Genomic DNA, 144,179 nt, shown 5'->3' on the forward strand with positions numbered 1-144,179 from the left:
CTGGAAGTGTTCAAGATCAAGCTGGATGGATCTCTGAGCAGACTGGTCTAGTGAAAAGTGTCCTGACAATGTCAGGGGGGTTGGAATGAGATGATTTTAAGGTCCCCTCCAAACCAAACCATTCTGTGATTCTATGAAAAGTCTCAGCCTTCACTTCTGCAGTAAAAAGTGAACATTATCTAACTCACAAAGAGATAGCATGCCTAGCACAAAGGAGCCTCCATCTTGGCTCAGGTGCAATACAGTTGCATAAAAAGTCTGAGGTAGCATTTTTCCTATTTTCAGTATTCGGGCTATTTAGCAACCAGGACAGCAAATAGTATTTTGCTACTTATGAAAATGTGATATAAGCATACCTGCTTCTTGTTCCTGGAACAATTACAACATCCTTCTCTTTGTTTTTCCTTTGTAAAAAGGAAGCGAATTTATTTCTAACTCTGGGCAAGGAATTAGAGCTTTCTTGAGTGATGGAATTCCCTGGAGAATCAAGGCTTTGTATTGCTGACACACTCCTTTGTGCTTGACCATCATCACTCTCCTTCTTGATTCTTTTTGTTTTTGAAAACGAGTATTGCTTCAACAGATCTCCATCTGAGATTTCTTCTGAATCTAAAGACAATTTAAGCATCACTGTAGAAGCACATTCTACAATTAACCAGTTATGAGATAACTAAACATTACATATTTACTCTCACAGGCTTAAAAATATTAGTAAGGTCTGGTAAGAACATTATTGACAATACAGTTTAGATGTCTTTAACACCACTGTTTTCTAGTGCATAGCCTTAAAAATAACTCAGTGAAAAGGTAGACGGAATGAAGGCAGAACAAGTAGAATGAAACTGCATTTGATTGAAAATTGCTAAACTACCTACAGACATTGATAAGTGAGGGATTAGGAAGATATCATGCGTAACAAAGGAAAAAAATAAAGCCCTAGTAGCATAATCAGAAAGCAAAGGAAGCAGAGGAAAACACTTAACATATTAGATAAAGCACAACAGGAACAAAAAAGTGCCTCTTCTATTACAAGCTCATTGTTTATTTGAGCACGCATAACTCAGGTGGTATAGAAGACAAGATATCACAGATGTACTAGAGAAAATGAAAAAGTTGGCATAAAGAACACCTATACAGGGGACGGAGGCTACACAGTCTGAGTACAGAAAACATTCTTTATGTTCTCTCTGACCTAATATCAATGCTAGGAAAAACAGGCTGTTTTAACTTCTTCACATGCCATTTTAAGATAGAAATTAAAACCAAAACTATATCAAAATACAAATTGTATTGAACATAGCTTGAAATTTATAGTAAACCATTTGTAGCAGAGTTTTATAGCAAACCAAAGAAAGTTAAAATCAAGTCCTGTTGAAAGTTTGCTGTCACCCTTAATCATTATCTAGGCTTGTTAGTCTTGTAGTTTGTTGAAAACAGAATACAGACAATAACAGTTATGAGTTAAGCCTCTGAAGTCTCATACCATAAAGTACAAGATAAAATCCTTTCTTTTCCCACAGCCTTCTACTGTTATTCATATACTTATTTAATAAAAACATACCACTCCTTGGCCTTTTTGCCAAGAGCTCTTTGCCTGCAAGCTTTAGTCCTTTAACACTAATTATCTTCTCCATCCCTTTGGTTGTTGGTTTCTCTGGGAAATGCATTTTAGGAGGAGCAGTATCTTCAGTGGGGCCAAACTTGTACTCTCTGCTCCAAATGCTATTTACACGATTATCACGTCGGTCATTCCACCCACAACTTCTCTGCTGCACAGGCTACAAAAAAACAAAAACCAAGACATAGGTTTATAATCTTGCCTTCTATATATGATTTCTTGACTTAGCATACAAGGAAGGACACTTTGACATTTGGACATCTAGTGATATACTCTACATAAACCATTTTTTGTTCTCACAATTCTCATGCTTTTCGTGCTTCTTTTTGTGCTGCCATGATGTCTCCATTTCAATATGGCACAAGTGACTACTTGCTCATCTCAGACCAAATTTAAAGTTTAAATTTTTTTTTTATTCAAGAAAACAATTTTGGATTATTCTTGGAAGAAATCCAAAACACTGAGAATTCTCTCTTTAAATCATTCACTTCTGTAAATAGATTTAAGGACTTACCAAAAGTGTCTGGAAGTAAAACAAATATTGAAGTAAAATGCCATGAAAAATAAAACTTTACCTTTAGAAAGAGTGAGAATTATGTGTGTGGGAGCACACAGTTTCTGTAATGCCAGAATAGCTTTCACTGAAAATTCATTTGTGGATAACACTGAATCAGATTTTCCCGTTAACGTTCAGACCCACATCGAATTCTTAACAAAGAACAAAGATGTTACCTGTGCCGTGTCGGGGCTGTAGTTATCAATTTGCTCCATTGTACCAATATCAATGTTGCCAATGGCAATTTGAAAAGCAGTATCATCACCAACATGTCTGTTCCCATCACAGTAAAGGAAAATATCTGAACACTACATTGTATTTCAACAACCGTACCATGAAAGTTAGAACAGCCGCTCTCCCAGTTTTGGTCTAAAGAGCATTTGGGCCAAAGCGATTACTACTACTGCTCCTGGCTCAATATGATGTACAGCAATTGTAATAGATCTGCACTCCTTGGCAAGTCATCAAAGTCAAAATTAAATCCTTCAATTATCAGCAGGAGAGGCAGCAACTTTCTCCTTCCTAATTTCTGGAAATGCCAGAGATGAGGTGGCTTGAACATACAAAGCTAGTAACTACATCAACAGTCCCCTTTCCTTCATTTTCCTAATCTTCCATGTTGAAATTTACGTTGCACAGATGTGGCAAAATGCTACCTCTCTTGTATAGGAAGAGGGATCTGGTAAAACAGGAAATGTTAAATTAGAGAATGAGTTGAACACAAATTGGAAGAATTAAACTGGGAGAGATTGTAACATACAACACAGGCAGAAATTCAAGACAGCCATACAGCAATGAGTTTATGTTTAACCTGTATTTAACAATTTGTTTTCTAAAGAGAAAAAAAAATATCAATAACTTTTGCCTAAAACAATGTATCAATGATAGGTCACTTAGCTACCCCCTGCACTTTTAAAAAATTGATTAAAATCAGAGCAAAGGAGAAAAGAAGAAACCCCCCCAAAAGTTTAAGACTGCAGAAAAGCCAGGCTTTAGTCAACAGCAGGGAGGCAACAAAAAAATCTAAGTACACCACAGATACAATAAAAATTAAAAGATACCACATCAGCTCACCCTTATTTGCCCATTCTGCTGTTTCAACACAAAGGATACCGTCCTGCATAAGTTAGTGTTTCTGGATCAATATCATCTCCATATGCATTCAGAGGAACTAATTTTCTGTTGACAGGATCAAAAACTAACTGATACAGGAATGTATTATTAGCTCGTGTAAAACCCTGTATGTATTCTTCTGGTACTGTTATATTCATCTTCAAGTACTGCCCCATTTTCTTAATAACCTGTCAAAAAAGAAATTACTCAACTGTTTCATTTCAACAGTTCACACAAAAGGCTAAATACATTTCAATTATTAATTATATTTGCTTGTAATTAAATGCAGAATGAGTGTCCTACTACAACAAGCCGATTCATCTTAGAAAGGAAAGAAAATGGAACTTCGTACATTATTTTCCCACTCAGATTGTTTCCAATCACGTAAATAACACAACTTTTTATAATTCCTTGTTCAGTAAATAAATAAATACAAAATGTGATTAGAAAAACAAATAATCTCCTAAAGGTGTATTTGTTTAAACTAATGCACATCAAATTTTTATCATTCATATTATCAGGACATAGAAGCAATATGTGGGTGTTTTTATAAGGAAACAAAAGCAGAACTTAACCAGAATAAACCCTGGCATATTACTCAGAGATAAATTAAAGCAAATAATGATTTACATGGGAAAAGTTCAAAGTTCCCTTTTTACCTCCACAAAAGCCAAACCAGTTGCTTTGATGTCTGCTCTATATGATAAAAAACATTTTAAAATGAAAAATCATAGTTCTTTGTCTATGAAAGAAAAAAAAATACACTAAAACACACAAGCAATTTGAGAAAGAAGACAACACACTAAGTTAATTAAACTGCATACTAAAATGCTTTTCTGGATTAGATTTACCTGCCTCCAGGACAGCCCCATGAGGTATTCTTATTAGCTCTTAACCTCTCTAATCCCTTACTACTCACAGAGAAATTACTCCCGCCCCTCTTAGCCTTTTTATTTCCTAATATGAGATTTTTTAAAATTTCATACATTGGACAAGAAAAAAACACCCTATAGTGATTTGTTTTGCATCATATCACACTTTTCTTCCATACTGTTTTTAATATAGAAATGTCCATATCCATACATACATCATTAACTAAGATTCCCAATCCCTACTCCTCCCCCCCCACAGATAAATATGTACTTATACAAAAGTAACAGTTCATTTAGCAGTTCCAGTAACTAATCTGCAGAAACAAAAGAAAGTGGTAATGAGGGGGGGGAAAAATCCAAAGTCTTAGAAAAAATTAAGTTTCCCTTCAAACAGAATATACAACTGAAGGATTAGAACAACTCTTTATCTAAGTTTACTTTGGTGTATTTCTTATAAATATATAAAAGCTTCAACATTTAAGTTTAGTTCAGCATCTTTTTTATAAGCACAGGTAAAAATTACTTTTTAGTATTCTCCTCAAAAATGCAGGAAGTCAAGAACCCTTCATATTTTCAACTGAGTGTTAAATTTCATATATACTGATATAGGCTCCCAAAAAACCAAAACACAAAGCAAAACTGAGTTTACCTTTATAATATCTGGATTGTTGGCTAATCTTATTAACTTGCATGCTTTAGCTAACCCAATTCCATGAATTGATGGGAGGTAGTCACAACCAGAAAGAATACACATATAGCGGAATTTCTCTTCTGTAAATACATTTCCAAGCTGCTTACAGTTTCCTAGTCGAGCTTGATCTATCTCTAGTCCATTTCCAAACTTATCAATTTTCAGAAACACCTAAAAATTAAGAGGAAGCGAAAATAGTAATTTTCATCCATATAAGCTGGTTCATTGCACTTGGTGGAAACAACAGAGGCAAAGCGCTCTTCTCATCTCTTCTGTTTCCCACATTTACTGCAGAAGAGTTAATCCATACATCAAACATATTTGGCAACTTCAAACTCTGTTTTTCAGGTATCAGCAAGAGGTAAAGGCCATTAGTATTCTCTTCTATACCTTTTTACATCCAAAAGCTAAGAGATCAGAGTCTTCTGTAATTATAGCTTGAACCATGCCTGTCTTATTAAGATAAGCCAGCTGAGCATCCGCTTCATAAGGAGCAACAATACAATCAACTCCCTGGGCTCGTGCAGCCTGTATGTAAACAAGAAGCATACACATACTTTGCATTAATTTTCAGTAATCCCCTAAGAGATCTGAAAACAAAAACAACTTTCAAGCAGTTTAGATCCATATATATTGGTTTACAAAAACAACCTTTCCTGGGTTGGCCTGTAACACTATGGTCATTGCATCTGACCACAGGTGGCAGCTTCAAACTCATGCAAGTTATATTCTGAACAAAGGAGAACCACACTGAAACAAATTTAATACTGTTTTGATAAAATCCTATGACTCCATTGAATGTACAGCAAAAAACTACTAGAACAGTTTTTAAGCAGCCAAATTTTTTTCTGTAGTCTATGCTCAGAAACTAGACAAGGGAAAATGTATATTAAAAAAATTGATTATTTTTTGTGCAGCAAAAGTAAAACAGAGATGTTAACAAATTCAGCTCATAGCAGTAAGAAGACATGTATTTTGTTCAACACATCATTATTATTTATACAAATGAACATAATTAACTTCAAGTTTGTTAGTTGTGCCTAACACAACCCAGTAACAAGCAGGATGGAATACTTCTCTTGTCTATATAGAAGAGGTAGTGATGTAGCTGCAAAAATGCAGAGTAGGATATGCTACCTATTGCATAGTTTTTTTTTTTTTTTTTTAACTGGCATTATCAACAACGTTGCCAACTTACTTTAATAACTTCATGAGCCATAGCATGGGTAATATTTACACTGCGCCCAAAACATTCCCTAGCTTCTGACAGTCTCCCTTCCTGCAACAATTGTTTCCCCTTCAGGAGACTGGCTTGACGCTTCCTAAAAGAAAGACAAAAATAACCACCAATCTCAGATTATTTTTCACTTAAAAGGACAAACAGCAGAAAGGACTAGGAAAGACAGGTAGGAAAGGGGGAAAAAATTCCAACACCTTCCAAATCTGGGCTACTGCATAATTTTTTAAAACTAGAAAATTAGATAACTAAGTCATTGTATTGACAAGGATAACTAGATTTGAATGCTGAAATTTATAATATTTTCTCAGAAAACAGTGACAAATCAGGAACTGAAATCAGCAGTGTAAAAGAAGAAATGTACCCACTCTCAGCTTGCAGTAAAATAGATTTAATGGGAGTTGGGAGTGTCTGACACCAGATACTTATTGATTTAGAGGACAGAGAACCTAATTTACTTAATTTCATATATCGGAAACTGTACACTTCACGCTGAAGAAAGCACGTGTCTCATGAGAATTCATAAATAACAACCGCGACTGAAAAATTCTCACAGCTTCAGTAAAAAGTCCCATTTAGAGGGACCTGAATCCAAATCTGAAACAGGTTTATCTTGCTAGTTGTAGAGAAAGATGAGGAAAGGGGTGCTATTTTAAAACAAAATTAGACTGCGAAAAGGTATTTTTGTCCAGAGATCACAAGTGCGGGTGAACTAAAAGCCTCTAACACATTACAGGAACTAATGCTCAAAGGTTTACTTCCTTCCTCTATAAAATGGCTTTCATTGATGAAGTGCATTTCTATTTTTGGAATAAAACCTCTAAGAAGTTTGTATGATTGTAGCCATAAATTAAAAGAAATCACATTATATTGCAGGGGGGTTTACCAGAGCTTACTACCTAGCTGAAGTTTGAGGGTTTTTGATTTTTACTGTAGTGATAAAACTGATTTGCTTGCAAATCAATACAGTTCAGTACTTACTCTCGTCGTGCCTTTTCCACTTCCTTCTTAGAGGGTAGGGTACATCCATCAAATACCAAAATTGGTTTAATTCCAAATGAGAGGAGCATATGAACAAGTTTCATACAGAAAGCTACATAACTATCAACAAAAACAAAAGTAACATAAGAAAGATAAACTTCTATTGTTAATCACAAGTCTAATACATATTTTCCACTTGCAGGAAAGGAGAACTGTAAGTTTAGGACTAACTATTGTTCAAAAATCGTAACAGGCTGTATATTTCCCCAGTATCACAAAAAAGTAAGAACACTTGAATGCTGTTTGGTTGGGTTTGTTACCAAGAGAAACAGTCCACCTCCCAGTTCAGAACTGGACTGACTGCTCCTCTCTCCTAGACAAGATGAAGAATTCGAGTATAATTGAGTTTGACTTTGCTACATTAGGATTCCACATTGACAAAAACTTGAACAGTTAAAACATGGATCATCTTTTTACTTTCAGCAACTCAATTCATAATGGCCGGGGAAACAGAAAGCAGAAAAGCAGTCAGTACATGACCTCTCACCAGAAAGGCAGACTAAATGCACTTTTGTAGAGCTGGCAGAAGTGATGCGGTTATTAAATCTCTCTTGCAGAACTATCCACTCTTCTCTCCAGATAGTGGATATATCCTACGGACAAGACATGCAAACATATCTTCCCATACTAAAAATACAGGCACAGCACTGAAAATATTCCAAAAGACAGAAAAGTTCCCCACTAACTGTGAAGATGGTATATGGACCAGGAAACAATCCTCCACTGGCTTCGAAGCCCATCCCTTGAAAAAATATTCATAGGGAATTCCAGATGTAATTTATTCCCTCAGACCGCTCATCTTCTTACCTGTTATTTCTACAGATCTGTATGAGATAATTTTATCAGCAGCACAGAACTAAAATCTAATAACTGCTGTAAACACTTAACCAAGCACATTGCAATGATGCTCAATTTAAAAAAAAAAAAATCAGGATTTTTTTATTTTAAGGACACTGTTTGAAACAGCAAGAGCAACCTCATCAATAGAGGATGAGAGGGGAAGGAGAGTGGGGTTTAGAAGCATTTAGAATGCAAGGATATGAGCACTGAAGAAACCAGATTTAGAGCTACCAAAAATAACTATGATTTTTGAAGTACAGGAGCAAATAGCACTGTAGCTATATAATACCTTCATCCGGATGAATTTTAAAGTGTGAAAGGACTCTACACTATAGTTAAGGTGCCAGTCTAGGATCATATGTGCATGGAAACGAGATTTGCCCATAAAGTATTCATGTATTTAAATTCAACCATTCCAAAGTTTCCTATGACTATGAATATTTCTCCTGACAGTCAATTTTTTCCTCAACTGAAGTGTATCCTATTCTCAGGACTCTGAGGAACCTCCACTATCTTCAAGGCAGGGTTGGATTGAAACTCCACAGTTCTCCAAATCAACAAAAGCAGGAGTAAATATTTGAATCCATTTGCACCAACTCTCTCTTGCCTCCAATCAAACATCTGATGCATCCAAGGTCCCCTGGGTGGTGCCAAGCAATAGGACAAGAGGCAGCAACCAAAACACAGGAATTCCACTAGAATATAAACAGAACTTCCTTACTGTGCAGGTAACCGAGCACTGAAACAGGTTGCCCAGAGAGGTTTTAGAGTTTCTTTCTTCTCTGGAGATATTTGAAAGCCATCTGGACACAATCTTGAGTAATGTGCATGAGATGACATCCAGTGGTCCCTTCCAAACTTAACTATATTCAATCTAAAACAAGAGTCCAACCCACTTTTTCAGAGATGGGCAAGAAATTATGCAAACCTGATCTAAGGTGTGGAGTTGAATTTGACATATGACCACAATTTTTGCGCTTTTCCTTCCCTAGAAATATAACTGTGTAAATGTGTTTTAGAAAAGCTACTTTAACTAAAAACGTAGTATGTTAAGCAAGATATCTTACACTTTATTCAGAGCACAACACATCTCTCATAATTTCTTGGTATCATTATGACCTTTGTCACAGCAGTATTTACAAACTCTCTGCATACAAAAAAGATGCCTAAAAATAATATTAAACTTGAAATTAAAGAATTGCATGTACAGAATTTCATCAGAGAAATTAGATTATAGTTGAGAGCGACACATGCTAGGGAAAAAACCTGACACAGTCAATGGTATTTTAACCAAAAAATATTTTTGACAGTTTTTCTCCCAATGTATACTTTAATATTATTTTATTTTGCACAGCTGGAAAGCTGTTCACTTATCGCCAAAAATTTCCAATTCCAAAGAGTTCAACTGAGAATTCAAAACCAATAGTAAGAAGATAAACTACTAGTTCAAGAAACACCAAGTTAACAAAACTTTAATCTGCAGAAAGGCCGAGACTTAAGTGTAAGAAAGACTTACATATCTGTGGGCTCTCCTCGGGCCAGCTTTTCAGCACAAGCATAGGCGCCTTTGTGCAGCCAGCAGTAGGTGTCCACAGCTACCGTCAGCCCTTTGTATTTCTTCACGTGGGAAGGCTCGGCAGCCTCCTTGATAAACTGGAGCAGGCCCTGGATCCCCATGATGCCGCAGAGCGGGGAAAAAAAGGAAAGGCGAAAGAACGAAGCCGAGTGCTTTGTGCTATGTATCTTCGCTCGAGGGCCGCCAGGTCAGCTCACAGACGGGGCACCGGGCCGTGCCAGGGCCACGAGATGCTCCTGCGGGTGCCCCCACGCACCCGAGCTCGGGCCACCTCCCCACGCGGCGCCAGCGGCTGTACCTCGTTGCGGTCCGGCGCTGCCCGGGGAGTGGGGCGAGAGAGGGACCGAAAGACGCGGGGACACGGCCCGCGCCTCCTCTCGCCTCCGCTGGCCGGGGCAGACGCGGCTCCTCCGGCCCGGCCCGGCCCGGCCCAGTCCGGCTCAGCTCGGCCGTGGCGCGCGGCGGCCGCCCGGCGCTTTCAAGCAGCGCGCGCTGAGCGCCGTGGCCCCGCCCCGCGCGCGGGGACTACGATCCCCATGGTGCCCCGCGCGGGCGGGGCCGGGGCTGGAGCGCGGCCGGCCTGAGCCGCCGTGGGACAGCCCATTCCTGACAGCATTCGTGACAGCGGGCGTGCGGCTGACACAGCTCGTGGCTAACAACGACGAACGTGACATTATTAATAAACATGAAATACGCTGAAATCAAAAGGCCGCACAGAATTGTATCAGGACAAAGGACTGCAGCTAACCCAGCGGGAGGGGAGGGGAAGGGCTGACGCGAGTCACTGACGGCGAAGGATCAAGAGAGGGACAGATGTTACTGTTGCAGCACTGAAACCCTGGGGTTAATTCATGAACGGATGGTCAAACTTACTATTATGTGATAAAGGTTCTTTTTCTTGACAGTTAACATATGGGTGTGTATGCTTGCATAAATAAAAACAAAAATTGCAGTAAGTAAACGTAGGCCTATATCTACCAGATAAGAGCTTCTTTTTCTTTGTGCCATTTTGAAGTCGATACAGTTCCTTGATATTTTGACTCGGTTATATGGATGACTCAGTCAACAGTGTAGAAAAGCAGACAGCAAAGCTTCAAATCAATGCGTTCTGAAAAGAGCGCATCTGAATTACAACTTCTCAGCTAAGAAACACATAGAAATAACTTGGCCACAGTGACAGCATAAGATGTTTTAATGTTGAAAATACTGACTGAATTCTACTTTGCCAATTCTTTTTCCACTCCGTGATTCTGACTATATATGACACACTCAACAAGTTTTAAATGCAATCGCAGTTAGAATTGTATTTGGATTAGGTTCACTTCTCTTACGAATATGTTCTTCTATCACTTCTGACATTTCTTTTTCTATCAAACTGCTGTGCTCATGGGAAGAACAGTAATCAGAGTAGACAATGTAATGTACCAATATCATTCAAAATCTCATGTGCAATTCACTTAAATATACTTTTGACTACTTTCTGTAAATTATGTTAAAAACAGTCCTAACGTGAACCTCAGATTCAGAAGCATTGGAGCCAATAAACTTGCATTGAAGAAAGCCAGAGTTACACAACTCTTGCTTAGCTCAGATTTTCCTTTTCAATTCCTTCACCTGAAAGGATGGATACTTTGGAATTGAAGAGTTAGCACAACATGCCTTAACAATAAGTTTATTATGAATATCTTCAGCCATGTATGAACCAGTATGACCCATCCTCATGACATCTCATAACTTCTATAAAATAACAGAATACAATGATACAATGAGTCAAAGGCTTTGTTGGTTTCAGTAGAGCTATATTGACTTAAAACTGGCTAAAGATACTGATCTTTTAAGTTCAACGGTGTCTCTTGGAAGAAAGTAGTCAGATGGCAACATTTTGGTGCATTATTCCTTTGAAGAATACCATAGTATTGCAGTTTTATTTCCCATAGGTACCAGATGAAACAGGGAAGCAGCACCACATTATGATTAGTTACAAAGCTTGTAGTAATACATAGAATTATTTTCTTTCACAAGTAGTTCCTCTATCTGGAGAGCTGGTAAGACTAGAAATTACTATGCCAAATCTCTGCTGTGTGTATTTTCTTTCCTTAGGCAGCTTTGTAATAGTGACTTGCAGAATACATTTTAAAGAGATCTCAAAGTAAAAAGTAGAGCAGAAACATTTTGTTTTCTTTTCAATTGTTTTCTATCATAAAATAAAAAAAAGAAGAGCCATTCTGAGTATAGCCCTGTTGACCCCTAGTAGAAACATGAGATAGGTGCCCAAGATAAGTACACTGAAGTACCTCTAGAACTGCTTCTTTCTCAACACAGCTCTTCTAAAGAGAGGAAATGGGATCACTGTCTGATGTAAACATCTAACCTTTACACAGACAAGTAAAGCAAAATTAATTTTGTCCCCACTGTGCACTACAATGGACAAGGACATCTTACAGATTTTTGCTCAACTTTCTTCTGTACAGTGTCTGGTACAGCTGGAAGTGTCTTCATGAGGTAGATTAAAATACTCAGAATGAAAATGGGCACTTTGCTGAAACTCACAACCAGACCATCAGCTATGGTGATATTAGTAGACTGGGTGGCTGGTTTATACTAATTTTTCCAAAATTTCAGTGAATTTCTTATAACTGCTACTATATTGTAGTATATATAGTATATTTACTATTGCTGCTACTATTCACTGCTTAAGAATTTAATCACTTTTATTTCAAAAAGTTGGTTTGGCAGTTAGTTTGACTAATCAATTTCTTAGAAAAGAAATTTGATTTCTCTCTGATAGGTGGCAGTATTACATTCACTGCACCCTTTATCTGCCTTTTATTGAAATTTCTATTTATGGACTATACATTTTCACAGCTTTTTTTAGCTTAGCTAAGAAGCCAGGCTTTAACACCACAAGCAAATTCACGAACACAGTCATACACACTTGAGAGCAGTTTAGAGGATGACATCCTTAAACTATATTTAGTAGCAGAGGAAATATTTTTAAAAGCTCATTTATCACGAAAATAGTGTTAGTAAAGTTATTAAAAACCTAGATTATCTAGTTAACATTGTTTAGATATGCTGATTATATTAGTTTATTAGCTATTCTGAGCTTAAGTGTGGCTGTGCTACTTGTGGCAAGTTTTTTTTTTATCTCTGGAAACATAATGTCAGTATAGAGAACAAAAGCCTGCTAAGCCCTGGTATCCCAGTGCATACTTTTTTTCCCTTCTTGTTATCTGTCGTTGTAAAATCATACATCCATGCTGCTGAAGCCTCTGTTCCTCGTAGCTGCATGGCTCAGCCTGGCCCCTGGAGGCTTCCTGGGACACAGCCTCAGCTGCAGACGAGCGCAAGGGGCAGTTCAGTTTCACTTTCGAAGGTGCAAAGGCAGGAAAATCTCCCACTTTCTTCGTAGGTAAGTCTTCAAACTAGTCCTGCAGTGATTACTACCACTTTAAATTATTCAGTATATATTTTTTTTTTGACCTCACAATAACACAGGTGCCTCCAGAATCCCCAGGTCTGTCCAGAACCTGAGTTGTGCCAAGGTGACTTCCTTCATTTTGGGAATTATACAGAGTTCTCTCTCCATATGTCATTAAGACATAATCTAGTAGCATGAACAGCTTGATTCAATCATTAACAAGAAACTGCAAAAAGACAAGCAAACTGCTGCTGACGACCACAAACAGTTTGGCATGCTCTGGGAAAGGAACAGCTGTGTCATTGTACTTAATTAGAGCCTGAGAAGAAGAAACTGGAGTCCTTCTGAGGCAGGGGAGCAGCCTCTGGGAGTTGCTACTGTTGATTTATTTAACTTGGTGCTGGACCCCCTGCAGCTCAGGTAAGATATTGTTAGACTTACACACTCTGCATTTGTAGTCTGTTTTTCTGAAAAGAAGGATTTTGAATAATATTTGAGAGCATTCCTTTCCTCGGTGTTTCTGGTAATGCACAGTGAACTAGCATGTCTGTGTTTCAGGGAAGTCTTGGGAAGCATGGACCATACAAAGCCTTGGATAAAATATTGTTTTAAGTCAGCAGCTCAACTAAAAGGAGCTTTTAAATCAAAGCTTAAAATGAAACCAAAAAAATCTTTTGTCATGAACAGGAAAACTGTAGATGGGATTTTCGGAGATCTGATTCCAGCTCACAGACGTTTATGGGACTTTTAGCCCAGAAAGAAGAGCGGAAGATAAATGTTTATTTTTCAGGTACAGGCTCCTCGGAGTGCAGTGCAGTAGGCAGCAGAGGTTATCTCTAAAAATCCAGCAGCATGCCCTTATAGCAGGAAAAGAATATTTTGCTGCATTATTTTGGTGAAGTTGCCCTCTCCCTTTCTTAGAGTAGGCAGCTGATGGGGGGGGACTTCCACAGTGCTCCCTGCCCTCTCAGTATTACTGGCTGCTCTCGTGGTCTCAGGCCAGAAGCTGGGGATAAACTCTTTCTGATCTTCTTACTTACTCTCTCCTTTGTCTCTTATCCTCTGCATTTCTGCATGTGCTGTAATGATAGGGGCAGGACCAGACAACAGGGTGTCCTGATTCTTCTGCAAATGCATGTGTCTATATACTCCTCATCTGGCCTTTACTGAGGAGGTTCTTTTACTCCTGGAAGTGAAAAGTATCCTTTTTTATTCTGCTTTTCACTGACTTTACTGGTTCATTTTACAGCCACCCAACACAGTTACACTCAAGGTGCTGATCTTTCTAGAGATATCTTCAAACCAGAAAGACCTGTCAGCATCTTGTTGAATTCCAGGTTTCCAAAAAATGGCATATTAGTGAGTGCCTAAAAATATCTTAGGTCACTTGAAGAGAATGGAGGCTTGCAAACAAAACAGAACAGAGTTACTACTTAATGCACTTACTAGTACCTATCTATAAAGGTCTTACAGTAACTCAGTCTGGAGCATAGTTAGAGACAGAGCTTGATAGCACTCAATTTTTATCAGTCTCATTATTTTACACAAGCCTGGTCACAGAAGTCCTGGTGTGGACTGACATAGCCTCTAGTTTATGTAATCACATTGATAATGCAAAGATATTTCACACAGGTCAATGACATACAGATGTTTTATCAACTTTTGTTAGATTTATTTTACATTTCAGGGATGAAAAAAGAGAGGCTTTGAGGCAAAAAAATGATTTCAGATATTTTGCTGGGATGATTCCCTGGAATCAGATAGTGATCAAATACTGTTTGTACTTTCTAGGGAAATGGGGGAGGCCCAGTAACTTACCATTTCCCTTGCATTCATTACATCTAGCCATACTAAGTGTCCTGTTAATTTCTGTTTCTCTTTGTGCTACATGGAATACAACTAAAATAGATTAATCATTAACTAATTATGCCAACAGCAGCTGAACAGTCTCTCATGTGTTCCCAGCTGTAAGTAATCTGTAGTCTGTCTTTTGCTTTTTTTGTAGGTACTGATATATTCCATATTGCTGAGTCTTCCAGCAGCAGGTGAAAAATATGTCTTTGTTCCTCTTTTCCATTTTATCTTTGCTTCTGAAAGTCACTAGCACCAAAGATGTTGTATTTGGTCATAATAATTTCACAGAATATCAAGTGGGCAACATGAACCTCCTTCTCTCTGTCCCACACGGTGGGTCAATGGAACCTAAAGACATCCCTGATCGAGAGGCTGCTTGTTGGGATGAGAAGACATCCTCTTGTATTTTCTCTCATGACTGTCCTCCTGGAAGTATTCAAAATTCTAAGAAATGCAAAGTGTCTACCAACCAAGACAGGTATACCATAGAGGTGGCTCAGGCTCTTGCCGAAGAAATCAACAACATTACTGATGGCTTCTTCCCACATATCGTCATAAACCACCTACAGAGGTTCAAGATGGATGCTAACAGGGAAAAGGAAGAAGCCTCCTTTGGAATTCCCCAAGCAGAACAGGCCTCGGAGGACTATATGGGATTTTTGACCACTGCAAAATCACAGATGTCAAGGGGCCTAATTCTGGATATCCATGGACAAGCACATCCTGAAAGGTGGATAGAACTAGGTTACACACTTTCAAAAACTTCCCTTAACTCAGGTGCCTTTTCTGCATTGAATTCCTCAATTAGCCATCTGGCCAGTCAGCTGGTCAATGTGTCTTCTGAGACTTTGGTTGCAGGCAACAGAAGTTTGGGTAAATATATTGAAGAACAAAATAAGAGCTACATTTGTGTGCCTTCGCCATCCAATCCTAGCCCAAATAACGGAAGCTATTATAGTGGTGGATACATAACAAAGACTTTTGGCTCCCGTAGTTCTGGCACCATTGATGCCATCCAGCTTGAACTGCCTCAGTGGGTGAGGGCAGCTAAAGAGCGTCGCAGATTTTGTAAAGCACTGGCAAGGGCTGTAATGAACTTCTGGCAAACTAACTACTGCAGCCAGTACAAGCATGAACTTCTGCCATGCTCAAAGAGCCTGTCTTGTTAAGATACCTTTCCTTAATAGAGTAATGATCTGGAACAACAGAACAACTCATTCACCTGGAACATTTAAGACTGCAGTATAATTGCAGATGCTGGTAGAAAGAAACCATCCTGCTAAGAAATACATCAGCATCCACAGTTAATACCAAAAAGTCCCTTAACACACAGCTTTGTACTAGATCCAGCACTGAAAAGACTGCTGTAAGATGAGTGGGTGCAAATATCACTTGCCTGTGCTTAATTTCTCATCCTCTGTTTTGAAGCGCATGATACACAACTAATCTTCTAATAAATTCTGTGCAATGCCTTAGTGGATTATCTGTTCATAGAAATTAAATGTCTCTGCTTTTCTTTTGACACTTATGAAAGACAGTTGGATAATATAATTGTGTAAAATGTTTGGGGCCAGGATCAGTTTCCATTTGGTGCTCATAAAGCCCTAGGATTTGGAAGTAAACAGTAACGCTGAGCAATGACAGGCAGTCTGATCTACTTCTGTTTTTTTCCTGAATTAGGAAAAAAAGATCCATTAGCACTTACAGCACTGTAATTTTGTCACACTTTAAACAGCATAACAGTAAGGTAGTGACTGGGTGGAAGGCTGATAAAGATAGCACACACATATCATGCATTTTTGACAGTTTTCCTTACAGCATGATTACCTCCTGAGAGCTTGTCCATCGATTCCATTCACCACAGGATTAAACACTTGATTGTTACTGGGAATAGTACTACATTATGGATAGTTTCTGCACAGTGGATGATACAGTGGCATGAATAGCCATGACTACAAGTCAACTCTTGGAAAACACAGACAACTAATAAAGAAAACTGAAGGGAGAAGGAAGCAAGACTGAAAAGGGTACAATTTGAAAATTAAGAACCTATGAAATCCTAGCAGTGCTAAAAGTTTGGTAAAAAGAAAATATTGAGTAAATAGTTCTGAGGAAGTAAGTAGTCAGTTAATAAACTGAAGACAAGTGGGATATCTGCATCTTGCAACCACAGTGAAATAATTCAGGCCTGGCTATTAGTAGGGACAATACCAAAGAGAAAGTATTACATGTGATAAAACATAACACATAAAAGCATCAAAATAAATGGGTAAGGATCTCTCTGAACCTGAACTGTGCATTTTTAGTAATGTTTGAAGACTCGGCAATTTTCAGGTAACTGAAAGAGGGTTTATGTAGCTTTCAAAGGGATATAGGACTCAGAATTGCAGGAATATTACCTTTCATATGCTAACTGCTAAATCATGGGTAAGATGAAGTGAACATAAATAGTAAATGGCAGATCACACTTTACCTAGTACTACTTGGTTTGTCAGACAAGTCTGATTTTAGTTTTAATCACAAGGTTGATTAATGTGGTGGGCTGACCCTGGCAGGCACCAAGTGCCTGCCCAGTTTCTTGCTTGCTTCCTTACTTCTCCTGGTGTGATGGGGAAGAGATTAGGAAGAGCAAAAGTGAGAAAATTCTTGGGCCACAATGAAGACAGTATAATAGGTGAAGCAAAGCTGCATGTGCAAGCAGAGCAAAATAAGGAATTCAAGCACTGCTTACCACCAGCAGGCAGGTATTTGTTTAGCCACTTCCTGGGAAACAGGGCCTCAGCACACATAATGAATGGGTACTTGGGAAGACAAACACTACAACCATGAATATCTTGGGTCCCTCCCCCATTCCATGAGGCTGTTATATGGTATGGAAAATTTCTGGTGAATTCAGGTCAGCTGTTCCGGCTGTGTCCCTTCCCAGCCTACTCACTAGGTGTGGGAAAAAAGCACCTTGTTGTGCTGGCATTGCTCAGCAACAGCCAAAACACTGGTGTGTTATCAACACTGTTTTATTCACAAATCCAGGACACAGCACCATACAGGCTGCTATCAAGAAAATTACATTAATGCCTGCCAGGTCTGGTACAGCTGACCATAACAATTTTAAATATACTCCCACAATATATTTTGCAGTTACCCCTAAATTCATCATAATCCTATAAGAAGTTGAAGGCAGGTAAACCATTGCAAGTCATTGTATATTCAGTTCATGAGAAGAATGTCTTTTCAAGAAGGCTAGCAGAGCAAACACCAATTCAATACGAGTGCTACAGAAAACCTGCTATTTTCCGCAAAATAGCAGGTAATATCCCATGTTATATGCATTATCCTAACTACTCACTAAGGTGAGACACTTGGCACTATGTGTACGTTTAGCCAAAGGATGAAGACGTATTCTGTGCTCTGTGTCATGTTGTGACATTGTCCTGGAATGCTGGAATGTGAGAAAAGATTTGCGTAATCATGATGGATAATTAACTGAATATGAGCTCAGCAGGCACTCTTCTGGCTTAGGGGATGAACACACTCTTTGAAAGCATAAGCAAGGAACTAACATATTAGTTATTAGTTAACAGGGCATATTAACTGTTGAGTATATGATTAATCTGGCAGGAAAAAAAGCAGTGCAATATTCAATATACAAAAGTTTGAACAGGACAAATTGAAGCAGAGAGGAAACTGGTGGTTTTGACATAGAGAGTAACTGTCAGCAAATGTACATTAAGTCAAATGGGCTTTTCCATATCTAGTTATAATCATACACTGCCTTTATTAGAATTTATTCTCTGCATGATGGATTGGAATAGAAGTAAAGATTTGTTTTCTATATGTTCTACTTAATAATGAAATGGATTTAAATATCGTTTTAAAAAAACAGAGAAAAAATAATAAAAGAAATCTGCTAATCCACTTTAATGAAGATGGAAACCACATTTACTGGTCTTGACTCAAGTCTTCAATGGAATCTGTATCCATTTCCCATCCCTTGGGACTGGACTTCTCAACTTTCATCCTTTGAAGACCTTTAAAAAATTTCAAGAACTAATTAACATACTGATGTGAGTAGACCAGACTGATAGCATTTTGTAACAGCACAGACAAAAAATCTGATTTTGTGCACATAGCTTACGAAAAATTTCATTTTGGTGCAAATCCATTGCAGTCTCATTGGCTTCAGAGTAGTTGCTCCTCACTTCCCAAGGCACAAGACCCCCTGTATTTTATTTTCTTTTTCAGGAAGAAAACAAAACACAGATTTTCAAAGTACATTAATGGCCAGAAAAATAGCATATGTGCCAACTATTTGAACACTGTGCTCCTGAGTTTTTTTCTGAGACAATGTAATGCTGCATGTACAAGCATTAGGTCATATATATTGAAATGCAGAGTTGGAATGTTGAGTGTCCTATTGAACCCACCTAACCAGCCATCTAGGATTTTGGAGTCTTATCCAAGTTAGTTCTCTAGGTACCCTCTATAGAAAGAGATCAGCACCTTTGCTAGGGGTGATTCTTTTCATCCTATGATATGTGGGATAGACAAGCCTGTGGAATATTCTGATCTTTCTCCATAGAATAAAAACCTGGGAATATTTTCTAGACAGCTTGCAGTAGATCAGCTCATTAATACCCATAAAATAGTACTACTTAACAGTACTCAAAGCTTTGGGCAGATGGGATTCAATAGGTTTGGGACTGGTTAAAAGAACTGAGTCTGAGCAAAAAATTAATGACATGAGGTTGAACAGGAGAAGTAAATGTCTGCAATACTCACTTTTTGGCATCCTCACTTCAACTGGATTCTCAAGCTTCCACCAAAGTTGGAGTTGGATAGGTAGTGCAAATCATGTTAGAAAATTAAATTGAGAAGCAGACAATTAACAGTGGAATGTCAGAGTAATAATGTACAAGTGCTAATGGCTTCTGATGTATGAATGCCACCACAAAAAGTAGAAAACACTTGTGCTTACCTCATATATAGGAAGAAATGCAAATACTGAACCAGCCTCTTTGCATACAAATTCAAAAGTTTCCAAAGGTTGGATCTGACCAAGGGAAGCCAAAGTCAGTGCATTACTAGCTGAAGACAAAAGGTGATGAAGACATTCTTACTACAACTGCAAGAGAGGTTTTTTATTCCCACGACTTTTAAGGGTTAAGCCAGGTAAAGATGGAGGAGCTCTACTGATATGCAGTTAGAGTTGTAGAAAGTGTATGTAACGAAATCTAACTCTCCTGGTTTCTGATTTCATGGGAACCCTGAAAGAACTAATGGATGTAACCAGGGATTCACTGTCATTCTAGTATTTTCACACATCCTTCAAGCAAACTTAAGATATTTAGGTTTTCTGTTAAAGCAGAGGAAAATGCTAGAGGTTTCTTTACACTTTTAAACCAGTGAATCTGTTTGTGCTACCTTCTAAACTGAAATTTGAAAATGTGAAAAATGAGAATGAAAACCACAGACATTTCTTAGATCCCTCTGTTTATGCATTTTTGTTCCAGCTTATCTACTGAATGAGAAAGATACGTAGGGTTGTTTATAGATAATTTTAAAGTGAGAAATAAAACTGTATTTCCTATACTTTGCACAGAACATAAATTTGTCACATATATTAGCTACCTTTTCAGAAGCCAAAGCTTTGAAAAACTTGAAGCCCCGATGTCCAGCCTTTTCTGAAACTGAAGGTGATCTGGTCAGTGACTTCCACCTGTGCATACGAGACAGAAGAATTCTGAAATTCCTATCAAAATGACAGTTATGAATGCAATATTCTTATCTGGCTCTAAAATGAAACTATTTTGATCTATAAATGATTTCATATATCTTCAAAATATATTTTTCTTAGGACCTTCATAGGTCTTAATAAAAAGGTCATGGAGTGCTTCACTAACACTTTGTCAATCCAGGTACTGGCTGTCACCTGTAGAAGTCAGGAAATCTTAACATAAACACCATTTACAACAGTCATGTGCTAACTCACTGTCTGATAATGGCTTTTCAGCACTTTTTTAAGTTGTCACTAGAACACCTAAATGTGACTTTCGTAACAAAGGTGTCCTCTGCTCATATGTCTGGTTTCCAAATTTAGTCATGAGAAGAAATTATCCAGAGTGTCTGTTAGTGCAGATTAACCGTTGCCTTTATAATCAGAAAAATAAGCCAGGTCACACAAGCTAAGGAACAGAGAGAAACTGAGACTATTCCTCTATATGGGTCTATCTGCTGGCATTTTTCAATAGATCTCCTGAGATGCTTGTTTAAACTGCAAGCACCTGTGCTGCTTAGATGGGTTTGTGCCTTTTCAGGTATGTGCACATTTCGGCAGTATTTTCCCACAGCTTTCTCCTGGAGAAGCTGGCTACTCACTGTGGTGCTGTATTTATCCATTGCTGCTCTTATTAAACGCATGCCTTCCACATTGTTCCCCCCCTGCTCCTGCCCCTAGCCCTGGCCACTCCCTCCAGTTCTCCCTATTGGTTCCAGTACCCCAACTCCGCCCATGTACCACCCCCGCGCCCTGAGAAAGCCCCCTGCTGCCTGACCACGAGGTCTTTCTGCCTCTGGGAATCGGCTTCTCACCATGCAATAAAAGCTCCTCTGAGGTCCATATGGAGGGATCCTTCTTGCCTCCTTTACTGTCACTGTGTTGCAGGGCCGACAGCTAGCCGGAACAGGAGTGTCCGGAAGGACTACGGGAGAGCGGAACTGCCGCTCTGTCCTAAGCAGCCCCGCTGCTCTTTCCGGGAAGGCTGCGGCTTGCTAAACCAAACAAGGCAATGCAACAACTCATGGCTTGGCTGGGTGCTGGGTAAAAAATGACTGGATGGCCAGGCCCAGAGAGTGGTGATGAATGGAGTTAAATCCAGCTGGCAACTAGCCACAAATGGTGTTCTCAAGGGCTTTGTGTTGGGGCCAGTTCTGTTTAATATCTTTACTGATGATCTGCATGAGGAGATTGAGTGCACCCTCAGAAAATTTGCATATCACAGCAAGTTGGATGGGAATGTTGACCTGCTGGACAGTGGGAAATCTCTGCAGAGGGATCTGGACAGGCTGGACCAATGGGTTGAGACCAATGATATGAGGTCCAGCAAGACGAAGTGCCAGGTCCTGCCCTTGGGTCACAACAACCCCCTGATAATGCTACAGGCTGGGGACAGCATAGCTGGAAAGCTCTCTTGTGGAAAAGGACCTGGTGGTGCTGGTTGACAGTGGCTGAACATGAGCCAGCCTGTGCCCAGGTGGCCAAGAAGGCCAATAGTACATAGTCACTAACTCCGTTGGTTAGAGCATGGTGCTCACAATGCTAAAGTTGTGGGCTTGATCCCCATACAGGTCATTCACTTGAGAATTGGACTCAATGATCCTTGTGGGTCTCTTCCAACTCAGAATATTCTGTGATATTCAATCTGTGATATACAAATAGTGTGGCCAGCAGAACTAGGAGTGATTGTCCCCCTACACTTGGCACTGGTAAGGCCACACCTCAAGTGCTGTGTCCAGTTCTTTGATCTGCTGAAACGTTGGTCATGCATGGGAACAGGCTGCCCAGGGAGGTGGTGGAGTCACTGTTCCTAAAGTATTCAAAAGGCATTTGGATGTAGCACTTGGGGCATATGGCTTAGCAGTGAATATGGTGGTCCTTGGTTAATGGTTGGACTCGATGATCTTAGAAATATTTTCCAACCTTAAGGATTCTGTGATTCCATGAATATATATCTGTTAATAACACTTACAATATGAGTTGTTAATTGAGATCCTAAAATGTTATCTTAGTGCTGAATACTGTATGAGTTATCCAATAACCAAATTCTACTAGCATCACAAAGATAAGTGACTTGTCCCAAGACAATTGTCTGCATCCTGAGTACAAAGCCTAGCATCCATAAGTAACACAGCCTTTTGGATGATGGTTGGCTAGCTCTCCTTTACACTCTTTGGTACAGTTAATCCAGAGGAACCAAGTCACTCTTAAGGTGACAGCACACAGAGTATGTAGAATGGTAAGACTGAAACTTTCTATTGCATAGCGTGTGGCTGCTTTTTTTCCCCAGTTCTCTACACAATTAAGCATTTCTAATTTTCTTGCTCTTTGTTTAGTTAATGTGTTTAAATGTATAATAGCCATTCTCCTTTACGGAAATATTTGAAGAATCCTCAAAAAGTAGTAACAGTTTGAAATAGGCATGTAATTTACGGAAAGTTTCTTTCATGTTAGCTGAATTAATGATATTTGGTTCCAGAGGTTTCAAACTAGCTGCTGACTATTCCAAAGAACTACAGGGGTTAGTCCTTCAAACACAGCCAAGCACTTCTCTGTATTGATGAGTTACTCTTCTGACTGCAGTGACACTACTCATATTAGTAAGAACTCCACGGAATAATAATTACTAGCAGGATACCAAATTAAATGGGGTAACAGTAAAGCACCTTAGAGATTTTCCATTGTCCCAAAGTGCTTTGGTTGAAAGGCAGCCTAAGAATGGACAAGGTATATGAAAACTTACCACTAAAGAATGCATGACTTTTTAAGCCCTGAAGTAATTTTTTTTACAGATTTGGATCCCTTTGTTACTTAAGACACTGTGTGCATCTCCTCTGAAGATGCCTTGTTCAATATTTATGTTCACTTGTTCAATCCACTAATTAATGAACCAGAGAGTTCCAGGACTAGAATTATGACTTAAACTAAAGGGCCAAGGCCCTCTGACTTGACTTGTAACTAACCAACCCATACCCCTTAAGAACTCTACCTGGAAGAGTTCAACACTGCTATTGAACACACATTTATGCCAGCTTCAGAATGCCATGATCTGCAAATCCGTTACCCATGTATGTGAATGTATCCATAAAGTACCAGCAAATTTAAGATGACCATTTCTTAAACTGAAAGATTAAATTTGGTTTATTCTTCTAGAAGGATTTATGTTTTGGTTGAAACGATTCACATTAAGCTTTTTCAATAAATTTTTGGAGATCCCAGAAACATAGCAACTTTTGGAATTTGAAAGATAACAGGCTGCTAACCTGAACAGCATATATAATATACCACCTCTAATGAGGCTCAAATCTGAGACAAGTATCTAGTCATCACTATTACTGAGTTCAAACCTTGAACATCACCTAATCTTGACTGTTGCCAAGTCATAAAAATGAAAAGATTTATCCATTCTGGGTCAAAAAAATCTTTAAAAAAGATTTTTCTGAATAACACGTAGTACTGATTTTTTTCTGATCTTCAGATGAAAGGTGTTTTTAAAGCATATTTTCAAACTTGTTCCCCCAGTCATACATGTATGTAAATGTATGAGATCTTACTTGTCTCTGTCCAGCATGAGAGGATATTTAACCTTCTTCTTTTCCATATGTTTGCTCTCTGCTTTAATTATGGCAGGAAAGTTATTAACATCAGAAGGCAAAATCAACCGACTGGTATCTGATAATTCAAACTTCCTGGCTTGTCCAAAGTAACCAAAATAGTATCCAGTCATGGCATGCCAAAGCCTACAGACATAGTAGAAGCAGTGCCAAAAGACAGAAAAGAAAAATGGATATTTTTAGAAGTGGAACAGCAGTGAGACAATATCTGTATATTATCAAATTCTGCAGCACTGTTCAGTGTGCTAGTCAAAAAAAACATCAATGAGATTGTTTTTATAATTTAAATAATTTGAGAATAAAAAAAAGATTCAGAAGGTTGTTGTAGAAAACAGAAAACACACAGTTCGTGTTTGTATTTATGAAACTGAGGAGTAAATGTACCAAAGTCCTGAACTGTTCCTGCAGTAAAGTGCTGCCACCAGAGCAGGATCTACATGAAATTTCTTCATTGATACTTCCAGAAAACCAAAAGAAACCCCTTCAAATGTACTTGTTAGCCAAGAAGGAATTATAGTTGTCTATGAAGTATCTCCAAGCTTCCATGGTCTAATTGCATACACATTGATTAGGTGCCATGCTTAGGATCCATGTCAATTTAACAAGCATTGAAAGCTAAAATAGGATTAGAACAGGAGGTAATTTTTAAAATGGTGTAGCCATGCATTCCAAAGTAAAGCAATGGCTGAAAGAAAAGGACAGTCTGCAAAGGATCTGACTTCCTGAGAAGTGTTATATTAAAACCAGTTCTTTTGGGTGCAGAACAGAAATTGCACCCAGTGTTTTATTTTATTTAAGTTCTAGCCTATATACAAGTGCAGCAAGAAAAGGAACTTTCAAGACAGCTCAACGGATTTGCCATAGCAGTTAGTCATTTTATACCTGACTGAACCATCAGTGGATGCTGTCACTACCACATTTTTCTCCTCTTCAATAAGTAAGTCAACCACTTCAGTAGCATGTGCCCTCCAGCAGAGCTCCTCCCTTATTTCCTGAGGGAAAAAAGGCAACATAACCACATTTGAGGCAGTTCTGTATCCCACCATGGTTGCTAGCTTAGTGGATTTATCTGCATGTCTTTCTGAAAATTCGAAGAGGTGAAAAAATAATCCCTCCATGAAACAGCCTGCAAATGGCATATGGTAGAAACACCACTCAGGGGACATGGATATGTTAATTCTTAACATAACTTCTTTGAACACAATGAAATAATGCTGACACCATTTTACTTATGTTTTTCCATTTTTTTTCACAGCATCAAGTTATTATTTCAAGCACAAAACATGATCTTTATATGCAGAAAACATTTTTATCCCTGTAGAGCTCTGAATTAATTTTTTTTTCTGTTTTTCTGGGTATACTGTTCAAGTTAAGAAGATCTGAGAGATATTTCCTTACATTTTTTTTATTTTGTGAATCTTCTAAGAATGAGGCTATGTTCCAGCGAATAATATGTCCCTCTGTTTAAGAAAGGAGAAAGCAAAACATCAGTAAGTTTCACTAGTGCTACACCTTCACTTGTTGCTGCCATTTACTCTCAGTAGACACTGGGCAGAATGAAGCAGAGAACACAGGTCAGTTAGTTTACAGTGAATATAACTATCTTATTGTCAAGCACAGAGTAGAAATAATGGACTGTTCATTAATACGCAAAGAAACACATATGCTAGTTGTGAGCAGTGTGTCATTAACTGGATAGCTTTGAAATGGAAGTAAGGTCAAGTTTTTCTTTAAATTATATGAATGAAAAATAAGAGTCATCTTGTCAAGACAATGTCTATTGCACAGCCGAGGTATGAGAGCTTCCTGGGGATTACACTGGTTTTCAATCCTGGTAAAATGGACAAATTTTAATTAATTGCATACATAATGAACGCTTAATGTTTTACAACCTTTTAGTGCGCTCATGTGGAAATAGAATCAAAGAACCACTTTCCTTATGACCCACAACTGCTCTGTTTCCTGCCTAGGCTCCCTCTTTCCTCATGAAGTTGCCTCTTATTTCTCATTTCTACTGCAAGACAGAGGAATATTTCGTGTAATTCCAATTTTCATACAAGTCACATCTGATTTCTAGGACTGTACATTTGCAAGCAAGGGAGGAGGCGGGAAGAGAAGCTGACCTTTTACTAGCAAGGAAAAATCTGTAGTGGGAAAAGGTAATTGGTCACAGCACTGCAGATAAGAGTGTGGAAAGCACAAAAAGCAAATACACAGTGACACAAACATGAAAAGGCAGAGTATCAAATAAATAGGCAGTAGGGTGGGTACTTTTCCACAATTAATTAAAATCCTGTTCAGTGCATTCTGCCTTTTTGAACTCACTTATTCATTTGAATCAGAGAGGAGTGGAAACTCCTCCTCATTTTCAGTATAAAAGTCAAACTATTGCTGAATTTTTAAACAAATGGGGAAAAAAGTCCCTTGCTCCATCCAATTTCTGACAACATAAGAGTAGGAAGCTGGCGGAAAACAGTTATGATATGTATTTTAAAAGAAAAGTGACACATAATGCCAGACACAGAGATGGAAAATTGCCAGGGTGATTCTAAAGGTTTGAAGAAGAATCAGACAGCAGAAAAACTTCTGAACATTCTGCCAAAGGAAAGCCAGATTTCATGTAAAATTAGAAGTCTAGCAATGAGCTGCTAGCAAAAACAAGTACTTTTCCTATATAGCAGTGTACTGCTGGCACTATTACTGTGCACTCCATATCAGTGTTCGAATCACAACTCTTGGTACAGCCCAAGCTACAATTTTTTATGTAGTATTATTACCACGGAACTGAAATTTTTGCTTGTTCTTAGCAGGAATCTTTGCCCTTGGGATTATTATAATAATTTAGATGGAAAGTATATGCGGGGCATGTGAATGAAGAAAATTTTAATGTCTTTATGAAAAAAATTCTACTGATAACACTGTAACACTAAGCTTTAATATACCATCCTTTTATAAAACAGAACACCTTTTATAATTATTTAATTATAGCTTTGATGGAAAAAATCCGGCAGCACTTGGATCTTTGTTTCCACATTCCTGGCACATTTACAGCATGATATTTTCTTGTCCTACTGACTGTTCTGAACAGGATGACTAACATGTTTACTTACCTTTACTGCCTGCCAAGAGAATTTTAGTGAAGATGTCTGTACACAGCACTGTCAGAGGACCTGAGGGATGTTCCGAAAATGGCAAAAGTTCTTTCATTAAGTTTCCCTAAAACAAACAAACAAAACCCTCATATTTATCTTATATACCTACATTAAAAATATTAATTCATCAGAATTTGAGTGCCACTGATTTTATCTATTCAACATTACTGAGCTCATATCCATTCAGAAGGCTGCTAAGAAAGTAAATTCCTAAATCTACCAAATGATGAAGATAGCTGTGGTGCATTCTCCTGGACTGCTGTCTCTTGTACATCAAAAGAACAAGCTATTTAATTCTTCAGGCAAGTCAGATTAGTTGTACGTACCCCTACTTCACCACTTATCCCTCATTTGCCATGGAATAACATCAGTATGCCCCTCATTTGCTATTGAAATGTTTTTTGCTGCAAATGGGCCCATGATGTCTCCTTCACCAATCTGTTCTATTTTTCAAGTAGACTTTCTCCATTATTGCCTCTTCAGGATTGGGAAGACGTGAGGGAGAACATCTCTCTGATAAGGAGATTCTTACTTTGTCATCCATGTAATGATGACAACAATCATTCCAGTGATGACACCACTGGCATATGAACTTAGAGATTCCTATAGGAATCTAAGCACACTAATATATCAACTATGAAGAAAACAAAACCCAACAAAACTCACACCTACTATACTTGGATACATTTACCATCATTTTCAATTTTTGCATAAAGCATCTGCAAGGTTACCTCATATTTCTGAAAAATTCTTCCCATTACTTGCTCTAGCTGGGATTCCTCTTAAAGCCTTACATGGCTGACCTGTTATGATCACTGTCTGCCACAATGACCAATATTACCAATCAACCAATCATACCATGGTACTTTCCCTTCTTGCTGCATTTGCTTTGTGTATCTTATTTAGAGTAACATGTTTTCTGGAAAAGAGTCTTACAGATCTGAGGGGATATGACAAATAAGCCTTTGCCATTCAGTTGCATGACTGGCTTTTTACGCCCCTAACAGTTGTAGAATTATGTGTTAGGACACTATTCTCTCCTAGTTTGTACCCTACTAGTGCTAGCTGGCTTGTACAATTTTTCAGACATATTTATCCTCTTCTGAGAGTAGGACACTCTGCCTTGCCTATCATCCCTCCTTAGAAGGTAGATGTTGTGGGTGAAAAATCAAATTCTAGACTTTAACATAAATTCAGAGTCGGTTTGTTATAATTATTTCAAATTGTGTTTCTTTGTTTTCCACTTGCCATTAAGCCCTGCTACAGTTACTAAAGCAAAACTAATTTGTGTCCATGGAAGAAACTGATAACCAAAAGATGCAATAAATATCTGCTGCTGCAATTGCTAGTTAAAGAGCAAAATCCCAAAGATTAGTGGAATTATCTTCTCAGTGTTCCAGTCCCTTCCCAAAGAGCTGGCTACCTGAATACTCCATAGGCGGATACAGCTACTTGCATGAGCAGAAGCAAGAAGAGGTGATTGTCCTGCTTTAGCCTTCAACAACTGTACATTCATCTTCACATTCGGGGTGTTCTTACGGCTAGTTGTTTCTTCTGTTTTGGAACACAAATGATCATGTATTTTCTCAAAAGGTTTTAGTATTGCTTTTCAATGCACAGAAATTACACAACGCTAGAAAAAGAATTAAATTTGAAAATAAAGTCCATCAACAAGATGGCATTACTCTAAAAACATTAGAGGTATGGATAAAGACAACTGAAAAGAAATTGGAACAATCTTCATTATCTTATCTAAATCAGCAGAAACTATTGCTCTGTGATGTAGGGGAACCTTATTTAGAAGAGAGACATAGATTTTACAGAAACTGCAAGCACAAGTGAGAGTGGAGGAGGAGTGCAGGAAGAGTGCAGGACAGTCGTCATCAGGACAGCTACCAGGCAGATGTGCAGGCTCTGCATGAGGCTTCTAGAGATAAGAATGAATTCAGCAATGAAATTTAATAACTAAATGAAACTTAACAATTATGGAATCATAGATTTCTATATTTCTCCAGTTGAAAACTCTTGCTAAATGCAAGGTGGTGGTCACAGAGAATCTTTTTGAGTTTCTGCTGCGACTTTTCCAGAGCTGGGGGTGCTGGCAGGTCCCATGAAAGTCCATGAATAGATATTCAGTGGATGCAAGACCTAACATGAGTGTCTATTTCATTGACCAGCTACAAGGCTTAGGAGTATTCTGATTCTAGGGCATGCTTTCTTTCCCAAATAAGTTGATCTTAAATCCACATTGCAGATGATCAGATTTCTTATTATTGGGAAATTCCACTTTCCAGAATTTAAGCAGAGGATTTCTAAGGGATTCAGAAGAATCTAGAGGATTTACTTCTTGCAAACTCACCAACTCATTTGCACAGCTTTAACTCTTTAAGCACTAGGCTCTCTCTTGATTATGATTTTTTAAGGACATATACTATAATAAAGACTTTTCTTTCTAAAATTTCACCTAGTATCTGAAGCCTTTGTCTGTGAGGCCATTTACTGATGCTTGAGTCAAGTTGGCTCTTGCTATATTATTTCAAGAATTCATTGCTTGAATATTTATATAGAAGGAAAGTGTGTAGAGTTGACATTCTCAAACTCTGAAAGTGTTATCATGTCTACTTGGAGAAAAAAGCAGTTAAGGTCTTGCACATCCTGCACCCTGGCCTGGCTTTTAGGAAATAACCGCAAATCAGGAGAGAGCAGAAGATGATGAGATCTGTCATCCGCATACCAAGGGCATCCCAATTATTCTGAATACAGTTTGCCACACAAAACGACAAACTCAGTTTCTACAATAATCTGGGCAGAACTCATGGAGCAACATCAAAAAGAATGAAAAACATCTTTCCATACCTGTTTTTATTTCAGTATTAATTTCATCACTTTCCATATTTTCCTAAAAGCAAGGAATAAAATGTAAGAGAATTAGGAAATGGAATTTGGGTGTAACTACAGAACAGTTTACTAGTTGAAATTATTTTAAGAACTTATTTTTTTAGTTGGAGTATTCAAATATTCCTCCAATTTCCACTCAGTATAAACAAGAAACACTTTTTTTGAAGAGAATCAAAATAACAGATGAACAAATCACAAATGAAATTAATGGGAATTCAGGAGCATGTTAAATGTAAATTTGGCTGAATAGCCCTAATTTCTTAAGACAAGCAAAGTCAATCACTTACAATCATGTGACTGCAACCTAGATTTCTTTGAGTTTCATTCAGAACATGCATATAGTCTTTTACTGCCTTGAGCAAAAATTAATGACGTATATAAAAACATATATAAATAAATATATATATATTATATAATACATGTATAAACATTTACTCATGTCTGCATTTTCAGTAAGAGAATTTTCACAATCCCTCATTTGTGCCTTGCCACATAGGCTTCTAAGGATCCCCAAGGCCAACAGTAATCAGTATACTGATGTCAAAAATTGCCAAGTCAAATAAGGCAGGGAAAACTCTGCAGCCACAAGTGTTTGAGGTATCTCAGAAGAGGAGAGGTCACTTCAATATCATCCTGCACACTGAAATGTAAGGCTTGACGTATGGGACTTTCAGGGATCTTTTTAAAAGCTGCAAATCACTTTCTATTTGTTATTTAATGAGGACACAGCACAGTGTATTGGATACTTTAGTTTGCAGATGGCAGTTAAGCCAGCGTCTGCTTGGGAATCTATCCAAATCCCAGTTCTGCTGAAACAACATGCTGGTAAGAATCTGAGAGTTAGCAGGATTTTCCTCTTTTTGCCTACTTACTTTATGTTGTTCTGCAAGTATGGCATGTCCTTCTGGCATAGAAGAGCAAAAAGTGTCACAAAACCCGTAAAGCTATCCTTAGCAAAAATACACAGATTGATACACCGGCACACTGATGGTAAAAAACCCAAAACTTTCCTTTGAAACAATATATCCAAGTGAGTGTGGCTGCAATGTAGAAGTGGTTCTGCTTTTATTCAAGTACTTCATGATTTGTGTATTTTACCTTCCCTCTTGAATCCTTCTATACCCCCATTTGAATGCCCGAATTGCTAGTGATAAACATCTGACCAACACTTCGATAATCAGCTATTCCATGTGTCACAGAGCCAGCTGACTGACAATGTATTCTTATTTCACCACCTCAGACAGTTTAATGACGTTAAACAAAGATAATTTCTTCATAATTCTTGATATTTAGTTTTGTGGGTGGTATTATGGAGGGATTTTAGTAAGCTACAGTATTTTAAAACCAAAATGAAAAAGAAAACAGAAATTTGTTTTGAATGCTACCAAATCCATCAAACCACCATACCTACCTCAGGTAAGTCCAAAGAACTTCTCTTGTGCTCTGGAATGGCACTGGCATCACTCCTCCCAGTAGCAGTAGAGGACAGGGAACTTCTTTTCCTGTGTGAAAGAAATTATTGAAGATCACTGACATTCAAGAATATACCATTTGATATCTGGAAATCAACATCACCCAGCACTAAAAACCACAATAAAATAGTACTTGAATTGATTAGACTGATTAGACTAAGGGTTATTGGTTTTATACATATTTTTTTAGTAACTAGGCAATATTTGCATATCACACAGCCAAGCTCTCCTGGCAGGAATTTTGAGCAAATGAAATCCATAGTAAATGAAAAGTAACATTGGTATTCATCATCAAGGCATGAAAGGGAAAAATTACCTGCATGCCAATGGCTTGTTCCCTTTCATTTTACACAGTACTTTCTCTGCAAATAGTTTTCAATTAATTATAGAAACTTATTTTCAATTTGTTATGAAAACTCTCAATAATGAGGTTTTGTGGAAGAAAATAAGGAAAGAAAATGGATGTGATCTTCAATGACTTTGTTTCTGAGTCAAGAAAAGTTCTGACTGTAACTAATAAGTGGTTCTTGCCACATAACTCACACCAATGTCACATCTGCTCTGTTTTTGGCAAGAGTATTTGAATAACTGGAATAGTTAGAAAGTATGCAGCTGGGGTAGTCCACTTAAATTTGGCAGGTGGCCATAACTTTGAAATTTTCATTGTTTGATTTCACAGACATGCCATCATGCTTGAACATTTGTGTGTGTGTGTGTGTGTATGATCACAGTCAAATGTACCCAGGTGTCTTCCCAGTAAATACAAAACATTCTAAGACTGTAAAATTTTCCAAGTCATTGTAGGATCCTCCTGTTCAAGCATAGTAAAAAATTATCTTGGTTTATAAAAAAAATCTATTAATAAATTTTAATCACTCATTTTTTAAAATTTACCTATGATTTCTTAAACTAATCATTAAGTTATGATGTCAAAAAGAGAATTTATGTTCAATTAAGTAGCACTGATATCAAGTTGCGTAAGCTACTTGAAGATTTTAAAACAACCTAAGACCATAAACCAGCTTTATGGTTCACAAGAGCAAAAAAGCTGTCTAATTGCTAAAATCTTAAAGCTGCATAAGTATTTAAGCCATTCTGAGTCCTTTTGGCTACCACTGCCTTTGCATATCCACTGAAAGACAAGTGTTTCTGAAGTGATGTCCAGGTGCAATGCCATTCTTTCAAAATGAGCATATTTGGCTAAAATTCTCTTTTTCATCCAACACTACCAACCTATGGAAGCTTCCAGCTTGTTTTGAGAGGAATGTTGTGGCTAAACACTTTGATATGCTTGCCTCTTTGCTGAGAGTATCTAAAAGCAGGAGGATTTTATCAGGTTTAAAATAAATAAAAAGCCTGCTGCCACACAATTATCTTACAGAGATAAAAGAAGCTATGGTATACTGGAAAACTGATACCTGACAAAAGTATCTGTTGAATTCTTCAAGAGAATTGAGACCTATGAGGTCATTTAGAGGAAAAAAGGAGAGCTGAGTGGGAAAAAGAACGTATCATATGGTTTGACAAGCATTACGGAAGTTTAAGGATGGGAAAGTTAATTAAATGTATGGACTTGAATTGATTAAATACAAATAAAGTCTCAATTTAAATAAGCTATCTTGGAGAAACATTACATCATTTTACTACAACAAAATCCCAATTGACAGTGCCTGTCCCCAAGGAAGATAAAATGCACAGAATTACCTGGAAGAGAAAACACTGTGTACAAGGAATAATATGGCATTGACTCCAGAGCCCCGGCTGTCTTCATTAGTTTTACGCCTGAAAACAAAGATATTTGTACAGGACATGTCAGACAGGTTGTGTATTGTTCCAGAAAATGTTTCACATTTAACCTGTAATTAAAATAAATTAAACTTTTAATTTCCCAGAATGCATGTCACCCAAAGTTTTAGACAGTTTTTTCAGAATCAGTTAATCAGTTATGATGGATTAATGTCAGTGGAGATGACATACAAAATGTGCCTGTGCCAGGAAAAACAGGTACCTGATGGAATTATGAAAATTTTATTCAGCCAGGTATTTTCTTGAGGATTAGTATTTAAGAGGAAAGTGAGGTATCTTATGATGAAGTTAACTAGCTAAGTTATTGCTAGCAAAGTACTTTTTTCCTGGCACTCAGACAGTCATGGGAACCCTGGGTAAAGTACTCTACTTACAAAGCAATGGCTTTCCTGTCTTCCATGCATCCATATGAATTGGCTGCCTCATATATGGGGAAGCAAATACAAAGGAAGAGCCACTGTCTGAACTGCAGATAAGCTTTGATTATTTTCCATGGTAGAGAAAACTCATTTCACTTTCTCACAAACTTGCCAATTTTACACATGAAGGATGAAGTGAAACTCTTGGGTAGGATAGTTAAATATTGACTTTGTATGGGCTTAAAAGGTGTGTATTCCTTCACTAACACAGGAGCACTGCCATGCTGCTCCACTCAGTCTAACCAGACCTATTACCATTGTTCAGCTTACTGATGTAGCAGCTTATTGGGCATAAGAATATCTGGAACTACCCTATGCTCACTCTTTGTCACTTTCTCTGAAAGATCTTTACTCTCAAACCTCCAAAATCACATCAGTTTTCTCCTCATTGAATGTGACTTCTAGTCTTCTGAGTATGGACGGTGATAGAGATACTGATAATGTAGAACATCTGCCATTATCGTCTGAAGTAGAATTATTTCCAAATGTCAACCCAAACACAAAACTTCCAAAATAAGGATGTTTCTACAGCTCAGTAGCAGCCTCTAGTCAATGACTAGAGTGATTTATATAGGGAGAGTTTCCTTCAGTGGCAGTGCTGAGTTATGTTAAAACACTATTTTTAATTACATCATCCCTTCCCCAAATGACTCTCTTGATCACTTCTCCTACCTGCAATGTCAGGACTAGCTAGCAAAGTAATTTGAAGTGGGAGAAAGGAGGGCCCAGATAAATCACTACTTTAATTCCTGCTTGTAAATCACACTTTATATTTGGTCATATTGTAATTTCCAGTATGCCATTTGAAAAGGTTGGAGATGAAAAGGCACGAAAGCAATACTTACAGGCATTTCACAGAGGCAGATTCAAAATCCCACAAATTTATTTCACCATTTGTACTTCCTGTAGCTATCAATCTGCATCCTTCTACTTTTAAAACATCAAAACATTTAATTTCCACAGAAGATATAAAAGTCTACAAAGAAGATTAAAAGAAGAATTTGAGTAGGAGCATGAGTAGGACACTACAGACAGTGAAATGTTTTAACTGTTAATCTAACAAAATACCTAAACTGACAGTGTCTACAACAACTGCATATTGGATGCTATTTTAATACTATTGTATTTGAGCTAGATAGAAGCACCAGAGGGAATCAGGAAGTGATAGTATTGGGAGACTCCCTGCTGCAGAGGACAGGGGCCTCCAACCTGACCTGCTGTTTACAGCACAGTTGCAATTTTAGCATGTGAAAATAGGTGTAAGGGCTGAAGATTAATCAAAAGTAGGTATCTGTGGAGATACTCTAATCAAGTTCAAGGAAGAAGTCACTGAACAGAGATTTAATGACCTTTCCATGAACATCATCCACATCTGTTACAAAGCTAGTGAAATTTTACAAGACAGGACTTAATTCTTGTGGACTATTCAAGTTAAAATGAAATATAAATTGAAACATAAATTTGACATTTTATTTTACCAAAGCAATAAGAAGAGAAAACGGAATCACTCTGATACTCAGCTTGATCCTTATGTGATGCTATTACTAAAGGTCAGCCTAGCTATAGCAAGAAAGACATCTCATTTCTGGAAGTGTCTGTATGAGAACCTCAGCTTACTATATTGTACCGGAATGTGAAGTGTATGTTCAGAGCAACTCCTTAATTATGGTGATAATCATGCAATGGAATTTTAGGAAGATTTAGCCCTTAGAAACAGTCATTTCTTACACAATTTATTCTGTGTATTTATTTCAGTGTACCGAAAAGATTGGAATCACAGAATCATAGAACGTGTAAGGTTGGAAGGGACCACAGTGGGGAATAATTATTTGGTTCTTGTCCTGTTGCTAAAACATGAAATCCTTGAAGGCACAGTAAACACTTTACTTTCCAATCTTCTGTAAATGGTGTCATGAATGATATGAAACTTTGAAGTGTTTCTCACCTCTGTATCATTTTTCAAAGAACTGGTGTTACATAGAAGCCGAATCTCTGGAAAAAAATCTTGTGTTTTTAAGGAGCCGGGCTTCAGTGACAGATATACAACTGGATTCCTTCGTGGAAATGGCACTACCTCAGGAAGCACCCATGTGACATATAGATCTGTTTGAGCTGAGTCACCCTATTAAAATAACAGACTTAATGGAAGAGGAAGGAAAAGGATTTCTCTGTTCATGAAGAATTACAGCAAGTGTGTACCAAAAGCTTGTTTTCTGTGACAAATTACAAAAACTGCTACAAGTATTAACTAACATATGCCTAAACTGCAAATTGAAGCTTCATCCAGACATATTCCAGCTCACCTTAAATTACCTGCTGTTATATTAGAAGCTGTGCAGCTGTGGAGTTCAGAGCTATTGATTTTACTCAGTTTAACTACCTCCTTAAAGTAAGTTGTCTCTTTAGTTATAGCTGCTTATTTCATCAACATTGTTACTCTCCATTTAATATCTACCAAAACATCCAGCAAAAGTGATGGCTGTTCCAGTTGTGTGAGAAAAAGCTACAACTCAGCTATAGCCTTGAGTCACTGATTCCTCCCCATCCTGCCTAGAGGCAACTGGGAGTTACTTTGATGTTTTTCCAACTATAACAAATTCACTCTAGTATCTAGTTCCTGCTTTAACATTGATATTTCTGTCCATTTTGAAAAGTGTTACTGAAATCAGCTCCTTAGGTTTGCTACTGTTTTTATAGATGTCTTGAGCTGCAGAATGAAAAGATTTTAGTAAATCTTATGCTACTGAGTTTTTCAAACAAGAAATATCTTTAGGGAAGGACTAAAAATTGAGAGATATGTAGTAGACTCCTGCAAAGGATGAACTGTTTAAACTCCAGTTTACCTTGCTAACTACTGTATTTAGAGCCTTTAAAAACCCAATAATAAAAACAACCTGTATTTCTCATTATCACAGAAATACTTGTGGAAAAATGTTCTTCAAGCATGTGAAACAGTATTAATGTACTTAGATTCATAAAGACTTGGAGGAGATTCAACTCCTCACCAACCTGTTTGTCAAGGGATACATTTACATCATTTACAGTTAATGGATTGTTTAACAATTTCAGTAATAACACGGAGGAGCAAGTGGTGTGATATAGTGTTTCAAAAAAGTCTGAATAAGAAAAGCAAACCCTGTATAAAGCAGATTTTCACTAGCAGAAGGCTCAAAAGAAAAAATTATTTACTGAGATGAGAGCCTGTATATTTGGTTTTTTCCTAATATATCATCTGTCTAAAGCCACATTTTCTGCCTTGCACATAGTGGCTTTAAAGTTTCAGAAGAGTTTTGTTCCAAGTTAAACATTCCAATTTGAGGAACATGGTTTGCCTGAGAAATTAAGCCATAATTATTGTTATCTCTAAATGCATCCTTTTAGTTTTAGCTGAAGGGAACACAGAGTAGATGCTCAAAATTAAGCCAAGCGAGTCAATCTGATTTATTACTGCCTTGTTTCTTTGTATCAGTTCCTAAGAAGCCACTGTCTTAATCTATTAGTTTTAAAGAAAAAGAAATAATCTTTTCACCAAAATATTATCCTTAGAAGCTCTTTAAGTAGACTGAACTCCATCTGTAGTAACAACACCAATATTTTAAAGCTGTTACCATACTGAAACCTCAATCGCAAATGAAAAAGCAAACTCAAGGAAAAAATTATAAGAATGCTGAAAACCAGCAATATACTACTAAACATTTTAACACTAGGCAGAAAGCTAATTTGATTGCATCAAAAAAGTAGATTGTTCCTTGACAGTTTCTAAGTTTATCTACTAATTAATAAAAAATCCTATTTTACCTTAAAAATGAGGGGCTACCAAATGAAATTAGGGGAGAAAAAAGAAGCATATTTGAAAAACCTGAATGATTTTCATCTTCCCTCTCTGCTCCAAAACAACAATTGCATGTTGACCCTCATCAGCCTTCAGATACACTATCTTCAGCACACGACGCTTGTCTTTGCTGTGTTGTGCTAAAGGCAAGGCTTTAACTTCTTGCCCACTTTCAAACTCCCAAATTTTCACTGTTCCTACACAGGGATGACAAAAATGCAGAAAAGGGAATTAACTTTTAGCAATAACCTGTACTGCAAATTCAGAAGCTTAAATAGGCTCAAACAGGAAAAGGAGAAAGAAAGAGAAAATCCAATTTGAGGTCACTGGTCTTTCAAAATTTTTAACAGTATGTGTGTTTCTTAGTAAAGCAGCTGTAGGGACAAAAAACTTACCAGAAAACATCACTACCCTCTCAATTTTCCCATCTTTTTTCCCATGTCTATTTTTTTGTGCAGTCCGGGATAAAAGACCTCTGCTTATCTTACTTCTTACAGTTTCTGAGTAACATTAGCAGAGAGCAGTCAGAGTGTGGACTATCTGGCAGAAGACTTTGGGTTCTGAACGACAGCAATGAGAGGGGGGACCTGATTGCTGGATTTGTCCCAGAGAGCTGGTGGTGAGAAGCAGCGACGGAATTTTCTTCAGTAAAGCAATTAATTATATGTGACTTGTATTTTGTAAGACTTGAGAACATTCACCGTCTGTTGTGCTCTTAAGATCCATAAGGGGTGCAGTCTCTGCTCCCAAGTAGAAGCAAGAAATATTAGCCAGTATGCTGTGTGGAAAAAGCCATCATCTCCTCTTCAAGTGAGGCAGCTTTCATATATTTTACCTATTTTAAAAATTCAGGTGTGTACTTTTGAAAATTTTAATGTGAGAAGAATTATTCTTTCATGTTGACAGATTATAAAATTATAACAGCTTCCTGCACAATTCAATGTGCACTTGTGTACTGGAGAAATCTTGTCACATTACCTAAAACTCATACACCCTGAATAACAGACATGAAAAATACAGGTAACATATCTATATATCTATATCTATATCTATATCTATGTATCTTCTATTGTTCAATGACTGCAGACACTGTAAAATTGAGCTTAGAGACTAGAAAATTTTAAAACTACCATTCTTCCTCTGCAGCCATTTAGTTATAGATCTAAGTTCCTAAGTCTTATGAGGAAACAACTTTTCAGACCAAGAGCTTTGAAGACAGTCTTTCAAAGAGTAACAGGCTAAAAAAGAACCAGAGCCCAAGCAGCCAAAAATCACCCTTCTGTGAACCAACTATCAAATAGAACCTAGACAAGACACACACCCCCACTTCTACAGACTGACAGCTGTGCAATCAAAATTAATTCTGTCACTGAGACAGTCAAGGCAAAGAGTTCTGTCTGCTAATGTAATATGTAATTTTTTTTAAAAAAGGTAATAAAAAGTAGTAAAGGTACAAAAAAGTAGTGATTATTTAATTGCTTTACCATCACATGCCCCAGTAGCAAGATAAACCCCATTTATTTCAATAGCTGCACAGGTCACTTCAGTATTCAGCCCATGTGCATCTTCTATTTGATATACTTGAGATCCTGTTTCTAGGTCCCAGACCTGAAAAAATAATACGAGAGTTATTTTCAACACATCCTCTAAAACTAGTCACACGTGTTCTACTGTAATAGGAGAAATTACTGCTAATAGCAATTTTTTTTACTGAAACACCAGTGTATTTTCCCTGAAAATGTCCCTCTCTCTAGGGAAGCCATCCAGGCAAGGGGAAGCTCTATTTCTTACGTATGCTGTGATAAGACCCGTGTCAAGTCAGAGAGACTGACATTAAATATAAAGAGTTTTTACAGTGCAAAACCAAAGAAATCTAACTAGAAAGAATTGTTTCAGTTATAGTTTCTGTGCAGAATATAGAAATGAGGCTTTTCATACACATTTGGTCCAAAAATGTAGAAACAACTATCTCTGATCATTATTGAATCCTTTTAGAAATTTAAGCAACACCTTATAATGAAATACCAGTACAAAATTTGGTCACTGTAGTGGGATAGCTCAGATTCAACTGGATTTATGAAGTAGCCACTGATTTAACATCCACTGTCTGGAATCTGATTTCCTGCAGCACCAAGTGCCCCAAATTATCTTGTAATTGTAATGGTGTTATAGCCATTGTGCTCTAAGGAAGGCAGGGTTTACAGTGAGAAATAACATCTTTACAGGGAGTATAAACTGAAAAAACCATTACACAAACAAGCCTTTCTCCACAGGAATGCCACATATCACCAACTGACCCAATAAAAGATGCTACCTCTCCCTACAAATTTTGCCATCTAATGTACCAACAGTTGGTGAAAACTGCAGGTTCTCAGTACCTCTTATGATTGTTGTCTCACTGTTAAAAAGAAAAGCTGGATCTTGTGAAGCAAAATAGGGTTCATGGCTACCACTTCTCTGGATCTCAAAAATAGCCACAAAACCAACACTTTGAATAATAAATACTAATAACTTATCAAATCTCCTGATAACTTATTCCAAATAAAAAAGCTGAGAATTTTATTTTTCAGTATGAAGGGTGACAACTTACACTCACCTTCAGTATTGACTGAGTGCAAATGCTGAGAATCTGGTGAAAAGCCCTGTTGTAAAGCAGAACATTGAGGCTTTTCTCATGTGTCTGAGGCAACTCTTTTGAATCTTGTATCACACTAGCTAGGGGATAAATATCAATGACTTCTGAACCTGCACAAGGTGAGAGAAGTGAGAATATATACATTTTGTGCATAATTACTTTTCCTGGAAATTAAAAGATTTTATGTAAAGCATAGGGTTCATATGAGTTCTTCTGAAGAGAATAGGGAATATTGTCTGTTTTTTGAGAATACCTGTTCTCTGAAGCAGAAAACATTCACACACAGTCCCCAAAAAGCACCAGTCAAACAATGGCTAAGTGTTTATCTGTCTTACACAATCCCCTGCCCACCTTTGATGGGATTGACATCCTGACTGCAAATGAGTAGAACCATAAATCCTCCAGTCCCAGAGTTGGTTGGCATGAAATGGAATGAACCCAAATACATAAAACTCTAACTGGGAGATATATCACTCAAATAAATTCTGGTTTCTGCTTTATTAGAGATAAAGCAATTCTATCTGCAGGCAATGATCATGCCTTTCCAGTACCTTCCTTTATACAGCAGTGCAGGTCTGAATGGTGCTTTCCAAACACCTCTCAGTGCTCTCGAATCAGAGGGGTTGCAAAGACAGAGGCAGACGGGGACGATAAGACAAAAGAAAGGACAAGGTCTGTACAGTGCTCTCAAGCCAGAGAGCACATGCAGTCTCCCATTGTTAACTCCACTATCCCTGCCAGTCTGCCAGCAGAGGCGCAGCAGAGAGTACAGAGCAAAGGAGGATATTGCCTAATCCTTGGCATAAGTCCAGGTGCAGAGGCCAGCAGCTTGTAAACAGGCACAGAAGGAAAGCTATGGCAATATTCAAATGAAGCATGAAGGTGAGCTGTGATTTATGAATGTTAGTGAATTACTAAGTGAAAATCTCCTCTGTAAAGCCAGGTACACAGCAATGAGAATTAAATAGCTCACATATAGCCTTAGTCTCTTGCCCTCTTCAGGGGCAAGAGGCATTCACTTAGACTTTTAATGGAATCATTAACAGAGTCTAGGACCAGACTTTCACAAATATTTAGGCACTTATAGAACCATTTTTTATAAGGGCAAGGTTACCTCATTTTGTCAAGGATCGACCTGTACAAATTCCCTACATTGCTAAGCCTTGAAAATCTCACCAGCATAAATTTGAAATGAAGATAGTATCTGTATCCTTAAGTGATTAAAAAATTCAGTAGAAACCACCAAGTCACTGAAAACAAAATGTTTCACATTCATCTTCTCAGATCCGACAAGCTTTGCAAGCTTTGTGCCTTGCTCCTAATCCAAGGACAGAAAAGGCTGTCTCCAAAGACAATTCCTTTATTTGCCTGGTACATCTCAGGCCTCTATAGCCCCAGAACAAGTTCAAAGCTGTCTTTTTTTGTGACTACATCTCTGGGGCAGACAAACCCTGCTGATTTCAAGAGTCTCTGCCTTAGATACAAAAGGCTAACATCCTTAGTGACAACTGCAAAGCTCTGGTCCCTCAGAGGTTGCAGGCTCCCTGCTACAGAGTCAGGAAACAGAGCCCAGAAACCCCAGGTTAAGTTCCCACAATATTTTATTCCTAATCAGTTGGACAGTGTGTCTATTGACACCTCAGATTGTGGGGCTGCCTGAAGCTACTGAGTTAAATAAGGAGCTTGAATATACTTGTGAGGACTCCACAGAGATTGCATGCTGCTGGTTTCATCTCCCAACAGGAGGCGGTGCTGGAGGAGTAGTTAGGGGGAGTTCAATAGCTTAATAGCTTTCAAGAAATGACAAGTCTATATAACAATATCTGTAGCTTAATTTTGCTATGGGAGGCTCACCTTGCCTTCAGTGAAGCCTATCTCATTTCCTTTGGTTCCTGCTGTTAATTCCCATGCTGCATATTTTCATACCATTTTCAAGACAGAAATTAGCACCATATTGTAACCCACTTTAAAACAGTCTTAATATGCAAATACCCTTGTCTCCCGGTATTCTGGGTATTCTCATATAACTCATTCCTGTACTCAATTTCAGTTGCATGTAATCATAAAGGAAATTGGATTCTAGGAAAAGGGGCATGCTCTCACACACCAACTGCAATAACATACCCATGAGAAGCATGCCATGATCATTGTCAAATACCATGGGAAAGGCATTCATCTCTTCAGGACTCCCTTGATTTTCGTAGAAGACCTGCAGCGGTGAAAGGGTCTGTATATCCCATACTCTAAAAACCTAGAGGGAGAGAGAGAGGAGAAAATCTAGTATTGTATCCTGACTGGATTTCCAACTCCTTTTTGTTTCTATGACATTAATATTACAGCCCCCAATGAAAATCACATTTTTAAGAATGGTACATCCCAAAATAAGCAAGATAAATATCAAAGGTATCTTTATCCCTATTTTACTAAGGATAAAATGCACAGAAAGGCTGAATTTTGTGGGCCTGAGAAGTCCACAGCAGAACCAGATCTCATGAAAACTGGTTCTACCCCTTAAGATGTCTCCATTGTGTGACATACTTTTCTGCCACATACAGATAAATGCCACTTGTTTAAAAACTTGTATTTGAACTGGACTATGAAATGGTGTGCAACAGTACAAAGATAAATTTCAGGGGCTACTGGATAAAGAAATTCCTGAAACCTTTGACTGACAGCAGATGTTGGACCAAATCAGGATCAGAACACATTGCAGAAGTATTATTTTTATGCACATAAAGTTCTTGTGCTCTCCTTTAGGAAATGCTACTGATTACAGTCAGGGTACCATCTTGTAAGGAGCACTTGATGTATTTAGATGTATTGGTTCTTTCAGGTTCAATGGAAAGCACAGCATCTGTTTTAAACTCTAGAATAATTATATGTTAGCAGCACTTTTCATCTTGCCTGATCAAAAACTGTGTTGAACTTACTGCTATCCCATGCAAACTATTTTTAATACTTCAAGAAATCATGATTTAATTTCTCAGATTCCATGGCCTGTAGTGTGGTGTATTTCTCTGCAAGGTAATTTTACTATGTTCTCAAAAGTTATTTTGTCATCACATCTTATTCATCTGCCATAACTGGTGAGTCGCATACAGGCATTTGTGCAAGTTATTTGTATTCACTCAATTGTGCTATTACTATGGCTGCATTTTAATTGGGATTTTAACACAAAGACACATGTTGGCACAACATCAGTACTCTCATAAATACTCTGAGTGTTGTGGGACTTTACAAAAGTCACAACCTGATTTTAAAGGATGTTACAGTGGATCCATCAGAATTCTGAAAAGGAAGGGAAGAAAAGGAACAGATACATCAATCAGTGTTTAAACAAATCACCTTTGGCACCCACCAGAGAGAAATTCATACATGAGTGTTTCAGAATTTTAAGTAGAAGAAAATTTCTCCTTAATATTTTGTTTGTTTTCAGGAAAACTCAAAAAGAAAGGACTCTAAAGAACTTTTTACTGAGAATAATTTTTCTCTGAGACAGTACTGAGTCAAAAGAATCATGTCCATCACATTCCTCTGATTGACTTCTGATTACATTTCAGAGTTCACTCAAACATGCAATTTCTAAAGCCTAGAAAAAGCAAAACAGTCATTGAGAAGCCTTGAGAAAGGAAATCCATTTGAACAGGAAAAAAAATTATGAAGCTCTTCATCCAGCTGAACAGTAGACCAGCAAAAACAGAAAGAAGAATCGATGGTGAGAATTGAGAAAGGGCAATATCGCAGGTGGATCTCCAAGCTCAGTGCTGGTACAGTCACAATTAGAGCATGTAAAAACAGGTCTAAGAGCTGAAAATCAATTAAAAGTAGGTATCTATGGAGATACTACAGTCAGGTGAAAATAATAAGTCACTGAACAGAGATATAATAACCTTTCCATCCAGATCTGTTAAAGTATTAGTGAAATTACACAAAACAAAAATGAAGAAAGACAATTCTAATAGTTTAATGGACCATTCAAGTTAAATTGGTCAACAAGTGAGGCATGGGTCTGACGTAATATCAAAGCAATAAAAAGAGAAGATGTTTTTATAGCACAGGTGAATATAAGTAAGAGCTTCCTGCACTATTTCTTGCTGCTTGTTCAGTCGTTATGGCCAGTACCACATTAAGAAAATGCAGTCACCTAAAGTGACAGCAAAAACCTAGATACATCACAGCATTCATAAATCTCTCCCCTGCCTTGTGGCTGCCTTCTCTTCCCAGCCCGTGGGGAGGGATGGGGAGATTACATAAACTCCTGCTCCACATGAGTAATTCCCACACATGGCACCACCAGTGTGGCCGCAAGATAAAATGTCAGTGCTGCTCATCTGCATCAGCACACAGACTGTGCATGAATCCATACATGAAGAGAGGCAACAAAAGGCATGCTGATTTAGAAATTAGGAAGTGACTACGGGGAGTGGCCTTAGGAGTATTTTGTTAATACTAACTTTACTATCCTACTTATTTATTGAAGAATTTCCCACAGCAGCCTGAGAAATACCAGGAATCCCTGAAAACCTTTGAGAACATATTCTTTACAGCAAAGTGCTTTTAGACTGTGTCTTCTGAAATCACAAAATACAGACCATATACAAGCAAACAAAACATATTAGGGAGGAGAAGGAATGTGGAAAGAAGGTGCTTCATGCTCTATTGGAAACAACCCACTGTTTCAACCTTATAGGGAAAGCTGAGCTGTACTTCCAACAACATTATATTTACTATGGTAACCTACATTAATGAGAAACTTGGTTTGGTTTAGTTGTTAGCAGAATTTGCCTTGACCCACAGACAGACTTTTTAAAGAGTTAGCAGCGCAGGGATTCTTGCCTGTGTTCCCACATTGTGACCAGCATTCTTCACACAGTTGGTATCAGGGCACAGGGGCATGCAAGAAATGCACATTCCATCTCTTTCCTACCTTGGCGGCAACAGCCCCAGTAAACGACTCTGTTATCCTCTCCAGGATTGCAATCTGGATCAGTTCCTTCTGTGCTGGGGTGCTCTTCTTGTGTCATTCATTTTTCAACCCAATGGCAAAATCACATAGTTACAGATGGAATTTCTACAGACACTGATAAAAATTGGGAACCAAATCCCCCCAGAATTCAGTGGGAGTTCTTGCCACTGAGACCCCTTCTGAGCCCTCTAACATCCCTTGAAAAATTCAAATGTCTATATTTGCATTCATAAACACTTTCCTCTTGAACACCACCTTCAAGCCCTAAAACTCAGAACACAGAAAAAAGTCTGAACAATCTCTTCCGTTGGCTCTAAAGCCTATGTTTTATGATCACGTAAAACCAGCAACACACCTCTCTTCTTTTTTCCTTAATACATTTGAAGACAAACAGAAGGCAAAAGGTTCATCTTAAAAACTAAAATGTGAAGAGCAGAGGGAAATAGAGAAAAGATGGGAAATAGGGCCAGAAAAAATTGGTAAATAAATTTTTTACATGCTCTCAGTAAAAACAATAAAGTTTGGTCTTGGGAACATTTATCTCTTGCCAGGTTTTTATGAGGATGCTACTGTGGAAACATGCTTTGACTTTGGAAGAAGCAAATCCTGTTCTCCTTTCTATCTGTAATTAACTGAGATAGATAAAGACTAAAGAAGTTTAGGTTTTGCCCCTTCCCCCACCAAAACATAATCCCTTCAAATTACTGATAGTTAAGAATAAGTGACTTTAAAACACTGTTCTACAGGAAATATCTCAATAACTCTCAGAGGAAACAGTAACTCTCTTTTAGTTCTTCCAAACTCTCACATTCTGCTGACACTTTTTGAAAGTTAAAGAATATTTGTTTTTTGAAAAAGTCAACCTTCCTCAATTTTACAGAATGGTGATGCTGCAAGTCTTTAAAAGGACTTATGAAAAAACACTTATGCAGGAAAATCCAAAATCCAATCACTCTTCGGGCAGAAAGAAGTTGCGCTAGCCACAGTATTCACTGTAGGCATAGACAAGGAAGAGTAAGGAACAATTAAAGTAGATTTTTTTGTTGAAGTGTTTAGTTTATATGCTCCTGTTTGCTACTCTGTTCACCTGTTTGAGAGGGTCATTTAAGGCTCCATGGTCTAAGTGAAAAAATTCACAAATTCATACAGAACATCTGAGGCCTCAAAGACAAAAATCACTAGGCATGAATGTCAAACTGCAGTTCTGCTTGCTGTGTTATTTAATAGAGTAAGTTATCTGCAGAGAGTGCCTATATGTGTCTTGTGATCCCTGAAGGTGGTCCTGCAAAGCGCTACAACTCCCTGTCACAGTGGGAACACTTAGGAACAAATTGATGTAAATGGGATTGCTTGCGAAGTTAAGGGAAGGAGGATTTAGCTCTAATCATATTAATGCAATGTGGTGCAGCAGACAGTACTATAACTACTGCCTTATTGAGACAGCCACCTGACAAAGTTCAAAAGTATGAGCATTCCAAATCACTTCCTCAGATAGTATGATTAATCTGGCAGTCTATAAAATTACTTACTTTTCCCAAACATGAAGGGATTCTGGAAAGAAATGAAACTGTCATATGCAACAGTGAATCTAATTACATAGTAACGAGCCTGAAGGATATATACTGGGTGCTGCTATTTAGAGTGTGTAAATGCTTTGCATGTCTTGTCTCTATACTGTGTGCAGGATGTGCAGCCAACAGACAGACCTGGTCCTTGCTGCAAAGACAAAATAACACTCAACACTTCTGGAGAACCGCTTCAGTGGACATTTAGATGGTGTGGGGGACAGAAACAGGAAGCTAGGGGTGTAGGACAGAGGCGGCTGCCCATGGATACCTGAATCAGAAGTTAAAAACCAGGTAAGGTTCCTCCTGTCAATCTTCAACCAATCTTAGAATGATTTTCTCACCTTAGACAAAGTTTTCTAAGGAATTTTACTTTTTCATGAAGAACAACAGCTGTGTTGGAAGGGACCTTTGGAGATCACCTTGTCTAACACCATGGTTCAAGTGAAGCCACACAGAGCAGGGCCATGTCCAGATGGACTTGAAATATCTCCAAGGATGAAAATTCCACAACTTCTCTGGGCACCCTGCATCAGTATTTGGTCTCCCACACAGTAAAGAAGTGTTTCCTCATGCTCAGACAGAAGCTCCTGTGTTTCAGTTTTCATTGCCTTTGTTCTGGTCACTAGGAACCACCGAAAAGATCCTGGTACCATCTTCTTTACACCCTCCTTTCCAATATTTGCATACATGGATGAGATATCCCTTGAGACTTCTGTAGACTAACTTTGTAGTGACTTTTATTTTTGCAGACTACCTAAGGCACAGAGTAATTTGAATATTAGAAAACAGGACAGGAAATAACAGAAAATTGGGTATCTTACATGAAAAGTCTGAAGAATATTCAATGTTATTGAAGGATTATGCAATATAAGAGGAGAATAAAATTCTTAATATCTGGGAGAAACAAATAAACCAAAGAGAATAAAAGCACAGCAGTAAGAGAACTTTGGGTTTCAAAGCTGTATACAAAAGTGTATCTGATATAGATGTGGCCACATAATTTTTGTGAAGGATGACTGGAGCAGATTTCCCAAATGCCTCTTTTTCAAATTATCTAGATTAAATTTAATATTGTTGCTCTATGGTACATTCCAGTAACAGCCATGATTAGCATGGTTTGACATAAGTTAAGCAGTGTGTTTCCAGCTGAGTTGCTCTCAGTTTTCAGGAAGACAAATGACTGTACTCCAAATATATCCTTATAATAATGTCACGTGCTTTCAAAACAGGTTAGACAAACATCCACACTAACAGGCACTGATACAATCACCTGCTCAGTTACAGACAGAAAATGACACTTATGACTTCCCACAGGGATATTGCCCAGTCTATGTTAAACAGATCAGGAGACAGAAGACAGGAGACTGATAACATTAGGGGTTGAGTAAATTTACAAAAGTCAGAAAATGACAGAACTAATAACATATCTTACCTCCCTTTATCTTCTCTGAAATGCTAAAAATCTACCCTTAGTTTGTGTAAGAATAAAGCTAACATACGTACAACAGAATTACCTTAGGATGGGCAAATTTTAGGAAGGAAATGTTTATGTGGTTGCATCATGTTGGCTGCATTAGATTTAAAAGAAATTGTGAATGGAATGAAACTCTCCCATGCCCCAGAATGGAGATATGAGAAATTTTATTGCACTACTCTCCTGCCATGTGTAAATGTGAGCATTGCTCTTTAGCTAGCAAAAAATGAAATTACTTTTAAAATGAAAAAAAACGAAGAACAATGATTTCACTTGTTTAACACAAGGGTTTTGTGTTCACAAATGATACTGTACAGTGGTTTAAAGACTGGGAATATGCTTCTTATATTAGCCCTACTGATCATCAAACAAAACTGGTTTTATGAATTGAAGCCTGTAGGCTCAAATCTTCTTCTCCTGACTCACTTAGGTGGTCTAATTCAACCAAACCCACCACTGGAGATGTTCTAGTAAAATCAATGAAACGACTGGTGAAGTACATTTTGGCTTTCTGACTTCCACTGACAACTCAAATAGGCAAGATATGAAGTTGTAGCCTCCACTGTTCAAGTTCTGAATCCCCACTCTGCACTAAGTGAGAGAGAGTGGCTGTCATTGCTCCACAGCCTTTCAGCACAAGAGCTGGTCTGGTCTCTGCCATTAGCCTTAACCTCCTTGTTTCCACAGAGTGTAACATCATCTTTCAGGCCTGCTTCCTGCCACAAGCTCAATAGCCCCTGTGCCTATGAGTGGTTTTCTTTTCCCCTTGATGCTTCCTGAATGCATTCAATCAGTTCTGTAATATGACAAAATTAAGTAATAAGTGTTTCATGATGCAGGACGAAAAGAAGAATGGGCAAACTGTAGAGAGACAGGGGCAATGAAGGACTGAGTGACATGAACGAGAGGAAAAAAAAAACACAGCAGAGATTTCCTATGCAGTATTCTTCTATCTGTGCTGAAGCATCAAGACAGTTTTCCATTGTTTCTTTACCCCACAGACTGTTCTCATATTACCATACATTCTGTAAAAGTCATTCTTCTGTTTATTGGGCCCATCAGGAAAAAAGCAAACAAACAACTATAGCAATTTCTATTAACTTAGAGTACTGATATTTGTAGAAATATGCACTAGTGGTAATTTAATAACCAGGCAGATCAAATACCTTCATACAGGACAACCTTGACTTGCTTGGCTTGAAACTCGTCATAATTCATTGTCTATCTAGTGTATCCTGAAGCATCTGAGGATGCTGCTTAGCTGTAATTCCAAGTCCAAAGCTGGCTTTTTTAAAAGGACTTAATGTATTCTACCAGCCTTTCTTGTCAATAAAAAAGATGTTGCTTCAGTGCTTGAATAAGCCATATTATTTTACTTTGTAGAGAAAAGGTGTAAAATAATTCTAACTGTAGGAAATACATCACTTATTCCTCTTTTTATTTATTTTCTGTTCCCAAATGATAGGTATCAATGATATTACAATCATAAATCTAGAGATAGGCTTTGGCAGTCATCTTGCAAAAAATGTTTCCTGAAAACTGCTTTAGTGCCTTCTGCAGAATAATTCCAATCAAAGAGTTATACAGATTCGCATTTACAGTTATATACTTATGCTTTTACTTTTATGCCAATAACCTAATCTATGATATAACGTCCTGACACTTTAGCAACCATGTATTCTATGAAAACCTGAGCCTGTATTTTGGTACAATGACACAAGGGATGAGTTAATACCTTCAGACAAATTTAACAGTAATTCCTTTTTGGAAATATTTTCAAACAATGGAAGTCAAGACAGACACACTGTAATTGTAGTTGTGATGTATGCAGTTCCTGTTGGTCTGTGGTATATAGTTTAACATATGGTTGTGCTTGTGGGAAATCTCAGCACAAGATTCAGAGCATGTTCCTATGATTAGAAACACATGGGTCACATCACCATTTCAGATCTTCTTGTAAATTCACTTAACTGAATTGCTGAAGAAAAAGACACAGCTGTGGACTACAGCTGTAACTGCACCTATGCAAACTGTTATCTCTAAGGTCTTCACTATCTGGAAGATCAGGAATAAACTTATTTCCATGAATATTATACTCTGGAGCAAGTTCAGCAACACAGAATTATGACAATTCCTGCCTTGGCCCTCCCCTCTACCTCGATGTCACTACTATGGAAATACTAATTCATAGGACTAAAGGTCATACAGAAATTATATACAAATTAATGTCTCTGCCTAATCTGTAGATATTCTTATGTTATAAACCCAATTAAACTAAGTTTAATTTTTGTGATAGGAGAATTAGAAAAATTTTAATAGCTGCCTGACAACTATTTACTAATAATTAGTTCTATCAAGAAATCTTTATAATATTGGAGAAAACAAAATGCTTATGTGCTGTAATAGCTAAAGAAATCTTCATTTTCTTAAACAGAACCAGTGTTTGAATTCAAATTCCAAAACAGTTTCTTAATTGTAGTTGTAATTTTTTTTGTTATTACTGGCTCAGGACAACTTGTTTTCAGTTAGATTAAATACCACAGAGCTCTCTTCAATGCTTTCCAGAAATCTGTATTCGCCAAAAATGCCACCAAGTAAATAAACACTGTTCAGGTGTTTCTTCTGCTGACAAAAACAGAACTGATCTAGTGAAATGTACTAGTTTTGACTGGGGTAGAGTTAATTTTCTTCCCAGTGGCTGGTATGGGGCTGTGTTTTGGATTTGTGCTGAACAGAGGTTGGTAATACAGAGATTTTGTTGTTATTGCTGAGCTGGGCTTCCACAGAGCCAAGGCCTGCTGAGTAATCCGTATGTCTGGAATCTACCTCACAAAGTTAACACACTGATGCCTGCCTCCCTTCCCTTCTCCTGGGATCTACTCTGTTTTCCATGCTCTGCGACGTCCAGACTGTTAGAATTAATAATCTTCTAAGCTAGCTCTTCCACTATAATATAAATCCCCTGTGATTTCTAACTTCTTTCACTAGTGCTGTGAAACCATGGTTTCGGATTTGTTCATTTTTACATTTTTGTATAAACTACAATGTACATTTCTGTTCTGTAGTATGGAACTAAGGCTAACACCATCAAATACATCCCCCAGTACTCTGGTAATAGATGTGTAACATTTGTGGCATCTTTAAAACCATTCACTGCAGGTTTTGAGCCCTTAATTCTACCAATACTTCTTCAGACTGCAACGCTTTGCTGCAGCACAAGTCTGAAACCAAAAGCCAATGTGATCCCTTATTTTTGAACTCTGTAGAATAAATCAGTTACATACAGGCTGCAGAGACATTCTTGTGAGCACATAATTGGTACATTTGAGGATTCAGACTGATTTTAAACTTTATGGCTATTTTTCTTGAACTATATTGAGAAGTTCCTTGTCATTGTAAAGATGTTTAGGTTAAATTTAACTTTGGGAAGGTTCTGAAAAAGTATTAATTAAATTTTCCTAAGCTTTTCCCTAGTTCTCCTATTCTGTCAAGTATTTATTGTAAAATCTATATAAAGAGATTTTGCTTTGCTAGGATACAATGCTTCTATGAGATCATTGATATGTCTCTAACTTATTTTCAGTATAGATATATAGGCTGTCCATATTTTGCTTCAGTGGCCTCCTATATCACAGTCACTGAAAGATTGAAACAAAACAGAGAAAACTATTTTGATTTTTTTATGCTAGGCAGATGGAAAAGCAAGTTGGTCTTTGTTTTTTAGGTGGAAACAAATTAAATGTTTAAAGTAAAGTTAAAAGTTCCCTGAGAAGTTGCACACCTCTGTTTAATTCCTGTTTCTTGACTATCAAACACAAATGTGCTTTAAGTAGGTTGGAAGCAATCCTGTTACAGCTGACCTCCTTGTGCTATTTGGTATACTATGTATCATCTATAGATTGCATATTTGAGGTACAGAGTGATCAGCACTTTATTTGAAAGTCTGTGTTTAGACTTCTCTGTGAGGGATTCCTTCTTTTTTGATATAGTTTTCACTATGACCACAAGATTTATCTGACATTTGAAAGTCTAGGAATTTACGTCTATTTTTTTGAGGTTTTTCTTTTTTTTTTTTTGAGAAGTGTAATTTCAGCCTTGTAACTCATTGCACTATTTAAAACACGCATAGCTTTTAATTAAAACATACTTTCATATATTCATTTGCAGATACAAGTGGTCTTACTGACGTCATTGGCACAACTCAGCTATATTTAGTTAAGATCACATGTCCACATAGTTGGAGACTTTTAAAATAGATTTTGCTTTCTTATGAATCATCATATTTAATCACAGAAAAGCCCAGAAGGGCCCTCAAGAGATCTACATTTACTGCCCCAGGGGCTTCATTCTCAGTTGCTTTTCCATAAATATCTTAATGTTCATTCATTCCCCTTAAGTCATGTCTTACATCTTACTGCATTTTTCCTACATGTATAGCTTGCAGGCTATCTGTCAAAACCCTCCTTAATCCACAGTAATGCATGCCTGTAGCAAAGTTACAGTTACTACAGAACAGACAGGTATAGGTTTATAGGAGTGAGGAAGGGGGAAGGGTTATGGCTCCAGGATTATGTGAAGATGGGAAATTTTGATAATTTATTTTCAGCTAGTATTACTTTTAGAAATGTGCGGGATTTTTTAAGAATAAGATTAAAGAAGTGAAAATGTGGTATTTACTGTCACCACAATGAGCAGTAGTAAGCAATTAGAGCAGAGGAGTGGCATGGGCAGGAATATTTCCTACATAACCCAATAAAAATCTGGAAAACTTTGAGATAAATGGATATCTCGGTTGACTAATTACTTTATTGATTTATAGGAGCTATTTTTCATAGATCATACCTTCAATTTCAATGGCCATTCTGAACTCTAATACTTCTGCTCAAAGCCTGCAGCTTTAACCAGTTTGGGGTAACTGGTTGATTTAGTATCTATCCTCTCTACTCCATCATTGTAGATGCTAGAAGATATTGAGTAGTGCTAAATATTGAAAATATTGCACTGGACCACTCTTGAAAGAGTTCCATAGCCATTCACAACTACTCCCTCAGGGGCTTCTCTTTTATTTTTACACATATTTACAGAAGTTTTTATTCTCTCCTGAAAAGTGACAAATGATATAATGATATAAATCACCAACACCATGATTCCACCAATAACTTCTTGTAAACCCATCTATTTCCAGCAGAATCTTACAATATTTGGTAGAAGAAGTGTTTTTACTGATTTTATTAGTATTCCTGTTCATGGGCAATGCTTTGGATCAGTAAGCTTTGTAAAAGACGCAGCTTAGAAAGAGATCAATAGCTGAACAAGATACATAGAGACACCAGAAGAACTCCACCTATGGATTTAGGCAGGCAGGCAGAGAGAAAGGTAAAAGAGCTGCAGGAAATTTTTGCAGGTGATCACTACTGAATGAAGCATTTGAGTACAGGTTCTGTTTTAATTCTGACAGTTGCTAAAATAATACAGAAATTATCAGAATGTTAATATCTACTATTGTACATATTCTTTTATCACACTTGGGAAGATAGTATGTCAAATAGTTCCATTCTTGCTTCTCAACATAAAATAATTTGGAAATGTTAAACTAAACCCCTGCCTTTTAATTAAACAAACTGATAACCAATTACTATCAGAAGTGCTTACTCAAAAATAGATTCCTACTTGAATTTCTAACATTGATTTCACAGAATCACAGAATCATTTAGGTTGGAAAGACCTCCAAGATCACCGAGTCCAACCTCTGACCAAGCACCACCTTGTCAACCAGATCACGGCACTAAGTGCCACATCCAGTTGTTTCTTAACACTTCCAGCGATGGTGACTCCACCACCTCCCCGGGCAGCCCATTCCAATGTTTAACAACCCTTTCTGTGGAGAAATTCTTCCTGATATTAAACCTAAACCTCCTCTGGCACAGTCTAAGGCCATTTCCTCTTGTCCTATTTCTAGTTGCCTGGGAGAAGAGGATGATCCCCACCTGGCTGCAACTCCCTTTCAGGCTGTTGTAGTGAGTGATAATGGCTCCTCCCCGTCTCCTTTTTCTAGGCTGAACAACCCCAGCTCCCAAGGCCGCTGCTTGTAGGACTTGTGCTCCAGGCCCTTCATCAGCCTCATGTCCTTCCCTGGACATGCTCCAACACCTCAATGTCCTTCCTAAAGTGAGAGGCCCAACAATGAACACAGGATTGATTTGAGGAGTGGCCTCACCAGTGCTGGGTACAGGGGGACAGTCACTGCCCTGGTCCTGCTGGCCACACTATTGCTGATACAGGCCAGGATGCCACTGGCCTTCTTGGCCATATGGGCACATTCCCAGCTCAAGTTCAGCTGCTGTTGACCAGTAACCCCAGGTCCTTTCCTGCTGGGCAGCTTTCAGCCACTCTCCTCCAAGCCTGTAATGCTGCCTGGGGTTGTTGTGGCCAAAGTGCAGGACCTGACACTTGGTCTTATTGAACCTCACACTGTTGGCCTCAGCCCATCGATACAGCCTCTCCAGATGCCTCTGCAGAGCCCTCCTACCCTCCAGCAGATCGACACTCCCCCAGCTTGGTGTCTTCTGTGAATTTACTGAGGGTGCACTTAGTCCCCTCATCTGGAGCATCAGTAGGGATATTGAGCAGGTCTGGGGGTCACCTCTAGAGATTGGCTGCCAGCTGGATGTGGCACCATTCACTACAACTCCCTGGGCCTGGTCATCCAACCAGTTCTTAACCCAGTGAAGGTGCACCTGTGCAAGCTGTATGTGGGCTGACAGATTTTCCAGGTGTGTTCTATGGGGGATGGCCTCGAAGGCTTCGTTGAAGTCCAGGTAGACAACATCCACAGCTTCCCCTCACCCACCAGGCAGGTCACCTGGTCATAAAAGGACACCAGGTTAGTCAGGCAGGACCTGCCTTTCCTAAACCTGTGCTGGCTGGGCCTGATCCCTTGGCTGTCCTGTATGTGCTGTGTGATTGCACTCCAGATGATCTGTTCTATAACTTTGCGGGGCGCTGAGGTCAGGCTGACAGGCCTGTACTTCTCTGGATCCTTCTTGCAGCCCTGTTTCCTTGAAGTTCAGAAAAGTGTTTTTACCTTTGCACAGGAAAGGCTGATGACATGTTGATCTTTTTCATTGGTCACAATTTCCACAACACTGTGTCTGTGTCCTAATAGCTTCCCTGTAGGACTGAAATTAACAGCAGGATTCCACAAACGAAGGACTCTGTCATTACCTGAAAGAAAAAAAAAATGAAATATATATAGTTAGAAAGATTGAATAGTCACTTGTATTGCAAATAAGCTTTGTAATTGAGAGCTTAGTGTTCATAAGTCTGTCCTTTCATTCAGGTAGACTACTCCCATATAAGGATGTGAATTTTTCATTCTAAGGGATGGATTCCAGCTTATGTTTCATTGCTAATCCCCAAACACATATTAAAAATGCATAACTGATTAGCTTTTCAAAGCCTTTTTATTTTACTAGAGGAATGGTGGTGACACTGAATGGGACTACATGGACTAGTCCCAGAGGAGCAGAGCACTTTAATAAAAATACAACTGGGCTTCATATTTTTTTGTTTCCTTCAAAGACGTAATTTAGAAAAATGTAAAAAAATTTTTGTGTCCATTTAGCCAGGACACAAAGGGATAACCTCCTCTATGGAAGAACATGCAGAAAGGAGTGGGCATGAAAGCTGACGGCAGATAGGAAATAGTAACTGCTGATGATTGAGTTTGTAGTAAAGAATTAGGTGTTTCATTCTTATCTGTATGTTCAAACTTCAAATTTGCCTACAATTTAAGGAATAATCTTTGATTGCGTTATAGCTGAATCTTCGGTACTATTTTGCTAACAGCTTCCATAAATATTTCAAAACACAAAGATGTTAAAAAATTATTTTAACTTTCAATTCCTGGCAAATATTGCAATTGTACGAATTGTATGCATCTGGTGGAACACTCTATTTTGACACACAATAAATGAAATAGCCACATTTTGTCTAGACTTCTGTTCAAGTTTTAGTTTTCTCTCAGCTTAAATTGAAGAGCAAAAAGCAAAAAATCCCACAGACTAAGAAGTACATGCCCCAAGAGAACCAGCTCAATTATGTTAAGCGCTCAGCTCAATTATGCTAATAATCTTCCTTAAGCTTGTTCAACCTACTGCCATTAGTCAGTCTCTCCATATCTCTCCAGAAATCTATTCCTTTCCTTCTTAATGCAGCAAGATGTGATTTGTTTAGGAGCACCATCTCCCTTTTCCTCCATTAAACAATATTGTTCTCTGAGTTAAATTGATTCCACTGTTTATGTGGCTTCTCTCTAAATGAGAGAGGCTCACTGGAGGAATGATCTACTCTTAAAATAACTACAACAGAAAGCCATTTTGATTTATACCAGCTCATTTCACAAGTGTGACTGAGAATTCAACTATGCAAACAGCTGTACCAGCACAATGGAGGGAGAACTTCTGCACAGGAAAGGAGGGCCATGAGTAAGTAGATGACTGGCTTGAAACTTCAGGGGGAAGAGATTCTTTTTCAGGCAAAACTACTCTAGATAATCTTTATATGCTGTAAGCATGGCAGGAAGTAGCTTAAATGGGTTATAACTGCACAAATGGTTTATGAAGCCCTTTTGGATGGGGAAACTCCGGAACATGGTGGGTCCCTGCTCATTTCCTCAGATTTTGTGTTAGGCTGTGTCCCAGACAGGACCTGCAAGTTAGCAGAACCCTTGTAACCAGGTCAGTATATACTGAGAAACAAGTCCATGGGAGTAAAACTCAGCTTGCAGGCCTCCCATGAGAAGGACATGAAATAAAGTAGACAAAAGCCTCCAGTGAGACTGGTTATAACATCAGAGGGAACAGACATTGCTTCAACAACATACCTCTTACCAGCCCCAGATGGAAACTGTCATGTCTTAAGATGATGGAAAACTGGGTAGAAGCTGTTGACAATACCTGATCAACTTGACTACCTGCTTGCTGCACTTTTGAGGAACAGAACCTTTCTTGGTCTTCCTAACTGCTCTGTTCTTTATATTCCTGAAGTAATGGCAGATGATCGAAGGGGAGGATAGCCCCCTTTAATTCTGGCACAGAGAATGTCTTTTAAGAGTAGAATCATTAATACTTGCCATTTACTTCAGATATTAACTGGAAGATCAAGTGACATTTGGGAAGAAAACCTTTCCCTACATTAAAAATACTGTTTGCTTTTCATGTGAATTGTAGATTAATTTTAGTTCCTTTTACTGACGTGGAGATAATGGTAGATTTTATTTATTATAGTAGATATTATTTATATTAGATTTTTTTTTATAGTAGTAGATGCATTCTCTTCTCTATTTCTGGACTAATGCCAGATTGGCCCTAACGTTCACTGCTACACTGGAACATTTCCTGGAACATTTGTTCTCTCCATGCTCCAAATATGCCTCCAGGATTAAGAATCCTGACACAGAAAGTGTGCGTATTAAGCACATTCAAGAAAAGCCTGAAGAAGATGATCTATCCAACAGCAAATTTTTAAGATTTTGTGAAATCAGTGATTTGAATCCAAACAGATTCAGTTGTGTGGGGGTCCTTTCCATGATAAATAATTATAAAAACAGATGTTTAGGGTTTTTTTAGAAGTCAGATTCTACAGCCACAGCTCTGTTCTAGTTAGCTGTTATGGACTCATATACCTTCTTTGAACATGTGATGCTTTGTCAAACTGTCTCTCTTGATGACACTGAGCTGTCTGCACGTCAGTGATGTTGAAACCCACTTGAGAACAATAACATTTTTGAATGGAGAAATACTAGGCTTAGCCTGGCATCCTCTACAGACTACAAATGAAAAATATACCTCCTGGTTTCTTTCTATGCTGCTACTCTCACACAGAAAACTCCTTATAATTTAAAAGAACTTGTCTTTCCTTCAAATCTGTCTTTAAAATAATCTTGCCTTATAATGTCTGCAAAATCTCTTCACAACAGTCAGACATCTGGCAAACTAGCTTATCATACTGACAAATGTCTCAATATTTTTTCTTTGTGCTTCCTTGTCTGTCTTTTATGTTTTTCTTAAATTTAGACTGCATCATTAGCTTCTGAGAGCTAATATTAGAGGAGTTCTGGTATGTGATTTCTATCACTAAGATTCCTGGGAATTCCTGAAAATGTGCTTCACTTGTTCCAGGAATTCACAAAGGAAACTGAACAAGCAGAGAGTAGTTCCTTTTATCAGTCTTAATCTGTTATTGTTAGATTTAGAAAACATGAATAGTTTTTCTTCTGCTTCATTGCTCACAGGAAAACAACAGCCAGATTTGAAGAACTAATAGGGCTAGAAGTTGAAGTATCATTTAAACCTGATCATCTCCTGCTTTTATATGCATACCTAATTTGATTTTAACTGCAGTCATGCCCTTGAAGTGATGATTAAGACATAGCTGGAATTGAAATGAATACAGAATAAGAAGAAAACCATGTAACTTCACCATTCAATGTAATATTAATGCAAAATGGTACACAAAGAAGTTATTTTAAACTACTCTGGGCTCCATATTTTAGGCTGCCATCAGGCTTTTATAATTTTACTGGTTGAAATCTAGCCTTAAGCATGAAAAGCAAACTCAGTACCAGGTTTGTTTTTATCTTACTCATTTTTATAAACATCAAATATCTAGAAGATAAAATTAGGTTGCGTCACAGTACTGAAAAACTCATGAGCATGTGTCTTTCAGTAAGAAGAGTAAGAGTGTTAAAACATGACTTCTTTAATAGTCACAGTAATAATTCATCACAGTATGTAACATTCCATTTGTGCTATAAACACCTGGCTAAATAACATTAAGTTGAGGCCTAGTAAAACGTTTAGCAGATATATCCTTGCTGAATACTTTAGAAGCTAGCCTGCAATCAAAGGCTGGATTTTCCTTTTATTTTAATTGCTGAATGCGACAAATAAACATAGCTTTTACAAATGTTTGAACATGTCACCAAGAAATCTATATATTATGATTCCTGAATTATTTACCTGTTATGGTCTCTGATTTTTAGGGTATATTACAGATAAAATTGCAGGCTCCCTAATTAACTAGCTTGTGTTCATTTTAAATAGCTTACATCTGTCATTAACTGGATCATCAACGTGTGTTTTTCAGTTAGTTAAGAGTGAGATGACTTTTAAGATATAGAGGCAAACTTAGTGCGCTCCAGCCTGGCAGCATGCTGTGCCATTGTGAGCAGTGCATTCTATTAAGAGAGCACAGAATTCTGAAGCTCAGCTTTTGAAGGCTTTAGCAGACAGGACTCTCAAGACCTGTAGCATTATTCCAGTTCTTGGTTCGGCTTCATAGTAGGCCCTGACTGATCTAACTCCACAGTGAAACTTAAAGAGATGATCCCACCCTGTCTTTGTCTTTGGACATGCATTCCCACTGTGTTCTGAGACTCTTAGTAATACAGCTCAGGAATAATTTCCTTTCTTTTTCAAGGGGAACAGCAGGGCTAAGCTTTGAGAATGAGGGTGAGAGGCAGGAGGATGTCTTTCAATAATTAGACAATGGCTGTTGGGTGAACAAGCAAGACGGGATTCCAGCTCAAGGGTATGTAAATATTATGAATTGACAGGAAGACTGTTAGAAGTATAATTTCTTACACTTTTTCAAAAATTATCAAAATCATCATTACAGAGTCCTTAAACACAGTATTATTAAACTTTTTTCATGCTGCCCACACTTTCAATACTTTTGTGTAGTGAAAGTCAAAACAAATTAGAATTCAATGTTGAGAAAACTCATCTGCTTCTAAAATATTCTGATTAGGTATCTGTTTAGATGGGATAGGAGCTCCTGCATTCTAAGTCTATCCTGCAACCATCACAAACAAGTATGCAACCTAACCTTTTCAAAAGTCCAAGCTCCATTTCAAACTGAGAATATTTTTCTGCAACTGCCACTGGACAGAAGACTCTTCCTGAACATCACTGCTCTAATTTTTGCTCTAATAGACATCAGTGGCATTCCTTGTTAATTGTCACTTTTCTACGTTATAGAAACTATACTTTTTTAATCTTTGCACAGTGGTGCAGTTAGAGCTTAGCTCAGTTTGTTAGAGCCTGCTGCTAAAAACACCAAGGTTGTGAGTTCAATCGCTTTATGGGCCATTCACATAAGAGTTGGACTTGATGATCCTTACAGGTACCTTCCAACTCAGAATATTCTGTGATTCTGTTTTATGAACAGTCTCTCCATGATAAGACTTCCCCCACCCTTTTTCTATACTCAACTAATCTTTCTCAAATGTGGCTCATATCAGCAATATAGAACCAGCACAGGTACCTAGGGCAAGTGCTGCTGCATGGTCGTCCTATTCCTATTCTGTGCCACAAGTGTTTACTGCTGGTCACTGACAAAGTGGGGTGAGCGCTTTAGGCACACCTTTGGTCTGGCCTACCACAGCTATTACAACTTTCTAGAAAGTTTACCCAGATTTTTCTCTTCTTCTATTTCCAGAAGAAGATTTCCAGTGTGTAAAAGAAACCTTTACTAGTTCCTGTGTAATTGACTTTCTTTCCCATTCAGACACCTCACCCTGGTTTTATTACCACAGCAAAATCCTCCAGTTCTACCCACACTTTGTTCTATAGGACCTCCTTTATGTCATCAGTACATTTCTCCAGACTACTTTTTTATGACAAGGTAATCAGTGTAAACAGTATCTGCTCCAAGGCTGAACTTCAGAATGTTCACTAATAACTCTTCTACAGCTGTATTGCTTTTCCCTTAAATCTTGTGTCTAGAAAATCAATAGAACTGTCTGATATTTATTTTGGTATCTGTCACTATTTTCCTCTGGGGAAACTGCTAAAATTCAACATGAATTATTTCCCATGTCTAGGTCTTTTTTTTTTTTTTTTTTTTTTTGAGTTATACTGCCTTGTATATTATCAAGGCTGGACAGCAGTCTTGGCCATTTTTTTTAGTTCTTGTTAAATATAGACATAAGAATTCCTATGTTCGACATTGCAATTTTTAACAGACACAATATACAAACAAGATTGCTGCCATACTCCAGCAACATTTCTGCAGCACAAAATATGACCACTGAAGCAGACAGGCCCATAAAATTATTGGATAACTGGGAAGAAATGGATGAAGGAGTATGTCTTGGAAAAAACCTGATACTTACCTCCAGTGACAATGACTTTTGCCTTTCCACAATATGTGAAGGCATTTACTCCTTTAGAGACAGAAAATTCCTTTACAGGTCTGCAATTGTTAATAAAACAATCATGTAAGAAATATTAGAAAAATACAGTCTACGGTCATTCTGCCTTATTTTTCTGTAGTATACAGAATAGCTGTTTGCATAACGTATACAATCTCATGTTAAAAGTGAATTGATTTGTAACAGAGACTTGGAGTGATACTGGCACCAATGAAACAGAAAGAGGGTGCACTTTCCATTAAAGAAATAAATATCCAATTTATACACCTGAATCTTTTAACAGGCAAACTCCAAACAGACTCCCAAACTGGTAGCTGTTGCCAAAGTAAGCTGCACACAAGCCTGTGTGCTTAAAGCAGTTAATCACTGAGGAAAAGTACCAAAGCAACTACAATTGCCTGTTTCAGACATGGAGGTCTACTGTGATCTCAATGTTACATTACATGCAGTTACTTTTCTGTTGCTTCTGTACAATGTATTGTATAATGACTATTCTTTATATGATCTATTTTGTGTTGTATAACAACATGAGACAAGTATGTGAAACTCAACAGCTATTCTATTACATTCACTGCTAAAGCATGGGAATTCAAACAACTAACACAGATTCAGATTGACTCAGTGTCCCTTCTAAACCCATCCTTTGAGCAACTTCTGCGTATCTCTCCATTTTTATCCATTTCTACTAATGAGTGAATATTTTATTGATTTCTGGATGTAGCAATAGCAAGGTATACACCTGTCATTCCCATGAAACAACGACTGCCAGTGTAAATAAGCTGTACAGAACTAAATGAGTATACATTTAATTTTTTCCTTTGAAATTCAGACAAGTATTAGTTCATCTGCTCTGGACTAGAGTAGCCATTAATATTGAAAACCATAAATGGGGGTGACAGTAAATCTAACAAAAGACTCTGGAAACTTTGCAGATTAATGAAAGAGCTTGTTATTTCCAGGCAGGTGTAAATAAAAGGCTGCTTGCTTCCTATTATTTAGAGGGAGAAAAGATTTTTTTTCCAGAGCTCTAACAGAGAAGTCTTGATTCTCTTGATGGTGTAAAATAACAATTGATTTAAATGTATGATTAACAGATTTTGTAACGTTTTTTCACCTTTTATAATTCTATATAACTGTTCATTAGCTCTTTAATGAACAGTCTTGATACTTTTCCAAGATCAGTGGAAATAAGGGATTCTGGCACTGTGAAGTCCTGTCCAAGCCATGGCCTTGTAACAGAAGCACCCTGTGACCATATGCATACCTCCCTTTTTTAAATACTTTACAAGAAAATATTATAGGTGTTCACCAGCCATTATTGACAAAGAAACTCAAGTCACATAAGGGAGAAGATGCACTGCATCCCTCTTTGAGTACAATAACAATTCCTTGACGCGAAGTTAATTGGGAAAATTTCTTTTGTTAGAACCAGTAAATAATATTTTTAAATAACAGTTACTTATTAAATGGACATTTCAAAATGATTTGACCTATAGATATTTTTAGGACTATTAATTTCATTTTAAGAGCTGTGTAATTTTTCAGTTGTCTAAACATAAATTCATCTACCTGTTTTGTGAAACTGCTTAGAGATAAGTATTTATTGCATTTGGAGACACTATTGACAGTGTGAAATGAAAAAGAACTACCAAGGTATTTGCAGTTTATGTTCTTCATTGAAGTATTTGATGGTAGCATCTACTCTTTTGACTAGATTTTTGGCTCTGCAGACTTAGTTTTCTTTCTCTTCTAACTAATCCTATTTCTCCAAAGCTCCCAACAAAAACAAACAGGATTTCTCAGCTGACGCATGTGACCTTGGACAATCTATAAGTGTTTCATAGTTCACTTTCCCCATCCTCAACAGACATGCAATACTCATAAAACTTAAAGTTACTGTATTGATTCAAGAATTACTACATGAATATTTATGACCTGTGTTATACAAGAAATGAAACAGATTATAATAGTTGTAGCTACTAGCCTTAAAAGTCTATAAATTTCTCTGGATTTACCTCACAGAGGAATTGAGAAGCTGATATAATATTTACAATTTTTTGAGACATTTGAATGAAAAGTTCTATTTATATGTTCTTTATAGGTCCTTCTTACATCGAATTCAATTTGTATTATTTAATTGTACTATAAACTTTTCTAAATTCACAGAATAATTAGGCTTGGAATCAGCTTAATCAACTAATAGCACTGATCAGCCATATGAATAAGGACTTGGCACTAATAAGGAGGCCATAACCTCTTTCCTGCTGCATAGTAGAACCACTTCACAGCCCTCAGAATAAATTGTGTTCTTGGTTTAATCTTGTATAACTCAAACTTGCGAAACTAAAACTGTAAATAAAACTTAGTTGAGTTTATTTTTCTCTGGGTATAGATTTTAAATGAATGGATATATGATATGCATGCAACAAAACAATCAATTTTCTAACTAAGATTTACTTGCTAAGGAGAAACTGGAGGAGACAAAACTGTCAACATAACATATTTTAAAGGTTGTGAGTACTGAACATATATGGACAGTCCTCTCCTACATCAAAAGCTAGCACACAAAAATATTCAAGCATTTAAACAAATGTATTTTTGTTTTTATTAACAAGGCTAATAGAAAAGGCAGATTCATTATGACAAGATGACATCTTACAAGGCACTGATCTCCAGCAGAATTATAAAGCAGAAGATCTATTGCTTTCTAGAAGATGTCAGATACTTACAGGTTGTCCTCTAGTCGCTTTATGTCATCCAAAACAAATGAATGAATACTGTCTGTAGAGCAGGATGCAAAACGTTTTAGGGCAGAAATATACTTAATCTTCACAACCCAGTCATCATGTAGCTTGCGTTTAGGCCTAGGGATATCAATGGAGAAGTTATGAGGCTACAGTAGCAACTACTGTGATGTGTCCGTAGGTGGACAGGGATTTTTTCAGTGAGGTTATATATACAACCAATGCTAACATTTAATATCCAGGGCAGATACAGAACCACTCTTCCAGCTTAAATGCAAGCAGAGAGAAAGTCGGGGTTGAACCATGCACTTTTCTAGTCACAATCATGCTTCCATCTAATTGGGCACAATAAAGCTGTTCCTTTGTCAAACCAGGTAACAGCAATTGTGAATTCTCTCCTTGAATTTTATTCTGCATCCTCTCTGTTGTAAGATCTCTTGTAAAATCTTCTACCAAAAATGCTGGCATTTCCTTCACACAACAACAAGTGAATCCTGCTTACTGCAGTTTCAAAAATTATTTTCTTTGGTTTGATGGGGTTAATTTATAAACAGAAGCAAATCCTCCATTTAGGGAAATCAAAACCCAAATTAAAAACAAAACATAATACAAGACTGCTAATATTTTATCATATGCAACTTACATGTTAAAAGATTCAGAGTCCATGAACCTAAACTGTGATTCTTTTTCAGCTTTAGATTGTTTCATTATGAAGTCATCATTGGTCAGAGTAAGCAGATAAACATAACCCTTGTCATCTCCCATTAAGATGGTATCCTTAGCCAGGTGATCTGACATTGTCACCGTAGAAACACAGAGCAGACAGTTTTTCATTGGTTTGATGACAAAACCATTATTCTGTGGAATATGTTAGAGAGTTTATTAGATATTGCACAAGGGTCCTTAAACTGAATCTATCATGCTTATCTAGTTACATCAGTGTTCAAATCTTGACTTTGTTTTTTCTAGTTGCTCCCGTGATTGCTGCTTCCTGATATCAGAAACTCAGGGAAGACCATCACCAAGCAGAGTTAAAAGCAAACCCTAATAGTTTCAGCAAGACTCTGTTTCATAGGTAGCTTTTTCCATTTCAGTGAAGAAGTATTAATTACAAATTCTAGGAAGGATCTCTCCATGCTATATGGTATATTTGCTAAGACTGTATATGGTTTGGTTTCCTGTTCAAAAATAAGATGCTATCTACAAGAAAATTGGAAACAACCAAATTAAACAATAATTCAAACCACAAAATATAGCAGTAACACACAGGGAGAAACTATATCAGAGTCCTAATTAATAATACAGCCTGGGAGTGCCAAGTGTACTTATATGGGCAGGTGTTTCAATTTTTGAGGCACAGAGATAGTGGGAATGAATACAGTCACAAGTCATTGTGGTACCTTGCTGGAAGGCCCAGGATGGGATTTTGGGTCATCTGTATTACACTGTTTATTGGTTCTACTGCCTGACTCCACCTGTTATTTGATTAAAGTATCCTTGCCAGCCTAAACTGGTTAGAACTGTTCACATGCTATAGCAATTAACTGCACCAATGCTGCCTGTGAAGCACAGAAATATTAAAGAGACATAACAGAGATATAGAACTATTATTTCTGTGGTCCTGAAAGAGAGCTGCACCTATTCATCAACATATCTGCAACTCTCACTGATGTAATGACTGGAGGGAATTTGGAGAATAATAGGTGGAGAATAAATTTTTGAGCCGTCCTCCCAGAACTCCAACTGGATTGAAAAAAAGACTTAAATAGACCTGCCTGAGCTTGGGAAGCAGCCTTTTAGTATTAGGGGGAAAAAAAAGTCCTAGGACAATCTTATCCTAAAAATATTTACTTTGCTTCTCCTCATCATCTCAGCTAACTTGGAATTTACAAGAGAAGTCCCAGAAACAGGAGGAAAAAGCTAAAATATGGGTCAGAAAAGATGCATAAGGCATTAAAGAAAACTAACAGTTTAGACATACATTATTAACATCAAAATGTTTTTGGTCTTAGAAAGTCCCGAACAAAATACAGGATATGAAAAAATATTTTCTTTAAAACCGGAAGTTACCTCAAAAAGAACCTATGTTATATTCCTTGGAAAACCTGTTCCTTGATTCTTAACAGATTCTGAAATATATATATGTCCATGCACACATATTAGATATACAGGTGCACACGTGTGCATTAGGTACACATGGAAAATAAATTCTTTGGGGGTTTGTTTGCACTATAGTGTAAAATTTTTCTTTTTCTTCCAAACTTTTATTATACTTTATTAATTCCATTTGGTGTGTAAAGAGTATTCCTCCTTTAGTGTAAATTCCACTGTTTCACTGAGTTCCTACAAAGAAAAAAGTTAAAAGCCTTCAACCTGTTAGACCAAAGGGATGTGAATGCGTATCAGAAACAAAGACTGATCAACTTTCAGGTTTCATTTTGGCATTTGTCTGATCTAACATATACCTGTCTCTCTTTTGATTTATAGTCCCAGAGAATGACTGTGCTTTCAGTTACAGCCACAACATATTTCAGATTAGGCAGGAAATCACATCCAGTGATCCAAGCAGTATCCTGATGAAAATAAAAAGAGCAGCTAAAGAAGGATTTTCTCTGTAATATTAACTTCTCTATCATGTAAGTACATATTTTAAACCACTTCTACATAAACCATGTATACTCTGCACTAGCACCTACTAGGTTTAGCCCCACTCAAAGTTCTAACTCCAGGAATAGCTCATACATGAAGTTACAGAGGCACCAGGCTCAACCTCTATTATTAATGACCCACTTCAGAGGCACAAATGTTTCACATGAGAGGACACAATACACATATACTGTTAGTTGAACTGTAATGACACTGGAAAAGCACCCTGAGCAAGCTCAGATATCCATAGTAAAGCAGATTAAGCTTTTACCTGGATACAATTTGGTTTGAAACAAAAGAAATTCAAAACCAGTCAAAATTTCAGCTATAAAAACAAAATCCCATTGAAATGAATTTTTATGAAAATAAGCAACTTTGTTAAATAATTTTAATTTTCGCAACAGGTAGATCAAATATTTACAAATATATACGTAAGCCCATATTAAGCCATTGTTCAAGTATACCTCCTATTATACAGGTATTAATGTAAAACAATTTCTCTTGCAAAGTATAGATCAGACTCCTGATGCTTCTACTTTTATTTCCATTGTTGTACACAATATTGATTTTGCTCTTAGTGTAAAGGATCCAAAATCCTGACAGAGGATGTCAACACTCTGTTGCAGGAGAAAGCTTCTTTTCTTCCTAATGATCTGTGGGCAAGTGGTAATACATTTACAAGGATTTTTTGTGCCCTTTACTAAAATAAATGTGGAAAATGTCAGTCCTGCAGAGGCCTTGTGGATTGTTTTGGTAATTCGTATGGGAGAGTTTGTTAACTGTGGCTTTTTGAGGTCCTTATAACAGTATCATATAAAAATGACTAAATGGCTTGAAAAAGATGATTTTACATTTGTAGTTAAGTCACTAATTTCTTGTGTTGGCTTGTGATGATGCAAAGTAACAGGTTTCAGCTTTAGAGGAAAGGTTGTAAGAACTTCTCTTCTTAGTGCTGCCATACTTGACAGACAAACTAGGCAGCTGCACCAGATCAACCTTTTCATTATTTTCTTTTTCTATCCTGTCACTCAAGGGCTCTTATCTTTCCTCTCTTGTTTTCAATACAGCTTCTGTTTCACTTTGTCTGGCTTATCCATTGGATTTGTTTGTGCTTTTCTACACCATATTTAAAAGACATTTTATTTCCATTTTTGAAAGGAGTGGTTTATTTACTACCAGTATTCCCACCATCATTCAGCAATGATTCTATGCTGACTATTATCTTTGGGACCTGTCAGCTGGACAATTGTTAATCAATACACTCTGGTGGGGTTTGTTTTCCCCAGTGGTCATACTTTAAAACAGAAGGTTGTGTGGTGCCAAGTCAAATACTGTACAGAGTTTTAAGTGTATTATATTTATGCCTCTACTCTTCACTCAGTCACATAATCTCATCAAGAAATGAAATCAGTTTTTCTTGAAGTGATCTGTTCTCCATAACATCCCTGTAACAAATGTACCCATAGTTCATGTTCCATTTATATCATCATGATTCTAGGAGAGCTCTGATGGCTGCAGTCCACTGGATTTTATTTCTAGCGCTACTGTGTTTCACAGTCTTTCTGGCCTAATATCCTCAGGGCCAAGACCACTGTCACTCTGCTTGAGTGGGTCTCTATTCTGAAACACCTCAAAAATGAGGACACTGAATGGAAGAAAGCACAGAAGTACAAGGATTGTTGCAATCTATAAGCCACCCTCTACACACATCGCTGTTTGTCAATCGACAGAATGTTTCTAGTCTGATAACTTATCTCTGAATAAGTCCTGAATTCAGTACCTTACTTCATTTCCAAGAAGATGCACACAAAGACATAGCTTCAACAATTAGCTGTTCATGCCAGTATTGATGATGTTAAAACAGTTGAAAATGGCATAATAATTATAGTGAGAAAAGAAGGTACTATTACTTCTGCATATCAGAAGTGAAATGTAAGCCCTGAAAGGCAAAGTCATCCTTCTCTGTTTAGCTATTTAGATATTAATCATAAGCTATCATTCATAGCTGTACATTATGATCATTTGGTGCTGAAGTCTTCAACTAGTATTGTTCACCGTATCTTTAATAAGTACCTGGTGGGTGATGATTTACACTCACATAACATATTGTGCTTTGATTTTTAGTAAGTGTTTAGATAAAAGCTATTAAGATGCAAAGCTTCCATTTTTATAAGCATGCTTTACATTAGAAAAACTATGACCAAATTCTAAAGATAAATCTCTCAAAGAATCCCCAAGTTAATAAATTTATTAGCATCATACATTTCAACTGTCTGGAAAGTGGTATTTATTATCTCAAAGAAATACAGAATTTTATTTCATTTCAATTCGGGAATTTATATTTAAAGAACAACATAGCTTAAAATATTATGTCCTACAAGCACCAAAATCTTTCAATAATCATCAAAAATTTCAGGGACCTCAAGTCCAATAAAAGCCCTTTTAATTCTCTTGTCAGTGCAGTAGTTAGAGGAAAGATGAGAAAAAATTCGATTGAACAAGGGCAGGAATATTCAATGCAAACACTTAAATAAGAATATTAGATAAAAATTCCAATTCCATAAGACAAGGCAGAGCACAAAGCAGAAAAGGGTAATTTTTAACTAAGCCATCTGAAAATTTCATAACTTTGATACAAAAAAAAGTGAATATAATAACTTCAGCAAAAGTAAAATGACATCACAAAATACCATAAAATCTTTGAGACATAGAGGGATTTCATAGGGTTGTGGGCATGGGTTTCTCCTTCCTTTTCACTGTCAGCTCCCCAGTCAATCAAATGTCCCTGGGATACCAAAGATTTTCCCCCAAAAGACTTTATGCTCTACAGTAGAGACTGTCATGTTCAGCAGTAATGACCTCAACTGATCGAATGATCCCCAGGAGCAATGATCCTCCATCCCAAAGACGGAGAGGAATCCAAATTGTTTTTAACCTACTTCTTCCTGTCTCTAGGAAAGGCTGAAAAAGTGGAAACATCTCAGCTGGGAAAGGATGGGAGTGTGGCCCGTAACAACAGTGACAGCAGATCAGGGTAGCCCACACAGATCTGACACAGAGCTGAAACAAGAGGATGCTCACAAATACTAAAACTATGAGTTTTAGTGTTGTATTGTTTGGAATCACAATCCTAACAATTACAGTATTACACCATTATACTGAAAGATATCATTACGTTAAACATACATTATGTTAAACATTTCTTTCACACTTCTTATGGCAAAAATCTCCTTCAATGGTGACCAATACTGCCACAGCTGCAAAATACTGTCCTACTTTCGCAGCAAAAAACTCTTCACATTCATTGAGGAACCATTTTAAGACAAGTGCTCAGTGCTCAGAAAGGAAAGGGACCCTGCAGCCCACTGCAGCATTAGGCTAGCACTCCAGCTTCTTCCAGCTTCTTCCCCTTGGCATCTCTGGGGGACATCCTACCTTTGCATATTTGGATTGGGGAAAATGGCTCCTACAAGCGAAGCAGGAACAACTAAAATTTACTCCTGTAGCACACCTGCAGGAGAAGCTCTAATTCTAGTCAAAGTTTCCAAAAGTCAACGGGTCTCAAGAATATTTCTCACAGGTACCTCTCTGCACTAATTCCACAGGTCAGATTAGCCCTTGTAAAAACTGAACGCAACTCAGGCCCAGAGCTGTTTTCTGACTTCAAATAGTAGGGCCTCTGCTGCGGAGTACTTCTATTACTCCCAGGGTAAAAATGAGGTTTTAATGTATATACTGTGTAGTCAATCATCTAACTAGCAAAATATAGAACTGTTTTTGATTAACAAGCTTAAAATTTTACTTATTTTAATTTTAAAGTGACAATTGAAGTTTTGGATTTTAGAAGAAAAAATTCTAGCCAGGTAATGGATAAAGGATGATTTGGTAGTAAAAGTAGCATTTATCTGAGGTTTCATTTATCAGAGGAAAGAAATCAAGTTACTCAATTGTTTCTATAACCGGAAGGAATAAATTGAAACTATTCGACCTACAGCACCCTATGACAAATCATGCAGAAGTCTCAAAGTTAAATGTGGCATTAGAATAATGCTCAGTTTCTAATTATTTCTATTTAGTACATGCTGATTTTTACTTAAAATTATTTAACAGGACGGAGAAAAAAAAGAACTTACTTCAACATTGATGGTTGCCAGAACCTTCATCTGAAAAATCAAAAATGATACGGTCAAAATAACAAGTAAGTTCTTAAATTAGAAGTCTAAACAAAGTCATCTCTCCTCTTCACAGGCAGATCAGAACAATAATTGCCAACTGAAAGAGTAGGTGGTTAAGATCTGAAAAAGATCCTTAACCTGCCGGCTGCCTGTTCCCTTTTATATAGCGAAAAACTTAAAACTTCTATTTCTCTCACAGTTGTTTCATAGTTTCTTGTTCAGTTTGGGGTTTTTACATTGAGATGTTGGAGTGAGCAAAATAAGTAAAAAATACTCATTTTTACAATGGAATATAGATCAGCTGGCCTTCTGATGGAATTGTGCTTTTAATGGTTATTGACAGCTAGAACAGCATCAGCTCCTGTGAGAGATAGGATGAGTCATACAGAAACCCAAGCTAATGCTGGCCCAGATGTCATATCAACTAGTGCCAGCAAAATCCCTGGCAGAGGCAGCACTTCAGGCTGCAAAAAGGAATACCCACATTGGTACAGCATCTTTCACCAAAGGTAACTGTTGGTGGGCAGTGTAACATGTCGCTCAAAACCTGAAGAGTTTAAAGTGTCACCATCATCCAACAGAGACAGGGTTACCCTTCTATGTACTTTAACAAAACTACTAAGTTTTCAAAAGCAGTTTCAAACTTTTCCCTTCTGAAATACCCACAAATGGTTTTCTACCTCCTCTTGCCCCTGCCCCTGCCCCTGATCAGTAATTATTCAATGGCACCTCATACCCATCCCAGCAATTCGACATTTCATAAACCAAGAAGTTAGGATCAAAGCTTTTCTTCCCATAAAAGTGAGATGCCAAGTGTCCTCATGGGGAGTCTTTGAGCAGAGTTTAAGAGTACTGCTAATCAAAGGATGGATATCCATGCCCTGTTACCAGCCTTGGCTTTATCTGTAGTAACTAGAGTATGTCCTTAAGGCTGCGTACTCCTACAGGTCTTACGTGCTGGTCAAGGCAGTATCCACGTCTGAGAACCTGAGAAAGGTAAGTGTCATATTCTGGAGTAAGATGGAAGTAGTTGATGGTGTAGAGCTGTATGCAGGTGTTGAGGCATATTAGGCCCATGTTTGTTGCAGAAAGCAGTGCTAAGCCCTCAAACAGAATCATGGAATCATAGAATAATTAAGGCTTGAAGAGATCTTTAAGATGATCAAGTCCAACTGTAAAACTAACACTGCCAAGTCTACCCCTAGACCATGTCCCCAGTAGCCACTTCTACACATCTTTTGAATACCTCCAGGATAGGTATCTCAGCCACTTTCCTCAGCAGTTCCAATGCTTGACAACCCTTTGGGTAAAGAAATTATTCCTAATAGCCAATCTAATCCTATCCTGGCACATCTTGAGGCTGTCGTAATGCCTTAGTCAATTTCAGAACATAATTTTATAAGTGGGATTTGAGGTTCCTGATTCACTGTGTTAAGCAGCTGGGTGTAAAATCATTTACACTGCAGTCAGTGATGTCAGATCACTCCAGCCTATGAGGAGGTGGCAATTCAACTTGAAAATAGCATGGGGAGGTAGTGGGCAGGGAAGAGAGCTATTTTTAATCTTATACTTTGGGAAATTATTTTTCATAGGTACATAAGAGGGATAATGTTCTGGAGGACAGGCTTTCAAATAAATTATTTCAGCATTTAACAAAACTGCACCACTGCTTTGTTATTTAATCATCCGCAGGAGTCCTTTCTTGGTTTAAACGCTCCTGTCATAACCATTATGCACTAATTAGCTAAAACCCCTAGAAAGCATTAGTGCTGCTTTAAAGCTTTACTACACTGTCTGAAATAACTTTAAAGAAACTGGTCGCATTAAAATTGTACAAATATAAAGCACCAGTGAGCACAGATGTGTGATGTACCTCACAGCATCTACAAGTGCATACCTCTAAACAGTAGTATCTGGGAGATTAATTTGCAAATTTTAGTTTAACAGCATCTTAAGCCTGAATTTGTACTTAAAATGGTACAGATCTCCTTACAGTTTACTGATGAGGGAACTAACTGTGAGCCAGTGTCATGCAGATTGTTGTAAAACTCATGACTTTCAAGCTTCTAGATGTTGCTGTATTGAATAAAACTTAATTGCAAACAACTGTCTCTGTCCATTCTGGGTATTTTCTGTAGCTGTAGAAAACAGTTAATTCTCTGATTTCCACTCTATACCTAAAAGTTAATTCTAATAGCATATTTTCTATTAAGGGAAACCTTTTCTAAACAGAAATGCAGATCATTTTCTATTAAATTAATTTCTATGAACAATGTCTATTACTAGCCATCTCTACCTTCTATCAACTTTTGTGGACTGTCTAGTAGGTTTATAATTGACAAGAACAATGTATATTTCCTAATATACTTAAAAATATAGAAAAAGTTAACTTTGATAAGAAAGTTTTTTTACGAGAAACCTTTATCTAGGTTTTTTTACGAGAAAATTTGAATGCTAGGTCACAGTCCACTCAGTTCCCTTAGGTACTGCCTAATGCAATAATAAAAGAATTTGATTTAGAATTACCTGTTTGCTAAAAACAGTTAGCACTCCTCTCTGAGAGGCTGTTACTGTGAAATGCAGAAGGGGCACCTTCACTATACCCTTAATGACATCTTTTCTCTTGACAACTGTCAATGACAAAATATTAATCTTACAGACATAGAAAACAACAAATAGAACTGTAATAGTAAGAAAAACATAAACAAATAGAACTATAAGAGTAAGAATATTTTCTCTTCCTGAAATGCATTTTGGTACCAAATGCAAGGCAGTGATGAAATATACCATATATTATCCTATACTTGGTTTAATTAATTATGCTGCATTTCTAAATATCATTAATGTGTTCTGGATGTGCCAGTTCTTCCTCCATTTTTTCAAAAAATGCCGAAAGACGAGTAACTACATAAATAAATAGTTTGAAATTATTCAAATAATTCATCATTTCAAAATAATTTAGGAATATGGAGAACTGGGAAATGCAGCAGGGGAGTGTTCCACGTTTAGTAAAAACCCATGTATTTTGGAACACAGAAGAAGAAGCATGAACAAGCAAAGACAGATGTGATCTTATCACTGTACTTTCAAGAAAGTGAGCAGCATTAGAAAACTGCATTAGAAAAAAAAATTTTTGATATAAGATGAAGTATGTCACCTGAATGAGTAATCTGCTGTTTTTCAGATACAAGCAAAACCCTGCTTTCTTTCGAGGGGGAAGACGTGCCATCATCTTCTCCTAGGAAACAGCCAAAAATCTAAACAAAACAAAATAGAACTAAGCAAGTAATTTATTGCAAAACTACTTCTGGAAGATATATGTATAAAGTCAAATAGTTATCTCACACTTTAATAATTTAATATTCTTTGAGTAAGTACCTCAGTATTATTTCCTTTAACCATTAGTTGTCAGTATGACTTTAGACTGCTGAGATCTGATATTCAGGCACAACCTTTCTTCAATGTTTGCAAAGAAGTCAGCTTACACCGGGCTTCTAGGAATACAGCCCATCTATTTTTTTAAAGTTGTTAGTACAGCTTTGCTTTGTAATGATTGTTTGTAAATAACCATATTCAATTTTCATTTTCCAGTTCTACCTACCTCAACTAGGAAAAAAAACTACCAAAAGGAAGACAAAACAGATGACTCCGTATTTATAAACTGAGACATTCAATGTAGCATAGTGGTTTAGCCTACACAGAAGAGCTTTTCCATAAAGATATGTAGATTCCCATTTGCTGGAAAAAAAAGGTAATATAATGACTATTTTTAAAAATTCTTTTTTGGCCATCTCCCTATGTATGGCAATGTTCTACCTGTACTGAACATGAGGAAGATCCTTGCACAGGACAGTCAGGTAAGTAGCTTATTTCTGCTCCAGGGTGTGAAATTTTCAGCTGAAATGCTCTACAAATCTCAAGCTCTGTACCCAAAAGCAGTTTAGTAATTTCTTTAGGAAATTAGTCCCACTCAGATGTACAAATTTTTTTAACTTCTTTCTCATAATATGGACATTATGTATACTTCCTTTCATGAGTTCTAAAAGCAATGCCCCTTTGGATGGGAGACAAAATGTTGTATTTTATTCGAGTTCAATATTTTCCATGTTATACAATAGAGCTCCCATTTTCATTCTTTGAGACACTCAGATGTACATCTTTCAAAAAAATATTCTCACACATTACTCTTCATCTTTCACTTCACAGCTCCCTCCTTTCCATATACACAATTATTAGCTATTATACATCCTCAGTGAATACATTATCTACCACAGTCCCTTACATTCCTATTTCTAATTTCTTGTCCTATCACCTTGTCTTTCCATCCTGTATCCAAACAGAGAGGCTAGTTGTCTTGTACTTCCGTGGATCTTTTCGCTTTCCCTTATTGAAAGGAGTGACATTTTGCCTTCTTAATTGTATGTACCCATTTCCCAGCAGAGAACAGGCCGGTCAGCTTTCTGGGGACTAAGGTTTTGGTAAGAGGACTTTTTGTTTAAGGATAGGCTTATCCAGCATCAGGTCCCTCCTGAGTCCTGACAGGATGCCAGGTGCAGTGGTTGGGCAGCAGCTGCCCTGAAACCAGCAGAGAGGAAAGTTCTCAGTGCACATGTAGGTGTGTCCTGTCGCACTTCCTGCAGACATGAGACAGTGCCACTTTTGCTCCTGCCCAGAAGGCAGGACACTGCCCAAAGAAACAGCATCCTAGAAATCCCTTACAGCTGCGGAAATGGCTTCTGCTGACTCCAACATGGACACAGGAGGTCCCAACAAGCCCCAGCCCATAATGTCTACAAGATATTGATGGTGAAATAAAATGCAAGTTACACATACTTCAGATGTTTATCTCCAAAAAAATACAGCTTTCTAAGAGCTAACTACCTTTGAGAAGGCGATTCAGAGGTAAACCTCCCAAGTCACTAATAAATGATAGCTGTTGGGCTGTCCAGGATAAGCCTTTTAAACTGTGAAGCCAGCAAATGACAAAGGGTTGATCCTAATTTAACTAGAGATGATTTAAAATAACCTTAATTTTTTTTAAAATAAAAAACTATCCTTTGTACATGGTGTACTGTTGTGGAGACTGCTGGATACCTAGGAAATCCTTGAACATGAAGGACTTGAAAAAGAGAAATATCAGTAAGTTAAAGAAATAGGAACAGTCACACAAGGCCATAATTTTCTAGGTTGTGGAAATAAACTCGGAAGATTTTGTCAAGATAAAGAGAGGCCAGATATGGAGAGATAAATTTGAAAAAAATTAGATCTGTTATTCTAGGAAAAGAGGAACAAAGCGTCAGGGATAGAGTTCTGGGAAGGGGGCTAAGGTGAGAGAGAGAGAGAGAGAGAAATGATAAAACAGACATATCAAAGGAACAAAGTGAGGTGTATCCCTCTTTCTTGACTTTTGAGATCGAGGGCATTCTCAGCAGTACTAAAAGGAGCAGACGAACTCAGAAGAATGAGGTTGAAATACAGGACATCTAGAAAAAAATCATTAGAAAACTGGAGCACAGACAGCAGAAAGCATGATGGCTGTTGAGGATATTACAGACAGTAAGTCTTATTAATGATACATTTGAAAAATTAAGTGATAAAAAGTCAGCTGAAAGAAAATCAAGGCTACTTCCATTGTTCACAGGAGGTCATGAAAGGTATGTCCAAGCTGCAGTTAATAAATAGGATTTGTCTAATAGAACTAGTAGAGTAATGAACATTATAAGAATGGATGTATCAAGTAAGGAAGGCCTTTTTGTCTCTTTCATTATCTCTCTCAAACAACAGCTAGTCTCAGCTGGACTACTTAAAATACTTTCCAGTCTTAAAAGGCCAATAATAATTTCAACAGAGTTTTAAAGCATGTAAAAGAGCAGATTTGCAGTTGTTTTTTGGTTTGGTTTTGTTTTGTGGGTGTTTTGTGTGTGTGTGTATTGCTGTTGGGGTTTTCTTTGAGTGCTTGTTTTTGTTTTTTTCAGAAAAAAAAAACCTTCATTTAAAAGGAATGAAAAGACTAAGGAGTATGAGAAAAGCAAGTGGAATTTAGTCTGGCCAAAGGTTAAATAGACTCAACTTAGAAATAATAAAACAAAAGAAGAGCTACAGATATGAGTGGAAGAAAAAAAGTGTCTATGACCCTCATCAGTAACTACACGCGGACATCTTTGATTGTCAAGAGGTTAAAAACAGATGAAAAGAATTTAGAGCTGTATATACCTATACTTGTACATCTCTGGCAAAGTTAGCCAGTCAGAACACTGCCTTCATTCCTGACAGTAGTAACTTTCCAGAACTACCTGAAGCATTTTGGAACTGCAGTGTTTGTCAGAGAAACAAAATTTTAAAATGCCACCACCACATAATATGTAGGACACAAACCAATCACATTTTATTTTGTTGGAACCCATTCAAATAATCTTGGAAGGATGTGTTTTGATCCAATCATTATGGATAGGATGCTTCCACAATTACAGAGATCAAAACCTGATGCTGAACTTATGGCTGATGTAAATTTGGCAAATGATCAATTCTGTTTCCATGTAAACTAAGCCTGAAGAATTCCAGCAGTCAGTAGTTTTCTTAATGAAGTTTTTGTTGCTCCCTCTCTACCTAGACTACTAATAAACCAAATTTTCTTTTTTTTTTTTTTTTACTTGAACAGAGCTTGGCTTTATATTCCATAATGTACAGATAGCTTGTAATACATACAGACCATCAGATTACTCACCAAACAGAAAGAAAACAAAAAAGCAAAAAACCCACTGCAGCTTTTCAGTGCTGTACAGTATTTCAAACTGTGCTGGATAAGGCTGTGCCAAGGTAAAGAAATAAATACAACATTGAGTCTGATTCAAATAGTCTGATCTTTGTCTATTTTACAACTGAATTATGACTTCTGTCATGGATGAATTTCCAGTTACTTTATGTTAAAAATTTCTGCCCCGCAAAAAGACAATAAAGGAAAAAAAACCCCAGATTAACACTTTGATCAGGAGTCTTTTGAATAGAAAAATAGTAAATACTTCTGTTTCATTCCCTACACCACTCAGTATAGGCTCAGAAGATATCCATCTGTACATGAAATGCATGATGTGAGATGCTGAAGATTCATTGTATACCACACTCCACTTTTTTCAAGAAAGTTTATACACAAGGCATATTAAAAGGCTGTCATCAGTGAGCTCACACTTGGTAAAATTTGAGAAACGCTCATAGAACAGGTTCTGGGGATTTTTATCCCAAGCAAATCATGCACAGATTTCATAAGGAAACTAAAGGGTTTTCACCTATTTTATTACACCCCATGCCGTGCTTGCTTGTGTAATTATGCAGCCAAATTATTTATGTAATTATGCAATTTGGTAAACTAGTCTGACTCCATTGGAAACTCAGTAAGGTTTTGGAGTAAATGATATGCACTCCAGTAAACATACAGAGCTTCCCTTAGTTCTCTTATAAACAAATGAGCCTGAACATAATTTGCTACTGTTCTGCTACTCTAAACGAAGGACAATCAGTCCTTCAGACTGTCAGCTATTTTCCAGATTTGCCCCAAGCCCTTCCTGAAGGAAATCTTTAATGCCTGACATGAGCAAAATCCGTGAACAATGTGACACTATAATCAAAAACAACGGTTAAGAAAGGTAGTAACCAGAAATGTTCCCATACAGAACATTAAATAGAAATGGCTGAACACACTGTTTTTAGGATGATATTAGGAAATTACTTGATAGCAATTGTTGATAACATGTAAGAAACAAGTGTTGGGTATCTTCAAGGTTCCAATATTAGCATGATGTTACAGAGTAACATAAAATGTAAATATGCTGACAAATTTGTAGCTCATGTCACTTGCTAATACCCTGCCATAAGACTTTAAGTCCAGCAAGGACTTGCCATGTATGCAATGCCACCTATGCTATCATAGGAAAGTCATTGTGTGCTGCAAATTCTGTCCCTTCTGCACCATTCTGTCTTTGGGTAAGAAACAAACAAAAAAATCATGTAGTAATATATGATGATGGGTGCCCTTGATAAGGATTGGCTCTAACAATCTAAGAATCAGTAATTTTTATAGAACAGTTGCTTGAAACACTACCCATGGGAAACATCTTCATAAAAGACACATTTCTAGAGCAAGTGCTCATTTTTCAATGTGCAACGTGCAAATAAAAAAGAGCACCATGTTTAAAAAATCCCCGAGAAAGTACTTTTTCACAAAATGTGAAGAACTGGATGCTATGGAGGTAAGCTTTTTAGGCAGATTCAGAAATAACTTACAAATGGGATAGATTAAAAATCCAGGAAGGGGTATTAAACACAGAGTGCATTTGCAACTCTGGCAGAGGAAATCCTTAAGACATGTGCAGACAGATGCAAAGAGGGTAAACCGGATCTACCATTTCATAGTTACCTCATTCTTACATGCTTTTTACACAGGTTTGCTATTTACCACCATTAGAGACTGAAAAATTGATTACATGGATCTCATTCATCTACAGGACCAAATAATATATGCAGAATTCTCTGGTTACAAAACTCGATGCTGCCCTACCTTTAATGCTTCAAATTCAAAATAAGGTCCAGATTTATGCTGTGAACAGGGGAAGAGAAAGGTAAGGAAGCAGAGGAAAGAGAAAAGAGAGGAAAGGAGCAAAAACAGGAAGCATTTCTGAAGGTTTAGCTAAAGACAGGCTTATCCTCAGAGCACAAATGGCATACTGTAGTTTAAGAGATTTTGCATTTTGTCAAGAAGCCTGAGGACAATGCACATCACTGAAGTAGTTCTGAAGACCAGGACACACCCAGGCTTCAGGCAGCTAGAGTAAATAACAACAAGAGAGTGCCTCATTATGCCATGGAGCTCATGAACAACAGACTCGTGAACAACACACAATCAACAGATAAATATTGTCACCATTTAAAATTCTAATTATTTATATTTAATAAAACTTTAGAATTCCTTACCTCAAGCCATTCTGGCTTTTCATCAGGGTTGCTGACGATCTTCCTGAAAAAGGCCTGAATATTCTGATCCTTGACTGCTGGACCAAAAAGTGTTTGTGTGGTTGTATAGAACTTATCATAGTCTATCTCATCTGTATGGGAAGAACAATGTCCACACAGTTTAAAACCAGTAGGCTATAGATCCCTTTCTTATCCACCCTACTTCTGGTTTTATTTCTCATTCAATATCAATAACGTGCAAGTTCCAGCTTCTCACATTTTATTCACTAAAGCATTTGAAAAGAAAAAAGAAGTCTTAATATTTGCTCTTTTCAAAACTACCTAATTTGCAATGCGTGACAGGAAACAGATAAAAGAATAGATAAAAATTCCTCACTTCTGTATTCTTCTCTTCCTTACCATAATTCTGATTTTTTTTTTGAACCTGAATGGTGCATGGGGTAAAGTTTATCCTTTCAAGCAGCAATAGCCACTTGCATTGAGAAAAGCAAAATTTTATCCCCATTATTTACAACTAGCAAGTGTATTTACATAATTCATCGGGTTTGTGCTTTTACAGAAACATTGCATCATGCTGACTTCTATATGGGGCAACTCCACCAATTATATTTTGTGAGTGATCACCATGGCCTTGTAACCTGGTCAGAAATCCTAATAGGAGGAGAAAAGAACTCTCCTAGTGCAATCTCTCTATTTTCTGTAAAGATCAAACAGTTACAGTTAGAACATTGATTTGAGGTCTTTCTTATCGTCTTCTCTCTACGGTATGTTCTCTCCATGTGAAAATTACACTTTTCCATCAGGTTGAATATATCTTACCATCATCTTTAGTATACAAGCCTGAACTCTCCTTGGTCTTCTGGATGATCATTTTTTCAACTAGATTCTGGAATTGCTCCAAAGCATTCTTGAAATCAATCATTTCAAGAGCAGAGCAGCTCTCCTTATCATGATGCTTCTTTCCAGACATCCTTTATTAGGAGAGAGCAAGATAAGAGGGAGAGCTCTTCTTACAGCCAAGACTTGCTTTGTTCTTTAAACTCCCACATGAGTTCACGTGAGATGCAGCTGCATGACAGGTATACCAAACATTACAGAATAAAAAAAAAAAAAAAGACCCTGGCTTAGCGCCTCGAGCTGGCAAACAGTGCAATGAACTGTGGATGTCACAACATCCCATCACATCACAGAATCCTACTCTCTGAGTGCCCCTAGGTCATGAACCAGGATCACTAAATAAACTGGCATGTGAGATTATTTCATTTTATCGCATGTAATTTGTGACAGAAGAGACCTTTAGCTCTACTTTCACCTCTTTTCTGTTAGAGACCAATAAATACCAGCCATTTATTACTACACTGAGCCCAAACTTTGTTCTAAAGTATAATTTGTGGTAAGGTGTCAAGTGTTGATCTTCAGACACAAAAAGATGGAGAATCCAACATGTTTGTTCCAAAGGTTAATTGCACAAACTGTTAAAATTTAAGCCTCTTTGTGTGGCTTATTCTTCCTTTCAGCAGTTCTCGGAATATCTTCACTAATTTAGTTGGTACATTCTCCTACTAGGGACCTTTGTTCCTTGCCTACTTCTCCTTTCCTTTAGGTCTCAGCATAATATTTGTGATTCGTATCCACATTTTTCATCTTTTCAATATCTTTAAGGAATACTGATGCCATGTTACTGAGCTATACCATAATAGGCAAAGGATGAATTTCAGACAATTTGTTAAACTCACTTTTCTGTAGACCACACCGATCAATTTCTTTGTATTGTTCTTTACTACTGATCTCCAGATCCACTTTGCTATTACTTCACACAAGGCTAATGCCAGCTTTACTGGACAAGGCTTTCTTGAATTCCTGAGTGTGGAGTCTCAGCTCTGTGGAGATTCTGTAGTTGAAAGAAAAGGAGAAATTATATTTTGTATTTCCTTATGGCAATCTAGAGGACTGATATCAAACAGACATGTTTCAAGAATATTCAAGTCACTTCTTCAAAGAAAACAAAACAGATAAAGGCAATAGTCTTCACACCAACTCAGAGTATCAGCTGAGCAACATTTTTGAAACATATAGGGAAAGCAACTAATTGGTATTAAACAGAGTTACTAAAAATAATGCATGGAAATATCTCTGCATGAAATAGCTAGTTCTTCAGGGGAAGAGGTGTCTGATGATATCTACCTAACACAAGCAATCCAACAGCTTGAAATTCTATCATTTCAAGGGGAAGAACACAAAAGTTTCTGGGTAATTCTTCTCTACTGCAATGAGCATTTCTTTTGATTAGAAGAAGGAAGAGTGTGGCAGAGAAAAGCAGCAGTGATGCCTGGAAAAGGGAAGGATAGCTTGAGCATATATTTTTGCTGTTTTCAACAGTAATTCTCAAGGAAACTATTTCCTTTGTGTGTCAAGGTACTCAGTGGCTGGTCAGAGTTGTGGTGTACTTGATATACTGTCTCCAGCTGAATTCTTGCTATGCTGTGCTTCCTGTTGATTAATTTTTCCAGTCTCTGTCATCTAAGCTTGTATGACATCAGGTTATATTCTCATTTCCCAGCAGTAGTTTAAGGTTCATAAAAGGTATTGGCATCCATGACAGAAGGGTTAACAACAGAAAGCTATGTTTTGTTCTCTTGCAAAAACCCATGTGGAAACTTCATGTTATGTACCACAATGAAAACACAAAGAAACCCCAAATGAGGATTCCCTGCTTTCAGTACCAGCTGATTCTGTTGTCTTCAATGTTTAAAATAAAAAAAAAGTACAGTATAATTTAAAATAAGATGTGATGACTGAGTGGACTGAAAAAAAAAAAAGTAGAGAAGATAGGAATTGCTTTAGAAGATAAGCAAAGTCTAAAAGGCAAATCCAATATTTAATTGATGAGTCAGGAAGTCCTTGCATTAGCAGGCTTACAGTAGCATTAACTGAATGAAAAGCATTTCCTTCACTGTCTCCATTACTGATAGTGTGGAAAGCACTGGATATGGAATATGATATAACTGATGTTTATTCAGAAGTTGACTCTCCCAACTCTTACCACATAATCCTATTAGTCTCAATCATTGGAAGCTCTCAGATACAAAGACAATGATATGTACGTCTGTATGGGTGCAAAGAAGAGCTGCAGCAAGTTCATTGCAGGACTGGCACCTCATTTGAAAAATCAGTAATTTTCAATCTTTATCTCAATAACTACAATAATTCTCTGATATTCCATGCAAATTTTAAAATTCTGACCATGTAATTTGTTGGCTCATACAAAATAACCCAAAGCTACTGAAAAAGACAAACAGCAAAAGGTGACAGATCTCCTTTCCTGCCTGTACCAGGCTGCCAGTCACTCTTCCTGGCAGTCTCATGCAGAAGCAAATTCTCCCCAAGTAAAATGATGGTTCAGAACAGCCCAGAGAAAACACAGTGGATCTTACCTGGCCTTAGTTGTCCCTAAAGAGGCTCTGGGACATAAAAGACTTTGTTTCTGACTCTGATTTTGATCTGGATGAAGTCCAGCCCTTTAACAAGGAAAAAAAAAAAAAAATCAGTCCCTGAAGATGCTTTCTTTTGGTAAGCTTACTCATCCTTTGCTATCTCTTCCTTATAAACGTCCCATTAAACCTGGCTGTTTAAGTCAAATCAGGATGGAGCTGCTCTACTTCAGACTGGCTGAACTCTCTGACCAGTATGGAGCTGGGCAAGTAATAAGTTTTAGCATTGTAAAAACTAGATTTCTTCCATGAAAAAGTGTTTAAGGGGCACTTAAACGTTGACATTTACATAAGCTCACTCTTTTTTTCTACTGGCTCAATTTTTCACTTTGCTTTTGATATTAACACCCCACGAGCAGTATTGCACTCCTTGCCATAAAGTGCATCTGCTCCTCTCTGTACTAACAGCAGCTGAAATGACCAAGTGATAGTTTTAGAAACTGTATTTCCTATAAATTATATATTGATTTGTATGTTGGGCTCTGGAAAATGACAACAGAGCAGTGAGTTTGTAAACACTTTCACTTTATGTTTGTCAGACTAACAGGAAGCTGCAGCATAAGTATGAACTACTATGCAAGGTTATTCCTTGGAAAAAAACAGTTTATATCACAAACAAATTTCACAGTGTTATTGTTGCAAAACCTGGTGTTGCTGGTCTCATAATGGCTTTACAATGCTAGTGTTTAGAATTCAGGCTGCCCTATGAGCTGTGTCTGTACAACCAAGGACAGTATGATGTCAGCAGGCACAAGTATATATCACCATTTCTTTTCATCTACTCTGCAAGAAACAAGTGCCACAGAGGCATCAATACGCATCTGCCGCCTGAGCATGTACCACAGTCCTACACAGGCTTGTCTAGCCAAGATGAAGTTCATCTCACCTAACTTAGGCATCTAAAAGTTAGTTATTCAAGTCACCTTATGTGCCAGTCAATAGACACTTCCAGAGAGTGATTCATCTTACTGGTCTTAGGTGCTTAACCTTCAAATGCATCGTTTAGGTGAGATGAATCACACCTGCAGCTAGTACAGCTCTTTGTGCACGTCAGGTATACCAGAGTTCACATCATGGAACAGGCTGCAGCCAACTTCCAACTGCACAACAGATGCTCTGACCGCTCGACATCACCTCCCCGCCTGCTTGGGTCCCCCTCCCCTGCTGAGAACCCCTGTGCTTGCTTCAGTGAACTGTGTCTGGGCCAAGCATTTCTCTCAGCCCAGAATATCTGCACACTCTTGCAACATTTGCACTTTATCTGCTTTATTATTTAGTTTTAGAGTTCACATCCCAATATGGACTAGATTATACACATAGGATTACAAGTTCTGCAAGATGAAGCCCTAGCTTTAAACCTTTGACATTAGGGTTGTGCATTTGGGGTTTTTTTTACTTACATATTGCATTATCAACAAGTGTACATATGTATTAAAAGCCTTGTTTTAATGTCAAGTGGTTGGGAACAGATGAAAGGTTTCTTCTGTCCACAAACTCACCCTTGCTCTGTAGATACACACTGCAGCTACATATAGATACAGTGAATAATCACTTGGCTTTCATCTGCCTTTAAGGCTAAAGAATAGCAAAAACAATGTGTAAGAAAAAAAATTGCCAGGAGAACACTGTAAAAAATAAAAAAGCTGAAGCCAGGTAGCCAGAGTTTTTGGGAACTTTGGTTTGGTTTGGTTTTCAGTGACCTGCATTCTGGCTCTATACCATGTCCTTTGAAATAGTAAGTTTATAAAGTTCAAAACATGCAGCAAAACCCCAGCACTACCTGACTCCTAAACCAGATGTATTTAATAGGGACAAAAGCTTGACTTTCCTGTTTACTCTCTGCTTGTCAGGAAAGATGGGAAAGAGCCTGTGACTTTAAAGGCACACTAGTACAAGACAGAGAACAAAGAAAATGAGTGGAAGCAACACATAACTTAGTGAACAAGAAACAAATACCTATTTTGTCTCTTGAATGCCTTAAAGCATTCTTTTTCCTTAAAGCATTCTTTTTCCACCCTACAATGTTCTCACTGCAGAAGCCTTTTTAATGGTGCAGTTAGACCATTGTACTGGGAGTCATGGTTAGTGGTTCTATTTCTACCAAACCTTAGAGAGTAGCAGCGACTTTTGACAGTTTTACTCTGCTTCAGATTCTTCAGCTCTAACATGTGACACTTGATCTCCGGTGTGCTGAAACATTTCAAATTACTAAATACTAAAAACTTTTGAAGACAGTCCCAGGCATCTGCAAACTTTCCAGCTGTGAATTATTAGTTCCAAGTCTGGCTTTTAAGGTTTGCCTTATGCATATGTTGGCCACCTGAAAATTTACTGCCAATGCATTCTTCCACCCCATGTGAATTGTGCATAACAGACAACATGTTAATAGGACTGCTGCAGAAGAGATCTAGGAAGTTGTTGGGAGTTTCAGAGACTGTTTCTGTAGTACAGGACTGGGGACCTTCTATTCCTGCCCCTTGTTGTATTTTTTTAATCCCATGAGCTCAGCTATATACATGCTTAGTACTTTGACGCAATTCTAGTAAGTCACACAAATATACTTTTACTAATGGGTTCTGGTCTATCCTATTATGCAACAGTAAAAGCAAAGGTAAAATCCTTTTTTCAGCAGAAAAGGATTGACTAAAGAATTAGATTATTAAAGCCATAGCTGCATTTTTCTAGACTGAGTTAGGCAAAACAGAAGCTGGACAAGAATTGGGTCAGGGGTTCTGTTACCAGCTTTGCCTTTGACCTGATGATACAATAAAAGAGCATTTCTTTTTGTTGGGCCTCATATGAGAAGTGACATTGCATGGAAGACAAATGGAACTCTGCTCATGAAGTATCCAAGACCACCTGAATAACATTTGCAATTTGACAGTATTAATAATGTGACCATTGCAAATAAAGCATTGAAGAGATTGCACATTTATGGATCTATTTAGTTGTGCTGCAAAAAAGCCCAAACCAGGAATTCTGAGATATGATCTTTGTAAAATGCAAGTTATGGGTTCTCTTGTGTTCTATAAATTCAAAGACATTGAGAGAGTATTTCTGACAGGTGCTGTAGTGAAATACCTCTTAGAAACCCTAAGTATATAATGGAATCTGCCAATGGACAGTATGTCGTCTGGCATGTACTACTCACTAAATTACATTTTCCCCCTGTTCTTCTTACCACCTCTTCTCTCATTTTGCAGGGACAAAAATATACACAATTTAAGATCTTCCTTTAGAGGCAGAAGATAGAGATGTCTTGTTCTTAATGAGGTGTAGTATTAATTTGGTCCAGTCATTGTTAGACTTTTAGAATGCAGTGAGTGTCCTAAATGAACCCATGACTGTGCACTGACATAGTATTTTTGCACATGGTCTGTCATGCACAGGTAAATCTCTTTCGTGTATGAGAAAAGACAAAGTTATGCCTTTCCTAAAACCCATGCTCAAGTACTGTGGTCTATTACTGGAAATTCTGGAAGGTCATGTGTTCTGTAAACAAAGCTTTTATGGTAAAAAACATATAATTGATTTGAGAAAGGAAGCTGCTCCTTCCTTTATAATGAGAAAAACCCTGAAGGCCAGTGCTGAATAAACAGACTGAACTTGCTTTTTGAAGTAAGTTTCAATTACTGATTCCATGCTATTTATGGGATTTAACAACATGGATTGTAAATAAAGTTAACATTGATAAGAATAGTTACTTTAATCAGCATTTTATTTTTCTGACCTATGACTTTATTCCTACTGCCTTGTATTACACCAGTAATTTGTCATATAAGATTTATTGCCGTGAGAAGCCCATAATTTGCACATAGCTGTGTTTTGAAAGACATCAAACCAACCTCAGCTGTCCATGTTTTCAGTCGCAGTTCACCCTTAGTCTAGACCATTTAATACCACTGCGTATAAGAAAAAAAAAAGTTATTTTTTGATAAGACATGTATGCATTAAAATTCTGTTGCTTTCACAGCTGATTTTTGTTTTTAAAAACTAAAGTAAGAATAGACCTACACTGAAAGTCTTCTTTGGGCCCTTATGAAGGCTGTCACATATCAGCACATATTAAAGCAAACAAATTAGGTCTTCCTGCTGGAAGGAAAACTGATGCTTGGTCTGGCAAGGTGTTTTGAGTGTAGAACCATGATGAGCAAAATTCCCTATGAAACACTCAGGAGTGGGTTGGGTTTGGAGACAGTACAGCCACCTAACATAGCTGGGGCTCAGGGCAACACCGTGACTAACGCCAGCTAAAGCTGTACACAGGCTGCTAGGGCACTCCTGTACAACAAACACTGGACACAAAGGTATAAAAATAGATGACTTCACGGTGGAAACCGTGGTGTCTTACTTGCCCCATGGCTGACAAAGCGTTCACTCGCACCACAGGTTTGCCCGGGCCATGACGCTGCTGGTCGCTTTGTGGGGTTCCAACTCCTAGGGCCAAGCTGTAAGCACTGCGGGGAACCTCCTGAGAAAGACGCTATCGCCATAATAGGAGTTTTCATTGGCAGGACATCTGGGGAAGAAGCCTAAATATCGGTTCTACCTTTTCCCGGAGCTGGCCACAGAGCAGGTCTGCCCAAACGCGGCCCCCGTGAGGGAAGCGCTGCTGACGGCAGCCGTGGCCCAGACAAAGCGCACAAAGGATTTTTAAGGAAGAGGAGACAACAACCACACGCCCGCCACAAACGTGCTGCTCACCGCGGTAAGAGGACGAGACGAGCTGCTCGTTCAGAAGGAGCCACACCCGGGCCCGCCCCGGGGCAGGCGAGGGCGAAGCCACTCGAGGGCGCGCCCTCCGTGGGCGGGAAGGTAGCGGGGACTCCTCCTCCTCCTCCTGCCCAGAGCATCGGTGTGCGATGGGGCTGGGAGCGGGCCGGGAGGCTTAGCCCTGCTCTGGCCGGGAGCCATGCCCGCGGGGAACGGCACGGGCACCTCCAGCCGCCTGGAGCCCGCGGCCCCCGAGCAGGAGGTGCCGGGCGAGCGGCCTCTCTTCAGCGCCGGCACCTACGAGCTGCTGGCGCTGCTGGTCGCCACCATCGGCATGCTGGGCTTGTGCAACAACTTGCTAGTGCTGGTGCTCTACTATAAGTTCAAGCGGCTCCGCACGCCCACCAACCTCTTCCTCGTCAACATCAGTCTCAGCGACCTGCTGGTGTCGGTCTTCGGCGTGAGCCTTACCTTCATGTCCTGCCTGAGGAGCCGCTGGGTGTGGGATGCGGCCGGCTGCGTCTGGGACGGCTTCAGCAGCAGCCTCTTCGGTGGGTGCCGGGGCCGCGGGCGCCGCCTGTCCCTCCCTGTCCTGCTGGCTTCCTCCCCGCCCGCTTGTACCGCGGTGTCGCGCCCCGTTCCCGCTTCCCAACCGCCCCAACTGCCCCGTCCCGCTCCCTTGCCGGCCCCAACCGCCCTGTGCCCGCTTCCCAACCGCCGCATCCCTGCCTCTCCCGCGGGGCGCTCCGGCCGGGGGCTTCACTCGCCGCCCTGGCGGGGCGGGACCGGGCGCTTTTTGGTAAAAAAAGCGACAGTGCTGGAGAAAACGACCCGGAGCAAAAAAAAGAAATTCTTCGAGAATCAGTTTCTAGACCTCCAGCCCTTGCCGGTGTAACGGGACACTTAGGGAAAACGGCAGCAGCACTGTTAGAAGGGGTCTCGAGTTGACCGAGTGATGCGCAGAATTCATGAGCATAAACGACTCTGTTCTATAGGAGGAAGCGCTGCAATGCGTGGATAAGGAGCACGTATGACTCGGGGTGCAGGGTCAGCAGTGTCCCGCCTCCATGGAACAGGTGGAAAGCTGCTCCCCAGCAGCCTTCCCAGTGTCCCGACTTGTCTGTTTATAAAGCTATGTAGTGTGTGGCAGTGGCTTCAATTTCCTTGTCCATATGTGAAATTCGGGTACCATCTTTCAGTCATAACAGTGTCACACAGTTGGGCTTTGGGAAACCACTGATTCCCGTGAAGTTTTAGCACTGCAGAAGGAGTACTTACGCTATTTCTGTTTTCAAAACCTAGAAGCTCTTCACTGGTTTCCTCCCTTCTTCTTTTGCAGAAGTCTGCAGAAGAATAGGTTGCAGTCCAGCTATGCACATGGAGCCTGTTAAAAGGAATATGGCTTTTTGTTTACTGGTAAATGATGCTGCAAAAGAACAGGGTTGTGTTTCTAATGGTGAAGTAAATGTTTGGCTAGTCAGAAAAATCTAAAGCTCATGTCAGATACTGCTTTTTCTGGCAGAGGTGTATAAATTAGAGGTGGATCACACCGTACCCATGGGATGTGTATGCACTGAAAATTGGCTCTAAGGCGACACATTAAAGTCTTCAATAAGCTTTGTAGCTTTCCTGCACACATAATCTTTGTTTCACATGGCACTGTAGTCTGCCTTTTGTGGGCTACTGGGCAAAGATGCGTGGTTGCTCATGTTTGATTTGACTGCTGCTGTGTAGTCCAGCAAAAATCTTATGTCTTGAAAGTTATGGTGGGTGCAGGATGTAGTTAATAGTTTGTGCAGGGTTTGGTACTAGATGATTTCTGCAGTCAACAGCTCTCAGACTTTTGTGTAGCTGTTGTTGTCAGGGAAAGTACTAGAGAACCTCACTAGCATAAGGTTGTCTCCATCACTCAGCCTGTTCAAATTCTTGCAAAACTCAAGTGTCTGCCTCACAGATGCTGCCACACAACTGAACGTTAATCTTACACAGGGGACATAAAGTACAGTTCTGTTCCTACCTTTATCTTTTATATGTTATTATTTTTGATGGAGGCATTTTCCATATAGGTTCAAAAAATAAGATACATAGTAAGAGTAAAAAAAACCAGACTATAATAATCTTGTACCATCTTCTGAAATAGTAGAAATAGAAAGAATGAGGTATATAAATTGGCAAGGAAATTGCTTGATCACGTGACTTTTAATTTCTGTTTATTTTTAGGTGTGCTATGTAATTTGTTACTATAAATATATTCAGTGTTGATGCTTTCCTGCATCCCTCTATTTAAGAAATTTTCCGAAGAAATGTAGGCAAATTCATGGGCCTTATCTAGAGAGTAGTCAAGTTAGCATCAGTGGTTTGTAAAATTACATCTTCCTGTACTTGGTCACGCTATGTTCCTTTTCCATAATGTGTTTCATTGGGAAGAATTTTTTTATTACTATTATTATTAGAAAAGTGTGTGTTTGTGTGTAGTTGATCATATGGAAGTGGAGAGTAAATGCACAACTTAATGTTCAGGAGTGGTGCCTGAGTTTACCTTTTTCAACTGGCATGTAAAATAATAGAAAATATTTAATGTAGCTATTATAATTGAATGCTAATCTGATAAAGTGATGTCTAATTTTAACTTCCACAGCACTGTTTTCATACTATAATCTAGAAATAGAGAGATTGTTCTGTCCTGTTTTTGAAGATAAGTGGTTCCCCACCTGCATAGGAAAGCAGGGGCATGTCAATGCTGGGGAAAAAAAAGTATAAATGATGCCCTGCAGGTAGCATCATACTCTGCTTGCCATCTGGATTATTGCTACCATGGCTTCTATTTTCATTTTGTAATGTGTCTATGAAAAAAAAAGTAATTCGAAGGTTTTTTGTTTGTGTTTTTCTGTTTGGTAAATTTTTGTTGTTGTTTGGGGTTAGGTATTTTGGTTGGATTTTTTGTGGGTTTTTTTCTTTTTTTCTATTTTGGGGGGGGGGATTTTTTGGTGGGTTTTTTGGTTTTGTTTTTGCTTGCTTGTTTGTTTTTGGGTTTTTTTTCCCCCCAGTAGTGGTGAAGATACTGATTGAAGATTTCATTCAGAGTAACCAGGTATTATCTTAATGAATATACTTCTCTTGTATATAACAGACCAAGTCACCTATTATCTTGAGGTGATGGTAGTAGGAAAAGTACTGTAATGGAAGTCTTATGTGTGTATTACCTACAAGTGTTTCTCCAAGCATAACACTCTCCCCAGGAACTTTTGGGAGTACGAAGTACACTCATTGATCAGAAGACATACAAAATTGACATCTTTGAAAAGTGAAATTCTTATTAACTAAGCAGAGTACTTACAGCTTTGCAGTGTTCAATTGCTCAATAAGCCACAGTGACATAATAAAGATATTTCCAGAATAAAGTGGTGGTAGCTCTGATACCATGGATATGGAGTCTATGAAACCACAACAGATCATGTGAAATTACTTTAGTGGTGTGGATATGTCCTGGGGTTGGACCCAGTCTAGCTCATTTCATGTCAGATGACCAAAACCTCTTTATTTACAGCTTTGTGATTTCATGTTTGGGTATAAACTTGGACATTGCTACGTGAGCTTTCTGTGCCAGCCCTTCAAGTCTGAAGGCTGTCAGTCTTACTTTCCATCCTTATGCCTCTTTTTTAATTGGAAGAACAGCCCCTAAGACCCAATACTTGGTGTAAGTTGTTCTCTGCATGTGTTGACTTATAAATGAGAGGTTCCCCTGACAGTGGACAAGTTTGGGACAAAATATTAAATCTGCCTTTTTATTTATTTTTTTTTTTTTTAACATAGGATTTTCACTTCAAATTCAGAGCTAATTCTCAATGCATTTTAAAAATCAGATTCTTTCTAGTTACTGTAGTTAATCAGGAATCACTTTGAAAATCATGATCAAGCAGCTTCATTTTAAATCTTCACGTGTTGTTACAAGGTTTTTCCTCGTACTGTTTTGAAACTGAGATCAAGGTCTTTCTGTGTTCCTCTTAAGGATTTCAATATGATTAAATAAATAGGTGACATTTATGCTTAAAATAAACCAGTAGCATCTGTATTTTCAGAAGCCTTCATTACATAATAATGACAACTTCTTTTCCCTCTCACAGATATGAGGGCACTCTCTACACTTCTAATAATTTTGCATTGAAGAATTGAGCATTTTCTTTGTAAGAGTGCTTCTCATTTTGCCAGCCAGTTGGAGGCATGTTAAGATCCAGAACTTAGACACTGTAAGCAGATGTTCATGGTGTGAAACTTTTAAGTTGAGAAGATGGCAGCAGAACTACAGATGGTCTGTCCAGGAATAAATGGCTGGTTTTTGTGTTCCTCACAATAGTCTACTTTTGCATTATCATAACTTTATCATGAGACAAACCCATGTAGTAATATCTGCTCTTGAGTTGCATTGCACAGCTCAGAACCTGAGGTTTGTGCTACTGCCTAAGTTTTCTGTGACTTGGAAGATTTTTTTTGAGCCTTTAGAAGGTGCAGAGACCTGCTTGCTACAGTGCAAAATTGATCCTTTTGGCTACTGAACATCTGTCCTTGTCACACAAATAACAGTCCCTATTTTCTTTAACTCCTTAGAGTCTGAAGTCAAGATACTGTTTAGGTACATATGTCTCCATAGCAGAGGCCGCAAGAAGGGCTTTTTTTCTCTACTACAAAGCCATTCTTAGCACCTCATATATTAGTGTAGGGAAAATGACATGAATGATTACCTGACGAGTCTTAGTCTAAGCTTTCATGACGTCATTGTCTGTCTTAGACAATAATCCCCACCTAATTTTGTTTCACTGAGTTCCAGTGTTTATTTTGTAACAGGTGATGTATCCTGATGTGATATGGCAGCTGCTTCAATTAAGTGATGTATTTATACCAGGAGGGTCACCTTTCTATGGAGGTGTGCAGTCAACTCTATGCTGGTCCTACTGCGTCTGCCACCCTGTCTTTATGTAAAAAGCTTCTCTTTCCCTGTCTGTAGTCAACCAAGCACTAAGTAGTAGAGATCTGTGTAATCTCTTTATCTGATTTAGTAATAAAACTCCTATTTGGGAGGTGTGCTCTCTATCACTGACAGCATAGCTTTTTGGTTATAATTTCTAGAGAGGACAGCTGACAGCTAAACATACACAAAAGTCTTGGTTAGCAGACACAGATAATTTCTTTCTTCAGGTAAGAGGGTAATTGTGAAATACAGGGTCAGGATGTCATGATCTTTATGTGTATCTGCTGGCTTCTCACAGATATGCAAGGGTTTTTTTTAAATGATGGTAACTGTCATAACTTGATGTGCACAAGAGAAATTTGTGTACTGCTCACCCCCAGGCAGTGGATGTCTGCTTTAATGCCTTCTGTACATAGAAATAGGCCCTGAGGGTTTTGAGGTAAGCTAGTCTTATCACGTGGAGCGTACACACATAACCCCCGAGCATAAAGCACTTCAGCTACAAGTAATGGTAGCTAAACCATTGGCCAGTACTGGTGTTCTAACACTTTCTGATAAATTTCATTGTGCAAAGGAAGAAAGGAGTGGAAAAACTGGTTTATTACAGGAATGATCTCGAGGAACAGGAACCAAAGTTGTTTATCTGAGGCAGTTTCTTGACAGAAGGTTGCATAGTAAGGGTATACTCTGGGGTAGGCTTTATATTATTAAACCTTGTTTGTGATTGAAAGGCTACTCTTACTGAAGTGCGATTAGAGACCTCTGTCTGTTACTAACTGCAAGCTGTTTTTGTAAGGATAAAAAAACACTGCCAGATTTTAATGTAAAATTAAAAGTATTATGTCCCTTCTGGACAAATTACCATTGGTATACAGCAGCTAGATCTTGATGAGCTACCAAACCAGTGTTGATATCCGGGTGTATACTCCATTCAAGTAACATGAAATAGAGCATGGGAAAAATTGTAAGAGCTTTACAGACTGTACTTTCCTGTGAAAAGCTTCTGTGTGTACAGCTGAGGTTCTTTTATTTGTTTGTTTCAATGCAAGCTGATACCACCACCACACCCACCAAATACTGAAGTAAGGGTTAATTGCTTGAAAGTGTCTTGTGGACCTGGCTTCAGTTACACCCTGTTCATCTAAGGGTCTTCCCTGCACAGAGGCAGAGTGATGTGCTGTGCATTACCCTCTTGCATTACCCATGTATGTTATATGCCCTGATTTAATCTCGCTAAAAGTGTTTTCTATTGTTACTCAGCAGATAGTTTTAGGATCTTGTGTTACAAATAGCTGGAGGCTCAATCAACATGCTTTCAGCTTTAGCTTTTTTTTTTCCTCCAGAGTGAGTTAATCACTTGGAGTATTGAATCTGGAAGAGATGATTTATTTCACCATAATTTTATAGGACAGCTGCATATAAAATATAGTTGAAGTCTATTATGTCCAAGAGAAGTGATTTTTCCCCTGCCTAGATTTGAATGCAGATATTAAAATTGCTTGAAAAATTAGAAATGATGCATAGCTGGTGCTTAAAACTTACTGTAGTGCCTAACTGCTGAATTCAAATAGACTGGTTATGTATTTTTTAGTTCAAAACTGGAGAGTGAAACAGCATCTTTTCTTTCCATGGACAAGGAAGTTGCTTCTACTAAATTGCTGCTGTCTAGCTTTTCAGATGTGAAAAGAGGTGAGGAGGGGTTGCAGAAGGGTGGCTTTCTTCTGTGATTAGGTATACAAAATAGTTATTCAGCACTTGCATGTAGGGCAAGGATTAATTGATACAGAAAATAATATGTCCTTTGACAGAAGCCACGGTCTGTCTCAGAATTGGGTCTTACTTGCTACATTATGCTGTAGTTGCTCTATAGCAATTCTCAGTCTTTGGCAATATTTGATACCACCTCTGACCAAATTATAGGCCATGTTTGGGTCAGGGACTCAATATGAAAATAAGGTGTATCTTGCATGGAGAGGGCAGAAGCTGTTGTGATTATTCAAACTCGGTTAACACTTCAGTTCTGAAGGCACCACAATATTTTTCTTCTAATTAAGGATTATAAAGTCAGAATATACACATTGTATGGTACAATGCAGTATGGCTTAGCTGTGTTTTGCAGGCTCTGTGTTGACATACACTATGTAGCTTGAAGTATTTAATGATTTATCCAGAACTAGTATGTCTCCTTGAAAAGCTCTGAATACAGAAGAAATAATTATCACATATGATACATGATGAAATCTACACTAAAGGCAGTATTTTGGCAGAAAAACAAGACAAAATGGCAAAAATGAGGATTTTCCTAGTAGACATTCCTAAGTAACAAGAAGTAGCTTGTCACTGCTCTCTGATTCTGTGCAGCTGGCTACTGGAGAAGAAGAGGAGTTGCAACACAGAATTGCAAGCTAGTGGCTTAAACAAGAAGACACTTCAGTTTTGCTACATTTATCTGCAGGTTAAATGGGAATGACCCCATTTGTGCTAGGGTAATTGCCCAGGCTTAAATCAGAGCTAAAACTAGCATCATTTCCTAAACACAGAGAGTGTTTATGTTTATAATCAGCACTTACAGATAGGGGTATTCACTGAGATGAAAATCTATATGTCAGACATGACACTGTAAACACTGGGAATAAAATCTTTCTGAAAGAGTTAGAGTGGTTTTCTGGTAGAGTAAATCAACCCTCAGAACTTTGGGTCTTAGCCTCGAATCAAAATATGTAGATCTCCAGTACCTCAAGAAGCATAACAAAATTTGTTTCAGATAAAAGGTAAAAATTGGTTTGAAATGCACATTTTTGCTAAGAGGGAGCTAATATCCAAAAAATAAACATAATGTCTTTCTGTAACAGATTTGGTTTTTTAATCGGCACATATTTCATCATATTAAAATATGCAACTCAGAATTAAATCTAATAATTTCCAGAAAAGCTCCTAGAGAGGAGCGGGGGCAGGGAAGGAAGTAAAATTCATAGCTTTCCTCTGTACTAGACTACAGAAACTGAATGATACATAGAAAATGGAGCCATATGCGTGCATAAATCATATATATATTATGCTGTGACCTGCAGTTCCTGCCTCATGTCTGCCTGCTACCAGACATGCCTTGAATACCAACAGAAGAGGGATTTGCATTTTGTTGCATACTGTCCAACAGGCTGTCCAAGGTCCCCTTTACAGTTCAGGGAGGAAAATTCAAGTATGTCTTTGAAGAACAGTGGTTTCAGACTGAAAGGGGCTTTACAGAACATTGTTCAAGTATCTATGTGCACATACTGATTTTTAGAGATATTGAGCATCTAATGCCTTCCTTGAGAGTGTCAAGGACTCAGTAAATTATTGCTTCTGAGCACCTGTACTTTCAGTCAAGCATGCATGCTTTTGATTACTTTGTCATGGCTAGAATTCAGCACTCATAAAAGGGATGGGGAAGTATTAAGACCACACAGGGACATTAGTCATTGAACACCATTCAATGAGGGAAGGTGGTAAGGAGCAAAAGGTTGATTTAGGTATTCTGACTCATCATCCTGAGGAGCTGCTCTTTCTCTCCATGATCAGACAAAGCTGCAATGCTCTATAAGCAAACTGAGCCTTTAGTTGAGTGATGTGGATTTTCCACAATAAACGTGCCTGTGGATGACTATCATAACTGTCAGGTAAAATTCTGTAATTCCTAATCTTTGGGTAAGGGAAATGGAAGGGGAACTTGTTGCCTTACCTTGTGTTCAGGAAGTAGACCACATTTGCTTGAATAAAGCACTTCCCTGAGCCAGTGTAAGTGTAGAATAGTACCTGTAAAATCCTGTAGTCATTTTCTAATGCCTGCAAATACTTTGCTTAGATCCACATTGTTCAATGTATTTTCAGCATGTTAGGTTACAAAAAAGGGCATGAAGGACTACTGTTCAACTTCATTAAAAAAAAAAATCCCAATAAACCCACCAACAAACCCAACCTTAGGTCTTTGGAAACCTTCTGGCCCACATTTGCTAGTGCAATTTCAAGCTATGAAAGTGAAATTCTACAGCAACCATTTGTACAAGGAAAAAACCCCACAAAACTAAATGTGAAAGGTTACTGCATGTCCAACTATATCTACATCTTTTTGTGATGAAGGTTTAAAGATGACTAGAAAAAAGCACATAAAAAAATAAAAATTGTTTCATTTTAAAGAGATATATGGAAGAGTGTGGCGTGTTTTCTTTTAGAGTGGGAAATTCTCTTAATCAAGAAAGTGTTCTAAGCTCATCACATATAAAAAGGGAAATCTTTAATAACTGCAGCATAAAGTAACTTTCTTAGAATCCTAAAGGATATCCTACTGTGAGATACTTGGTTAATAATAAACTTCTTTTGCTGTTGAATACCTTGACGGAGAGGCTATGTGTTGCTCTAGATTTTGTTACTCTTTAGTTGCCTTCCTAAAATCCATGTTGCTGGTTCTTCTGTGCTGTTGTTAATTTGTCTTCATTAAATGTTTATCCTTTTTTCAAAGTGAGATCAGGTTTTTGCTGAATAAAAAATAATGGTTATTCTCTCTTTGGTAGTGAAATCTGCACAGTTAACCTTCTTACAGCTGTATAAGTGCACATTATGGCACATATGAATGTACTTGGAGAAATTAAATGCTCTGCATATGCATGAAAAAATACTTGTGCTTTGTATTAGATAAAATCTATACAGATTTAGACACAGGTATCTGTATAATCTCACAGAATGCTGTGAATTGTTGTTTATGAGCTTGATGACTGAATCATAACAGATTTCAGGGGTCTGGCAGTTGCCTTGATGCCTTTTCCTGGCATTTCCTCTTAAAATCAAGAGTCAAACACGGTTAGAAGGAAAAACGGGATTTTACCTGTGTATTTTTTTTAAGGATCCTTAGGTGCACCATGTCCAGGTGGAAAGCGCTGAAATGCACCCTGCAATGCCCACACACAATAGATCTGGTATATCATTATAGGTCTTACTAATTAGCATATCTATCAAAAATTCCCCAATGAGAGGCTCAAGTGAGCCCCCCCCCGAGGAGCCTTCCCCTGGATGGTTCTATCTTAGTTTACAGAATGTGTTCTGGAGAGGACCTTGGGGTCTGGGGCACACTGATCCCTAGCTACGAAGCTTCTAAAATGTTTAATCTCTTAGTTTGACGAACAAGTCCAAAAATGTAGACAAAAAACCACTAAGAATACAGAAGTTATAAAAAAGGTATAAAAGAAAAGGCAAAAAATCATCATGGCATCAGCCTGATGGGTAATTTGGTTTTTGATCATCAAGTGTTACAGACCATTGAAACAGAAATCCTTATATTCTAATCAAGACAGAATTGCCTCGACTTCACGAAATTATAGAAGTGTCTGGATAGGATAATACTGAGAGCTGAAGATAATGTGATTTCTGTCATAACATGTTAGTAATTGTGTACTCTGAGGTGGACAGAAAAGGAAGAGAGTGAATAAATAAACAAGGATTGATATTTTTATGAAAGCAGCACGATAGAAAAGGACACTCAAAATAACTGAATGTCTTTCAGATGGGACACCTTCAGCAATGTAATGCATTGCCTTCCTGGTTCTTTTTGGAATGCAAAGACTTCCAGAATGTCTTGAAATAAATTGGAATTATTCTATTTGTTTTGTACATATTAAAGGTGCACATCTATGCTTTCATTTGCCGAAGGCTTTCTTTAATTTCAGTCTCAGCTCTCAATTCTAAGTTTCTAAGAGATTTTTTTATTGCTGATTATCTCAGTTTTAGATGATAGCTTTTTCTTTTATAAACCCTAAACAACAACAGCCAAAAGAAACCACAAACCCCAAAGGAATGCGTAACAACAAACCCTACAACTGCCAGCAGAAAAAACCCCAAACCTTGGACCATGATATCTCACTTAATGAAGTAATGTTTGGGAAGAAGTATTGGCTTGGTCTCTTTTTTTACCTTGTCCCACTTCTTAGCCATTGTACATCATGGATCAGACATCAGCTTCTTCCTCTGAGTAGTTTGAAGTTGGTGATTCTGTTTGGCTTAATAGTTAGTGAGTAATGCACTGTCACCCAAAAATCTTACTGAGATTAAATTCATAATATGAGCTAGGTAATTTTGAATTAACCTGCTAACAAAGGAAACATTTTTCAAGAGGCGTTCAGTCCAATTTACAGTATTTGTGAATAATTTGATTTTCATTATCTTTTTTTACAGGAATTGTTTCAATTATGACTCTCACTGCTCTTGCCTATGAACGCTACATTCGAGTGGTCCATGCGAAGGTGATTGACTTCTCTTGGTCTTGGCGGGCTATCACATACATCTGGCTGTACTCACTAGCCTGGACTGGAGCGCCTCTTTTGGGCTGGAACAGATACACACTGGAAATTCATGGATTAGGTTGTTCGGTGGACTGGAAGTCAAAAGACCCTTATGATACCTCCTTTGTGCTCCTTTTTTTCCTTGGCTGTCTAGTAGCACCTGTTGGGATCATGGCCTATTGCTATGGTCATATTCTGCATGCAGTAAGAATGGTAAGTTAGTTCAAATAAGACTTCCCTTAATGTAATACTATCAGTGAAAAGTATTGAAGCTGTAAATTTGCACTCTTACTTCCCATTCAAACTTCTGAATGTTTGATGTTCATCTATGCCAGGTACCACTAGAAAGGTTGTAGGGTTGGGAGAGAACCAGCCTAGAGCTACCGAGGTCTATTTGTTATGTGGTTTTACTGGGAGGAAGTAGGGAACTGCTTATGCTTACTAATCCACATCAGATCCCCACCTGAAAATTCAGTTCAAATCCTTAGTATGAAAAAGCGTTACTGATTCATATTCTGTGGGTAGTTAGTCTGGACTCATTCAAGTTTATGGTCAACAGTATTGGCACAACAGATAATTTGTGGAGTATGTTCATGTGCATGTCTTATCTTTTCCTTATTTTATGACTGAGGTAACATGGCAACCTGCTGCCTAGTATTCTGCTTTAGAGATTTCATAATTTTAGAGTAAAAAACTATGTGGCAAAGCAGTACAGAGAAATCTATTTATGAAATTTTCTTTTCTCTAAATATTTCTGATGACACAAATCTACAGGATTGTCTGAGTAGTCAGATAAAGGACCACTAATGTAAACTGAAATTGCTTATGCCAGTAGCTGAGCACAAGTTATTTTTCTAAAATGCTTATAACTGCAGCGTGCTTTGTTACATCTGCAGCATGATTTGTTGTTTTCTAGTAGATTGGCTATTCTGTGTTTTCTCAGCTTGTATTTTTACACTTAATGTAGAGAATAAGAGTCTGAGAAACATGATGTAAACTTCCAGAAGATTGTGGTTTATAAGATAAGGTGTATGGTGTCTGTGCCTTAAACTAAAAGAGTGAATCAGTTACTTATAAATAAATGTAGAACTATTCAGGTTCAAGTAAAACAAAAACCTATTTTATTTTACGATCTTTTTTCCTCTACAGCTTCGCTGTGTAGAAGATTTCCAGACGGTTCAAGTCATCAAGCTTCTAAAATATGAGAAGAAGGTGGCTAAAATGTGTTTCTTGATGATCTCCACGTTCCTTATTTGTTGGATGCCCTATGCAGTGGTCTCCCTCTTGATAACGTATGGCTATAGCAACCTTGTAACTCCAACAGTAGCTATCATCCCATCTTTCTTTGCCAAGTCAAGCACTGCTTATAATCCAGTTATCTATATCTTCATGAGTAGAAAGGTAGGTACATGAAAGGTTTTCTTGTTTGAATTATTAGTAGCCAGTATCACAGTTGTGGAATTTAGGTCTGATATCCTTTAATCTGAAAAATTATTTAAAAATTTGAACATCTAGGGTAAATGATGACAATGTAGAAGAAGTAGAGTCCATGATGGTGCTTAAATACCACCAGATTAGGAATTTAATTTGCTTATATGTGAATTTAAACATTTAACTTGCATGAAAGGGACAGGAAAGAGTGTCAGAATTCAAATGTCTGCTTTTGACAGTTTACCCATGAAATGGACTGCAACTAGAAGACCTCATCTGAATCACTCCCTTACCACAGTAGAACTCCATCAGAGAAAATTTAGAATAATGAGTGTCTGGGTTTTAGCAATAAAAAATCTTGCCTCTGACTTCTGTGTTATAGCAACACAAGGACTGAAATTGGAAGTGTAACATGCACATTGTAAACTTCTGAAACCAAGGTAGTATAAAGACATCTGGTGTTTAATAGAATCCCTTGACAAAGGGTAAAAAAACTGAATGATTGCTGGAGGGATTCTCTTGGGTTTTCCTTACCTTTAAGCTCATTATATATGAGATGGAATTTTCTGTGGTTTCCTACACTGGCTTGCAGTTGCTGGGCAGCAGCCTGGGCCAGCCAGCAGCCTGTAGGGACAAGGCAGCCAAGTCAGTGGGTCCAATCAGCCACGTGGGCAGCCAAGCAAAGGCTGCAGTGCAGCTCAGCTCAGGACCAAGGGCAAGGGGGAGCTTCAATGCTTTCCTGAGTAAAAGCAGGAGGCCTCTAATGTGGCATCTAGCAGTTTCTTCCCCCACAGCTCATTTCACAGCAGAATGATCCACAGTTACACAGCTGCACAATATCAGAGTTGTCCTGGATATGGGAAGCTAGCAACAGTCATGTTCAAAAAGACTTTTTCAACAGAGTGGCTTTTTAAATACATTGGCACTGACTCTGTACCTAGTTGTCAGGCTGAGTAGTATATCTAAAAACATTTCGTGGGTTCTGATACCCAGCAGCAAATCAAACCGGTACCAGGTGTAATGCCAGTAAAGATACAGCCAGGATAAGAATCAATCATCTGAACACACTTATTGGAGATGCATTGTGAAGTATTTTTCTCTTGCCTCTAATTCCAGATTAGAACCAAAATTTTAGTATTTTTTCTTAATTTTTTAGGGTTATTTTGCCCTCAGAAGGAATCCTAAAATGGGTTCTCTATAATAGCCTTCCTTTATCTGCTCTGTTCTAACATGCTTGTACTTTCTAACTTCTGCACTACTCCGAGGTAGACCATTACCTCTGGAGTTGTCAAGGCTTCCACATGACCATTCTTTTGCACCAGATTATCTTTTTCTGAGATCTTGTAATTAGCTAAGTTCATTTCCCAACAGGACCGACCTATTGTCTTCCCTGTGTCAGAGTAGGATTAATTTTCCACAGCAAAACCTTGTTCCAACTTGACATGTCAGATTGCTTCTTGCATGGTATCTGGGCAAACAGAGGCACTGGCCATGCAGGATAGTACAGAGTAATCCTTAACTCAGGTAAATGGAAGGCTGTCAAAAAAATGTCCTAGCCCCTTTTCTGAGAAAAAGTGCATTATTTCCCACCTGCTTCCAGATGTTTGTTGTGTGTGGGGTTTTTGTTGTTTTTGTTTGGGTTGTTTTGATATTTTGGTTGGTTGATTGAAGTCTTCATCATACATTCCAGGCAAGTCTTGTTACAGATTATTAAACAAAGGGGAAGTTGCCCACTTATTTCTGGTAAAAACAGAGATCTTCCCCAAAGGATCATATTTGAGCTTTAAATGTGTGTGACTGAAGGAACGCATCCTTTAACCCTCATACCTGGATCTTTGTTTTGTTGAAGGGGAGACCACAATTAGAGAATTAATACAGTACTACTACTCAAATTTTCATTCTATGTGCTGGTATGAGCTTTCACTGAATACCTCACATTATTTAGTCACACAGCAGAACAGACTTCCTATGTCATATGTAGCTGCTAGTTAGCTGAAAGACTTCTGTTCCTTCCATATTCAATGGGAACATTTGACTTCTTTGTTACTAACCACTGAAATCTCATTTTACATCTGTGACATTAAATGCTTATTTTAAAATTCCAGACCCTGGAGTTACTTAAAAGGAAGAAAACATCTCTTTGTATCCCCTTCCTCCCCTTGTTCCTTCCCTCTGTATTCTCCTGTGAAGTGTTTGTGAGAATATTCTTTCCCTGCTGGATCAAATGTGTAACTTTTGAATATGGAAATACAATTATAGCACGCTTTGGAACCTAGTCCTCTTGCCTTTTGCAGATTGTGGATTGCAGATCTTGTGACTGGTAAAATACTCAGTTGCATTTCAGTGCCCTCTGTTGGCTCGGTGATCCTATTCAGATGTAGAGGGAAAAAGTACCCACTACAAAGGCACCGTGTTTTGTTGCTGAAACTAACTCAGAAGTTATGCAGAAGTCTCTTAGTTTGAGTCATTTACTGTACCGTGCCTTTCACTGGCTTGTGCGTGGTAGTGAATACTTAGGAGGCTGAACCTTACTCTCTTTATTCTCTTTGCAGTTTCGACACTGCCTTTTGCAACTCCTGTGCTTTCGCCTGATGAGATTCCAGAGGACGATAAAAGAGACACCAGCAACAGGGAGTGACAAACCAATACGACCAATAGTTATGTCTCATCAGAAAGCAGGGGACAGGCCAAAGAAGAAAGTGACTTTCAGCTCTTCCTCTGTCATTTTTATTATCACCAGTGATGACACTGAGCAAATAGATGACAGCAGTAAACACAACGAGACAAAAGTAAATGTCATCCAAGTAAAGCCACTGCAGGGATGAACTGAAGAGACATGAGAATGAGATGGATTTCAGCCAGTAGACTGTTGAGGCTGGAGACTGGTTTCAGTGGCAATGTCTGTGGGCTGCCAAAGGAAACTATATTCTTAAGCTGTGAAATACTGAAGGGATTCAGCATCTGAAGCTCTCCACGTAGTTCACTTTCGGTCACAGTACGGAAATCTCTGCTAAAATCGTTGATGGATGTCATTACTCTAAATTTTCTTAAAGCATATTTTATGATTGCCATTCAGAACTTTTGGTATTTTAATGTTTTCTGTATACTGAGCCTTCAGTGAATAATTAAATGGATCTTATTTATATAATTTTGTTCTTGGTGAAATATTTTTTTCCCCACCAACTAGGACATGATCTGATACTGTTGCTTGTTGGATACATCTTGAAGGGAAGTACTAGGTCCTGAGAAAAAAATAGTATTTCAGTATTTCAGTTAACCTTTCTAAAGAACAAGTAGAGGGTTTGTAAACAGAAACTACCCACTGTTCAGATTTATGAAGATAAAATTTGAGTAATTAACAATAACAGTGTGCAATTCTTCATTAATTGATGTACAACATATTTACCACACTGACAATCATGTAACAGTATATGAAAACTAAAAACTAGCAGTTGTGGTAAATTTCTTATCTTAGCTACTCTGTTTGAAGGGCAGTGAAATGAGCCAAAACTTCATGAAATGATTTTCATTGAAATGGCAAGATTTCGTTTCCTTTCATGAAAGGAAAGGAAATGAGAAATCAAGGAATGAAGTGAAATGGAAAGACAAGAAAGGAAATATAAGGAAATGAAATGAAATTGAAAAAAAAGAAAATTCTTAGGAGAATTTTGAAACGGAATGGAATGAAGTACCATGAAATGAACCAAAACTTCATGAAGTGATACTCATTGAAATTGCAAGGTTTCATTTCCTTTCATGAACTGAAGAAATTTCATCACAGCAGGGTACCGAGATTGCTCACTGTACACTTTTGGAATCTGGGACAGCCATGGTGATGGGGATCGCAGCAGCAGCCACAAGTTGCCATTAGGGTTTGGGTTAGGCTTCAGAGAGCTGCAGGGCCTCCAGAGACACTGGCAGCCAAAAAGGCAGTGCAAAGGCATCACAGCAGGGTGGCAGCATTGCCAACTCCACTCTTCTGAATCTCTGCCCCCTCTGGTGATAAGGACCCCTGCCACAGTGCCAAGCTGCCTTTGGGGTTAGAGTTAGGGTTGAGAGAGTAAAGGAGCCTATAGCTCCTGGAACACTGGGGCTGGAAAAGGCTTGTCAAGGCGATCCCCACAGGGCCCCAACTTAGCTGCTCCTACAGCAGGGTATATAATTAATGAAGATTTTAGATAAACTAGTTGGTAAGAACATTCATGATCCTGACATGCAAAGGGAAGTTATGGGTGTGGTGAGTACCATAATAACCTCAGAGCAAATTAATTTCTCTTAGGGATGTTTCATTGATATCATGCATTACTAGAAAAATACATATGATGATTTAGCTAAAATACCATTTTTAATCTGCAAATGCAGAGGCCTCAGTTGGCTTGTTGCCTCCCAGCACCTGGTGTGTCAAGACTCTCTTGGGAGGCATTTCAGCATCTCCTCTGTGCTGGGGAAGGGATCCCCTCTCACCCTGTGTTTTGAGGCAGTCATGAATCCTGAAGCTGTGCCCACTGACTTACCCGTGCTGGGGCTTCTGCTGCTGTGCTGGATCCCATGGAGGCAAGACACTGCGGAATGGGAACAGATCTGCTGCACAGCCATGTGACCTTCCTCCTTTTTCAGCTCCCAGCAGAAACTAGATTTGTGCTGAGTGTATCTAACTTCATTGCAGAAGAGTTGGGCCTTATACTACTATGACTGTTTTTTATCACAATGATTACATCAGTCAGGAGATCAGTATTCACAAGCATACCCTTTTTGCTCTTGTCCCCTGCATAACATCAGTCTCCTGCTGCTGTTTCCTGCTAGAATACTGCATCAGCTAAGTGAAGTGGATATGCAACCACTATACTGTGCTAAACCACCCAGAAAGAACAGCTTTTAAGAATACACTTATCCTTGGCTTATATAAACAACCTTCAGCTCAAGAATGGAATTTGAATGTCTAATATCCAGAGGTAAGAGATGAGAAAAACCTGGCTATGACGATGGAAGATTTCACAAACTCATACTCGATGCACATGCAAACATCTCAGTTTGAAAATATCTGCAGTCAGGTATTTCTTTTGTCAGTCTGTGTCACCACAGTTAGAGAGTGTTATTTGTTGTCTCTCAAGAAGGAAAAAAGGAGGGGCGTGAGGCTGGAACTGTCCCGGAGAATGGGAATGCCTGTTCCTGCTGCTGCTTAAGGTTGGCAGTAGGTGCCCCTTTGGGGTTGGACCGGTACTGGCACATGCCCCCGTCCCTCCCTCGGTGGCAGCAAAAGCGGGATGAGAAGCAAGAGGGAGAAGCGCACAGCTGATCTCCGTTTTTTTTTCTGCCGCAGGCAAGCGCTGCAGCCTTTGAGTTCCACTTGCCTGATGCCCAAGGCTGCCTTGCCTGCTGCTCTGACCTGGCTCTACATTCCATTTATCCAGCTCAAATAAAAAGAGTGCTTTTTTCTTGCTCTCTCCTGACCAGATTAGTATTGAAAAAAAACTTGTAACACGTTAAATCTGAAGAGGAAATTAACTGATTTTTAGTACAAAAGAGAAGGCACGTTATTAACAGACTTGGCATGAAGCGTTGCCTGGCCCTGGCCCTTTTCCCTCGCGTTTCCTTGCATTTTCCAGCAGTGTTTGCGCTCCCTCTTGTGGCTTGCTCAGCCCGGTACCTGCTGACTGAATAATGAGCCTGGCTTCCTAAAAACCTGTTTTTCTTGCATATTTCCTCTGCATATGGGCAGATTCACTGTTTCATGTCTATTGTATTTTGTTTATATTGCATATACTTCTGTCTTTGAAAAAGTATAGGAAATAGATATCTGTAACTAATAGGAAAGGCCTGTCGTGATAATTTGAGGACCTTATGCCTTTGCACATTCTGGAGAATGCAGCCAGATAGGCTGGTTGTATAGATTGTGTAGGCATGGTGCTGGAGCAGCATATTAAAGTGCTTCCAAATCAATTTTTAGCCTTGCTGAGACTTTCTCCAGGTGAAGGTAAGACTCCATCTGTTACTTCTCAAAGCAGCCTGATGTCCACTCTGCGGAGGAATAAAGTGTATGTGTATTGATTAGCCATGCTGGTTTTCACCAGTCTATCTTCATAGATAAATGATTGAGACTGAGGCCAGGATAATAGAATTATTAAACCTTACTTAATAGGCTTTCTGGTACCCTCTTTTTTATCTGTGTTAACTGAATTTCTGTTATAATAGTGGGCTTCCAGGTGTAACAAAACAGGATTTTGTTTCTGTGATGGATGGACCTGAGAGAGTAACGAGAAGATACTTGTCATCTTCACATATCCCATTGTCTTCATGGTTTATCTAATTGACTTGCAGCAATATGCCCTCAATACCCTGTGCCTTTCATTTGGTTTGCTGTGCTGGTGTGAGTTGAGTATTGAGTACATGGGATGGGCCATGACTGATACCTAGAACAGTGTCAGTGCAAATTCCATCTGCAATTACTCTTTTCTAAGTCATGCTGAAGCCTTCAGTAAGAGGCCCTTACAAAACTGGGCAGGGTTTTCTTTCCTTATGCCAAATATGCACTTATTTTAGCACCCTTTCAGTAATATGTCTGCTGGTTGGGTCTAAAGAGAGTTCAAAGGGCTCTTGAACGTGAATTCTAATTGTCCTCCTAGAGGTAAAATACAGAAGAGGATTTTTGTCTGCCTCTAAACCCTTTCAGCACTGAGGTTAAAAGATCTCTGGGGTAGATTGTGTTAGTAGAGCATCTATGTATATCACACAATACCAGTGTACACCTCGATGTCACATTATGGCTCCTATTAATCATGACTTGTGGCTTTAGAGAGGTAGTTGTAAAATAAGGGTTTATTTGAAGCCATCAGAAACCAGTGAAACTTTGCAATCCATAGAACTGTGTGTAGTTTTTAGTTTCTCAGTTGCCTGAAAGCTTCTAAGTGAGGGGCTAGTAGGACAGGATAGGGGGGAAAAAAGTGTGGGAAGATACTCTTTTCTTTTCAAAACCACTAGAAAAATGCCTGCTATTTCTTCTAGTGTGAGGAGATGATGGTAGCCATATGAGTAGTACATACATATATGTACAGAGTATATAACAGCATCTAGAGATGCTCAGTAAATAAACAGTTCAAGTAAGATGTCTATTTATGGCTACACAAAATAGTCCAGCTCATGAATTTTAGATGTATTTAAAATTTTAAGTAAAAGCTTAGGATATAGCAGTCTGTCTCCTGCCCTGGAGCTATTTCTATTAAAGTTAATAGCATGTCTGGTTTCCAGAGAATTACTATGAAATGTACTGACAGTGGGGAGCATTTGCTTTGACAACTGTTTTGAAATGGCTTATTTGTACCCACTGCTGCAATAAGGTGTGATAGAATAATAATCATATTTATTTTGAGTTTTCTCTAATTACGTTTTATACGCCCAGATCAGGGTATTGTAAGAGACTCTCAGCTTTTGAAAGAAATTTGGGAGACCATACGCTGCCAATTTACAAGGTGAATGAGAAATTAGTGATTAGAAAAGGACATGTTGCTACCTAAAGTGGACAAAATGTTTCCCAGGAACAGTACATCCCAAGCCTTAGCTTTTGACTATCAACTTCTAATAACTGGTCCTTGAAGAACTACAAAGAAGCACATAAATGATTGTGTCTTTCTCTGAAAGATTATGAATAGAATCAGAAATTATGTTGAAAATGTCAAATATTAGAAAGTTTGATAACCAAGCCTTTGTTTCTTTATCTAGACATTTATTGTTATTAGAAATAGAATTTTCAGACTAATAATGCTTTGTTGTTTTTCTGAGTGAAGTCCCTTCCATATTCTTATTTTTTTCTGGGTATTTTTTTAACTAGTTTTAACACTGTTTCATAAAAATTGCGTTCTTTTCTAACAGAAAAGATACATGGTCTTTGCTAAGTAAAGAGGGAAGCACAATAAATTTGAGATCTCTGCCTTATTGCAAAGAGGTTTGTGAAGGTGTCATCGATTTAGCAGTGGGAAAAGGGACTGAACTGGTACATACAAAAATTTTTGACAGAGTCATGTTCAAGTGAGACAGCATGTACTTTAAATATAATATATCATACATTTATTTTGCACATAATACACAATCGTATCTGAGCGCAGGGAATTCACTGGTCCTAAGAATATGTCAGCTTCCATTGGAAACAGCTTGAGATATACATCAGTTACATAGCAAGACCATTTTATATCCAGGTGAGGTGTGTCACCCTGCAGAGGGAGCCAGTGGGTTATCAAGCCAAAAAAGACTTGTATTTTTATTGCAGGAATTGGACTTTTTTTGGTTTGTGTTCTTGTTATGTCATTAGTTTTGTTTGTTTGTTTTATAGTGAGCTTGGATGAATGCTTACAGATTTAATTTTCTTCAGGCTTTGCCACATTTTGCAGAAACTCATCGCTTAAACCATTTGTCCTTCCTAGAGGTGACAATTACATGCTTAGTGCTTTCTCTGCAAAGGAAACAAGATAGGAAAAGAGGTTCATCCTGTTCTGGAGTACCAAGGACAATGCTTAATTTGTATAAAATGCAGCAGACCTCACCAGGGTACAAACAGTCCAAGTGTCATATCTGGGTTTAGACTGCTCTGTGCAGAGGGGAGCAGAATTCTGCTGAGGAAGAGAGAACAGTGTGATTTTGATGGGAAAGAAGACTTACTATCAGGGACAGTATGATGTAACATGTACAGAGAAGGGATTATCTTTACTGATCAGCATTTAATTTGTTGCTGTTTCTAATTTTAATTATACTGTGTCCCACCATTGCTGGACTTCCCCCAAATCAGAAAGCTGCACTCCTGGTTATTCTTTGCCAGTCTGCTAAGGTGACTGTGTCTAGCATTGCCTCAGATGTTGGCAGTAGACACATGCTGAATTACAATTATGTCAGACAGCTCCTCTGGGGAAGCTAAAGCTGTTCCTTTTGCATTATATGTGGACTGAACTGGAAGACGCAGAGCTAAGAGATTTTTAAATCCAAGTAGAGGTTCAAGAGATGTTTTATGCTGCAGCACCTTACTACTTGTAAGTTTATGTTCTATGTCATAGTGTCAGATTTCAATGTTCAGTTAAAGCAGGTATTTTGCTTTCTTCCTAAATAAATGTGCCACCAACTTAGGAACTCCACCTATTTCAGAACAATACAAGTCTGAAAACATAGCAAGTAATTTGCACCATGTCAGTCAATTTCCTAGTGTTTGTGATGCTTTCCCCTTTATTTTGGAGCCATTTAGCACCTATGAGCAAAATGTATCTGTGATCTGCAAGATCCGTGTTATGACAAAAGTGTCTTTCTTGGAGTTAGTGTATGTCCAGGAGAACTTCTGTACTTTTCACAAACATTATTTGCTCTAGTAAACAGTAAGGTTGTGTTGCCTAGAAATAGTTTTCCTGTATTTTCTGGCTTATCCTTGTTCTTTCCCAGTCCCCCTAAAGCTTTTTTTTTACAACATTTTTGAAGTGGCCTCCACCGGCTCTTGTACACCCCTGCTTAGATAATATTGGAGAGTTATCTCCTCCTTGCATTTTTCCCTTCTAAAGAAGATAGAAGCATGTTTTAATCTTAAAACTGGATCATTTTTCCCTAGCATGCTATATTTTCAGACTAGAGTTTTCAAATGTGACTAGGTTTTGGTCAGGTCATAATGAGACTTACTGACTTATAATATCTTTCTCAGTAATACCTTCCAAATATAACTTGCTTACAATTAAGGACAATGATTTCTAATATTTACACTGAAGAATATATATTAAAGGTCAGAGAAATATGATGGGGGAGGAGGAAATACCAGTAGGATGGGGAGGCCAGGAATCAATATCACTGCTGCAAACTGTTCTTCCTATTCCCTTCCGACCCAGTGAAGCACATGGTTCTCCTGGTTCCCCTTCTCCACTGAGTCACTTTCTGGCCCAGTTATAATTAATAATTCATAAAGGCAGAGTAAAGGGTTTTATCCACATGCTTCTTGGACTGTACTTCAATTACTGTATAAACATAGAAATATTTTCACAGCAATTTCACATTCCTGTAAAATTCTATGCTAGTACTTTAGTTAGGTTTTGGCTTTATTTTCTCCCTAGCCCACAAATGTCTTTGTAGGTCAGTCATATCAATGCTTCTTTAAATGGCCTTGGAAAAAAAAGGCCTTGGAAAAAAGTAAAACCTCTTGTCTTTGGTGCTTCAAGATGAGTTCATAATGATGCTTCTTCCCACTGCCTGTCTGGAAGTCCTGAAAATATCAGCAATATTTTTCTGACAGATCTGATAGATAAAAACTGCCCGCCCTGATTTGAGTGAAGTTACAGTGTTGTTCTGTCAAACCTGTGTGGTACAGACAATGATTTTACTCAATCCTTTGTTGCCCAAGCAGGCTGGTTGGAAGAACCTGCAAAGCTCTGCTCTCACCTAGTTCCCACAGGGAAACTCAGGTATTGACCACCTACACCTACTCTTGTAAAGTAGCAGTATTACTAAACAGAAGTATTGACTCACTTCGTCACTTCAATTTCATTCTTAAAAAAACAACCAACCAACCAAGCAAGCAACCAACCAGCCAACAAACCAACAACAACTCTAGAGAGTTGTTCAGCTTATCTTGAAGCAACTACATAGGTTTGATTAAATGACAAATTCTGAGAATTCCATTGCCTGTGTTGACAGAAAACTGTTGATGGCAATGCTCATCGAAACTGCATGGCCTCAAGCTGCTGCTCCACAAGGGTTCAGGTCTTCTGTGGGTCCTATATCAAATTTATCATACCCATGGGTGTCTTGAATATCCTAGAACATCTCAGGTGTCAGTAGGTACCTCCATGGGTGCAAAAGTATGGAGAATTAGATCTCTGCTGACTTCAATGAAAATCTATACATTTATTTTATACCTGAGCATTTAAATTTTATGTGTCCAAATATGGGTGTCTGAATATGGGCTTGAATTTTCCCCCACCTGGCTTTTTAACAAAATGAGTCAGTCATATCACTTAGTAAGTAAGTTTTATTGAGGACTTCTCCTTTCTTCTTCTTTCTTTCTTTCTTTCTTGAGCAGAATACTATGAACTTCACCTGGACACTTTGGTTCCCAGGGAGCTAATCACCTACCATCCAGGCTGTCACACATAATAATGCTTTATCCAGATGTATGATCTGGCCCAGTTTCTTACAGCTATATCAGGTGGCTACACAGTTTGAGGCAAGCTGTTGTCTGGAATCTGCTCTGTGTGTGTATCATGATGGTTGCTGGTTTCTCCTATGAGTTTGGCACTAATGAACGCAATTCCACTAAATGGTGTAATTTCCTTGGAATAGTGTTCTCTGACTGAAAAGCATTGCATTGAAATATTTTTGGCTAGCACTACTTGAGAAGAATGAGACAAACAGAGGTCCTTCAGTCTTTTCTATAAATAAAAAGTCTTTAAACATGTTTATGCCATCCCAAGTCAGCAGGGATTTTTGTCATTTCAAAGTGAGCAGCTGCTGAAGTATTATGGGCTTCAACAGGAGACAGTTAATGCTACTATAAAAGTAGCACAAGAGATGGAGGGAAACTGTTGAGAATATTACTCCTGAAATCCATGTTCTAACTGAAATAGCTTTTCTTAGGAACATGTAATTAACCTGAAAAAGACAATTCTGACTTCTCCACAAAGAGTAAAGCACTATCAATTGAAAAAATTTTGTTCCTGAGGATCTTTCAAGTCCAGTGCAGTTTGTTCCTTCATAATTGTGGTAGTGTTCTGAATGTTAAACAGTTTTCAACTTGGTTTTATCAGTTTGTTGGCAACTGGTGAAAAGGAGATGCAAAGTGCTGCCAAATCAAGATTGCAGTAATTTGCATGCATTTAGCATACCGGGGAAACTAACTGCATGAGATACAAGGCAAAAGAGACCCCAAAGTAAAGCTTCTCCAGTAGAATCTGCTTTGCATCCTGAAACATTGGGTATCTCCATATGGCTTCTCCATCTCTGTACTGCCTGATCACCCCAAATTATCCTCACATTTCTGTACAGTGGGACAGTGCAATCTCATGCAAGTAACCAAGATGAAGACAGGCCCCACAGGAAAGTCAGTAGCAGCAGAAGGGATATGTTTCTGTAGTTTCGTGCTCTGTGAACCCTCCTACTCTTGAAAAGACATCCCCTACAGCAGAGATTTGAACAACTTCTCTTACCAGGCAAGAAGATATGCTTACTGCTGCTAACAAAGAAGAAGAAAGCAGTTTTTGATCAGAGCACCACAGGGGGGTGATTTTTCTGATGGAGTAAGTAATTGTCTTTCATTAAATAACTTATAATCCCAAACTTCAACATTGCTTTCCTTAGCAGCTATTTCAGGTTTCAAGAGCATTTGAAAGTTACATTTAATTCTGGTGTCTAATTATTTCTTTAATCTTCATTTTAAAAAGCTGTTGAGATAAAGGCCACAAAATGCTAACTATAAATTTCCCAGGTCACTGCCTTTCTAGAATTTCTTTGCTGTTACTAGAATGAGCAAAAATGTTACAACTGCAAAAAAGATTAAATATGCTAAAATATGTTTTTACTCCTCTATCCTAGCAAACATGAAGATCACAAGACATAATAATTTAGCAGACATTTTTCCATGTCTTGATCAACTACTGAGTTAACAAATGAATCCCTTTCAAATACAATGTAATAGGAATGTTGAACATTTCTTCGTATCAGCTAATGACTTAGTTTCAGGGGACACTGATAGACATAGCGGATATCTTTTTTCCACAGTTCAGCACAAAACAAGCCATTATCAGAAATTCAAACCTTTAAAATGCTGAACATATGAAAGCCATCTTTGTCTGTCTTGGAGACAGACATTTCCTTCATTCTGTGAAAACAGAGCACAGGGGTTGAGTGCCTTCCCAGCTTGTTGTCTTAGTCAGACTTCATCATCTGTCAGATTTCCCCACAAGCACTCTCACACTTGGCTCTCAGTATTACACTACACCCCTAACAGCAGCAAGATTTGGAAAATCATTAGTAAGAGAACAAATGTAAGTGCTTTGGGGATGAACTTCTTGGATTGTTTTTTGTATTGTTCCCATCATGGTTAATATTGACCTAAAGTATTTGACAGCTGACGTTACAAACCACGATGTCTCCTATGGAAAGGAACAGTATTGGCATGCTCATTCATTGTGCAAGAAATCTAGCTGAAGGAAATTTTGGCACCTGGAGTCATAGCTCCAAATGGAAAAGACAGATTGCCAAAGAGACTGTTCAGACTGACCTTGGGTAATAAAACACCATTTCATGTTCATGGACATAAATCCACCATGGAATGTCGTGTTGGCAATGCTAGTAGCACTGCTTCAGCTCATGCAGGGTTGATAAGCAGAAATGTTAAGCAGGAAAATAAATGTAGTGTAAAACAATGTGTTGCAAGAACTTGGATGAAGCAAAAGTAAAACAATGTGTTTCAAGAACTTGGATGAAGCCAGAGAAAATCAAATAAGAGAGCAAAATCTGTCTGTAGCTGTAAAAAAGGTTTTGGCCTGGGCAAGGCCACTGGTGAGCAGTGAATTATGAAGCATCAGAGGCATAGCTATGGCAGGGCAGATGGCACATGGAAATAAAGGTGCTACCTAGGAATTAGGGAGGCAGGTCTGTGGCAGAGAGCTGGGCAGGAGGTGAAAGCAGGACAAGCTTAGAGAATCTGTCAGGAATCTAACCCCCACAGAAATAGCTGTCTTTTCCTGCCTCAGGCTATCTTTCTGAAAATGGGCTAGCTGCTGATAATGTACATCCTTTGTTGATGATATACAGAAGCTATGTTTTAGCTGCTAATTTGCCAGAGATGTCACGTGGAAAACCCTGAAATCTGTACCAAAATTAAATAAGAGACTCTATTTAACATGAGTTGAATGGTGATTAGTTGCTACAGTTCAGTTTGCTGAGTAAGAGGAGAATACATCACAGGTCAGTTGGTTGATACCAGCACTTCTTGCTCTCCACAAAGGAGGCTGAAGTCAGTGGGACATGGGTGTAGGCAGTGCCTACACAATTATTTAACAGATTAAATTGCTTTGACTAGCTGTGGATTTGTTTTTTAAATGAAGTTATACTTTTCCTTCTCCCTCTCTTCTGCATTGGTTTTGTCAGCTGCTGTTGTTTACAAGAAGCATTAGGAGACAAGCAAAGCTACAGACCCAGCAGAGTTCCTCAAGGTCAGCTATTATGAGGCTGTTGTCTATAAACAGCACTGTGCACATGCTGTCGAGGTCCACAGGCTTTTCATCACCAGCAACAGCAATTTTATGTTAGTAGTAATTGGGAGGTAAATCAGGGCCTTACGACATCAAGCAACTGAATCTGTGTTTTGCTTCTATTCTCTTTGGTTTGCATGATCTCTGAGAAGCAGTTAGTATGATTTTCATCTTAGCTCATCTTAATGCTTCAGGGGGCTCGGATATCACAAAGGATCACCGGAATTCAAGGGCAGAAAAACTACACCACAGACAAAGAAATGCATGTTTTTTGAGGCTTTAAACACAGTAACAATAAAACCAAATAAGAGACAGCTATATGAAATACTGTGGCCTGTTGGTGACCCTTTCAGTAGAACAAATTAAATGAAGATTAAACTCCTCAAAGTCACTGGTAACAGCAAGCTCAGATCCATGCTGGTATCATTTTGCAATGACATTATGGAGAAGTAGGGCTGCCCTTTCCTGTACTGTCTAGAGCTGAGCAGAGCGGGCAACAGGGCAACCCCAGGCTTAACTTTGATGCAATGATCTCACTTGGAAAGGCTAAATTGGTGCCTGACTATGATGACACAGGAGACAGAATAAAAACTGCAAGTGTCAACATATGTCCATCTATCTGGGTCTCTGAGCATGCTTAGTGTGTAATTTACCCACAAAGAAAGCTGTGAGTGCTCTGTGTTAGCTTCTGGCTCTGCAGATGGGCCTTTGCTTTTCTTTCACCAGCACACTCCTTCAGCAGTATGTGACCTGTGAGTAGCAATGACAACACTTTCCTGGCATATACTGTTTGTAACACATGAGATAAAAATGCATGGTTGTTTTTTGGCTTTTGGGTGCAATGCTCCCAGCTCATTCCAGTACCTCCTTTCCTATCTGCATTGTCAGTGCTTCCTCTTTGACACTAGCAGAAGTGCATACTGTCCTGGATTTCTTTCCCAAACTGCAAAATGTCAGAACAGACTTTACTCTCAAAACATAGTTAGCCTGAGCAGAGACAAAGGAAACATGGAAGGTTTAAGCTGTAAAGGAATATAATAAGGGAGGAGTGTCTTCAGTTAAGAAACTTAAATACCTTTTTCCGGTCTTGATTGCCTCTTGCTACCCACAAAAGCCATGATGAAACAGTTGTCTTTAAAGCCAGATTTGTCTTCTGGACTCATGCTGGGAGTTCAGCTTGTTAAATATGAGAAGATATTCTTCCAAGTGGATTACAGATTTTTCAGAGGTAAAAATTGGGACAGGTTCATACCTGATGTCATTCTTTAAAGACACAACAGTGCTAAACTCTGTGTTTAAAAAGTGCCCGCTAGAAGATCAATCAAAAAATCTGATTTTAAATTCTTTTTCATGTCAGTGTCAACCTATGGTTAGTCTGCATTGTGCCCTATAGGTTTGTCTTCAGCTACAAAAGACTAATGAAGCCTTTAGTTCAGGAAATGCATCTTTCAGTTTCAGTGACAAAACAGCTAAAAATTTAACCTGCTTCTTCAGTCCTCACTGTGAAAGTATTTTGTGGGAAGAGAGCCCCTGGCTTGGGGTTACCCTGTTAAGAAAAGTGTTTTTTCCACTTTTTAATGTTTTAAATGTGTCTTGGAGTGGTATCCCTCAACTCTTTTCTGTCAAGCAGATGTGGCATCTAAACCAAGATAAATGGGCTGTCAGCTGTCAGTGGAGAGGTGTTATCTATAAAGCCTTCACAGGTAGCACTTTGCTGTCAGCTGCACCAGAGGTGTCATGAATTGAAGTGGCCTCCAGGGTGAATTTTCCTCCCTGAGCTAACTGTGCTGCTCAGCAGCATGGCTAAAATAAAATTTTGAAATCCTAAGCGTGAAGTATTGTGAGCAGAGACCTACCTGGTTGCTCAAGTTGTGAGAAGTAAAAGTTGGCAGAAAGGAAAGAAATGGGACCCAGAGCAGGGGAAAGGGTCTGGAGAGTCAACAGCGACTGGTGGGTCTTAGGTTCCCTTTCTCTTCCATGTGATACATGCTTAAAAATAGATGGGTTTTCCAAAACCTTGAAGTCTTTCTTAGGGTAGAACCTCCTCTGCAGCATTTGTGCATCAATGGGTGACTGCCTTAATGATGCAAAGGTTTAGTGAGAAATGTCACCTTGGGAATAAAGCCACTAAACTTATTGCAATCAGGTGCTACCTTATTTTGTGGGGCTGAGGTAACTTAAACCCATCTGAGAGCTGTAGTGAAAGTATCCCACTTTATTCATTAAATCATAGGTGAAAGAAAAATAGTATAGTCTTGAGGACATTGGCAGTTTCTAATGCCATGCTCAGTTTAATAGCATTTGCAAACACGATTTGCAGCATGGGTGGCTGCTCAGTCACCTCCACACTTTTCTCTCTTCTTTCCTCTGAAACAAAAAAACTCTATAAAAACTGAGTTTATTGTCACTTTAGTAGGCAATCTTGGTGTGTTAGGAAAGCATGTTTCAGTGAAAAAGGTAGAGAGGTTTTGGGTTTGTACATTTGTCCTCTGTAATTAAGTGTGGTGGGAGGCAGAGAGCTGCCCAAGGACATGAGAAGTCAATTTCAGTTTTTAAATATGTCTTAGCATAAAAACTTCCACTATCATTACCAAAACAGCTCTGTCTCTTGGAAATATTAAACTCCATAATAGCTGCAAACTTACAAGTGCAAGAGTTAGGAGAACAGGAAATATTGCTTAAGGGTTTTGTTAATGTACAGAGCTGTTTAATTAATCAGTGCTGGTATCCATTAATCAACCTGACAACTGCTTCCCTCATCTCCATTCCACTGTTTGTTGACACCCCATTTGCTTCTTCATTTTTGGAGAATGGGACATTAAGGCAGTAAAAACTGGTGTAAAAAGTGACTGGTATGGGGATAGTGTAAATTAAATCTTTCATTGATTTTTCTTGAAAGGGAAGGTGACCCTACTCTGTGTGAAGCTGTAACCATGGCAGCAGATCTAGTCACTGGGAGAAAAAATGATGCTGCTTTTACAGTGGGAGGTGGAAATGGCCATTCTGAGCTGCATGTTTTCTAGCCCTTGACTGGGAGCTGGAGACGTTTTCATTTAATAGGCTTTGACTTTGAAAATAGATTATGCTGCTCTGTTTCTTGCAGAAAAGTTGTCAGTGGGAAGAGACCACATTTGGTAATTGGGCTACACCAGCAAACAGAACTGAGGGACACTTGCATTAGAAGAAAGCCAAATCCCTGATGATAGTTTCCAGTAACAGGTGTCAGGGACACAACAGTGTCCCAGATACGTAGGGATCAACTGTGATAGATAAAGGATCTTTACATCATTGGCTGCATAAATCCACCTTTAAGCATTGAAAAAGAGCCTGTATGTAACCAGGAATTCAGGCCACAGCAGCTATGGGGCCCTGTAATTCTCTGAAGTCCTTTACAAAGAGATAATTGTCATTATTGCCTGGGAAAGGGGGCAGCATGAATACTGAGCCAGCAAGGCCAGCTTGCTTGCCTAAAGCTGAAGAGAAAAATCTGTGCCAAAGCTAGTGCTGGAAAGCATGGTCTTCAAGTCTGTGCTCAGAGCATTCCTTATCCTGCACCACTTGCCCCCACAGCTGCCATAATGCCGGCCCAAGCTGTGCCCTATGTGGTTAATTAGAGACCTCTGTCCCTCTTTCTAGTTACATCAAGAAAAGTTGGCTTGGACTCCAGAAACAGAAACTTGCTCCACAGCAGCACTTTGATTCAAAACTAGCTTTGTAATCCTGCTGTGCTACATAACCATGGTAAAATTAGAAACACTTGTTCTTCTAATGCCAGTTAAGAGAGAGACATAGAGAGAGAGACTTATATCCAAACTGCTGGTTCTGCTTTTTTTTTTTGATGGCTGTTGCTTCATAGAAAAATTCTCTGCAGTAATACACATCCAATTGGAACTCAGAGGAAATAAGAGAAAACAATAAGCAGCTTCAAATGTAGCATTGAAAAACTGCTGGTATCAGGAATTCTGCTCACTGACAGAGCTGGACATGCTGCATGCTTTTTATCCAGTATGCTTTTTGTATACAATATCAAAAGTTTCCCTTTTGAAATCCAAATATCTGATCCCAAACTTGCTTACCAGTTGTACAAAATGCTATGGCCTCGTTTGTGCCTCCTGGAGACACATCAGGCATAAGACTTGCTGCAGAGAGGCCAGTCACATTTCCAGTGGAGCCATTAAGAAATCTGTTTCTCAGGTGGTGAGAAATATTTTTGCTCCAATAGAGACATCCCCTGGGGTTTATATCTACAGCACTGTCCCCTTGGCCAAGCTAAGTGGGAAAGTGACTGCAAGAAGGCAGTAAGGGGAAAGGGAATTTGCTTCAGTAGGCACAGGGGAATGTAACAGCCTTCAAAGGAGATTGGTTTGAGGACAATGATCAAAGGAGAGAAGCAGAGGTCAGAAAAAGGCAAGTGTGAAGGCTAGGGAATCAGAGGATGGGAGAAAAAGAAATTAAAAAATAAGGCAAACACTTTAATGATCTTGCTTGTGGATTTCAAAGGAGGAGAAGGATCAGACTTCCTTCAGTGCTGGGTCATAGCTGAAAGACTTCACTCAGATCCTCAGAAGATGCATTTTCCATCTTGACAGCTAACAAATGATTGTTCAGGCTGACTGGCAAACCTCTTTTTCAATAGACTAATCTGCTATTGGAATTTTTCTGGCACCATTTTTTTTATTTTTGAGTAGAAATTGGAAGAGAAACAGAAAGAGACAAAAAAAGCAGATCTCTCTGATTCCCCACTTCCCTTTCATATGAATCCCTTCTTTTTCCACCTCATAAATAATTCTGGTGTTGTGTAGGGAGTTTATATATATATATATCCATAATAGTAAATGGGAAAGGGTAAAGGGAGAACTGGCCACAGAAAGACAGGAAAAGAGAAAATAACAGAACATTCAGTGGCAGGCAAACATCCACACAATAGAGCACATCAGAGGACAAGAGAAGAAAATGTGATTTTTAGGCGAAAATGCTGATGCAGATTGACAGATTTAGGGTAGAAAACAGCAGATACAGATAGGAGCAGTTAGTGGATGAATAAGGTGAAGCAAGATTTTGTCCCAAACTTCTAATTGGGCAGTAGATAAGACTTAAAATATTGTTTCAGTTTTAGCAAATAGTTAAAAAAAATCTGTAACAAAAAATCTTTCAAACAAAAGCTTTAATGAACCTCTTTGGTTATTTTTCATAACCTATGCAAAACTAGCAAGGCATATTTCTAAATGACTAAAAAAGATTGTTAAAAGCCTCTTGCAAGATTAACTTGGTGTGACTCAGATTAGCATATTGAAAAGGCATAATCATACTCCCAGCAGGAGATGAAAATGTCCAGTTTCGCAGAGATATTTGATTTTTCCTGTATTGTGATCAGTTGCATATTGGAGCTACATTATGTTAGATGTTTTTTAATTGTGAAGCCACATAATATGAAGTACCTTTTAGTGGCATATGATACGTGCATATTTTTTATAAAATCCTCATTTTGCTTGGCAAAGGTGATATTAGTAGCACACTGGAGGAGTTGCTTCAATGCTGAGAGCTCAGAATAGTCCACAAAGTGCTCTAATGTGCACTGATCTGGATAACCATACTACTAAAACATTCTTTAGGCTTTGATATGGCTCAGTTTCAACGTGAAAGGTAGATATCAGTGCATATGTGCATCTGAATGTGTGTTTATGCGCAGAACAAAAGGGAAAACACAGGTACACAGAGGGCAAAGGAAAACTGCTGGTGTAGAACAAAGGGCTTGGTTAAGGAGTTGTAGCTGTTGAGTTATTGTATTACTTATATAAAAACTCATGGTTTGGATCCTGAAAATGCTAATCTCTGCTTCTGATAACATACACGTGTTCTTTGGATCAAAAATGCATTAAACTCCTAAAAGCTCTTGGGAGATGCCTGCATCTCCCTCCCTGACAGCTGTGTGGTCACAAAACTGAGCCAACAGGGTATGAACAAACTAAAGAGGAAGGCTTTTGATGGAGGTGACAGAGCTGAATATCCACACAGGCAGAAGCCTGAGGCAGGTCCCTGAGCTTAAAGAAAGCACCTGCTTCAAAGACAAAGCCTACCAACAGTGAGCTAAATCATAAATTGCTTCAAAACTGGCCTTTGTTACAAACCTTTTCTCCTTGCCTCCTTTCTCCTTCTCCTCTCCACCACCCTATGTGTTGTATTTGTTTGGATAGGGGATTCATGTCAGTGCTTGAGCAGTGGTTAGTTTCACCATATTAAATAAGAAATTAGATCACAGGGTGCAGTGACTTTTTCTAATGTTAATTAACAGGTTATCTGCTTCCAGGCCTGTGATTCACGTTGAAGATCTCAGATGCTAATGTACAGTACAGAAAAACAAATCCTGCCCTGTATAAACTAGAGGGGGAATAATGTAATCAGTATGGGTAGGAGCTTGAACAGATCCATGGGTTCACCATTTTGGGGGTGTGAGCCGCCTATTCATTGGTTAGGCTAACTGAATTAAATTAGAGGAATATTAAACTAAAAGTGTTGGGATAATGAGTAACATTGCATTGTCAAAATCATACAGATCACAGTCTTGTTCTTTTATTAGATGTATGCTTGTTCTTCTACATAACCAGGGTGATCTTTGCCAAGGCTATATTGTATCAAACACTCTGTTGTATTCATCATTTTGGCTCATGAACAGTAATTCCTCAGGGAAACCCTTTTTGGTCACCACCTTGTTTGCATAGATATGTAGCTTGAATGTTGACCGTCCTTTCTTGTCATTACCTTTTTTCTTGTTCAGAGTAGAAATGCATGCAAATTTCAGAGACAAAAGCATTTGCAAATAAGAAGCTAAGCAGTGAGCATTGTTCAAGGTCTGCTGGGTCCCTTCAGCAATGTCCTTCACCTCACAGTGAAGTCTTTCACAGATAGAGGGCTGCTCCTAGAGATATCATGCATAGGAAGAGCAAGGCTTCACTTAGTGATGGGGTGGGGATAAAAATACCCAGCTGACATACTGCAACACATACTTCTAAAATGCTGAGGAGGTCTAGTTCATGTTTTTCTTATGCTCGACAATTCCTGTTTGCTGACACTTCATTATTTGTACTGTGTTAGATACCACTCTATCACTAGTAAACATATCAAACTATGCACTGGGGTGAGGTCCAACACCCTTAGTTTTGTATAATCTTTAAAAGTGAATTGTGCAGTTTTCCAGTATTTCTTTTCTGAGAGCATGGCTTCTGTGTTCATGCTTACAGGCTATATAATCCATCATGTTGTATTGTTTCATGGGCTGAAGAAGAGGATGTAATGGAGTAAATACTCTCAGACAAACATTTGTGTCCATCAGTACATATTTAAAATGACACAGTAAGACTGTACTTGTGCAGGGGTGCTCACCAGTGTTGACACCCTGCCTGCTCTTCTGGCCAGCTTTGACCATGGGCCAGAGGAGCACCTTGGAATAAGGAAGATAGAAAAGCTCAAGAAGAGGGCAGAAGCACACACTGACATTGATTTTTCATTCTTGCGTCACCTTCAGAAGCCTGATCAATTTATAATTACATGAGTTTACTTTAAATTTTATACCTGGAGGAAGGACCTTCATGAAAAAGCCTTCATGAAGAAAGAGCTTCCTTGTGTCCAAGAGTTAACATGATGATAGGCTCCCAGTGTAACCCTCCAGGATGTCCCTTGTGCTGGGACTGGGCCCTTCTAGACAGTGACTCCTCCAGTGCAACATGTGGAATGCTGACATCACCAGCCACCTTATCCCTCATATAGCATCTAATTTAGGGTACCTTGCAGCTCCAACACAGAAACACTGCTGTCCCTGCTTCTGTATTGACAGAAGGGCAAGATCATGAAAGGGCAAGAAAGCCAATGTTATTTGGAAACACCCTCAGATTTCTCCCTAAATTCAGCTGTTCTGCAATCCCTGAACCAGTGTGCATGAAAGCCACCCAGCACCTAAGTCAGGAGGCTTACTTGCTGCTTTCCTCAAAAACATTGACGCAGCTGAAAATCTGTCCCCTCCTCCCTTAATCCTGCCTTTGCCTTTCTTTTCTGGTTCAGTGGTAGGGAATCAAAATTCCAGGCAGAATATTTAACAGCTAATAAGTGGAAGGATGAGCAAAATAAAATAACTAGGATCAGTGGGAGCAAGCTAACCTTATTCTGTGAGGAAAGATGTGAGTAGATGTATTAGTAGACAAAATAATATTTGGTTTTGGATTAGGTGTACTGCCCTGAACTCACAGCAGTCATTTAGGTAAAAAACAATATAAAAGTTAAAAAACAGGCCAGTGGCAGAAGGGACATTTTGTTTTTTCCCAGGGCAAACTAGAAAATTCACACATACCTTCCTATAACTTATTCTATAAGTTCTATAGCTTTGTTTCTGTGACTGGGAGAATATCCAAATGAAAATGTTTTCATGGCAAGTATAATAAAAATGTGGCTATTACCTAAGGTTCATCAGATGCCTGTGGGTACTAGTGGAAATCAATCAATAAAAATTACTCGTTCAAAGAAAAGTCGTAAATTAGATCATTCTACTGGATGTCTGTCATCCTCGATTAAAAGAGTACACCCCTCAAGATGTCATGGCTGAAAAGAAGGAACCACACAAAAATTTCACTATGCAACAAAATACCTTGGGATCCGGTCAATAAAAATGCCCTCATTAATCTCCTTTTGAAGTAAGTAGGTATTTCAGCAATTAAACTGATAGACATCTCTAGTTCTATTGGCTCAGAAAGGATGTTTACTCTCCTACCTGCAACTGGCCTCGTACATCAGACAAGACAGAAAACTACAGTGTATAAGCTTTTTTCCCCCACAGTCTCTGAAACAGATTGGGATCTCTAGACAGTGATGCACATTGGGAGCCAGAGGAGCTGCCCAACAGATGGCTTGGGAGACTTCAAGCCAGCTCTCAAAAGCAGTTTAGGAATTAAGGAGCTGATGGGACTTGTGTTTACTTGAGAAATGGAATTTTAAAATCTCCTGGATTACCACACTGCTTCCAAATGTTGGCCTCAAACCTAGTTCTATCGAGGATACAGGGTGAGCTAAGAATATTCAGTGGAACTGTGTGGGTGTAAACCCATTTCCAGTTATTACAGCTATTTAGATTACTGGGAAATGTGCTGTATGCCTGACTGTTTGCTTTGTCCATAGAGCTCATGGATCTCAAGTCAAGTACACTTTGAGGTCAGAGTTGCTGAACCAGATAAGCAGAAGGTGACAGACAAAGTCTGTAAAGACATTGCAAAGCAAGCTGATTTGGTAAAAATGCAGAGAGGTTTTAGAAGGAAATCTTCAGAAGTTTTCAGGAGTTTTCAGATTACTCTGAAAAAGTACTGGCTGGAACCCAGATTACTTTTATTTGGAATTTTATTTCCATGCACAGGGACACCAGAATACTAGATGAGAAGATTAAAAAGCAAACTCTGAGGGAAACACAGGTAGGATCCATCTGAGCCAAAGTGAAACAGCTAAACCAAAATGCTGACAGCAGTTAGTTGTCTTTGAGCTGAGAACAGAGTAAATGTGACCCACAGCCACTTTACATGAATAAAAAGAATCTCCTAGATGGAGATACTTTTAAAAAAATTGTCTTTCTGTCCTGGAAAGTATGTAAGATTTATTACTGAACAGGAATGGAGTCAGACTAACAACAGACAATTTTCAGAAAATACCTCAGTGAGGACAGTCCCTTCTGGTGGGGAGCAGCACCACACCAGAGGCACCCACAGAAATATTACTGAGGTCAACACACAGGCAAATGCGCTCCGAAGTACCACAGGGGCAGCAGACCATACTGTGAACATCCCTGCCAGGGGAATGATGCTGAGGACACACTGCTGGGGAATTGTGGCTGTTCCTCAGAGGCTGTTATTCTGGGGATGTGTGAGGAAGGGATGCTGATGCTGCTGGGGATGGAGAGTGAATCCTGAGTTCATGTGGCAGAAGCTGCACAGGTCAGGGATTGGATGGCTCCTTTTCAGCATTATCTGGCTTATCTTCTCATCCAGGAAATGAAGCACTTTCATTTTCAGAAGAATTTGTGCCTACAGCAAAGAACCTTGCTCAGAAGTTGACCTCACATTAATAATAAAAATGTCTGGAGGACACAAAGATAGGTAGCCTGAAGTATTAGCAGCAATCAGCTTCCTTGAATCACAGTAAGCACATAATTCTGTAAATTATTAAGCATTAAAGAAACATAAACCCTTCACTTTTATCATTCATTTTTCTACTACTTTGAACTCGGTAATTAAGAAAAGTGCAAGGATTTTTCACATGCCATTACTGCAGGTGATACCGTATCTGCTTGGAAACAGTTACATCTGTTTCTAATTTACACTTAAGCTCTTTTATACACTGTAGAGGGGCCTTAAAGGGTGTAATTTACACTCACACATACTTCAAAAGCCTTTTACATTGCCAGTGTACCAAACAGAGCCATGGCAGCCTCCATGAAAGAGGAAATTGGGCCTGGACAGCTGAGGATTTGGAGTACTGTGTAGAGCAGTGTTCATGAGGCTTTGTCCTTTAGCATACACCCATCCTCCTCTCCTCTCCTCTCCTCTCCTCTCCTCTCCTCTCCTCTCCTCTCCTCTCCTCTCTTGCAGCATAGAGATCTCACAGCTAAGTAAAAAAAAGAGAGGAAGGAAAAATGATTTTATCATGAGTTCATGTGATTCCCTGGGTAGGTAAAAATAAAGTTGTTAAGCTGGTGACCAAGCATGAATCTCACAGAAGTGACAGCACCAACTCCTCTGTGCTTTTCTTATATAGCAGAGCTAAAAATAGGCAATATGATAATGGCATGAGATTTTATAAGACTGTCTGTGTTCCCCTGATGACAAAGAAACAATCTGGCAGCATCCATCCCAATGCCAGATCAGCATATGGCAGGGAAGAAATTACATCAAGAACAACAAGAAATGATAGGGAGCCGTTCAACAAAATCTTCTGAGATGTCACTGGGGAGAGCAGGAGAATGAGTGGTTAGTGTGAGGCTAGGAGCAGCAGGAGACAGGATGCAATCAGTGTTCTATAGAGAGCAGGCATGCCCCCTTCTTCCTCAGCTTCTTCCCTTCCATAAGACAGAGCCAAGGTATTTTTTTTTTAAATCTGAATTCTGAATCTGATATCCAAGAGACTACTCTGGTTTCAATGTCAATGACTATACTCAGCACTAATGACAGTCTCACCATCTTGCCTTTCTTCCTGCTCCCCCACAACACTCCAAACATATCTTGAGACATATCTTTTCTTCTGGTTTCACTCTAGAATCAAAATCTCTGCATTTGTCATCAAACAGAATGATCACATTCTGGCCAATGCCAGTGAAAATGAAAATGTGATGAACAAGATCTGTGTAACCTCAGTGTAAAATTATTTTTCAACCAACACTTCAGTAGTATGAGGACTGAGAGATGTAGTAAAAACCACTCACAGTCAAGAAAGAAAGGGCTCCTCTCTGAGCAGAATCACATCTCTGCACCCTTTTTGCCTTCAGAAGAGTTTCACAAAATGAGTTGGAAGAAGTTCTGACCCAAGCAGACTTTCCATAAGTGAAATCTGCTAACAGAAGTGTCTAATAGATCAATCATGCAAAAGCACCTCATGATTGCTATTGCTTTTCTAGCCCACAGTCATGAGTAATTTCTCATTTCCTTCCTCCTTTCTTCCACAGGATGTTACAAGGCAGAGCAGATTGCCAAGAGAGCAAATGAAGGGATGGCACCAAAAGCAGCTGTCAAGTTTGGATTCCTTAGATAGGAACAGTCTGATCAACAGCAAAGCCCACAGAAATATTTGGCTTTGAGTCATTTTCTCAAGCACCATGGGGAACAGAAGAAGGGAGGGGGATAGTAGTGAGAGAGATTATTTTACTGCCTGTTTAATTTTGCTCTGCATGGACATCTTTAATCTGGAGTTGAGTTTTTCATGCACATAACATAAAGAAGTCTAATATGATAAATATGAATCAGATATTTCCCAAATGCTCAAAGGATATTGCTCAATTTGAGAAGACCACTGCATCATGATAAAGCCATAACTATCTTCTGTAGTTTGAATGCACAGTTAAGTCAAAAGGAGAATTGTTCCCATGACAGATTAAGGCATGGGCAAACAAAAACTCAAGTGGCCTCTTCATTATAGAAATTTTGCTACTTGCTTCAGGGCTGCCTTCCTAATTTCTTTGGGTGAGCTTCACCTATATGATTTGTTCATTCCTTTCATCTTTTACCTTTGATATCCTTTTTGTATTTCTAAAGGATCTCAAGAGATTAGTGTGGTCTCATGGTTGCCATTGTTGGTCTTACACACAGTTAAGTACAGACAGAAGAGACACTTTCAATGATCTTTCTAACAGCAATAGAAGTTGTTTCAATGCTGCTATGATACCAAGCATGTGGAGTGGCAACTTCCCAGTTTTTGTGGGAGCTGGCAGCTAGTATAGCTCCTTAATAGAACAGCAACATATTTCCCTTTCAGATTTGCAGTTTCTAAATGTCACTCCTTTATTGTTGATTTATAGAGATCTTTTCTCACTAGACCCAGCCAGAGCAGTAGATATATATGAAATAGATATTATATACTCTAAAAATAATCTTTTTCCCTTGATTGAATCAAAAATTATGGGAAAGCATTGTAAACTTTGTCTCCTTTAAACCATTTTATAAAGTAAATCAAATGGTTGGATCTCTTTGAAAGACAAGTCTTCTAATTTTACGCAGAACATTGCACAGTGCACTGAAGAATAAGGATGAATGATTGCTAATTTACAAACACTCTTGACCATATATTTAATTCCTGTAAAAGATTGTCACCTCACTGCCTAATTTGATAAATTTGAATGAATAATGCATCTGTACTGTTGACTGAAAGGTATGCTTCAGATTTCTCTTCTAACATTTCACTTGAACACTCTAATACCCTCCAAACCTAAATAAACTGGGAAAAAGAATAGAATAATAACAGTACTGCAAATGAGATTTTAATTTTTCAGACCCAGGAAAGACAGTGAATTGCTCAGCAGTCTTATCCCTATTATTTCTCATGAAGAAAGAGACAGAAATTGGTGATCACTCTTAAAAAAGTCAGCATTTCAGGGGCAAAGTTCCAAATTTAGAGAAGAGCAGCGTTGGGGTTTCTGCATATTTAACACAGAAATGGCCCCTAATATTGCTGCAAACATAAAAGAGTTTTGGAGTCTTCCCAGGCTCCTGGGCTGCAGGTGAGAAACCTCCAGGGCTGTGTGAGTCACTGTGGTCAGTGTCACGCAATTTGCACTGGGCTGTGTTATAAATAACCCCCAGTTCTCTGCTTGGCTTGTTCAGTCAAAATAGCTGCCAGTGATGCTCAGCAGATTTGGAGCATTCATGATCTTTCCGGTTCCAGCTGACCTGACAGCTTCCCCTTTGCCCCAATGCCATCTATTTTGCCAGATGGATGGATGCTGCAGTTGCATCATGTTTGTTTGCCCTGCCCACTCGCAGGGTTTCAGCTTCTCAGGTGAACAGGAGGCCGAGTCTGCTGTAGTTAAGATTTCTGCTGTCTCCTGACTTGATCTGCATGGCAAATGGAGAAAAAAATATCCCTTAGTGCAGGTGTAAAGACTAAGCCATGGGAATTGCAGCAGCATCTGAACTTTTCTGCCATGACAGAAACATGCCCAGAAGGGCTGTCAGGACACCTGAGCCTTGGATTTCTGGGAGAGTGTTAAATGTTTGGGAAGCTCTGACGTATTTTGGGGGGATCTATTTCCTGGAATATTGTTAGTATGCGGCCAAATATTTTTTGAGAATAATTCGTACCTGTATAGCCATACTGCTTAATGTTAAGAAGAGCATCAAGGAAGAACAACGTTTTACAGAATGCTCTTGAATGTTTTTAAACACCTACTTTAAATGAATTAAAAAAATAAAAAGGTAGATGCCAGCTACTTAAAACACACCAGCTAAAGCTGATTTCTTATTTCAAGTATATTCCAAAAACTAGACCAAAGTAGGAAGCAGTTTGAAAGAATGTACAGTAACTAGAATTTTCCAATAACTTTATATTTGTTTGGTTTTTTTTTTAAGGCAGAAATTAGGTAGCACTGAAATTTAAAGAAGGTGGTAGATATGTGCTAGCATCCTCCAGTGAATTTAAGGTGTTACAGATGGAGGTTTTATACTTACATCATGTAAGTAATGTCTTGAGAATCATATGCAGAGCATTGCAAGAAAGGAAGAACCTGCTGGTTTACACAGAACTACAAACGATCATTTTTTTCTGAAATAAAAGAGTAGAGCCCGTAGCCAGTTTGTGAAATATGTTTATACTCTTTAAGGACTTGCTGCAGCAGGAACATTCTGGGCAGGACTGCACTGTTGTCTTACTGGCACAACAGTCCTGCACAAACGTAATCTGTAATCATTCACAGACAGATATCACCCTCACGCAACGGACAGATTGGGCTGCAGTTCGAGATTGCCTTGTTTGAAATGAACTCATTACAAAGAATTCTTTAGACAAAGGTTTTTCTTTTCCCATCAAAGAAAGCTGATTTTTTTTCTGTATTAAGCAAGAGGTTTGAACTTTTTGGAGAAGAATCGTGGTGAAATGGCTGTGAAGCTACTCAGCTTGGCTCAACTGTCTTGCAATGTTTCAGACCTCGGCTATTTGTTTTAACTCACTGTGCGCCCAATCTATGCACAGCAGCCCTCAGTGCAAGCAGAGAAAATGGCCACTTAAACATTTGTGCCCTCAGACTTTGTTCCACAGACAGAGAGCTGGACCTGGCTCCTTTCCAAGCAAATGAAAGGGAGAAGGCAGGGGTCCCTCTCATGATGTGACCCTACAGTTATGTCCAACATGTTGAACAGTATTCCTACTTTCTACAGAATATCTACATCAAAAATATGGGGTTTTCATTGAGTGACTGTATGGTAAATACACCAAATATTTATTGCAGTGTATTAAATGGCTTTGTAAGACTAGAAAAACATTTTTACAAGTATTATATCTTTTAGCCACAGGTCAGACTATTGAACAATTCTTGGATAAAATACTGCAGGTAGTTTTGAAGTTTCACAATAAGTGATCTGATTTAAAGGAAGCAGAATGGTTGCTGAGGCCTAAAGATGGTTAATTCAGATGCAGAGCTTAGTCCAAGTACAAGGTTAATTTAAACATGTAAACAGGTCAATTGCCAATGTGACACAAACCCATATACAATTAAGGGATATGATATTTTAAGATGTAGTTTTGGATAGTAAGTATGTTTTCAGAAAAGCAGCAATACAGAGCAGCAGTGAATGTCTTTCCACTCTGGTGCACTACAATGCCATTATAATTTCCTGCAGTTTTTAAATGAAGTTTAACTGCATTATCTACAGTAACTATTTGTATATGTTTTATTAAATTTATAAATAGACCATCAGAAAATAAAATTACAGGATATAATGGGGGAAACAAACTGAAAAGATGAAGGAACTCTTAGAATGAATAAGAATACACTGTAGTGGATGAAATAAAAATAAAAGTGAAAACAAGGAAGTGGCAAAACTCCTCAGAGGCACCTGATTACCATTTCTCTTTCTAAATGGCCGCTAAGTAAAAAGGCTCAAATGATGGGTTGACCATATCACAGGTTTGTTTATTTTTCTAGGTATTCTGGTTAGTTGTAATACTTGTAATCAAATTTATTCTGGCAATAACAATGTATTCAGTGTGCTTTTTCAGATGGGAACCACTACCTTCTTAGCTTTTGTAGTTCTGTGGCCACCTGGCAACACAAGCAGTGACATGACCACTGTCCCACTGCAATCAGAAAGGGGAGTTAGGAACTAATAAAATATTGCTCCATCCCCAGTTGTTGTGACAAACTATTTACTATTTACTGCCTGTGTGCATTTTAGGTAGAACACCCAAATAAGAAGCCACAAAACTTCTCCAAGATGCAAATAAGAAGTAACTCTGTAATTAAATTAAATGAAAGGAAATGTAGCAACTTGTCAGAAAATTGTCAGAAGCAGATTGGATCACATGTTCTTGTTTTAGTCCAGAAAAAAAAATACTTTTAAAAAAGATTGCTTGCTTTTCTGTGTTGGATGTTTTCCTTTTTTTTTCTTGCATAATTTTTTCTCATGTTAAATGGCCAATCCAGAAAAGCCTAATCCAAAACTGAAAAGGAAACATCAGAAAACATATTTTGTTTCAAGAAGGAAAAAAAAAGAATTGAGATTTTTAACTGATGATTTTCAGAACTACCATGTCTACTATTGATGTAATGTTTTTTGTTTTGTTTTGTGTTTTTTAATTGATGAAAATCTCAAGGCTCTGCCGTATTTTCTGCTTAATTTTTCTTGTAATAGATATTCAACTGGAAGCACAAATTTATCAAAATGTACCACTGGAGTTTCCTTGACCAAGTTGCTATTGCTCTGTATTGAACTGCCATGCTCCTGCTACTGGAAAAAAGGAAGTCCCCCTTCACACTGACACACAGCAAAAACATCCTGAAAAAGTTCCAATGTATTTGCACTCTGTGATGCAAACCAGCACACCGTAGAGTGGGGACATCTGGGGAAATCACTTCACTACTGCTCTGAACTAAATTACAAATGTTGACATGCTTTAACTTGACTGAGGTCTGGTCACACCTTGTCATGGAATTTCTGTTCTTGGCAGCTTGTTCTGGAGCCTTTAATAGGAGACAAACCACAAATACAGCATTTATCATCTGTTTTGGGTGTTATCCTATGCTGCTATCAATTCTTTCTCATCTGCGCTAGCAACATAAAAGGCATTTAACTGGCTGCAATGCTTTTGGAAGGTGTTTGGTCAGCAGTGTTAGAGCCTGGGTTTTCACCGGTCTCAGGAAGGCTTGCACATTACACGTTACTGGCAAGTCCCTGAAGATAGAAGGATCACTTCTTGTGAAAAGGGATAGTTCACATTCCTGGTGCATTATATTTTGACTTGTCAATACTGCACAAAAACATGTTTAATTTATCACAAGGATCTTACTATATATTTTTGTGGTTTTTTGGGAAATAAATGCACACATTATTTGTATAAACTACTGAAAAGCTACCAGATTAAAATTATTTGCTGTCCCATGCAACTGACTGATACTGATGATCTAGGTGTGATAGCTTCTAGATACCAGCCTCTCTGCCATCTGGTCTCCCAGAAAAGAAAAAAACCTGCATTTGCTTTGAAAGCAGCTATGCCATATGGCAGCATAGTACCTAGTTAAATTCTCATGGCTGAAGTATATCCTTTATTTTTCATGAGTGTTCTTGAAACTGCTTTGCAGAAATCTGTCATTGGAATAACATCTGTAATACCCACGTAAATGTCAGTCATATTTTTTTTTCAATATTCTGACCCTCCTCTCCTTGAATGGATACCTTTTTCTTATTCATTCACCAAACACACATAAGATTACATGTTCTCATGAATATATTTGACCTTTAAGCTGCTTAACACTATGCATGTTCAGTGACTAATGCATCATGATTCCTTTGCAAAGTGTTTTGATTTGGCCCACAGTCAGAGCACTGGAAATAAGTCTAACATGTTAGCTTGACAAGAATTAATTGTATTACTTTATCAGTTTTTGAAAATACACTTTAATTTAGGTCCAAGTAATGCTCAAATCTCAAGCAGCTAAGTACCCAGCTGACACCTCCTATTTAGACAGAATGCCAGCTACTAATCAACACTAAAGATCAAATTGTCATTTTCCAGACGGCTAAATTAATATGGTGTTAGCCTTGATGAATTGTAACAAAAAAATATTCTTGCGTGAACTGTAAATTTTCTGTAATGCACCTGTAAGAAAACTTCATTTCTCTGTCTGCATAGGTATAGGCAAAGCTTAAAGTATGTGAGTGTGAAGTAAAGAGACAAAAGTGCAGCAAATCTCAGTGCTAACTAGTGGCTTTAAAGGACGCATTTCCAAACATCTTGTGAGCAACACTGCTTACCTTTGATGTCTCTTGCTGGGCTTGTAACCTGAATGTGAAAAACGGGTCGAGGCAGCTCTCCGAAGTGCAGAACAATCTCTGTTCCCGTTGTGATTAAAGAGTCAAGTGTGGCACCCATGCACTGTCAGAGGTAGCCTGCCTGCAGGCAAATGATAGAAAATATGCTAGTGTGAGAATAATTAAACAAACAAATTTGGTTTAGACAAAAGCAGAAACTTTCCCAACAGTAATCTATTCCAGATTGCAGGGAAGCCTTCAATAGCTTTCTTTGAATTCTCGGGATCACCGTAAAATCAGAACCAACAAATAGCAGAGAAATAGAGTCTTTCGTACTGGGTTAACATTTGCTGCCAGGTTCAAAGACCTCAGGATCACATCTACACAGAGTCGTTGGATGTAAGACATGGGACTTAGATGACAGTTGTGTCACAGTAAAGAATTGCCTTAGTGGCTGTGGTCACACAAGTAATATATGAGCAGTTCTGAGCTATACCACATAGAGTGAAGTTTCTTTTAACTCTTGCATTCGAAACACTGGGAACACAAGAGAATTCCTTTTTTCCGAAGTCACATTTCAATGGCATGCTTGGCTGCTCTCACAGGGAAGTGATGGGGAACAGGAAGCTAAAATTTGACTGCTGCTTTCCCTGTGAGCCCGCAGATGCACGCTGAGGTTAGACAGAGGGAATGAGCAACAAGGCACATGCACAATACACAGAGGAAACGTCTCTGAGGAGCCTGGATCTACCAAAGACAGCTGCCACAAGCCCAGGTGCGACCAGATCTCCAGCCTCTCCACCACAACAGCTGTTTTCAGCCTGGCTTGAATTTCTGAGATAAAACAACTTCTCAGCATGGGTCAATCCAGGCCAGACATCATTGGCTATGCTTGGAATGCTGCCTTTTCCTTTTTACTAAAATCATGTTTTAGATGGTAAATCTGCCAAACTCTTTGACTGTACATCTTGTCAACTGCAGTAGTCTGTAGAAAGGGTTTACTTTCTGATAAAAACCCACTTATTTTCTTCAGGCAAAACTATTTTTACTTACCTACAGGCTAAGCTAATCATCCTAAACAGCAGTACATACCATTCCAGAGCTAAAGATAAACTATTGTTAAAACAGAAGACAATTTCGGCTAAGGGCTGGATCTTGATTTTATTTTGCATTTACACAAGCCATTATTAGTACAGGTAAGTGGAGTTGTGCCAATTTATCTGTTTCTCCCTCACACTCCCTGACTTCCTTTTCTCCACATTGAAAACATGTGAAGTCCCATAAAAGCTGTGGTTTCCTTTTGGGAGAGAAGGCAGCCAGGCTCCAGGGGTTTGGTATGCTTGAATTAACCTGGCCTAATGAGCTGTCTCAATCTACCTGCTTTTTAGTTACCTGGCCAGCTAAAAGCACCTTTTTTTTATCACACAGATCTGTTTTGTCAGCTTTGATTTCCCTTTTTTCCCCTTCTTACCTATCAATCTGTTATCAGCTGCTAACTGTCATCTGTGAAATCCCAGTGAAACAAGCTGCAGTTGGGGTTTACTGGCCCAATCTGATAGCGTCTGCTCTGGAAGAAAAGAGCAAGCAGATACACAGGCCCAGAACGGAGGTGTTATCTGACACACAGCTTTGTGTGGTGTAAAATAAAGGGCATAGCCAAGTAATGGAGCACATTTGGTTATGGGAGTGCTCTGCTGGGGACACTTGTGTGGTTAGGAACCTATGAACAACCATCATGGATCAGACCAGTATCCTTCTCCAAATACCAGCAACAGATGCAGAGGAAAACTACACAGAGGTGAGATTTGCCTAGAAATACTTCCCTACTTCACCGTGATTTGCAGCTTGTTGAATTCCCAAGACCAGAGGACATAGTTTTAGTATTTAATAGCCCTTGACATAATTTTCTATGTATTTGCATCAGTTGTTCCATAGCCATGAAACTTAGCACCCTCAGTGTCCTGTGTCTCCAACATTAGGAGAAGATTTATTCCCCATTTTCATTACTAATTAATCTGCAAAGGCCCAATTGTCTTTTGGGAATAGCTAAGAACTTTACCCCTTCCTTCTAGAGGGAGTTTGATCCACACAAATCTACCTTCCACTCTCAGGCCTGACTGACATGTCCCTGTAAACCAAAAGGGGCTTCTTCCTATATCCTTAACAGATGTTTATCCAGTCAGGATGGGCATGATGTCCCTGAATTTGCTGCTGCACTATTACAGATGTGGATATATATAGTTAAATAGGGTGTATATATCTATATCTATTTAAGATATATGTAGATTTATGAGGAGATATGTACCATATAGATTAAGGCAACCTCTGGGTACCTTAAGAACTGCAGAGGAATCACTTTGAGCATGCTATGGGGAAGTTTGCATCTGTGCACTGCCACCCTGATACGGCCTCCAGCACTCAGCAAGCCCTTGTTCGGGAAGCCTACAAGGCTGATGCAAACGGAAAGCTCCCTGTAACTGCTTCTGGCACAGCACATCTGGTCCAGATTCCAATTTGGTAGTCTGTGACTCTTTTAACAAAAGCTTTGGAGAAAGATACAGGTAAAGAAATCTTTTCACCTGTATATGAATGCAGAATTGTAATTTGCCTTCATAGTGCTGCTCAACAAGTAACTTTTTTCTTGGATAACATCATAATATACTTTTTACAAATATACAGAAACAGTTCCTGAGCCATTATCTCTCATTATTTATACCAGCTGCAGAGTTGTCTGCTGCTTCATTTTCCCAATACATTTTCAATATGAATTTCCAATGCAATCTAAGCAGACCAGTAAAAATAAAATCTTATTTAATTATGGTATCAGCTCACTGTAATTTTTCTAAATTATTTTTCTAAATTGTCTAGCTTTTTACCATGAATTCCATTATCTGATTCCAGATCTTCATTTAGCTTTAACAGTAATTCACCCTCTCCTAAAAATGAAACACTGGAATGCATATGAGAGCCTAACATAACCCACCAAAAAAAAAAAGTTTAAATACATGCAAAAAAAAAAAAAAAAAAAAAAGGCATGTTGAGTATTTTTTAATCAAAATGTCTTTAGTTAAGTGTTTACAGTTTACTGCCAGTCAGACTTATAATTGTTTCAAACAAGACTGCAATCATTACAGCAGTGTGTTACAGAAATAGATTAGGAGACATTTTGGCTCAAAAAAGGTGTCAATTAAATGTATCGAGCCATCACAAGTGGCAAATGCAAACAGCTCAGCAAGCTGCAATCACTTCTTAATGATAAATTAGTGGCAGAGACAAGACAACAGTCAAGGTCTCTGAGGCCTCACTTTTTGCCCTTGTTTCTTGATCACTTTGCTCCATCCTGCATACGTAAATTTTGGTCCTGGCCATGCAGTATTTCTTTCCAGTGAACAAACAACATTTGGTTCACTTTGAACAACAAACTTTCTTATACTTAATCAACCAGTTTATTAGAGCATGAAGGAAAATTGGTCATGACTTCAGTTCCTGTACTGCTGGAATTAACAAACTGGCTGATGCCAGCACTAAACTTGGAAGTGCTAATGGTAATTAAAATCTATTTTCAAATACATCTGACAGTTTTAAGGTGAAGTACTTGTTATTCATGTGAATTTCCAGACTGTGTATAAAAAAAAGGTGCTACTTTCTTCAGGAAGGTGTCAGCTGTGGAAACAACATAATTAGTTATTAATTAATTATTAATTCTCTCTGATATAGCATTTGTTCTCTTTTAGAGAGTTTATGGCTGTATGTGTCCTCTAATGTCTTTGAGTAAGGAAAGCTTGAAACTAGAATTTACAAGCATTGCTATTTTTAGTTACTCTGTTTTACACACACACATGTATATATGTATATATCTCAGAAAGATATGACAAAATAGTGCTAATATTGAAGCTGACATAAATTATCAGTAGCTTTACAATTATTTGACAAAAGTCCATGTAACCCAACCAGTCAATTTTCCCTCAGGTGCATTTGGGTAAAGTACTTCATATTAGCAAAGTATTCTAACACCTAGCTCAAATGGGACTGTGTCCTTCCAAAAGGTGATCTCAATTATTCAACATAGTCACACAATACAGGGCAGAAAATAAGGGGAGGATAATCATACTTTGTGTTCCACTTCATTTTCTAAGCCTGCTTTCTGGCTAATTCAATCTATTGGATCAGTGGGAGGGACATGGGATAGATTAAAAAATGTTGACTGTTAGATCACCAGGGGATTTGAATTCATGTTCTTTTGCACAGAGTGGAAGCATATGGGCCACAGAGTGCAGCTCTCCTTGGAAAATTACTGTCAAAACAGTACCATCTCTGTTAACACAGCTGCTGCCTCGTGAAGCAGGAATCAGGTTTTACTTCAGTTAACCTTCAAAAAGCAATTTGAGAGTAGCTGCTTACTAATAACCTCTTGCTACACCAACAATATTGACTAATAATAGCTTATGCAAGTCACACCTGTACAACTGCCCAAGTGCTACTGTAGGCTATAACATTCTATAGACCCCCTTAGGATAATGTGAAGGAAGGAAAGTTATATTCATTCAGCCTGACAATTGCTAGTGAGTTCCCATTTTCCTCCTGTAAAATGGGAAAGCACTTTTGATTGAATACCCTCCATATAAATAATGGGAATTTCACAGTATGGGCTTACTGCTCAATTTGCCTGCATTTCAGCTGACTTCCAAGGCTGAAGTTCTGTCTTTGTAGCTAATCAGGTACAGACATTTCTTTTAGACATTTCTCCCACAGATGTTTTAGCTGGCTTCCCCACCAATATCCATGAAAAATAGGGAGGATCTCTCATCTGTAATGTCTTTATGTGCAAGCTATGAAATGTTTTATCTGAAGAGATCATTAATATCTGGAAGTTAAACTCTAAGAATAGTAAGAGACTACAGCTAAAGCTTTATCTACACATTAAGCAAGATTGCACCCCAGTAAGCAACCTCTTCTGCAGAAGCCCCTACCCCCCTCAGCATGTGCCAGAAAGGAGTCAGGAGGAATCCTGCTCCAAGTACTATCAACTTACACCATTAAAAATTGACAAATTTTGGTGTTCACCATACTGACAAAAAAGAGACATACCAGCTATTAAAAATGCATGTAACAGTTGCATGGATTTATTGCATCAATTCATTAATGTCTTAACAGAAATATAATTTAAAAAACGCTCAAAACAATGGGACTGCATCAAGAAAAAATTTTATCTTTCCGATGCTTTTACTAGTACAAAATGTAGGTCTCTGACTTCATTCATCCTGCATAAAGACTGAAACATGTCTCCTACACAAATGTGACTAGTGTAGATTTTTATAATGAAAAACATGAGGATACTGGTGGAATGTACACCTTCAAATACATAATTAGTTGGTTCCTTATTGTGTCTATTATACCTCAAGATCCCTGCAGCATATTATTTAATTTTCCATATGCATCAAAATTTACGTAATTCATTTTTAGAGTCGCTAGAGATTCTGAGTGCTAAATATAAGAAATATCTAAGGAACCCGTTTTGCTGAGGGTAGCTCTGAAAAACGTTATTCAAAGGTGTATTGACTGGGACTTTTCTTTTTGCTTCTGTACGTGCAGGTAAATGTTTGGGCTTGTGAATATAGCGCACATAAATATGCCCTTAAGCAAGCAAATTGCTTGAGTGGTTGGGTTTCAGTCTGAGTAAAAGGTTTGTCCTAAATTCAGGGTAATCCTATTCCATAATGCTGCTATCACTAGGACATGCATTCTGCAGCTGTCTTTGGCAAATGTATATGGAAAACCTCATATATTTAGAGGTTCCCTGTGTTTGCCATGTATTTCTGCAGCCCTTTTGAAGTAGATGACTCACTCTTCCCAGATAAAAAAAGCAAACCATTTGCTCATAATTTACTCTCTTTTAACATTTACTTTCTCTATACAATGTTATGAAAAATGCTGGAGTTTCCCCTTGCTGTTAAATACAAAAGCTTCATGGTTTCTTTGAAAAAGGTAACAGATGAGCTCCGTTTAGCACACCTAATTGATGTCTTTACTATTACAGGAGTCAATACAGTGCAAGTAACACACAAGAAAGTTAAACTTAAGGACAAAGTACATTGTGTCATAGATGGTAATTCAGCATCCTCAAACTAAAACTGAATGAAATAGTATTATATTTTTGTTTACCCTGTTATTTGAGCAATTTCATTTATAAATGTTAAAGCAAATTGTTAAATTCTGAGCTTTGCCTGAAGTCACCTGAGAATCCAGTCATGAGTCTTTGGACAATAGGCTGCAGTGTAAAATGCAAGGCAAAAATGTTAGTTTTCTTGATTCTTCTTTTCCCTTCCTCTTTCACATCTTGTACTTTGTGCTTAAGGGCTGGTTTCAGCGCAACATGAAAAATTTCTGCAGGTGGGACACATTTATTTCAATGGGCACTTCAACCTTTAAAAAGAAAAAGTAGTCGGCATTACAGTTTCGCAAGTCATGGTAAGGAAGGAACACTGACATCCAGACACTTCAGTTCCTAATTACCAGAAAATAAATGGACATAAAATTATCACGCAAAATAATGTGAACAGCAGCAAAAGCAATAAATGTTCCATAGGAAATGAATTTGGTAAATTTTAAGGGCATTATAACTACTCACCATAACTTGTTCAAGAACCGTAACTTGTTTGGTACTTGACTAAATTACTTTATCCCTTTTTTTCTAATGAATAGAGTTATATAATTCCATTTAACTATGGAATCTTTTTTTTAAAAGCAAGATCTAAACTCTCAAATATCTTTTCATTTATCCCCTTTGGTTAATTTTTCTCATTGGTTCATTTTCCTACTCGGTTCATTTTTCTTCCAGCTTTTTATGAGTTACTTGAATTACTTCTAAATTCCAAACACATTTGGGTGATTAAGAAAACAACTGTAAAAAGAGGGACTCGTCCTGGATTATTAAAATGACGACTGTAAATCCATGTTTAAAAGCCTTTTTTAAAACTTGCTTATGCCTGGCTTTCTCAAATCATTGCTGCAGGACTGGTACTGACCTGCAAAGGGAAGGTACCCTTCAGTTCCTGTTGCTGCTTCAGAATTTGTATTCTAAAAAATGGTGTGGAATTGCTGAAAAATCTGCCTTCTCAAAATTATTTAGCTGTTAAAAAATCAAGAATGTACTTTTCATAAGGAAATTACTTCTTACCTAAGAAACATCGCAATTCTGTTATGAATACAGTAACTTAAAATGCTGGTTTTTGCAAAAGGTTTTTGAGGTTAGAAATGCCTTTTGGCTTACATTTGCTTTCTTTGCCAACAGGAAGGGAAAAATAGAGGTGTTGAAATGTCTGCAAACAGCATAAGTAGGTCTGTTAAAGCGATACAGAACATTGCTCTGAGGGAAGAAAACATGCTTTTCACAACAGAAAAAATGTGTAACGGAAAATGGAAGATCAGCTGCAAAGGAAAATGAGCCATTGCCTGGGCATCAGGATGGGGTGAGCAGAAGTATCACACAGAAGAGCCTCTTCAGTCTTCTGCTGAAGCTGGGTATATCCAACTCTGCCTTGGAGAATAAAGCCACATGGGACGCTTTCGCTTCACACACTCACAGCACACACAAGATGTTTTGCTGATTAATATCAAACTGTGTGCAAGTGGCTTATGACACCAGTTTTTTGACCGATACACCTCTAGTGGAAGATGTAGACAAGCTGGTGCTATAAAATTTTCTTCATCCCAGACAAAGCCAGGGGAAGGAAATCAGTGCCACATCTGTTAAGACCTGCCCCAAAAAACCAAGACAGTCAAAAGAATATCCATTGCCTTATCCAGTTTCTGGATTTGCAAAGAGGCTGTCAGGATTTTCACAACTTGAAGGCAAGTGAGAATGCAGATGGCAGAGAAAAGCTTTCCACTGGAGGAGCAGAAACACCCCCCAACACTCTGACCATGGAAATCACAGGAAAATCATCCTTCCTTCAAACACATCAGAATGTCCAAACTGGGCCAGTGTGGTGTAAGGACATGGTCTCATTCCTGGTAACATGCCCTTTGGCTCTGGGCTGTGGGGGCTCAGGGGGTTCCTCTCCTTTCATGTAACCACCTCAATGGGGCTGAGAAGCAATGGGAAAAGTTCACAGATCAAAATACTGTAATTCCATCTCACGAGGTAGCACTACAACTAGGAAAGGAAATCCTGTATGTGAGACAGGTGGGAGTCACTACAGTCCTGAGGAAGAGGGCTGCCTCAGGAGACAGCAGGGTTCAGAGAGGCAGCACAGCAAATCCACTTGGCCATACCCTTTCCCAATCACATCACTGGGAATTCCACCAAGTGGTTGAAGCTATTTTGCCTTGAAGCCCTGCTCTGTGTTACACACTAAGGGTTTCACTTTCACACTGGATGTAACTAAAAGGTGAGGCAAATATGAAAATTCTTGTATTTGGCATATGCCTATGTAAACTAGATTTTATTAAAACACATTGTCAGTTTCCACGTCTGTCAAAAGCTGTGTACATCAGACCTCTTGTGGGATGATCTTGAGAATATTGATTCCATAATGGCGCTGCTCTCCTCTCACTACCTGGCACTCAGTTCCACATCTTTGTGTGTCTCCTCTGGGAATAAGTGTGTTTTGACAGGTTATAGAGCTTCCTATTTCAAAGCTTCCTTTTTTTTCTGGCAACTGATCAATTTCTTCAACTCTGAATCATTTTTTCATTTCTTTTTAATAGAGAAACAGAACCACTGAGAAACTACATTTCCAATTACTGTTTTGGTATAAACTCTAGTGCTTTTGGGACACAGGTGCCATTCTAACTGTACTTTGACTCTTTGCATGTGCTATTGTTAACACCCACAATAACTGTATATTAACTGAAATTTAAGGCACTGGCCTCTTTTCTAGATCATGGCATGAAGAAACAAATATTTAAGCTTTATACATATCTGTGATCCAAGACAGGTATATGGGAATATCCTCCTCCATGGCAAGGGGAATAAATCTATTCAAAAACTCAAACAGAACAGAATATGCAAAAATAAGTGAAAGAGGGGTATACCTGAATTCTAAAATAAATTAGAAGTCTCAAGGAATTAATGACATGAAGACCAGGTACAGGCCACAAACAGTGCACCGCTAAAATGTTACTGTAAAAACAAAAGAAAAATAATCCCCAGTGTACATACTGAGCAACTGCCTTGCCAAATACCCCACTGACCTACTGGAATGTACAAAACTGTCAAACTCCAATTTTATAATCAAACGCCACCTTTAAAATCTTCTGTGTTATTCTAGACAAAGGCCAAGGTCCTCAAGCAGACTAGCATGGAGAATGAAGAAAAAGGTGCCAGGGCTACTCCATGAGGGAGTATGAGCAGGAACTGAGCGTGACCCCAGTAGAGGGGTCAAAGAGCAGGGCACAGTCACACTGTCTCTGGAGACGGCAGGTGAAGACAGTCAGTACAGATGGGTAGGGCCCATTCATCAGAGCCCCAAACATGCTTAAGAGATGAACTGGTCCAGGGTACTTCCAGGGATTCCAGGGAGGACACAGAACTGGAGGCAGCGCTGGGGAGAGGGTTGCAACACAGTTTCAAGACCCATACAGAAGACAGGTACAGCTGCTGACACTGCTCAGGGCAGGACTGGGGCTGCTCAAGGTAACTGAGGCCAATCAGTGCTGTCACAGCCCTGAAACAGTAACATTTACGTACAAAGTGCTTTAGTACAACTTACATGCACTTTCGTTAAACAAAGGGCTGGTGATACGTGATGCCTTATCAAGGACAGTAGGGCTGTTTCTGGATTTTGGTCAGTTTATTACCATTGTTTCAGTTTTTTTGCAACTTGTGCTTCTTTTTGATAATGTGAAATAATCTGAACAATTATGAGGCTATTAATTAAAAGGAAAAGCAAGCCTGCCAACCATATAAATAAGAAAGTGTTATATCCTTTGAACTCCAGAAAGTACGCAGGAGTAAGCCACAGCCCTTGTCCGATGAACCACAGAAGAAGAAGCAGCACGCCCCGACGCCAGGACATCTTAATACTAGGCATTACAAGGGGCAAAAGACAGAGATACCAAACAAAGTACTGGGATGTGCACACTTTGTTAAAAGTCACAAAAATAGTGGTGTGTAGGAAACAACTGAAGGCAAGGTCTCTGTAGAATGCTATGGACACAACCAGGAGCAAAAGCAGCTGGGGCAGGAAAGCTGCGAGCCCAAGGGCAAAACTCCATTTGCTCTCTGCTGTCAAGTACAACATGTAGAAATAGGGAGAGAAGTTATGACGGATATCCCTCCTGGTCAAGTGATAGAGGTAGGCATGCTCCAAAAACTCCCAGCCATAGAGGTGATAAAATGCCAGAGTCAAGGCAGCCAGCACTGATCCGGCAAGCGTTCCAAAGAGCAGCACGTCGCAGTTCAGCATCTTTACAAAAAGGTGCCAGAGGCGCGCCATGAACGTGAACTTCGCTGTTTTGTTACCCCCCGCATCCAGCGCCCCTTCCCCGCGGCGCGGCCTGGTGCGCAGGCGGAGCGCTATGGGCAGCGCGTAGGTCAGGGGATAAATTTTCATGTGCACGGCCAGCCCGTAGCACACGGCGGCCTTGCCCACGCTGCCCGTCTCCACCCAGTACAGGGTGGCGAGCACCAGCAGCGCCACCAGCGCCTCCGCGTTGCCCCGGCTGGACACGGCCATGGGCAGGGGGTTGAGGAGCCAGGCGGCGGCGCAGCACCCGCAGGCGCGGCCGGCGGCGGCTCCTCGGCGCCGCAGGGCCCGGTAGGCGACGACAGCAGCCGCCAGGTCCCCGGCCACGAAGAGCATCTTGCCGAAAGCCTCGACGAAGAACACGTTGGGCGTCAGCAGCCAGGCCAGGAGCGGCGTGTAGCGGTACGTGGCCCGCCGGTAGGGCGAACGCCCCTCGGTCA

General features: G+C 38.5%; 4 protein-coding genes across 18 annotated transcripts in view; 1 reads left to right on the forward strand and 3 right to left on the reverse strand.

The window, feature by feature from the left end:
- EXO1 (exonuclease 1) overlaps positions 1-10,007 on the reverse strand; it is a 21,026-nt gene extending 11,019 nt beyond the window's left edge. The window contains exons 1-9 of the mRNA XM_042017186.1: positions 9,485-10,007; positions 7,069-7,188; positions 6,049-6,172; positions 5,241-5,378; positions 4,809-5,021; positions 3,288-3,475; positions 2,351-2,447; positions 1,562-1,778; positions 357-609 (exon numbers count right to left, since the gene is read on the reverse strand). Coding sequence (XP_041873120.1) covers positions 357-609; positions 1,562-1,778; positions 2,351-2,447; positions 3,288-3,475; positions 4,809-5,021; positions 5,241-5,378; positions 6,049-6,172; positions 7,069-7,188; positions 9,485-9,645 — 1,511 coding nt within the window. The 5' untranslated portion in view covers positions 9,646-10,007. The remainder of the gene's footprint in view (positions 1-356; positions 610-1,561; positions 1,779-2,350; positions 2,448-3,287; positions 3,476-4,808; positions 5,022-5,240; positions 5,379-6,048; positions 6,173-7,068; positions 7,189-9,484) is intronic.
- An 8,562-nt stretch (positions 10,008-18,569) lies between these two features.
- WDR64 (WD repeat domain 64) lies at positions 18,570-89,066 on the reverse strand. Of its 15 annotated transcripts, none has more exons than XM_042017174.1 (32): positions 88,369-88,503; positions 87,510-87,566; positions 81,910-82,064; positions 80,993-81,144; positions 80,174-80,304; positions 74,367-74,466; positions 73,736-73,839; positions 71,168-71,197; positions 66,854-66,961; positions 65,032-65,246; positions 64,374-64,508; positions 61,606-61,685; positions 55,513-55,652; positions 45,348-45,434; positions 42,545-42,671; positions 40,382-40,530; positions 39,270-39,393; positions 37,813-37,982; positions 35,899-36,075; positions 34,799-34,929; positions 33,433-33,510; positions 31,668-31,758; positions 30,215-30,257; positions 28,782-28,912; positions 27,317-27,422; positions 25,605-25,666; positions 25,089-25,198; positions 24,147-24,332; positions 20,448-20,535; positions 19,795-19,869; positions 19,599-19,632; positions 18,570-18,847 (listed from the first exon to the last, which is right to left on the reverse strand). In XM_042017174.1, exons 4-32 carry the CDS (start codon positions 81,141-81,143, stop codon positions 18,759-18,761), a joined length of 3,252 nt encoding a protein of 1,083 aa, XP_041873108.1. In that variant the 5' UTR covers position 81,144; positions 81,910-82,064; positions 87,510-87,566; positions 88,369-88,503; the 3' UTR covers positions 18,570-18,758. The 15 variants fall into 15 exon arrangements, 14 of the variants coding, with proteins under 14 accessions (XP_041873108.1, XP_041873111.1, XP_041873106.1 ...); XR_006014232.1 differs by having other exon boundaries at positions 18,723-18,847; positions 18,955-19,632; positions 88,369-88,504; XM_042017177.1 differs by lacking the exon at positions 45,348-45,434 and having other exon boundaries at positions 88,369-88,501.
- OPN3 (opsin 3) lies at positions 88,486-106,894 on the forward strand. Its single transcript, XM_042017189.1, has 4 exons — positions 88,486-88,928; positions 99,548-99,867; positions 100,804-101,055; positions 103,638-106,894. Exons 1-4 carry the CDS (start codon positions 88,577-88,579, stop codon positions 103,908-103,910), a joined length of 1,197 nt encoding a protein of 398 aa, XP_041873123.1. The 5' UTR covers positions 88,486-88,576; the 3' UTR covers positions 103,911-106,894.
- Positions 106,895-138,364: 31,470 nt separating this feature from the next.
- Positions 138,365-144,179, reverse strand: part of PIGM (phosphatidylinositol glycan anchor biosynthesis class M) — a 5,987-nt gene continuing 172 nt past the window's right edge. The window contains exon 1 of the mRNA XM_042017188.1: positions 138,365-144,179. This exon is cut by the window's right edge and continues 172 nt beyond it. Within this exon, the coding sequence (XP_041873122.1) occupies positions 143,068-144,179 (1,112 nt within the window). The 3' untranslated portion in view covers positions 138,365-143,067.

Source organism: Corvus kubaryi, unplaced genomic scaffold, assembly GCF_017639235.1.
Source record: "Corvus kubaryi isolate FWS band 111438036 unplaced genomic scaffold, C.kubaryi_AGA036_p1.0 split3-73, whole genome shotgun sequence".
Taxonomy (NCBI): Eukaryota; Metazoa; Chordata; class Aves; order Passeriformes; family Corvidae; genus Corvus; species Corvus kubaryi.

Excerpts from the sequence above, each read along its gene's own strand:
- WDR64 (XM_042017172.1), bottom strand. The coding sequence starts at position 81,143 with ATGTCTGGAAAGAAGCATCATGATAAGGAGAGCTGCTCTGCTCTTGAA. Across the intron at positions 66,962-71,167 it reads TGGCAACCATCAATGTTGAA|GATACTGCTTGGATCACTGG; the intron begins GTAAGTTCTTTT and ends TATTTTCATCAG. Across the intron at positions 24,333-25,088 it reads TCCACTGATGGTTCAGTCAG|GCTTTGGCATGCCATGACTG; the intron begins GTATAAAATGAC and ends CTATGTCTGTAG.
- OPN3 (XM_042017189.1), top strand. The coding sequence starts at position 88,577 with ATGCCCGCGGGGAACGGCACGGGCACCTCCAGCCGCCTGGAGCCCGCG. Across the intron at positions 88,929-99,547 it reads CTTCAGCAGCAGCCTCTTCG|GAATTGTTTCAATTATGACT; the intron begins GTGGGTGCCGGG and ends CTTTTTTTACAG. Across the intron at positions 101,056-103,637 it reads ATATCTTCATGAGTAGAAAG|TTTCGACACTGCCTTTTGCA; the intron begins GTAGGTACATGA and ends TTCTCTTTGCAG.